The sequence below is a fragment of the Aphelocoma coerulescens genome (genome assembly GCF_041296385.1).
Source record: "Aphelocoma coerulescens isolate FSJ_1873_10779 chromosome Z unlocalized genomic scaffold, UR_Acoe_1.0 ChrZ, whole genome shotgun sequence".
NCBI lineage: Eukaryota > Metazoa > Chordata > Aves > Passeriformes > Corvidae > Aphelocoma > Aphelocoma coerulescens.
In genome coordinates, this window is record NW_027184085.1 from 51,054,217 (window position 1) to 51,198,395 (window position 144,179).

Below are 144,179 nucleotides of genomic sequence, written 5' to 3' on the forward strand. Positions count from 1 at the left end.
TGTGAAAACCAGCACTAGGTACAGCTTACATGCATGACAGTCAGCACACAGGCTGCTTGAGAAATAAGTAGCTACAGCCTCTAGGGTACTTGTTAAACAGAGATCATTACTTTATCAGACTATATACTTCCATTACAACTTCTCCCACTATACAGCACCAGCTTGAAAAATTGTCATTCTTACAAGGGTAATTTTGAAAAATGTACAAGATTGGAGATTCCTTTTAAAAAACAAACAAGAAACTTCCTTCCTCAAACTAAGCCACTGATGAAGCAGGACTGCGCTGCTCCAGCTCACAGCCTGACCAGAGACACCCATATGGGTGAGGTCATATGGGAGCTGCTTCCCCCCCGCCTCCCTGACCAATCAATCACCTGCATGGTCATAAAAAACAGAGGAATTACCCTGATTTGTGTTCAGCTGGCAAGTCTGAGACAATATCCATACAGGCATGGATCTTTTAAATATCTAAGTGCCAAAGTACTTGTGTTAGGCACCCTAATAATGCCTCTCACTAAAGGCTGCCCTGAATAAACCCCTCTGCATCTGCTCCACCACAGACAAATAAAGCAAACCCAGGTCACAGATCTGTTCCTCAACATGGCCACAGCTTTTTTTCCTTGTTCAAATCATGACTGCCTTCATGGGAGTAAAAGTTGCAGTGATGAATAATGCTGCTTTGTTTAATCTCTCTGTTAAACATAGGCCCTCACAGAGGCAGAGGCTATTATGTCAGTCTAACAAAAGCTGACCAATGTATTAATGAGGGAGACTTAACAGCAAAATTAGACCTGCTGTTCAGCAAGGGTTGGTGGCATCTCCCTATTGGTATTAGATGTGCACTGCTTGGCAATCAGGATGTCTGGAAGAAAACTGGCGAAGATAAATGTAACTCTTCACAACACAGCAGCTCTGATTTAAAAGTGCTGCAACAAGTGAAGGAACTCATCCTCTGGCTGGCAATCAGCAAATATTTTCAGCTGGTTGTGGGCCCCCTGCAATGCATATGTTTAAGAAGAAAGCTTTATGTATGAATTACAGACTCTCTGTCTGAACCTGAGTGCCCCTGCTACATCTGTTAGTGCATTTGGCTGGTGTCCTCTTGTCATTTTTCTAAAACACCCATAAGGAAAATACAGACCCTTTGGGCAAATGAAGTAGAGGTGCAAATTGCAGTCACACCTTTCTGTCTCGCTGAAGTATCACTTCTTGTCTCCAAAACCAACGCAGATTCGCTTGCCTACTTGTGGCAGGTAGTCACACTTCACACTTGAAATAGGGATCAGTCACAACACATTATCATTCGGTGTCAAGCTGTACTCCAAGAGACAGGATTCTATATAGCAGAAAAAAATGAAGGACCTCAACTTTCTTATGGATCTGAATGTGGTGCAGTTCTTTTGAAACTGTTACCCGCCCTCACCTCAGGGCTACTGTGCGGGTAGGGAGCAGAGACTGCAATGCTACACGTGGTGATCAAGCATCTTGACACCTAATTGTAGGTTTTACTCTAATCTCAGGACAGAAGATTACATGAGATGTAAATTCTGATAAATTAACCCTCCTGAGAGAAGAAAATAAGAAAAATCACAGAAAAACCCCAAGCACTTGGACATAAATTATTAAGTCAACGTGATTTATAATTACTCATTGAAGGGCTCACAAGGCACCCACAATCCCCCTCTATACAGCATTTTGCTTGAGCGACATAGGGGAACAGGCATCCTAGAAGTCCAGGGACAGTTCCTGTAAAACCCTAATGGAATACAAGATCAACACCTTTAAGTGATAGCTCACTTGCCAGGAGAAAACATGACTTCCAAAACAACTCTGTAGTTTGGGCCAGTGTCTTCTCCAAAGTATGCTCATTGAAAAAAAGATGAAGAAACTTCTTGGATTTTGGTGTTCAAAAGTAGATTTTCTTCAATCTTAAACAAGTCAGTTGTTTACTTGCTAGATACTAGTTAGAGTGCAGTCATAGAGGAAATGTCCTGAATAACTAACTGTACATGAAATAGGAAATGAAGGTGATACCGTGACTCATCAGGAGACGACTTTTGGGCATTTACTCTCCCGTGCTCATTAATTCCTGTACACACTCTGGTTAAGTGATTTGGAATGTAAGCTGCTGTGATCAGAAGAAGAATACAAGCTCCAGAACCAGGATCCTTTTCAATGTTATGATCATCAGTTTGCTGGATCAGTATGTATCTTGAAAGAAAAAGCAGAAAAAATTGAAATGCAATTACCTTTGAAGTAATTAGCTGTAGAGTCTCTTTCTTGTGTATTGTGAAATGTTTGTACAGACTTTGAACAAGTGACATTGCTTTCTTCTTCTTGGTGAGAAAAAGCAACTCCTTCCAAAAATTGGAACCTATACGAAATGCTCTATTTTCCAGCACAATAAAATTTGCTTTGTGTTTTACAGATAACACAACATACAAATGCTAATACCAGTTTCAAGGATAATCCATACTTTCATTTACATTCTACTCTCTGTAGATATATTTGTTAGGTATAGCAAGCAGATATGCATAAGCAATTATAGACTGAGTGAGCAGATAGCTTCTGCTTTTTATGCATCATATTCCAAATGCTTCTTTAATGAAGAAAAATCTTCTTGCTGAGATTGCAGCCCTTTTTAAAGTATAAATAAATATTTCCAGAGTTTATTGAAACTACACCTCCTAAATTTTTAAACATTTAGCTATTACAGCTGTCACAATTTCAAGGCAAAAAGAAAGGCTGAATTAAACCACATTATTGTGCATGTAACGGCTGAGCACAGACATGGTTTTTAAAGCAAGACACCTTTAAAAAGCCAAAAGAAAATCACACACTAGCCTCCCATTTTCATAAAAATTATTATTAATTTGGATCCAGGATATCAGAAATTATTAATTTTGTGAAGTCATCTGTATTTTCTCAGTATTTTTCAGTTTCAAACAACAAGAGATATTTTCTCTAAGATCATTCCAGATACATTTTCTGTCTTTTATTTTTGAAATTATTTGAAGTATTATGTCAACAGAAATGCAAAGGAGATCTTAACTGGGAAAAAACATCTCTTATAAAATTTAAAATATTATGCTTTAAAGAACTTACATACTGAGAAGATTTAACACAAATTCTCCATCACGACAAGTATTTTAGAATTTTAAGTACTTTGAGCAGATGTCAGGCTAGGAAAGCTACAGTATGTTACAGTACTTATTAAAGAAAAAAAATGCAACACAGAGATCAGTGCCTGCCCCTCCTCTTCCCCTCATGAGGAAATTGCAGACTGCAGTGAGGTCTCCTCTCAGTCTCCTCTTCTCCAGGCTGAGCAGACCAAGTGACCTCAGCCACTCCTCACACGGCTTCCCCTCAAGGCCCTTCACCATCCTCGTGCCCTCCTTTGGACACTCTCTAACAGCTCCATGGCTTTTCTGTGTTGTGGCACCCAGACCTGCCCCCAGCACTCGAGGTGAGGCTGCCCCAGTGCAGAGCAGAGCAGGACAGTCCCCTCCCTTGCCTGGCTGGTGATGCTGTGCCTGATGCACCCCAGGACACGGGTGGCTCTCCTGGCTGCCAGGGTACTGCTGGCTCATGTTCACCTTGTCATTGACCAGGACCCACAGGTCCCTCTCTGCAGTGAGGGAGTCTCTCCAGCCTCTCATTCTCCAGTCTGTCTGTACATCCTGGGCTATCCCATCCCAGGTACAGAATCTGACACCTGCCCTCGTTAAACTTCATAGGCTTGGTGGTTGCTCAGCCCTCTTATTAGTGGAGGTTTCCGCTGCAGGGCCTCAGGGCCTCCCTGTCTTGGAGGGAGTTGACAGCTCCTCCCAATCTAGTGTAAGCAGTAAACCTACTTAGTATCACCTCAAGTCCTGTGTTCAAGCCGTTTATGAAGGAAGAAGTTGAAGAGAGCTGTGCTTATAATGGAGCCCTGCAAAACCCCTCTAGTGCCAGCACGAAGGCCTGAGGTTCCTTTCCCAGACAGGTGTAAAACCAAAAGTAATAAAAAAATCACAGGTGGAATGCCACCAGTTCTTTTCAAATATGTGAAGAGCATGAAGACTTCTTGACTTTGGTGTTCTGTCACTTTTGCAGCTAAACTAAACTTGAATAGCTAAAGAAGTCATCATAGATTCACACGTGGTATTTCCTTGGAGAGAATTCAATATGAAGTAACCTACTGAACTTCAAGGTAGGACTTGGGTGTCACTTGAATGAATAACCTCCAAGGGAAACTCAGCTTCCTACATGGTATCTTGTTGCAGTTACCTGCAAAGCATAGCTCCATGAACAGTAAGAAAGTTTGTGTGTTTTCTGAATACAGACTAAAACCAGAGGTCAGGACACTAGAATTCAGCTATGGATTTTTATCAGCTCTCTTCTCCAACTCTGCAGAGAGGAAAAAACCTATCAACTGATGGTTATGTTTGTCTCATTTCAGGTGAGAAATAGCGACATCTATCACTCCAGAATACAGTTTCATACTCAAATACCTTTCTGTGCACACAAGGGAAAAAGGAGATGTTGTGAAAAAGCTGTTCCCCTGGCAGGGTGGGCATTTAGTTGTTTTTTGGTTTTTTTTGGTCAAAAATACGCATTCTCCAGATGCTGGGATGATAAAACCTAGGAAATTCACACAGGTCAATTTGGTTTTGGTTTTTTTTTTTCACACACACATAGTAGATTGCACAGTAAGACCCCATTTGCTCAACTAAAAATTAAAAGCGTAAGTTTATCTCATTTCTCTTAGTAGAAAAACCAATTTCCAAAAGTATGGAGGCCGGTGGGCCTGCTGGCCAAGGAATGAAAGGAGTCCTACAGTGGGATAAGTCCTAGGTCCCTTTCCAGCTTATGGTGACTGAAAAGCTTCCCCCAGAATTCTTTGTTCTGTTATGTTAATGTAACCCAGTTCTGCTCCCCTGGTTGGCTCTTTTGGCCGCCACAACCCTTGTTACCTGATACCCCCCCCAGTTTCTTGATTAGTTCCCTTACCCTGGACCCCCCACTGCTCTGCCCCGGGGACTTCTCTGAAACCTTGCACGAGTGTCGATGCATTAAAGCTCTCCTGTAAAACCCTATGCGAAAACTCTTCCTGCTCATTCATTGTCAGATTGTTTTAGCTGGCTATCCAGTGTGTGTGTGCCAGTGTGCTGGCTGCACTGAGAGGCTTTCTTGGAGGCGCTTTTGGGAAGGTCGCGACATGATACCAGACAACAGAAATGCGACACAAAAGTATTCTCTGAAGTAAACTACTCTGGAGACATAGTGGTTTCCAAACAGAACCTTAATGCATACAAAGCCTTGATGATCTCTGCTGGAACTCAGTGTGTCTAACAGCTGCAAGTGACTGTGCTCTAGCCAATTACTACCAGCAACAAAAAGGATAAACAATCACTACAGGAAGAAGGCTCTCTGCCAGCGAAACATTAATGCCTTTTTAGGCAGCTGCCGTATGCTCTGAATCTTGGTTCAAGTTTTCTCAAAGGTAAAATTTCTTCTCCAAGTTGCTGTTCCTCTACCTGTTTTTACAGATCAGTAAAAACTCTAGCATGTTCTAGAAATGATTTAAGGAAATCTTCTGCACTTACTTTTTTAGTCAAAGTTCATTATAGAAAAGAGCTTTTTATTTTTCCTGTTTCAGAGACTTTAGCTTATTAAGAATATTTACTCTTGTATATTCTTCATGGAAATATTTTCCAGCATACCATAAGGATGGTTGAAGTTTATGTTATCTTGTTCCCTATTGAAGTGCGATCATAACTTCTTAGGAATTGCTCTTCAGTGAGCTTTTGAGCATATTTTTCCGTAACATCGTGCTGTGCTTCATCCCAGATGAATACAGCTGCTCTAATGATTCTTCAGCACTCATCTGCTCTTTAGCAGTCATTGATTAGGCATTTCTAATCAGTGGCACCTCAAACAGATACAGCAATCTGAAGGCACTATCAAGGATGCTCCCTGTTTCAACTGCGCAAGCTGTGAAGAGTAGCATATAACTGTGATATCCATCAGGACTCTGAGACATTGACAACTATCCTCTGGATGCAACCACCCAACTACTTTCTTATCCATCCAGCAGTCCACTCATCAAATCTACTTCTCTCCAATTTAGAGAGAAGGTTGTTGTGTACTTACTGTATTATTTGAGCTCAAATTGAACCAAATAATCATCACTTATTCATAGAATCACTGAATGGTTTGGGTTGGAAGCAACTTTAAAGATCATCTAGTTCTGACACCCTGCCATGGGCAGGGACCCTTCCACTAGACCAGAGGCCCATCCAGCCTTACCTTGAACACCCCCAGGGATGGGAGCCCACAGCCTCTCTGGGCAACCTGTTCCAGTGCCTCACAGCACAGTGCTTTGAGATGATCGATGATAACATGTGATGGACCTAGCCACAGTCATGGTATGGCAAGCATACTATAAAAAATGGTTATAATAATATCCTCACATGATTAATGCACATGAAGGACAGGGGAAATGTGTTCTTCTGCTGGAGAGGAGTGATTACAAGGGTCAACATTTCAGGACCTCGTTCCTGTTCTGCACATATATGAGGGAGTCATAAACTGGAGCCTTTGCTTGTCTGTGTGACCACATCCATGGGATGGCACTGGGTTCAGTGATACGGCATTGCCTGAACTCTCGTGGCTGTTCAGTGCCACACTTTGAAGCCAAGAGTCTCCTTGGTCTTGGTCAGGAAAAGGAGACACATGGCTTTCTGAGAACAAAGTTTCCCAAAAAACATTTATTTTCGTGAATGATTTCTAGTAATGTGTAGGCCTCTAGTTGCTTTTACAAATTTGCCTGTTTCTTGCAATAGGCCCATTATTTAGAGAATCTCTAAAAGAAAAAAATCTTTATGGAATTGCATATACCTGAAAAATATTTCATTTTCTTAACCTCTGTCTCTTTTCTTCTCCTTCCTGTTGGTTTAACACAGAATATTTGCTTCAGCGTTCCCAGACTACAGAATTTAGCATCAGACTCTTAACTGATTGTGTCAGCTGATTACCCAGCTCATAACACCTCTTGGTATGCACAAAATACTGTTTTCACATCACAGAAGGGGAAGACTCATTTTGCCTTTGATCTTGCAATCCCAAGAAAACTGCATATAGATTCACCTTCTCATGCTACAGTGGAAATCAGTGTGAAGCCTGGCTTTCCTCTCCACAGTGCAATAAAGAAACTATAAGTAGTGGAATTTACATAATAAAGATTAAAGTAAATGGTGCTTCATTTTTAAACAGTTTATTTTCCTGAAGTAGACAGGGTCAAAAAATTTTTTTCCCTTGACTATGACAGGAAATAGGAAATCTTACCACCATCAAACAGAACAATTGATAACCATTCCTATGGAAGGGAAATGAATTATTAGCATTACCAAATACCTAATGCTAAACAAATGCATCTCCCCTTGATCCAGAGGCTTGGGAGAGAAAGTATTTTCATAGATACAGGCCTTTAAAGACTAGTTCAACGTTTATGATCTTTCTATACACATTATTTTCCCAAAAATCAGCTTCTTGGTTTCACAATGTTTTCTGTGTTCCATTAGCCTCTGAGAAAATTGTTAAACATCAAGAGATTAGACAACCACAGAGGTTAGTAGCTTCATTAATTGTAAATTTAAGCTTAATGTTTCAGATACAATTTCTAGCACCTTTTAAGCATTTAAGTGTCCTACTTTTAGGAAAAAAAATTAAACAGCAGCTTTCAAAACTTTCAATATATTTACAAACTGAGTTTGAAGCAGAGAATATATAAATAACTACAGAAAGAAAGGTTAAGAAACAGTAAAAAAATGACCATTATTAGAATTATTTCAGTTCCAGAAAAATAATACAAATTCTACCTAAGTGCCATTTTTCTCTTTTGAAATCATCAGTATCACACAATTTTACTATTTTTTACAGTGGATTTCTGAAATTTCACAGGACAAAGGCCCCTAAAAAACCAACCAAACAAAAAGACTATCCCAGTAAGTTGTATTAACATTTGCCATCTGTTTAAACATCTGTTTCCCAAAAAACCCTTTAACAGATGTCTGACAGACATAGTTGTCCATAAACACTTAAAGCTAGGCCTGCCTTACTGCCAAGGTATGCCCCAGCTATCACAAGTGCAGCAGCCCTGTAGCTAGAGATAAGCATACCAGGGCTTCCAATATCTTCCAACACTAGCTTGACCCTGGATATACAGTCAGTCCTTTTGCTGAAGAGACCAAGCAAACTCTACATTTTCAGCCAGAGATACCTATGGTCCCACGCTACCTCTGGACCTGGATTTTGCCTTGCCTTCACTTTGTCTCTGAGGAAAGATGGGGACAAGAGCTGAATGGTTCCTTAAGCCTGCCAGTCCTGACACAGGAGATACCCAGCAGAAATCCTAACTCTCACATGAGAAGATCAAGTTCCCTGTTTCACCCTTCCCATGTAGCTACTCCTGTATCTTTAGCATGGTACGACAGTTTATGATTCTCTGATGTGTGCTTTTAGGGATCTGCTGTAGCTGAATTTGAATGCTTGGAACCTATTCCTGTTAAAAATTCACTACGTTTTTTTACAAGAGCACACATGCCAGAAATACACTACGGGGGAAGAGTGGCATGAAAACACCATGCTTTCATGGGAATGTGAATGCTGTTCACACATAGAACATGATGGACTTCTCTGCCTCAGGAGGGATCTCTGCCTCTGTAAGATTAGCTTGCAAGAATATCAATATCAGAGATTGAAGAGGAAGTGGAGAGGCTGAGGACTATCAGGGATTGTGTGAAAGAGACTGGTGGATCCACACCCTTTAATCCCTGAGGGAAATGCAGCAGAAGGAGGCTAGGCAAGAGTCAAAGCAGCCCCAACCTTCTTGCTGTCCAGCAAAAGGAGGGGGCCTAAAAGATGGGGGGAATTGAAATAGATCCCTCCTTGGGGTGGCAGAAGACTGCCTTCCCTGCCTCCCTGGCCTTCCCAGGTGCCCTTATGGAATAGACATGGGGCTCCACAACTCCAGGGTCAGGCAAATGATAGTGGAGATGAAGGTGTGTCTGGTGGGTTGCCCAGAGCAAGTCAGTCACTGGGCAAATCCCAACTACAGGTATTAAGAGAGTAAGCATAACTGTAGTTCCCAAGGGAACTGAGGACACTGTATGCTGACTGGACCCATCCCACAGGGAAGGCTGTTGCCCTCCTAGGGTCTGGATAAAATATTATGAAAAGGAGGGGCAGTGGGATGACTCTGCACATAAGTGAGGGTTTCAACTGTGTAGAGCTCAGGACACCCCCCCCCCCCCCCCCCCGGTTGGGTACCTGAGGGCAAGGACATCTGCTGGAAACTCAACACAGTGGAGAGGAGGCAGTCTAGCAGGTTCCTGGAGTGTGTGGAGCATAACCTCCTGACACAGCTGGAGGTGAGCCTACAAGGAACAGTGACCCACTAGAGCTGCTGTATATGAAAAGAGAAGGGCTGGTGGGAGACGTGGCAGTCAGAGGATGTCTTGGGCACACTGACCATGAAATGGTAGAGTTTTTAATTCTTGGTGAAGTAAGGAAGGGGGGTCAACAATACCTCTACCCTGGACTTCCAGAGGTGGACTTTGACCTGTTCAGGACAATGGTTCAGACACTTCCTTGGGAAACAGTCCTTAAAAACAGAGGGGTCCAGGAAGGATGGACATGCTCTAAGAAGGAAATCTTGAAGGTGCAGATGTGGGCCATCCCTGTGTGCCAAAAGACAAGCTGGCACTGAACAAGAACAGTCTGGCTGAACAAGGAGCTTTCACTGGAACTCAAGGTGAAAAAGAGATTTATGAACTTTGGAAGAAGGGACAGGCAGCTCAGGAAGAGTACAAAGATATTGTTAAGTCATGTAGAGAGAAAATTAGAAAGGCAGAAGCTCAGGTAGAACTCAATCTGGCCACTGCTGTGAAAGATAATAAAAAGTGTTTTTATAAATGTGTTAACAACTAAAGAAGGACTAAAAATCTCCATCTATTATTGGACACATGGTGGAACATTGTCACAAAGGATAATATGAGAATAATGAGGTACTTAATGCCTTTTTTGCCTCAGACTTTAACAATAAGAACAGTTATCCTCAGGGCAACCAGAACTAGAGTTGGCAGACAGGGATGGAGAGCAGAATAGACCCCCTGCAATCCAGGAGGAAGTAGTTAGTGACCTCACTTAGACACACACTTCTGTGGGACTGGATGGCATTTACCATACTGAGGGTACTGAGGGATCTGGAGGAAGAGGTTTTGGCTCAGTTTTGGCTAACCATTTCCAGGACTGGAGGTTGACCAGTGTGATGCCCGAAGGGCTGAAAGGAGGATACAGGGAACTACAGGCCTGTCAGCCTGACCTCAGTGACTGGAAAGATTATGGAAAAAATTGTCTTGAGAATCATCATGTGGCACAAGCAGAACAACCAAGGGATCAGGCCTAGCCAGCATGGGTTTAGGAAAGGCAGGTCCTCTTTGACCAACCTGATCTCCTATGGTGAGACCAGGTGACTTGCTTGGTGGATGAGGGAAAGGCTGTGGATATTGTCTACCTGGACTTCAGTAAAACCTTTGATATGGTTTCCCATGGCATTCTCCATGGCTTGGACAGGTGCACTCTTCACTGGGTAAAGAACTGGCTGGATGGCTGGGCCCAGAGAGAGTGGAGGTGAATGGTGCTGCATCTAGTTGGTGGCCAGTCACTAGAGGTGTTCCCCAGGGATCAGTGTTGGGGCCAGTCCTGTTAAACATCTTTGTCAATGATCTGGACAGAGGAATTGAGTGTACCTGCAGCCAGTTTGAGGATTACAGTATCTTGGGCAGGAATGTTGATCTGTTGCATGGTAGGAAGGCACTGCAGAGAGCTCTGGGCCGACAATAATGGCCAACAGTTTGAGGTTCAATAAGGTGAAGTGCTGGGTCCTGCGCTTCATCCACAACAACCCTATGCAGCGCTACAGGCTGGGGAAGAGCATGCTGGAAATCTTCCCAGCAGAAAAGGACATGGGGGTGCTGGTGAACAGCAGCTGAACATGAGCCAGCATGTGCCCAGGAGGCCAAGAAGGCCAATAGTATCCTGGCCTGTATCAGCAACAGTGTAGCCAGCAGGACCAGGTGACTGACACCCTGTACTTAGCACAGGTGAGCCACAGCACAAGTCTTGCGTCCAGTTCTGGACCCCTCAGTACAGGAAGGACATTGAGGTGCTGGAGAGCATCCAGAGCAGGGCGAAGGAGCTGGGGGAAGGGTCTGGAGAACAAGTTTTATGTGAAGTGGCTGAAGGAACTGGATTTTTTCAGCGTGGAGAAAAGGAGGCTCAGGGCTGTAGCCAGGAGTGGGTCAGTCTCTTCTCCCAGGCAACCAGTGACAGGAGAAGAAGAAACAGCCTCAAGATGCATCAGGCAAGATTCAGGTTGGATATCAGCAAGAACTTCCACACTGAAAAGATTGTCAAGCACTGGAATGGTTTGCCCAGAGAGATGGTGAAGTCACCATCTCTGGAATTGTTCAAGAAACAGCTGGGCATGGCACTTAGTGCCACAGTCTAGTTTGACATGGCGTTGTTCAGTCAAAGGTTGGACTTGATGATCCTGGAGGTCTTTTCCAGTCTTAATGATCCTATGACTCTATGTTTCATACTTAAACCACTTGGGTTTTTGGTGCTAAACTCCTTCCAAATCCTCCTTTTAACACTGCAGTAGTGACATGATTTTGCTTAAATGCACAGAATGAAAGAGATTACACCAAAGTTGTGAAGAGTGCAATCTCTTCGTACCTGTAAAGGCCTCTCTGGCAGGAAATCCAGATGAGCTTTCAATTGCTTAAGCGTCTTTCCACCCTCCTCAGTCAATGAGGTGGTTGGATCTTCTTTCTTTGGGTCTTCTCCCTACTGGCACCTTGAACAGATGAATCTTGTCAACTGCATCCATAAACCTTTTAGCAAAGAAAAAGCTGTTCCACATCAAGGTAACTCTCATTCCTAAATCTTATGCCTATTAATTCTTCCCTATTTTTTGGGGAGTTCTATTTTTATTCTGCCTGTCTACAGAAGCTGCAGTAGTACTGGAGCACATGATTTCTTCATAACTTGAAATTATGGTCTTCTGATTGCATCAGTAATATATACAAGGGGGCACTACTGTAATTTTAGGACAGAAAGAAATTAACAAAACAGACATATTTGAGCTGGATGCTGCATTAAAATCCACACGTAAGCCCTGGTGAAATATGCTTATCTTGCAAGTTCCTGCTAGTAGCCAAAAGGAGAGAAAAAACACACCAGTGTTTAAAGTGAAATGACACTCTCATATCCTTCTGCTCCCCTCTTCTTCAGAGTCTGAAAACATTACACTGGCCAAACTGATATATGGATATTAATATACCTCAGCATGAGGCAATGCTCTTTGCATAAAGCATTATGCACAAAATATCAGACCAGAGGTGAGAGTGACAATACATAGGGAGTTGAGAGATGAAACAAAAAAAATCCTCCTCCAAATTCGCTTTGCTTGATTTCCTAGGAAACAATGATTCTTAAGAGTGTTGATAGAGCCCAGCTGGTGATCAGCTGTCTAGATTTAGAAAGAACAGTTTGGAATCAGTAAGGTTTGTGAATATCCAAGACCAGTACCAACATGAATAAAAATGTAGCTACATTCTCAAATCTCTGGTGTGTAAGGAGGTCCATTTAGGTCAAGAAGAGCATATCAGCTTGTCTGATGGAAGAAGATTCACACTAAATGCCTCCAATAGACTCTGTTTCTCCTCCTCCACAGCCAGGCTGAGCTGTCTAGGAAGCTGAAGCGCATCTCTTCTGGTTAAACAGGCTCCCATATTCAAGTACACAGCTGCTCACCTAATCTCATTTTTTACTGTCACTTTGGTGACTTCCACTGCATTGTATATGAATTCTTGGAGAAACACTAGAGAAGTTCAAAGCAACTTTCTGAACCCCAAGTATCAGCTCTTTCCCACCTGTTTTAGTGACCAAGTGAAGCTCTATCCCAGAGCCTGACACTTCTTTTTAGAATTCTGGATTCTGAAAAATAATTTTGATTTTGCAAGTTTACCCTTTAACTCTTCAAAGTCTCTTCTGCTGAAGGAATACTTGACAGAAGGTAGACTCATCAGATAGTAAGGTTGTTTTGTAAGCAGGTTTTTTGAAAAAAGCTAAAAATCAAAATTTGAGGACATCTGTCACAATGCTGCCATGCTACTGAAGGACCCTTCATGTTTAGGAACTGTCTACAGAGAAAATGATGTCAAGTAGCCACAAACACGGTCACATAATGCCATGACAAGACTCCCTGAAATCATACACCAGATATGCCCTGAATTAGACCTCATAAGGCTTGTTTACAGTTCAAAGTTTATAAAAGCACAAGATTAAGCACTAGACCATGCTATAAGATGATCACAGCTTTAGCACACTGAAGTAAAACACAAACATTCCCAGCTGGCATATTCATTAAATTGATCTTCATCAGTGGAAGAAAGTATCTGGTAGTTTTGAGACAAGAGGTGAAAGAAAGGCTTTGCAGCAGCACCTTCAGAAATTTTCAAAGGTTTTTTTCACTTTCCAAGAAAAGTGAGTTGCTCTTCAAGTCCCTGGTATGGACAACTTCCTTCATTGTACTATAGAAGTCCTCATCTAGAGCCACTGTTAAGGTAAAATATCTGTGTGGAACTGAGTATAAAGTAAGTTATTTTTATACTTTTAATAATTACTTCAAATCCGATCATGGGGGAGAAATTTGATCATGGATTTCTTTTAAGTATTCATTTCCTTTTCTAGGTAATGCTACAGAATTTTATTTAGAATAGAAGCTTAGAGGAGAGGCTCTCAAAGTATTCTCAAAGACTTACCAAGAAGTTCTCCAGAAACTTACAAACTTCACTGTATTCACTGTGGCAATTCAGCCAACCAGACTTCACTTCTAATTTATTTTATTAAAATTTGATTTTATTTGAATTTCATTTCTAAATTTTTAATTTTTTTTTCTGCTTTCCATGCTTTGTGCAAGTTTCAAAGATGCACATTATCAGCTAACAGATCTGCTGAAATTTGGTATCACAATTTGAAAGATCTTTTTCAAGCTTCTGCTGCCTCTGTGTTATGGTTTCATATCTTTTTTAGCTTTGTTTCTGCTTTTCTGGAAAAGCTATCTTGGTAGCAGGAAATTAAATACCTGTTTTCCTTTAGTAAGTCATAACAAACCCAAAGACCAAAGAGGGTAGTTTTCAAAAAGAGAAGTTTTCATAAGCTTCAGACAAAACCTGAATTTTCAACAACTTTGACATCTTTCTCTTTTGCTCCTGCCTTGACCCTTTTGGGATTCCCTCCTCTCTTTCCCACGTTGTTCTGAGGGATGGCTGCATAAGATCCCAAGGTATCAACTTCAGGTTTCTGGCAAATCTTATTAAGCTATTTAGACTGTAGAAGACCCTGTTTTCAATATGGAAAGTAACCAGTGTCATTCTGGAACAAGCACACTTGAAAGTAAGTTGCTAATCAGCTGTGGATCAGTTTATGTTAACTCCTGGACAGGCAATCTAATGGAACTAACTGAACACTAATTTTACCTTTCTGGTCTCCCCTGAAGTCTGTAAAACACAGAGATGCCTATGTCCCTTTCCCATTGTTACATGCACAAATCTATTTGCGTGGCTTAGATGTACAATGCACCAAGACTGGTTAACAACAGACTGGAGCAGTGGGATAGGGGACAGTCATGTGTGACTCTCTAGTGCAAGCACAACAAACAGGAATCTGAGGAATCCTAAAGTCACTTTACGAAATATTTTTCCCATGAGAAAAAAAAAAACAGCAAAACCACCCATCACAAACAGACATAGTTTACTACAAGTATTGTATTTACATTCAAAATTCAGATTTATAACAGCTGAGTTAGTGGTAATAAAACTGGATACTGTATCTATTCTCAATGAATATGCAACACAACACTTCAAGAAAAGAGGAATTCAACCAGAAAGTCTCTGGAGTCTTAACTCCTCAGAAAACATGAACTGTTGAACAGGGAAGGGCAAACAGCTTGAAGTGAATGTTACAACTGAACTGTTTTGGATCCCTCAGATATAATGCCAATACTAATCAAGGATAGAAAAAATAAATTTGTCGCTCTTCAGCTTGTATTTTGAATGATGGCACAAAACACTGACAGTAATAGGAAAGAAGTTTTTCACTTTGACCTATCTTCACCTTCCTCTTGATATTACAGGTTGCTATAGAGCACCTTGCATTTCTAAAAATTAACACCAAACTTTTGAGAAGGATAGATATCAAGAAGTGGTGGATCATCTTTCAAGGATATTTAATTTTTATTAGAGAATATTGTCTTTCATAAATGCTGGAAAATAGCTCTGTTTTATCAGGGCTTTTAATAGAAGAAGCTTTTAACAGCTGTAGAAGCTGTTAACGTTCAAGTAAACACTTGAAACCAAGAACATCCTTGCACTCAAAGCAACAGAAATACCAGTGCTGTACTAATGAAGTGCCCTACTGCATATAACTAGTTCAGTAAGAATTGCTTCAAAAGAAAGTTCAGCTCTTATGTTTTTGTAAAATATGCAGTGTTTGTAATCAATACTCCGCCAGCACTTGTAATAAGTTCACTTACAGTATTACAAGGTCACTAAAAATGTCATATTGATCTAAACTCAGTTATGTACAAGAATCAGATGATCTAGTACATAAAATAAGAAATCAAGTTGTACTAACTCTCTGCAGTTATATTTGGGTTTTAGAGTGACCTTATAAATATTGAAAAAGATAATGTTTTCCTTGTTCCCATTTATGTCTCAGAGAAGAAAGCTGATTGAAAAGGAGAGAATAATTACAAGACAAGACAGTAATCCATCAGACTTCATTGCATGAAGTTAGAAAACCTCTTAATCTACTTTAGTTGCCCATATTGTTCTGAAAATACCTGAAAGTTTACATTGCTTCCTCAATTTCTGCCATAGTTATTGAAAACATGGACAACAATTCCAGCTTTTCAGATTAGAACTGCTCTTCACCCCAACAGCAGCCTTTCCAAGATTATCAGTGTGCTACCTCATCCTACCAAAAGACCCAATCTCTCTCCCAGCTCTAAGTTGTTTGGCCCAGATGACCACTGATGTGCTAGCACATCTGCTGGCCTAAACCATCAGCCATCATGGCAGTAGTTTTGCAGAAGGTGCCTCTACACTTAAGTGTAATTACGAAATTGTCGGTGTGAAAAAGCTGCATTTGATTATGAGATGCTGAGGTCTGAATGCCACAACTGGGCAAAGAAAGCTCAATGCCAAAGCATGTGTGCAAGCACAGCTGGATCAACTATGTGGATGTGGTTGAAATAGCACAATCCCAGGCTAACATTTTATCCATGATGGAGCATCTCTCAAATTGCATTCATTTCTTAAACTGTCATAGATAAAAAACCAGAGATACTCTCTCTAGTCATAAAATACATCTATAATTCTTTTGATAGTAAGTCCTAACTAGTTGCTGCTTTTTAAGGTTTAACTGAAGTCACCACTCCTATACATTTAGTCACCTTCATGTAGTGTGCTTGCAGTTACAATACAAAGGGTTTTTTAACATCACTCAGGGCTTCTCAGCAGTACTGATAAGAGTATCCCAGATTTCTTAGCACTTGACAACCTCTGGATGTTAGAGAAACAAAGAATACTCACTACATACAACCGCAGTGGACTGCAGCCACTTTAAAAATGCATCTTTTTCTTTCATGCTGGGAAAACACTCTTGCCAAAGGAAGGCTTTCCCAGATGCAGGTGGGAAGGTCACCTGTCATGACTGATCTTGTTGCATGTATCTTTTGCAGAAGCGGCCACACAAACCTCAAGCATGTTTTGCAGTAACGAAGCCCTTGCACAAGTGCCCCAGCTAAAACTCCAGTTCTCTCACAGGTATTTAGAGATGTTCCTGGAACTCTTACTATTTACATACAAAGGGAACTAATCCTCCACCAAATTGCATGAGGCAGCTTCACAATTTCTCCTTTAGTTTTACCATAAAATGTTAGTGTAGTAAGGAAAGTACTTTCTTTGTATAAAATGCTCAGCTATGTATAATCAAATTCATATTTTTCAGCACTGACATTTCCTCTGTGCAACTGTATTTATAACTGCTAATTTTTAGTGTTGCTCCTTGACTGCTGCCTTCTCTGCAGCTAAAAAAGTTTTAACTTCAAACTGAAGACATTTATACAAACATATTTTGTCCTCATTTTCATATAGCAAAATAGTTAAACTATGACTAGATTCACTGTACTCAAATTGGTCTAAATTGAGAACTAAAAGCTATCCTTCTGTGAAAGCTGAACGCACATGTCCCTAATGGAATATGAACTCCACATATAGCTCCTCATTTGCTGCCAAGTACAGTGTCTTGCATCCTCTCATTACTCCAGCCACCAAAGCACATAACAATATAAAAACCCATCGGCACACAATATTTCTGTAAGTAGTCAGTTTATCAACACTGGCTATGACTGACATCTTGAGGTGCCATTATCTATGTGTGCTGTTCACAGACCCTACCATCCAGGTAATCTCAACTCCACCACACTGTAGAGTGATGCTCAATAACACATATGACATGGTTTTGTATCAAAGATCTGACAGGAGAGACGAAAAAGAGGTGAAAGAAAACACTTAAAAATAAAAGCTATACTGCACAAGCCACTTTTGGAATTGTATTCTCACTGGTGGCAGTTCACTCTCATTCAACTGAGTGAAGCAAATGAATTAAGATGTTGTCATGGTTTAGCATAGTTAAAGAAGGCTCCCTCAGCCACGGAAGTGATTCTCTTGCAAAGAGGTGCTTACAGCTTCTTCTATGACCTGACAGAACCAATCAACTGGCTAGTTTGAATATTGGCAACTTTTTAAGCCACTTAAGAAGCTTGACACACCTCTGTGATACACATTTAAGAACGAACAGAGCCCGGGAAAGCTCTCTCTTTCTTCTGGCTTTTGGACAGGTAACTGGGGGGCCCACACAGCCCAGCTGGGCCCTGCTCAGCCCAGGCCGGCCAGGAGACAGCCATCCTGGAGCCATGCAGCCCTGCTCCACCTGCAGCCCCTCAGTGCTGGCCAGCCCCTGCAGCCCTGCTCCGTGCAGGCAGCGCGGCCCGGCTCCCCCCGCCTCCAGTGCGGCCGAAATTCATCTGAGGCCACTGTCCCCGGCAGAGATCATGACACCAACAGCGAGAGGCAAATTCCAGCTGCGGGGCCCGGGTGAGATGAACCCTTTTAGTGCTGTAAATTTCCTCCAGAACAGATGAAGCCTGCAGACATCAATCCTCTCCCAAGTCAAAAGAAAAGGAAGGGTGAGGGCACGTGAAGAAAACACCATAAAGACACCAAAGTCAGTGAAGAAGGAAGAGCTGAAACCCTGAGGGAGGAGAAAGAGGAGATGCTTCAAACCTAGAAGCTGAAATTCTGTTGTAAAGCTATGGTGATGGACTATGATACATCAGAGTACCCACTGTAATTTCATGAAAGCATGGGGGGTGGAGCGTTCAAATTGCAACTGTGAGCAAAAGTACCTGTGCTGAAATAAGCAAATGTTGAAGTAGCTGTGATTTGATCCGAAGCATGAACAGAGAGAGATGAAAGTGAGAAGGACCCTTGATCCCAGGGAAGGAGAAGACCTCTGTTCCTAGAGATGAAGATGCTCCCAGAGACGGGTGAAGAGAACCTTTGTTTCTGAACAGCTCATCCTTAAAATGGTACCCCAGTAGCTCAAGATTGGACCCTCAAAAACAGTTGTGGGGGAAGCTCTAAGTTGGGGGAAGAGACTTTCACATGCCAGCAGAGAACCATCCCGGGCGGCTGTCTTGCTGTGACATTGAAGCCATAAGAGAACTGTTTCTTGTGGAGATGTCTCCATAGCATGAGCAAGAGAGACTCCTCTCCCTAAGTGAACTGAAAAAAAGAGTATTATAGAGGTGGTAAACTGACTGGAAATCTCAAGGGTTGGGTTTTTTTTATGTTGTCAGCAGGATGAGGGAGAAAGGTGGGGGAAGAGAAGTGTTCTGAAGGCTTAGTCTGACTTTTTTCCTTTCTTTTAGGTCTGTTAATAAACCTCTTTATATTAAGTTTTCTGCCTGCTTTGCTTTTCTCCTAATTCTTATCTCACAGAAGGAAAATAAGAAAGTAATGGATATTTTGAACCAAACCACTACACTTAATTGATGTTTCTGCCTGGTTTCAAACTGAACCCACTACAGATGTGTATGTACCTCAAAAGGGCAGAAGAGAGTTGAGTTGACTAGCTTTTAAAGACTTACTTCAAGTACTGGGAAGGGAAACAAATACCCCAGAAAACTATATCCAATTAATGGAGACTAGAAATTAATGCAATAATTAAACAGCAAATGGAAATCAGGATAAAGAGTAAATCCTTCTCTCTCCCTGTACTTCATAAAATCACAGAAAGGTTAGAGTTAGAACCTGAAGACGGTAACCATCACTTGCCAAGGGAAACAGCCCTGGGGCGGGCACCGCCTGAGGCGGAGCAGGGGATCGAGGTGGGCAGGGCAAATTTCTAGAGCTGGGGAAACTGCATTTGGCTGAGCTAACAATGATAGAACAGTGATGGCAGCTGATTTAAACACAACTCTGTATTCCTCCCAGGCTACCTTTCCTTGCTTTCACCCTCTGTAAGCTACCTGTGTTTTAAGTTTGTCCAGGAGAATCTTGTTCATATGTGCAGGCCCCCTGCATTCTTGCCTAATTTCCCTTGCAAGGAGACAAACCTTGAACATCATCCAGCTCTCTTGAGGCCCTCTTCCCCCAAGGGCTCTGTCCCCTGGTACTCTACCAAGAAGAGGCCGAAGTCTGCTCTCCTGAGTAGTGAGCCTGCTGTGCAACCCCCTTGCTGCAATACAGATCTCAAGCTCCCCTATTTCATGGACAACTGTATCCCAGGCTTTCCCTGAGCTTCACACGCCCCACCAGCCCCTCCTTGTTGGGAGAACAAGATCCACCACAGCACCTTTCCGCCTTGGCTCATCTAGCCAACTTGTAGAGGGAAGTTATCATCAAAGAACTCCAGGAAGCTCCTAATGCAAGAAGTTTAATACTCTCTGCATTGTCCTTTCAACACACACTTGTGTGGTTGTGAAGTACCCCATAAAAACCAGGGTTTGTGAAGGCAGTCACGCCTGTGTTTCTGTAAAGGGCCTCAGCTGCTTGGTATTCCTGGTCAGACAGTCTGTAGCAGACTACAGCACACCCCCCACTATAAAGTCCCCTGTCCTTGCCTGCCTCGAATCCTGACCCATCTCAGTCAGCTCCTCATCCATCCCCAGGTGAAGCTCCATGAACTCCAGCTGGTCATTGACACATGGAGCAATCCTGCCTCTTCACCTCTCCTTTGCCTGACTTTCCTAAAGAGCCCATACCCTTCCATTTGAGCCACAGGAGTCAACCCATGTTTCTATGATGCCAATGACTGTAGCCCTGCAGGCCTGCACATATCTCTAATTCCTCCCGTTTATTCCCCCTGCTGTGTGTGCGTTAGCAGAGAGGCATTGAGCTGGACCCCTGATGAAGCTTTCTGGCTGGAGTAACTGGAATTCCTTGATGTTGTAATTCAGGTGCTCTCCTGCTGACCTGCTTACTGCTCCAGGCTCTGGGCACCTCTTGCTGACTGGGAAAGCATGTCATTCACACCTTATCACCATTATATCTGATGATATCCCCCTTCCCCATCATATATAGTTTAGTGCCCTATCCATAACCCCCATTAGATCCTTGACCAAAGACGCCCTTTCCCCTTTCAGAGAGGCGAATCCCATCTGAATTCGCCACTCCCAGTACCATGTAGGTCAACCCATCATATGAAAGCTACCAAAATTTTGGCAGTGTGACACTAGCCCCAGAGTCAGGTATTAAGACCATGTCCATCTGCTTTTTTCAGTGTCACTACCTGCACCTACAAAAGAAGAGGGGAAAAATAACCTGTGCCCCTGAATACTTCACCAACCATCCCAGGACCTTGAAATCTCTTTACCAGGCTTTGGACTACGTGTTGTGGCTTCATCACCACACACGTGGAGGACCAGCAACAGGCAGCAGTAGTCTGAACCAGGCTAGGAAGTTCCCTGGTGACATCCATAACCCACGCCACAGGGAGGCAGACTTCTCCTCTGTTGGAGAAGGACTTTCGTCCTAATCATCCATTGATTCTCCTGCCACATCCAGAGCTTCATACCTATTGTATATAGGCACCTGGGAGAGTGAGGCAGACAAGGAGAGCTTTTGCCTGTTGTGCTGAGCAAGGACTTGCCTCCATTCACTCCTTCCTTCTGACCTACCGCCTTTAGCATGGCAGGGAGAAGTTACGTGATCGCTCTTGATCTGTGTTTCTTTCTCATCTCTGCCCCTGTCTCAGGAAGGCCAGAGCACAGTGCAACTGGTGTATCTCCTCCTTGGAGTCCCTGATACTTCTTAGTATTTCTACTTCATGTCTTGGAAAACACACTGGGGCGTTCGCTTAGTTACACTGGATAGCAGCCTGCTAGACACACAGCAAATTAATTTTTACTGAATGTGTTTAATGACTCTCATTTATTATACCAGGCTAAGTATTGAGTGATTAATGTAAAACTGAAGTGAAAAGATTCTACACTAATTCTAATATATCAGAACTGGTACACAGCTCCAGTGTCTTACTTACTTGTTGGTAACTGGGATCCTAACCTAAATTACAAGCAGCTCAAGAGCTTTGCAGAAACCTTTCACTCAGATTACTTACTCATTAAAGCAGTGGAAAATATGGTGAAAGACCAGCTTAGGACACTGTTTTCCCTTCAACTTTGTTTATTGATGTACTGAACATGAAAAAGTACAAAGAATCCAAACACAAAAGAAAACATGTACAACCTCTTAAATACCCAACAGAATATATTCTCTATTCCAACAAATGTGAATTAAGTCATACTATACAACTTCAAATAAATACCAGCCTTATATTTTACTAAGTGCTCTGATAAACACTGTAAAGTGAAGCCCAATTTACATGCCTTCTCATCAATGCCGTTAGTTGCTACAGTAGTATAGGAAAGAAGCATGTAGCTACTATTTCTCCCACATTGGAAAGTTTGTGATTTCTATACTATATACAACTTTTAATGCAGAGGATTAGCTTTAACAATCTAAATGCATCTAAGAATGAAGAAGTACTCAGGAAGCCAATTGATTTTTGAATAGCATTGAGTGGGTCAGCATGAAAACTTGCTTATTCACTTTAGCACGCGCTTCACAGTATATGTACTGTACTATACTGAAAATTTTATAACTACAATTTAAAAGAATAAGAACCAAAACCAACTGCAAATATAGTGTACAACTATGTTATGCATAGAACATTGCTTTTTCTAAGGGGAAGCGTATGAGCATCTCAGTTTATACAAAAACCAGGACGTAACTACATACTTGTCAGTGCATCCTGGTGAAGGCATCAAACCCTCAGCTTTTTTTTAAAAATTTAATTATAAGCTAGATGCTAATCAGAAAATATTCTGTATTTGTTTTCCTTAAATTTCTTCAATACATGGTAAAGACCTTTTCTACTTCCCCAAATAGTGACTTAAGCATCATACAAAGTTAAACTTCAATAGCATACAGGTATTTATGGTTTTCATATGAAAAATGTAAGGAAATTTGCTCAAAACATATGTTTATACTTGTTTTTTTTACCACAAACATATTTATAAACAAAAATGTTGCATCACCATAAACAGCTGAAGCTAGACTATCTACAGACAAAAATAGCAACAGATCTGATGCACTGTAAATTCAAGTCCTCAGGACAAAAATGAAAAGGAAAAGAAAAAAAAAAAGGAAGCAGACCTCAAGTAACAATGTTAATGCCATTTACAAAGAAAAAACTTATACAAAAACATTCAAAATTGAACATCACTTGGCATGGAACTTAAAAAACAAACTATAATCAAAATTAGCTGAAAGGTTCATAACTTAAGGTCTTATTTACATTACACAAAGCTCAGGTGTTAGCCTTGAACGTAACTTTCAAAATACCTCCTAACCTATCCAACTCAGGTCACTTCTGCTGATTTGCTACTGCACAAACCATGCTCGATGTCTTTTCTTAAGACAAAACAATTCTTCAAACAATAGCAAGTACATCACTAAACACCATGAGCTCTATCTGAAGGGAATTCTTTAGGAAGAACAGATTTTTTTTTTCCCCCATCTCTCAGTATTTTAAGTTTTCTGCTTGCTCTTATATTCTTTTTTTAAATTTTCATTTGTTTCAAAATCACAAATTAAAGTGAGCCACCTATCACTTAATAACCAGGATGATCAATGACTCCACTGATGATTACAAAAAATGAAACCAACAGTGCATCCCATTGACTTTACTTCTTAATACAAAGGTCTCAAAAGTAGTTCTACATCATAAATCTTTCTAAATTTTTCCCAACAATTGCAAATTTCCTGGTAAGTTTTAAAAGCTCACTAGGTGTCATACGAAGAGATTTCTCAAAGTATTCAAGTCAAAATATTTGTTCCAGGACCAGTAAAAAGTTTCTCCAAATTTTTTATTTTTTTTTATAAAAATAGATGCTTTTGTAAACCCACATCAAAGAGGCTCTTATCTCTTTGGCAAGGTACTGCTTTACGAAAAGTTCTCCAGTATTCTTACAATAAGCTTCTATAATGTGTTCCCATTCCCCAACCCAAATGAAGATGATGAAATAAATACTGCTTATAACTTTATAAATAAAATGTAAACTTCAGATACTTCTCTTGAACAACGAAACAAAACAATAATGCATTACAATGTAAATTAAAGACAAAGCAAATCAAGAAATGACAAAAGAAAAATTATAGTATTACACAAAGCCTCGGTATTTACTCATAGGTTAAAGGCAGCCATGTATAAAGAAAAAAACTTCTTCCCTTAGCTGAAACATTTTAAAAGGTCCACCTTCTTCAAAGAAGGCAATAGAATACGCATTGTGACAGGTAAAAACCCTGTACCTCTTGTCAATACTCAAACACAAAAGATAGTTAAGAAGTTCTAATTCAAATATTAGCAATAAAAAAATCTCACATATTCTTAGGATGCTAAGTAGTCATTTTATCCCCATTTCCACACTGGCATACAACAAAGGCATTTACTAATGCATAGAGCTTGTAAATTGCCTTTGTTGTATAGTTTTCATGTATTAATGCACTGAGAAGAACTTGTTAGGCTTTGTGCGTTTTGTTTGTTTTGAAGGAGACCTGCAATACTCTGTCACCAAGGCGGTATCCATTCAGGCTGGCTATTGCCATAGCTGCCTCATCGTAGTTTGTCATAGTCACAAATCCAAAACCTTTGCACTTGTTGGTGTTAAAGTCACGGATGACCTTCACATTGGTTACTGCTCCGAAGGGTCCAAACATTTGCCAGAGGATACTTTCATCAGCATCAGGGGCCAAGTTGTACACAAAAATGCACCACCCAGTTCCTGCATGTCCAGGGATATTAATTCCGGCCAAACTGGTCATTCCATCAATGGTCATTGGAGGAAACCTACTAAAGAATGAGGGAAAGCAAAAGAGAATCATAATATAGCTGTTCACATGGAACTCCAGCAAAGAAATGTCAAAATAAAAGAAGAGAACGATACAGAGCTTTTCACAGAATGAACATGTTGCTCAGGCTAGAAAGATAAGATCAAAAATACTTTTTGCCCCCTAACTGCGCAAATACTATGCAAAAAATTATACACGAGTAGGGAGAACAGTACTAGGTATGTATGAAATGATGTAACACAGAAAATCAAAAGGAAAGCATGCTATAAAACCAGTGAGGATTAGCAAGTCACTTGAAACAGGAATTCCATGGAACTGCTACAAAAGGTTTGTCTATTTCATGCAAAATGCATCAAAATGAACAATTTCAGCTGAAGTCTCAACATGCAAAAATTCAACGTAAGTCTTACTGAAAAGTAAGAGTTTGCAAAATATTTCAAACTAATTTGGTTGTTATGAACCAACTAATCCTTTATTACCTCTTTACTCCATAAGCTATGTTGAGCAGATTGTCCAACCTGCAAAACATTGAGCAACATGTTCAGTCTTCAGACTTTTCCACCCTTTAAGAATAAGGAAACTTAGCATATTACTGTCACATCTATTACACTGTATGGAACCTCATGCAACGTTGAAGTATCACCACTGAAAGAGCAGTGGCACCTTCTTGCACCTGACAGTGAATACTAAATAGATACGCTGTGTAGTAACCACAACCATAATTAGTTCATTTCATAAAGTGCACCACTGCCACAAGTTTAACCTAAATCACACATTGTTACCATAAAGTTACAGTCACTGACCACAACGGTGCAGTTTTCCACATTACTAACTTGGTTGAGACAGAGACTTTTATTGAGGCTTCTTACATGTTTGCTGGCATGACTGTCAAGACAGATGCAGTATTTTCAACCAATAGCAACTGTGGTAACATGAACTCCAAAAAAAGATTTTTCACATTCCTACTCCTTCTGGCAATTACAAAATGTTGTGAGGCAGAAGGCTGGTTTGGCTGAGTAGGACTAAGACAAAATAAGTAAGCGTAAGGACAATGGAGGCAAAGTCAGGAGGACATGGAAAGAACACAGAGATGCTGCTAGCCACTAGAGGGACAAAATTAGTGTGGCCAAAGCTCAACAAGAGTTGAAGGTTGCCAAAAACATGGGGGACAACAAAAAGATGTTTTTAAATATGTCAATCTCAAAGAGCAGTCCAAAAATAACATAGGCCAGGTATAGAATGAGGACGGTCACCCCACAAACAGGGACACAAAAAAGACAGAGAAGTTTAATGCTTTCTTTGCCTCCATCTTTAATACTAATGATGGGCTAAGAGGGTCCCAGGGTCCTGAGCTGGAGGACCATGGCTGTGAAAATAGTGAACAACCCTAAACTTGTGTGGGATCTCCTGCTCCAACTGAATCCCTACAAATCTATCAGACTTGATGGGATTCATCCAAGAACACTCAGAAAACTGGCCAATGTTTTTGTGAAGACTCTCTCAATGACTTTTTAATGGTCTTGGGAATACGGAGTTGACTGGAAGCTGGCTAACACTATCCCAACTTTCAAGAAGGGCAAGAAGGATGACCCTAGAAAGTACAGGCCTGTCAGTCTCACTTCACTGCCTGGTAAAATTATGGAGATTAATCTGGGAAGTGTTGAAAAACACAATCACAGCCAGCATGGCTTCATGAAGGAAAAGTCCTGCTTGTCAAACTTAATTTCTTTTTATGACAGGATAACCTACCCAGCTGACCAAGGGAAGTCAGATTTTCAGATTTCAGTATAGCCTTTCATACTGCCTCCCCCAGGATCATTCTGGACAAAATGTGCAGCACACGGCTGGATAAACGCATCATGTGATGGGTGAGCAACTGGCTCATGGGTTGGGCACAAAGGATTACAGTGAATGGGGTGACACCTGGCTAGTAACTGGTCACTACTGGGATTCCACACAGCTTCATTTTAGGCTCAGTGCTCTTTAGCATCTTCATAAATGACTTGGACACAGGACTTGAAGAATGCATACTCAGTAAGTCTGCTGATGACATTAAACTGGGAGGAGCTGTTGACTCCCCTTAAGGCAGAGAGACCTTGACAAATTAGAGGGTTGGGTAATCGCCAACCACATGACATTTAAAAAGGGCAAGTGCCAGATTCTGCACCTGGGATGGGGCAAGCCAGGATGTACAGACACACTGGAGAATGAGACACTGAAAAGCATGGGAAGGGACCTGGGGGTTGTGGTCAACAGAAAGTTGAACATGAGCCAGCAGTGCCCTGGCAGCCAGGAGAGCCACCCGTGTCCTGGGGGGCATCAGGCACAGCATCACCAGCTGGGCAAGGGAGGGGATTGTCCCGCTCTGCTCTGCACTGGGGCAGCCTCACCTCGAGTGCTGGGGGCAGGTCTGGGTGCCACAACACAGAAAAGCCATGGAGCTGTTAGAGAGTGTCCAAAAGCGGGCCAGGAAAATGGTGAAGGGTCTGGAGGGGAAGCTGTACAAGGAGAAGTTGAGGTCACCTGGCTTGTTCAGCCTGGGGAGTCTGAGGGGTGGCTGGCCTCATCACACTCCACAGTCTCCTCATGTGGGAAAGAGGAGGGGCAGGCACTGATCTCTTCTCTGTGGTGAGCAGTGACAGAACCCGAGGGAATGCCCTGAAGTTATGTCAGGGGAGGTTTAGGTTGGATATTAGGGAAAGGTTCTTCACCCAGAGGGTGGCTGGACACTGGAACAGTGTTCTTAGGGAAGCAGTCATGTCACCAAGCCTGCCAGGGTTCAGGAATTGACTGAACAATGTTCTCAGGCACATGGTGTGACTCTTGGGGATGGGCCTGTGCAGGGCCAAGAGCTGGACTCGATGATCCTTGTGGGTGCCTTCCAACCCAGGATACTCTATGATGCTATGATTTTCCAGGATTAAGTGTTTCTAGAATACACACACACACACACATACATATTATTTTTAAGATTTCTCCATATGCTTCTTCCCTCACCTCCCCCAACTACAGAATGGCACCACAACACTAAACCCTTTCAAATTACCGAGCCAATACCCAAAATACGCAATGCATACCGCTCCTTTACTCTTACTCCTGGAGTCCCTTAAACTGCTTCTTTCATAAAATGTTTACCCTGAAGAAGCTCTTGTTTCTTCCTGGCAAACCCCAGATACAGCAAGAGGAAGTCTTATTACAGATCCTCTTCAAGACTCATCAAAATATGAGCTTAGGTAAAAAACATACACTTTATTTAGTTTCCTACAGAGCATTGATTCTGCTGCGAGCTGGGTTTGTGGAATACACTGTCAAGAAACTACTGAACCCCTAAAAGATCAGAAAAAAGGAAATTAAAAAATGCTTGACTACTGTTGGTAGACTTAGTGTGGATGACTGAGGCCTGCTGTCATTGACATCTGGGGTGGAGAGCAAGGTGAAGAGTGAAACACCACCACTTAGAGGTCCTTGTTAAAGATATAATCAGATGAGGACTTAATATAGTAATTGGTATCACTTGTATGATTTTTCATCAGTTATCCCAAAGGTTTAAAAATACTCTGGAAAAATTCTCAGGGACTTTCACTGGAAAATTTTTAAAGATGCTTTAAGTTATGCATCTTATAGAAACTGAGAAACAATTATACAGAGCTGCGTTTTAAAGTCCAGTTTTTTTTTAAAGTCAACTTTTCTCTTAATAAGAAAGAAAGGAAGCATTATATTGATCCCGTTGCTTTTACTAGTAAAGTTTAAGCTGTTTTCAGGTCTCTGACAACTATTAACAGAGGCAGGGCAACTGAATCAGGTAATCCTGTCTGAAATGTCAACACCCAAGATTTCTTGCATGTGTAACACATGAAAGATCTAAAGCATTGGTGCCATCTCAACTATGTAGTCAGCACCACACCTGGAATGATGAAACAGTGCAAAGCAAAAAAACCTAAAAGACGAGTTCCCTTACAGTGTAAAGATTTAAAATTTGGTAAGACTGTCTTTTATTGATGAAACACTAGCCTGAAGTCCTTGACCAAAAAAAAACCAAAAAAAAAATGCAATTGTCTGCAACCTCAGTTTACCTTTTGACTAGTCAGTTAAACTTTTTTCTTCCTTCCACATCAATAAAATTTAGAGAGATTTTACTCTCTCTCCTATTTACAGAGTTGGTATAACTCAATGCTTTTTGTTATCATTACCCTTGTATGTGGGGCAAATCATAGAATCATTTAAGGTGCTTTTAAGCATTACTTTACACTTAGTATCTCAGAAAAAACCCAACAACTTCCCAGTGAAATGAAAATGGACCTTCATAAAAATACAATTCCATTTGAAGAAAAATAAATTTCCACCAGTCAAAATTTAAGGTACAAAGCCTAAAGTTGCAGGACAGGGTTAGTCTACTGAAATTACCTAAAAAAAAAGAACCTCTCAAAAAAACCCAACCCCCCCTCCCCCCCAAAAAAAAAAAAACTCAGAGAGCTGCGAGAATTTTTATGAATAATGACAAATCTACCTGGAGTATCAGCGAAATACCAATGCTATCCCCAGCCAGCACCTGAGTGAAACTGAACACAGAGGAGTATCTCAGAACATGGGCAGTCAGAACAGTCTGGAGGCCAAGACTCGCCAGAATATGTATGTTGTAACAAACAGGCTGTTCAACAGCTCACCCATGATCTTATTTCATACAATGCACTTGAGTCTATCCTGCAATTTCTGCCTCTATGGAATAATGGCAAGCCTATTTTTACACAGAACACTGTTGTAAGGTAGCCTTTTTATTACCTAAAAAAGGGTAAGAAGCTCCACAAAAAAAAAATCAATAAAATTGGTTATCCCCTCTCTTATGGCAGAACACCTACTCCTCATACCTGTAAGACACCTGCAGCACGTAAGGCCAAAAAGCTGAAGAAAAGAAAAATTCAGAAATTCTGAAGTGAAGTCCCTGAACTCTTGAATATTTGGCTTATAAGCAAGCCTAGCCAATGGAGAGCCTTTAAAATTTGGTATATTCTCTTTGAAGCAAGCTATCAACTGGTTTTGTTTCTTGAAAAATACAACAGTAATACTCTTTGAGTGTATTACTGTTTAACACATTCCAGTCACATTGTTCAGGGGCAGAGGGAGGGAAGAAATTACCAAAATCACTGAAAAAAATCCAAGGTACTCATGGTTGTAGATAATACAGTGTTTGTTTCACTTTGTTCTCACCATCTGTTCTTTTCAATACATTGAATAGCACAAGGAACTGTATGCCTATAGTTTCAGAATGATGGGAACATAAATCCCCAAAAAGCACAGGCAGAAAATACGTGAACAATCTTCATTATTAAAGGTCGTAACAAGAAAAGACAAAGTATGGCATGGAGGACATAAACAACTAACTAGGGAAAAACTGAAAGCCAGAATGGGGAGGAAAAATGTAGGGGTAGGCAAGAGGAAGCTGGCTGTGGCATGCTTATGGCTAAGAAAAAAACACTAGATCTCCTAGGTCAATATTAACTTCATTGAACTTGCACATTAATCAAGAATAACCTAGGAAATGAAAAGTAATCTTTGAAAAAAAAAAACTTAGTGACTGAGTAGAAGAAAGATGCCACCTGGGTTTAGCTAAGTATGCTTATTAGACACTGAAATGCTATCAATAGGATGGCATGCATTTTGATTTTAGTTGTACTGTGGGAGCATAGCTGAAGTTCAACATTCATGTGTTTCCTTCCCACAGAGAAGTCAGACAAGCAGGAAAACACAGGAGTGGAGGCAAACAAACAGGGGCTGTGGGAACATGCGAGTTTCAGCACAGTTGTGCTCATTATTTGACTTACCTAAAACGTTGAGCCTGCTGAGCTAGAGGTGTGGGATACCTTCTGTTTGGAGAATGGTACAGCTGGGAAAGAATGGCCTGATTGGTTTTTTGGCTTGGATTGTTAGCAAACTTTACAGTGATGGGCTCTGTGGCACCTGGAGGTTTCTGGCCATTCAAGCCCTTGATAGCTTCTTCTGCTTCAATTCGCTTGTCAAACCGGATAAACCCCACGCCCCTTGACACCCCTGCACACGGTGAAAAAAGCACACAGTAATGAATTCACAGATTCCACAATATTAGATGCCAACTTTTTATTTGTGTGACCAGTCGCTGTTGATGGCCAATTGTTGCGAACACATGGTAATTTTGAGCTTAACAGAACTGAGCTTTTGTGTAGAGTAAGAATTTTCTACTGTAATTTTGACTTTAATTTTTAATTTAATGGATGTAAGACACATTTGTGTAAAAAGTGTGGAGGGTTGAGGGAAAACAATGGAAAAAACTTAAATATAGTGAGTCAAAGAAGAATTCGGAAACAAAGCAATTTTGTTGGATGGAGATGAACCCAACCCAGCTGCACTGTAACCTCTGGTCAGCTCACGCTACTCTGCAGTACCTAAATTCACAAAAATTCTGTAAATAGCTTAGCTCTCTGCTCTCTAGCAGCAAAAAAACCCACCTTTTGCTCTCCTGCAGTATCCCCTGAAACTCTCTTTGGAGGAAATATGCTGAGAGGATGATGATGTGCACATACTATATTGCGATAATGAGAATAATGCCCATGTTTAAGCAGTCAGTGGCTACCTCTAAGTAAAAGATGTGGTTTCAGTATATCACCATACATCACTAGGCATTACTTTTGAAGGAAACTTTTCTTGGCATAGAAAAGTCAAAGGCAACATGCAAGGGAATCTGAAAGTGTTTATGCAAGGTCTTAGGAACATCACACATCAAAAATCCGAAGTGTCTTAGAATAAACACATTGAGCTGTGGATACTTGAACCAATTAACATTAAAGTTACTAACAGCCAACATTACTTGGATCAATGTTTTCTTGGTAGTATTTCTAGTGCCATTTAGAGCCCCTTTACATTTTGGTTCATTAATAACCAGATGAGTTAGACACCTGTCCTCAACTGAGAAAGACATTAATGACAAGAAATGTATTCTGTTCATAAACAATGATGATTTAAACCATTGAAGTGACAATGAAGAGGCCTAAGAAAGCTTTAAAGAGGCAAATGTCACCAGCTTCAACTTTGCATTTTTTATCTGTCAGTTTGTGTCACAACCTTATTATTTATACCATTGTGAGCCTATGTCTTCCAAATTACTAAGAAGAAGGAGGCAAGAAAGCTTAAGCCTTAATAACAGTCTATATGCCAGAAAAATACGCTGCAAATAGCAGGATTTATGAACATGAATAGAATTACCATGCATGTTAGACATTCAATCATATTTACGTACTGGTCCATTTGTTAAATACCATCTATTTCTATGTATGGATATATAGGAACCTACTGTGAACAGCTATTTATTGCACAAAGACCAGGAATCTGTCCCACAAATCTGCTACATCTACAGATACCTAAGTCGGTATTTGGTCTTTAGCTTTCCTTTCCAGGCCTCTCTACGCTCTCAAAAATTCACACTATTAAAACACTCTGTAAGTATTAAGTGTCAATATTGAGATTTCTTTTACGTTAGTGGAACTCAAAGGAGTACATACAAGTTCCTCTAAAGGTCAGCCAAGACTCCAACGCGGGCTGGTAGAAACTTTTCAAAGTAAGACAATTTAAAAACTTTATGACCTTCTGCAGTTGAAAGCTGTTTGTTACCCAAGAGGATATGTGACTTTGAAAAGGTACAAGTACAAAATAATAAATAAATCAAACCTAGCTTATTCAGGGAATAATTATGTGAGTAAATTACTTCCTCCGTCCCACCCCTTAGTGTGCCGAAGGGGGAGAACTTGGAGGGCCCTGCTTCTTTGTATGCTGCTTTGTACACTCAATACTCCTGTCATGTACTTGTCTTTTTATTCAATTGCTTATTTCTGGCAGAGACCTCACAGCAGGTGATGCAGAAAATTATAAAGCTCCTCAAGATCAGCCATTTGAGACAGCAAAAAAACACAGGCATTACTGTCTGAGTCTGAAGAGTAACCACAAAGTGTCACTGACAACCACATGATTGAGACACATATTGTAATAATGCAAATAACCTGCTACATCTTAGTACTTTAAGGCACAGGTAATCACCAAACTTATCTACTCCCGAGGAACTCAAAGTTCATGTGTGCACCCAAATTTAATGAGTTAGCCTTGAAAACAGTCTTAACAGCAATTGCCAGTCTGGGGCTTCTGTAATCCTAGCCTCAGAGAGTCAGCTGTGCATAAAATTTTCTTTTTAGAAAAAAAAGTTTAATAGCATTTTGTAAGGCGCTGAGGGACTATTTTCATGCAGCAGCTTGGAAAGGAAGATTATGGCAGCTGTAAATTTATTACAAGTCATCAAACAAGCTTCAAACCTGCACCTTCAGGGTGGAAATGACTCAAGCTGGCTCAGTACACTACACAATCTATTTTTGTCCATACATATTTATGAACAGTTCCAGGAGAAAAATGCATTTTCTGGCCTACATACACCTTTTATACATTATAGAGATAAGACTATTGTACTGAAAGATGAAGTATTTCTTAAAACTGTGAGTCCAAAAATGAGAGGCCATGCAAAACTGCCTACTTACCAGTGACTTGGTCAACCAGAATACGAGAAGTAATAATGCGTCCATATTGGGAAAAGAGCTGTTCCAGTTCTTTCTGGGTCAGTGTTTTTGGAAGTCCACTAACATACAAGTTTGCATCTCTGATAGAAGCTGAACTTGGTCGTGCATAAGAAACCTTAGGAAAAAAAAAAAAGAAAATCCTAGAAAATAAACACTTTAAAACCAGCTGAAATACAACAGTGTTATTTGTTCTGAGACATTAAAATATCTCCAAGAGCAGACAGAACAGTTACTTTGCAAAACCAGTTCAGTGGTTTTGGTTTGTTTTTTTTCGTTTTTGGGTATTTTTTGGGGGGAGCTGGCTTCTGAAAACACAGAAGGAATGCAACTTAGACCACATAGCAGAAGCTGACTACATGAACTCATATATAAAGCTACTTCCAAATAAATGAGAAAAAGCCAGGTACACATTCCAGCAAGCCTTGGTGGAGAAAGTGTTCTCAGTTAGCCGATTGTAAGATTAAAGCGACAAATTTAAGAAGTTCCATGAATGTCCCATGTTCCATGAGTTCTCATTAAAAAGCACTAAAACATACAAGAAATTAAGATTTTAGTGTGATATGTAGGCCAAAGGCACAGAAAGACAGTCTGAGGCACTTAGAGGTTTGCAAGTTTTTTTCAGGTGCTGTGTCTTTTGTACCTGTTGAGCTTGGTACCAGATGACACATAATCACAATCATTGATGAGGTCAAGATAAACTCTGCTACATCACTTTCACATGCCTAAGAACGAATGGCAGAAGTTGGAATCCAACCTGTATTTTGCCTGTTCAGCTGCTTGTTAATTTCTGCAACAGAGGTGTTAAAATCAAATGCCATTTAACAGTGAGCTTCTCAGATCCTTTTGGACAGAAGTTTTTTTACCTGCTGCCTTGAAGTGTCAGTCAAAAATATTTTAAGATTATCAAGTAGATTCTTTGACCTTTAGACACATGCTACAAAACAGCACATTCACTACCTCCTACTGAAGTTTGTACAAGTGGTTTTACCACAAGAATGCTTAGGACAGAATATCTGTGCTTCTCAAATAGGACAAAATACGTTATCTAGGCTTTTCACCCATGCAAAAGTAAAAAGGATCGTCAAGAAGTAGTCCGATTTATCTCCTTTCCCTCCCTCCCCTTCCATGCACTGTTAGCCAATCCTGGGCAACTGGAACTTGATTCTGTCATTCTGTCTTTTGCCTAATTCTTTGATATTTCTTTTCAAACCCTTCCTGTCTCATTTCCATGCAGATCAGCAGACTCTTAAGACTGCTGCAGAAGCAAAACAGAAGAGAGCATGCTGGAGATTAAACAAGCAGTACCCTGAACACTGCTGTGATCCTTCAAGTTCCGCCCAGAGGCTTTGTGCAAGGTACCTTTGTGCTGGCTGAAGAGGACTGACCTCAAAAACTTGTAGCTATCCAACATGGAACCTGGTAAGACACACTGCCTTGTTCTTTTCCACAGGAGAGCCACACAAGAGCTAAAGCCCTGTGTTCAAAGTTACAGGAAAACAGAGAGTAAAGTTTGCCCGCATTCAGCCAAAGAAGCAATGAAGACAATGACAGCTACCCTTTTCTAACCAGGCAGAAAAAACCAATGGCTAAGGAATGAACAATCTTGCTCAACTTGCCCATTTGGCCCTGAGCTTCCTTAAGAAATAAACTTCCATGCCTCACTTGCCAGGATGACTTTAAGGAGACCCAAGGCCAAGGAATGGAGACATATTTCCTATGCCTGGGGAATAGGACTAGTCCCAGTAAAATGATGAATTACCAAACCCAAGCAGTTCTGAATAGCTACTTTAATGTTTGTTTTCCAAAGAAACCCTTCCACTTCTTCCACACCCTCTCAGCCCCCGAATCTACAGGGTAGGTGGGCATAGCAACTAAGTCGACTCATAACTGAACACAATAAACTGTTTCACAGTTTTTAATTCCATCTGGAACTGAGATACATTGAGTAGTGTCCTATCCAATCTTTTTAAGCTGTCAGACAGAAGCTTTTCTTTCCATACGCGTTTGTTCTGGTCCTCTGGAGAAAATGTCCAATTCCTGGAGTGGATGGAAGGATGAAAACCAGTGGCTTATCTTTAAATTTAACAAGAAAGCTATGCAACTGCTGGCCAAACAACGTTTCATGACTGAAAAACCAAACCCCCTGCTGTTAGCTGAAGATTAAGGAGGTACTCTGGACTTTACATTACCTGTGTTTAACTCAAATACCTGTTGTGAGGCTGCTTTCTAAGCACGCACGCTTGCAAGGACTCAGAACAGAGGCTGCAGAGTGTAAGCCTCACAAGATCTTTTCAAACAAAACAAAAATGTCTGTAAAAATAGAAAACGCCGAAGGCCTGCCAAGACCCATAAGCTATACCTTGTGGTGCTACTGTTTTCCCAGTCTTCTAACTATCTAGACTTGGCTCTAGAAGTAGTTCTATAGATGGTGACAGATCAAATAGCTCCACTTTCTAAGCAATCCAACGCAGTAACTGGACTTTACAATGAGTAGCCTGCTCCTAACTGTCGAAATCGTTCTAATTCAACACATTAGATGGAATAAAATAGAGGAAGTACAACATAAGCAGAAATAACAGAGTTGTGATCTGTATGAAAAGACACATAAAACACAAAGAAAAACTTTAAAATAAGTGACCTGTGAGGTAATGCTTAATATCCAAAGCTTTTTGACCCCGCCTCCTGCTGGTCGCTGGCACTGAAGTAGGCTAGAAGCAAGTTAACTCACTCACAAGGTCTGCTGATCTGCGGCTCAAGTTCAACAGTGATGAGAATGAAATGAAAATTCTCCCTTCTTACCCACACATTGCCCTGACCTCTCTGATGATTACAGCAGCCCAGCAGCACAGGCATGGATACCACAGTTCCTACAAACCAAGCTGCTAGAACAGCTTCTAGGTCTGGAAACCATGTTGACGTCCCTGCTTGCCACCTCCAGTGACTGAAGGATCACCTCCGACCCAAATCTAGCAAGCGAAGGTGTCTGGGGACCTGCCTGGATGAACAAGGAACTGAACTCCAACATAAACCCAACATGTAAAGGATGTGAAAACAAGAATAGAAATAGTTTCCAGTCACACATAGATGAGGTTAGAGAAAGTAAAACCCAGCTGGATTTTAAACTGGTGAGAGACCTGAAAGGCAACAAAATGATCTGTCAGCAGAAGGAAGACGAAGGAAAAACAAATTCACTGCTGGACAGGACAGGAAAACTGCTGACTGGGAACACAGAAAAAAAGACAGGACATTTAGTACCAGTCTTTATCAGCAGAACTGACCTCCAGGGATCCCAGGCCCAAGAGCAGTAGAAAAGCCTGAAACAAGGAGCACATACCCTCAGTGGTGGAGGACCACAGTGAGGAATACTTAAAACTGCACGGAGAGAAGTCCATGGGGCCTGAAAGGCTGTGCCCACAAGTGCTGAGGAAGCTGACAGATGCTGCTGAAAGGCAACTCTTGGTTGTCTTTGTGTAGTGGATTGACCTTGACTGGGCACTAGGTGCCCACCAAGCTGTTCAATCAGTCCCTTTCCCAGCAGGACAGGGAAAAGAAATATAAGATTCTAAGTTGAGATAAGGCAGTTTACTAAAGCAATAAAAAAAAAGCAAAAGTTTGCATGCACATAAGAAAATGGAAAAAAATAAATTAATCTCTGCTTCCTATTGGTGAGCAATGCTCAGCCACTTCCCGGGAAGCTGGGCTTCAGCGTGTGGAGCGGCTGCTCTGGAAGGCAAACACTAAAATGACCAATGCCCCTGTTCCTCCTCCTCCCCTCCCTCAGCTTTTCCATCTGAGCTGACATCATATGCCATGGAATATTCCTTTGGTCAGTCTGGGTCAGCTGGCCTGGTTGTGACCCCTCCTTGGACCTTGCCCACCCCCAGCCCCTTGACGGAGGGAGGAATGTTGGAGAGACAGTGCTGATGCTGTGCTGGTGCTGCTGAGCAATAGCCAAAACACTGGTGTGCTATCAACTCCTTTCCAACTATCACTGCAAAGTGCAGCAGCACCATGCGGGCTGTTACAGGGAAATGAGCTCCAGCTCAGCCAGACCCAATACACTTTGAAAGGTCGTGGGGAACAGGGGTTGTTTCTGAGTAGTGGAAGGAAGCAAGTACCATCCACCTTAGTGGCAAGAAACTCTCTTGCCCTCTGGATAGATACAGGTCAGTCAGAAAACTCAGTCCCTGGAAAGGTGATTGAGGAACTAACCATGGAAGTCTCCTTCAGTCACATGAATGACACAGAGGTGACTGAATACAGTCAGCATGGATTTATAAAGACAAAACCATGTCTGACCATCTTAACTAGATCCTTCTAGAATGAAAGGATTGCATTGGTGAACAAGAGAAGAACAGTGGATGTTATTTAAATCATCTGTTCAGACCTGACGCTCTCCTGTATTATCCTCACCAGATGCACATCAAGTATACACTTCTGTGTAGCAGTGCAAGTGGCTGCAGCCACCCTGACCCCTGAAGATCCAACAGACACCAAGCTGTGGTGGTCAGGCACCGAAGCATTATGCCTCACTCCCTGGTTAGGGTGAGAGCCCATAATCCCCCGGCTCTGCATTTTCCATATTTTTATGTGATAGGTTCATGTTTTCCCCTCCTTGTTTTATGTGTAAGTTTGTTAATATTCATTTCCCCTAAGTTAATATATATTAATTCTAGAAAGTTCTGTTGTACTCAACACCCCATTGGTTCCTTCCCTAATTCGTCCTTTGTGTTATTTCCACTGGTTCCCTTGCACTCAACCCTACCTCCTGTCAAGTATCCCATCTGCTGTACCCCTTATCCCCCCTCGCCTTTCCTATCCCCACTATAAAATCCCTGGACACCCTCAGATCTTTGGCTCGTCTTCCCCCCCCATCATTTCACCTGAAATAAACCTTCTGCTTGGAAATTGTATGGAGAGTTCCCTCTCTCTGCTTCTTCGTCTCTGCCTGCGTGCTCTCACACTCTGCTCAAGGGACGGCTCCCTGGGGTGAGGAGAGCCTCCCCTCTGATCCTTTTGTGTGTGCTGCAGTAAATCAGAGGCTGCATGGCTACACCTCTGGGCTTCTCCTCGAGCCAGCATGCGCGAATAGTATTTTTATACTTGTGTATGCTTAAACACATACTAGTTAAGGGGGACAGTGATAAGACTGAAAACTGGCTGAACTACTAGGCTCAATGGGTCACAGTCAGTGGCATGATGTTCAGTTGGAAGCTAGTCCCTGGCCTCCATCGACACTGGATCCAACATCTGCACTAGATGATGGGGTAATGCAACATCTCAAGTGATGATGTAAAGCTTTGAGGAGTGGCTGACAGGCTGGAGGGTTGTGCTGCCATCCTGAGGAACTTCAGCAGACTGGAGAATTGGGCAAGCAGGAAACTCAAAGACGTTCAACAACAAGAAAATCAGAATCCTCCCACTGGAGAGAAAAATCCCATGTACCAGAACATGCTGGGAGCTGACTGGCTGGAAAGCAGCTTGTCAGAGAACTTTGGAGTCCTGATAGACACAAAGTTGATGATAAGCCAAGAAAATGTAGTGACACAGATGGCCGACAGGCACCTAGGCTGAATTAGTAGCTTCACCAACAGGTGAAGGGCAGTGATTCTTCCTATCTAGGCAGCACTGTTAGTCCTCTGCAAGTGTCTTATTTCCAGCACTGGGCTCTCCACTGCAGTAAGGTATTTCCAACCTGACCGAATCCAGTAAGTGGTCGCAGAAGTGATTACGGGACTGGAGCACCTCTGATGCAAGGGAAGGCTGAGAGTTGGCACTGCTCAGTCTGGAGATAAAATCTTAGCCATAAAAATCTGATGAAGGAAACAAAGAAAATGGATCCACACAGTTCTTTGCAATATCAAGTGACAAAACAAGAGTAAATGGGCACAAACTGAAACACAAAAAATTTCATTTGGAAATTTTGTACAGATTTCATTCTACAAGGAAACACATTTTCATGGTAAATAAAGGGTGATCAAGCATTGGAAGAAGTAACTCAGATTGTGGAGCCTAACTCTGAAGGCATTCAAAATCCATGTGGACACAGGCCTAAGCAACCTGCTTATAGTGTACAAGCTCTCAGAGATGCCTTCAACCTCAGACATTCTGTGATTCTCCAGCAACACATAACATATCTTAAGGAAATTTTTAGACATGGACTTCACACAAAGACAGGATGTAAGAGAGGACAGGACAGGGGATTTCCAGTCAGCTTTTTGTATGAAATCAGCAACACAGTCATTTTCTTCCTAGTCATTCCAAGAGGAATTCAAAATAGAGACACTGTCTTTCAAAGGGGAATTCACACTGCTGGACACATGCTACCACATATTAAGAATATAAATTCACACAGAGTCTATCAAAAGAGAAGAAACCTACAAAAACAATTTGCTAACTTACTGCAAGTTTACCTTGTGATACAGAACTGGCATCTGTCAAGATATAAAGCAGTTTCTGCAAAACTCTCTCACTTTCCTCTGGTAAGTGAGTATGAGTTCTTTCATGGTGACAGCTGATCCAGTATTGCCCATGCCCTGGCTGGTAAAAGACATTTCAAATAGTTTGACATAAGAGTCAAGGCCTACACGGAATGCAAATTCAAGAGTGCAGATAAATGAAAGCAATATTCTAAGCAGTATACACTACTCTTACATATCCAGTTTCAGTGTCATTACCTTCAAGTTCTTGAAGCATGTTTACAAGCTATTTTTCATGTCTAAGAACATTATGCTGATCACCGATTACCCTATATGGAAAGCATCCCAGTGACTACTCCCGACACATTGAATTTGGGCACATTAGTAACAGGAATAATATGTATTAAACCAAAACCAGTGGTTCATCACCAACATATGAACACTGTATTTAACCATCTTGCTAAACACCAGAACTACTGGCCAGGCAAGAAATCTGAAAGAAACATGTAACTTCAGAAACCCAATGTAATTTAAGTTGGGTTTTCCTTGGAAAAACATTACTAGTAATCTGTGGCTCCTGCAAGTCAGTACCACTAGAGAAAAACAAGGACACCACAAAATACTACTGGTATAACTAATACCCATGCAAAAGAACCTTGCCTAGATTATGTGCTATACATGGGACATATCCCTCCTCATTTTTGATGTCAAAGTCCAGTTATTTCACTAGTGATACTCATTTAAAGCAGAGACTCTCCAGACTCATCTCCCTAACTATATCCTGTCAGTCTGCTCACTCAGAAATTACTTGCTGATAGTTCTAGATTTAGTCTATTTAAACAGTTTTTACATGGACTGAATTAACAGCCGTACCAAGATTTTATTTTACTTCCACAGCTAATTCAACAGGTGAACATTACAGTTATGCAATGTCAAAACCACTGAACACAAGGCAAGCCAATAAACCGCCTGAAAGCCTGCAGTTTTAAATACTGAATGATGATACACACTGTACAACACTGAACAGCACTACCCTGGAGATACCAATTTAAAAACAGTTTTACTGAAATTTTCCACTGCAGTTACTAGGAAAGACACTTGTTTCTAGAAATGCAAACATTACACCACCAAATGAAACTATTTTCACTGCTTTAATATTTAATTTCCTAACATCAAGATGAACAGATTTACAATTTTCAAGTGAAAACTGTGCAAGTTAGCAGGTTAAACAAAGAAGTTACCAAAAATAATAAAGAGATACAGTCCCCTACAAGTGAGTGTTGCAGTTTCTTACTATCTGCTACTACCTACAAATACCTCAGGTACTGTGCTTTGAGCTCTTTTATCTTATTATTAATAGAGGACAAAGTAATAGCATTCCCTCAAAAAACTTGAGAATTTAATATAATCTATTCCTAAACACCTCTACTTAATGTCTTCACCCAGGTCTTTAAATCTGAAATCTTTAAATGCTAAAATCAGTATTTCAGTAAATATTTAAATTCACGAGCTTCAAATGCAATCTTTCTGCTTAAAACACTACTTGCCCTTCAGAGTAGTGTCCAGTTCTTCTAAAATGCATGTTTCTGTGGAAAAAAAAGCCTCCAACAAAAAACTACCATCCAGTACGTGCAGATGAAAACGGGTTAAACCTACTTACAAAGAAGACAGATTTATACTGAGAAAAGGAATACTTTAGGAACATGTATGCCTCCTTGGCAAGCACAACAGAAACAAGGAGATACTGCTTTTTCTCACAGCAATGTTCTCAGAGGCCATTGTGCCAGGCAAGTGATATTCATTTGCACTTAAATTTGTATGAGATACCATGACTCAAGAATTCTTCTTAATTTGATTTCTAGCAAGAAGATGCTGCATCACACCTCAGAGATGATGTCTCAGCTTGTCACTGGCCAGTGACAGCTTTTTTCCTGAAACAGGAGAGTACATTGCTGTACATTCATCAAGTTTACTTCCTGTCTCCCCTCAAATAAACATTGTTCCACTCCAAAAAAAGCTTCAAGGCCACTTTTCCCAGTACACAAGACTACCTTGTTGAACATTTATATGCTGTGCTGAGTATGGTGGAGGCCTGCAGTAGCACGTTTCTGTGGACAGAGCAAACTGGAATTCCAGACTTCCCTCACTAAAGGCAACCCTGTGGAACTAAAAAAGCTCAACAGAGCTTCACTTACAAGCTTAGATTAAGCTGGTAAATACAACCATATCCCATAAAGGTCCTGCTTTTACAGCCTGCTGTGCAATAGGGAATGCACTGAAAAAAACAGACGCTGAAGCAACAGCCTTTCAGCATTATTATCAAAGAGGTTTCTCTATTTTAGCCCACATCTCAAAGTGTTCCAGCTCTGACAGCTACAACCCATGCCAGAGTCCCAGGCCTCAGTCCCAGGGTCATGGGATCTACATCTGTTGCCACTCAGCTGAGGGAATGAGTGGACCAACATGACAAATTTAGACTTAAGACCAGTCTTCTATATCTGAGAGGACGAAGACCAGAAGTCTTCCTCCGGATATAACCAATTAAAGGACAGCACACTGCTCAGATAGGAAGACCTCATAAAATGCTTCTGCTCATAGCACAGAGGAACACCAGCAAAAGGCTTTTGGAAGACTTATTCTAAAACAACTGACACCCAAAATGCCACTTGGTGAACAGAAACAAATGCATGTAACGTGCTAAGAACAGAAACCAGCTGGAAAGCCTGCTACTGACAGGAACTGAAGCAGAGGTTTTTTCCAGAAGAGCTCAAGATACTGTAACCATTTTAAATCAGGGTCATAAGCTTCTGATAAAAGAAAAACAATAATCAAGTTCACTGACATAAGACACAAGATGCTAATTATGCACTACGATCACAGAACAAGGACCAATACAGAAGAACACTTTAAAACGTGCAGTCAATAACTATCACTGTCTTGCTAAAAATACGAAATACTTAACTTAGAATTTAAGTACAAATAAAATATATGAAAAGAAAGGAGAACAAGTCTCCAAACATTTTCTATTTCATACTTTTCACATTCTTACAGTCTCAAAAGACCTTCCCTCATACTTTACATTCATGATTCTGATCCCCACTCATGTCTAAACAATGAGGGCACAGGAATTTCAGATGCATTAGGAATAAAAAAAAAGCAGTTACCTTTCAAGGAGGACAAGAGTACACAGTATAATATGAAGCCCTCCACATGAATAATACAAACAGGAATAAAATCTTAAAACGCAACAAGTCAATTATCCTCCTGAAGGAAATGAGTAAACCTCAGGTTTGTACCTAAGGAGCTGCTACTACTGAGAGAGTCTCTGGCAAGCACAACACTTGGGTATCTCTTGCAGTATTACACAGGCGTATCTAGAAATGCAGGAAACACATCCATTGCAACTTACAGTTCACTGGAATATCTCACAACCTTTCTAAAAAAACTATTAATTAATGGATTAAAGACAAAAGAGTCAACATATGACAAAAAACTTGAAAGCTGCTATCTTAACAGAGGTCTATTTGCCTGAAGACTGCCATAATTTCAAAAGTAAGCACAACCATATTTTACAATAATAAAGACCCTCTTATAAAGAAAACAGATATTGGTTTTAAAACAAAATAAAATAATTAAAGAAACCCAAACAAACAAACAAAACCCCTCAAAACAATGGACAGATCTCCATGCCTAGCATTTATAGCATTTTGAATCCATGCAGAAAGCCACAACGTTTTTAGAGGACTTTGCATAGCATAGGGAGGGCAGGGTACAAAAATGCAGCATCAATATCAGTAGTAACAAGCAGTTTTTTCTCTGTTTTGTTGACTTTGCTTGTTTGTTTTTAATCGCGTAAGACTTGGCTTTCGAGCAATGGCTGCAGACCTCCACCAGCTCTACACAGTATGTCTGGCCCCTTCTAACATCTCCATTTCTGTGTCAGGAAACCCCTATGCAGCTCAGCAAGGACCTTATTGAACCACTGAAGTTTTCTGGCTGCAAACCTGCTCAGCAACCTCATCAGGGTGAGCTGCACTGGTCCAAGGATTCTCTCCCTCAGAGAAACAGGGATGGACTCTTGAAAGACACTCTAATGAGCAGCAATATGGCACTTTGGGCTCAAACAGAAAGCAACCTATGATTGCTGAAGGTGAGAATAGCACATTTCATGGTTTGGCCTGACACTGTGTGTGAATGAACAAACAACCACGTGGCCATAATGTGGTTTACAGGAAGTGACAGCAATATGCATTAAGAACTGAATCCTCCTCCTTATTCAGCTACATGTAAGGCAAGCAGCCAGCTTAAGCTGGTTAAGTAACATTCAAAGTCTGAGGAGATCTGAATTTCAGTGAAGAGAACAAATTTTACCTGGGGGTGAAAAGACGTGTGAGTGCGTAGTATAAGAATGAAAATGCTGTCAAAACTTCAACTGTTAATATAGCTAAAAGACTGCACAATTATAATTTACATAAGTCCTGTAGAAATTTAAGGAAAAAAACCACCTTTACCTTTCTTCCAAGAAAAATTGTTCTTCCGTCTGCTAGAGCAGTTCAATTTGACCTTAAGAATACAGTCCTGAGGTAATTAATTACCCTGTCAAGACCACTAAATGCTCTGGCTCTGCTGAGAGATCCTCTCTCATCCTTTGCTGATTGACAACATCAGTAAAACTCACTAGCTTTAAATTAAACCTCCACACAGGATTCGCTTATACTCCTTACTAGATCAATGTTCTTTAATATTAGTGGAGGGGTGGGCAGGAATCAATTAAAAAAAAAAAATCAAGAAGGTAAGGAGGGTTTCTCTCACCTTCACAGCTCGCCTCTGGTATTTTAATAGACTTTTTACACAACTCATTGCTACCCAGGGATATTACCTAATCAAAAAATTACTACAAAGAAGTGACACTACCAAAATTTTTCTCTACAAACATCAGTGGTGAAGATAGGAACAATATAAATCTTTTCTACCTGCTGCACTAAACTCAGAAATCAAACCAGCATGTGCCTTTTTTTTAGTATTTTGCTATTTTCCATTAAGTGTCCAAAGCATTTTCAAGATTATTATAATTGGTAAAATTTCTTAAGGGTGCAGCTTCTGAGCAGTTAAGTTACAGGATAACTCCTTTACATTGAATGTTGTAAATCTAAGTAGTGATTCAAGGCACCAAGTGAAATTGCATTGCATAGTGCTAAGTTTTAACAACAATGACTCAAAGAACACTAGTGAGCTTGAAGCACACCCCTCACTTCAAGTCTTCCCTTGCTGTACTTCACTTTTTTGGGCATTTGCAAAGCTGACTGCTTAGTATTCACTCTTCTACTGAAGTCTTATCTAGCTCGTCTCATGACAACTTTTTACAGTAGGGCAGTCAACTAGGTGATGATGGCAAACTAGGACAGCTTGTACTTGTAGCCAAAGAATTTTTCAAACTTCATTCCAGCAGGAAGTTGGTAGAATGTTACACATTAAGCCTGTTTTTATTTTTATAACATGCAAAGTTATACAGGAGTGGGAAGAAAACCTACAGATTTAATTCTTCAGATAAAATATTTCTTAAATTTCTATTCCCCTGACAGGTAATAATTACCCATGTAAACATTCCAATAACCCAAAGAACTTCAGAGAAGGAAAATTTTATTAAATCTGACTTTTAAGCAGCTTTTTTTTAGTCCACACTGAGAGATTATCTGAATAAGAGTATCTCACAATAAATTACTTGGATTTTTTTTTCTTTTCTTTTTTGGCAGTTTTCTCATAAAAACCCCCTAATCAAGAGGAGAGGAAGCCATGGAGCATTTCTCCTCTCCCAAGTAAAAGCCAAGACAACAAAAACATGCACTCAATTTTATCATCCCTATGTATAAATCAGTGACCCTCATAACCTGGTCGTTCCTCTGTGTTTTTCACATTTGGGAAGAATTGATCTTTCCAGGACAAACCAAATAAAAAGAAAAGTCATGGAAAAATAAGCAGGTAAGCAGAAAAATCACTCCAGGAACAAAAATCAACAATTTTACTGTCTCTTAAATAGAACAGAGATAAGGAGCTTGTCAGCAGCATTACCTTCCAGAAGAGAAGTCACACAAAATATTTTAGCTTTTATAAGATGCAACTTGTTTTCACACTAAAGTTATATATTTCAACTAAAGTTGCATAATTCAATGAAGCCCAAACTTCACAGGCTACCTGCAGTACACATAAGCCTGCATGCATTGCAAATAAACAATAAATTACGCCACAGAGGGCACTATGTAAGAATGGAGGCATACCATCCAGCTGAGCAGGGTTCACATATCTAACACACCCATAAGAGGCTTCAACATCAGTGTGTACACCCACCCTAATGTTTCACTCTTCAGTTAAATCAGAAGACAATACAACTGACACCGGGTTAGACAAGACTGCTATGACTTGATTTGGAGATATACACCTGAAAGTTGGTTAAGATACTTTGCAGAGAATTCAGTAAAGTATTCCATAAAGCATTCCACAGGATCTTTTTTTAAAAAGAGGTAATAGGATTTTATACTGCTATCAGTATTAAAAAAAAAAACAAACAAACCCTTAAGCCAGCATTTTGCAAATCCACATTTTTCAATGTACTTCACTTCAAGAAAACAGTAAATGGCATGCCCTTAGGGATCAGAAAAATATATCCAATGAAGAGCAGGCTAGCATAGAAGCCGTGGATCAGAGGTATCTGTCACATCCCCTATCCAGAGCATCACACATCAGGGTCAGGACAGTCAGTTCCCTCTGAGTAGGATCACACTCAATTAAGTCATAATGTGAGGATACATCATGCTGTGATGGAATCAACAAAGTTCCCTCTAGTTTTATACACTAATGGGACACAAACTTGAACCATCAATCTGGTAAAGTACTAAGCATTCCTACAGAAGTACCAAAAATGTACAGAGAGAACAAATACCTGATTTTTTTTTTTCGAAGCCTAAATATACACTAACACTCCTGTTCAGTAATTTTTCATTTGAAGGTATATATAAAAATTTCAGTTACACTCATTTTTTAGCAGAAAGCTAAGAATTAGATTCTGAGTTTGTCAAACAAGTTGGGTTTTTGTTGTTGGGTTTTTTTCTTTGGTTGTTTGGTTGGTTTTTTGTTTGTTTTTCTTTTGTTGTTCGCTCAGGGTCTTTTTGGTTTTTTTGTAGTTGACTTAACTATGGACAAACAGGAACACTGTGGTCTATAAACAGAAGTATCCTCTGCTAAGGTCCTGGGACTGAGATCTCATAAGTGACTTCCTCCACCCAAGATGTTGCCTCCAGAGGCAGAAAATACCTCAGACATCAACTTGACCTCTGCTCACCATTGCCTCCTGGCTGATCTGAAGAATATGTAAACTACAAAGTGCTTCACAGTAGGTTGGCCATTTCTACTGCTTCACAGATAAATGTGGTTGGTTGGGACTAGATGGTCCATTAAGGTCCATTCCAACCCCTAAGATCCTGTGATTCTGTGATCTTGGAAAATCCAGTCACAAAAACTTGGCCTGAAACCCAGTGTCCAAGAAGGAAGAAGAGTAAATAAAGGAGAAGAGAGTAAAGCAGTTTATCCACTCAAGTCATGCACACTAACATGGAAAGGTGCTGCTGAAGTTCAACAACCCTGAATGTGGGCAGCTAGAGTCAAAATTTTACTTGTAACATTAACAATCAGCATTTAAAGATAATCTCTGTTTAATTAGAGGAAAGTATCTTTACTTTTGCAAAGAGGCTATCGTTTTGGCTTGTGACAACTCCAGAGTTTCAGCTTTGCTTTAGCTAAAGATATTCTAATGTACAAATACCTGAAAACAAAGACATAAGGTTTAGTCTCACTGCAAGGGTCATTGGTATATAACCTACGATTCCACATTTTGGTCCTGGGAAGGCAGGAAAGAAAAAGCATCATGTTATCGCTCATATCTATCTATTCAATTTTCACCTTTTTTTATTAACCACTTAGCAAGGTGAAAGAGGATTAAAAATTCAAACATGGGGACCATGAAGTAAGTTACCACATCCCCCAGAAGGGAACATTTTGATTTGGAAGACCTGGCTTGATTTTCTATAACCACCTCGTTTTTTTTGACTACGTAGTTAACAGAGCTTCCAGATTACCACCCTGGACCATATGAGTCATGTCGGCTCAATCCAAGGCATTACATGCAAAACAATACTACTGGAACACAAACAGATTCCCTTTCTCACCACCACCCAAAAGACAGCTTTGAAAGTCCTGGAGCACAAAATTACTTTACTCAATTTTCCCCCGAAGTAGAAAATGAGAGAGACTGAACAAGAAGTCTGCCAGAAACACAGAGGGAGCTTCCAGCAGCAAAGCTATCTGTCCGTGTCTTTCATCCATTGTACTTGTGTGCCATGAGTCACCATTTGTTACAAAGCAGTATTTAAGTTTCAAATAGTGTAATCCACTTTATTACATTTTATGAATCCAGAACAGGTAAGGCACTTTGGCCAAAATTACTGACACCTTATTTTTGTCTCAGTTGTCTTTCAGTGGTTCTGCACTGCTGTTTAAGTACAAACCTTTTTAGAGGTGAACTTTATTTCATGGCTCAAACATGCTCCTAGTTGGAAGGCAGCTGCCATCCAAGTGATCAGCTAGCAAACCCTGCTGTTAATGAGGAAGAATGGGCTGGTTGGAACCTATACTGCCTTTAGGCACCAATGCCTACAAGACAACTAGCAACATAAAACCTGAAGTACTAATAAGGAAGTTACATCATCTTTGAGAAAATGAGGAAGCACATGGTATTCAAACATGCAATACTGCATTTCTTCAACTAAAGCATTAAACAATTCTCAGTTAAAACAAGTACATCTAAAGTGTTAAGTGGGTTAAGAAAATGAAGTTTTCTACACTCTATGTACTTAATCTAACTCTAAATCTAAACAGACTACAAAGGACCATTTGATACATGAAATCCTAGTTTACTCTACTGATACTAGCAGAATGTTTGTTACACCTGTAAAGGTAAAACAAATCAGGAAGTCAAAACAGTTCAGTTCCAGTACATACCTTTATAGTCTTAGTTTGAAGTCTCAATCCATTCAGGGTACTGATAGCTTTTTCGGCATCCTTGGGATCAACGTAGTTCACAAAGCCGTAACCCAAGCTCTGTCCTGATTAAAAAGACAAATAAAGTCAGCATTAGTACTGCAGTGCCACACAATGGATAGCTAACTATTTAAAACCTACAGACACACACTGAGCAAACATTGCTTATACTGAAGAACAGTACCTGCTCCAAACAACAAAAATTGCAAAAGGTCACAACATCCAATTTTTCCACTAGCAGTAGTAGATTTCAAGTAGCTTCATCTGTTCTTGTGTTCAACACAGAAATTGCTACATTCAGTTTAATGCAAGACTTCAAAACTGATCAGCAAAATAGGTTCAGAAGTATATTACGATCTTTTAGACACTAGAGGATGTGCAGAAGCATCAAGTTTTAAGTGACATCAGGAATCCACTCAAACTTTTTTATTGAACATAAATAGTATATTGAAAAAATTCTGGACTAGTGCTGGAAAACGAAGTGCATTTGAAACTCACTCAATTTCAGAATTTGAGCCTAATTAGAAACCAAAATAATTTACAAATGTTATTCCTGCACTACATACAGCCTTCTTAGTAACAAGGAGTTTAAAGGCTCATTTTGTTCCAATATTTAAAACAACAGGTACAAGTATCTGATCAAGAGCTAAATATCAGCTGAAGATGCAGTATTATTTTCAGGTTTATTTAGTGTTGGAAATTCAGATGACAGATTAACATAAAGCATTTTTAATCAGTTCTTATCTCTGAACAAAAGCCCCCTTCTAACTATTAATTCTGCCTTAGCACTTATTAAACACTTGATTTTAGCAGTAGTCATCTTTTGACAACTTCAAAACCTACAGTATACTATCCCTAACCAGCATACTACTTTAGAAGTACTTTTAGTGTATAAGAAAGCAAATAGGTGTAAAATTTTAATGTAGTGAAAGGATACACTTAGCAAGAATACTACCCTTTATTAGTAGAAATCTTTCCAGAAACATTCCCATATTCTGGTGTTTTGTTCATTTATTTTGTTTTGTGTTTTTTGTTTGTTTGGGGTTTTTTAGGTTTTTAAGACATCAAAACAAGGAAAAAAAATTGTCAACAGGCCATAGGGAAGCATCTGACATATCTAATTCACAAAATGCTAGTTAGACTGATTAGCTTGGATACACAACAATATAAAAGGATAAACAACATTACATAAAGCACAAATGGCAAATTCATTTATTGTTCAAAAAAGATGCAACAGAACTCAAGCTGTATCAAGTTCTTGTATGGTATGTGCACAGTATGCATTTAACGGCATGTAATACAAAAAAACAACAGGAATTTTAGCACTTAGTTAAATATGATGAGAGGGTTTACTTACAAGCCCATCACCCCTGGCATTTGTAATTTTGCACCAATTATGCCTCCTATGGCCCCAAAGGTGAGAGGACACCACTACCACCCCACCCCCCAAAGCTACTTCCATTCTCTCCCATCTCCTCCTCAAAAACACCACAGACAAACACAAATTGCCTAGATGGAGCCATGAGCAGGTTAATTATATATAATTAATACATGCATTAACAGAGAATCCAAACCCCAGTGGGATAGAAGACTGAGCACCTGCCCTAGAGAACCCTGCCCTGAGCAGAGGTTAGACTCCATGTTCTTCATGCCTTCAACCTCAGCAGTTTGTCATATTTCTGTAACAAACCATATGGAAACATTCAAAAGCATTTCTATACTCATTTACAGCTCTACTTAGATATTGCTAAGTTTCTAATCCTAGAAGCCTTTTTCCTTATTAGTTTGATTACAGTAGAGCAATTTCTGTACCTGTCACCTCCATCACTCCCACTGTCTGGAGAAACTCTTCCCAACAGCATCTCCAAAAAAGAGGAGGCTCTCTTTGTGCATGACTGATTTCAGTGTTATCTCCCAATACAGAAACGCTGATTTCAGGTGTTTGCTATTAATCTCCTGAGGAACCCTTTTAAATGACAACCTTTAAAGATGTTAAAAATCTCAAAAAGAAAGCTATTTCACACAGGATGTTCCCAATACAATACTCGCTCTTTCCAGATTGAACAGAAAAAGAAATTATGTAAAGAAATTACTCCTCCTATGCTTCTTTGTTGATGTGATCTACTTTTCATACTAAAAACACCCAGACTGCTGCAGTCAAAGAGCTTACCCAGCTGTTATAGCGGATTCAATTCATGACCATTCTTCTGGAGACACTCTATTAGTTAAACTTGATAAATATTAGGACACTAGCCTAGGAAGGTGCACCAAAAGCCCCAGTAATTTACTCAGGACAAGTCTGAAATAATTTGTGCAATTTTATTCTGATTTTACAATTAAAAAAAAGCTTTCACCATGAGAGTGGTAGAACACTGAAACAGGCAACCAGAGGGGTTGTGATGTTTCCATTCCTAGAGATACTCAAGAGTCTGACTGGTCCTGAGCAACCTGCTGAAGAAGAATCTGCTTGAGAAACAGGAATGACTAGATTATCTCCAGAAGTCCTTTTCACCCTTAGTGAATGTATGAATGAGATTCTATTTACTTCTGTTTTATTTAGGTTATTATCTAAAATTCAGAAGTGTTCTCTAAAGTCCTTATTTATTTAGAAAGATTAAGAAAACGCAGAACTTCTTAGACATTAAAATTATGCTTGAAGATTAGTGGTTTAATTACACATTATCAATAACTGAGAGCCAAAAATCACCTTCTTCACAGCACGCAAGAAAGATAAATGTTGACTTTGAACAAACAATGCAAATAATTGTAAATTGAACCTGATTTCTGGAATCGGATGTTCGAGGAACCACTCTTAAATCTACCTGCTTATATTAACCGCTTGTTAAGAGGTTTGTTCAGTTCATACACAGACGGCCAAGTTCCAGAAAATTCAGACAAGCATGTAATAAAATGCAGTACAAGCAGCTACTTCAAACGCCATCAGTACGTCAACTATTCCAAGCTATGTCTGACAGGTGGTGGGAAAGTACCAAGCAGGTTACAAGGAAGAACTGAGTTTCTAAGTTCCACATAAAAACTTCAGTCTAAAATTCAAGTATCACTATGGCTGTACAAGCCAGAGAGAAGTCTCACCCTACTGTGGATTTCAGACACAGAGACCACCACACCCACTGTGCACAAATTTTACTCAAATAGAATTAGAGGCAACTGGCTAGGATAACTCAAACCAGTTCTCCTTCTGTGAAGCTTTTCCCCATTCTTCGATGTCTAAGCATTTGCTTTCAAGACAAAACAAGGAGAAGCTAGACTTAAACCAAATCAGCCACCACTTAGGCTATCCAAGAGGAACTTCATTATTTAATGAATGTAATGACTAGTTTGTATTGCCTGAGGGACTGACCTAAACAATGACAGAACTGGACTCTTCCATCTGTGCCTCTTCTACACCAAACGCCACTTGCCAAGAGAGCAATGTCCTGCAGAACACACATTTGTCTCTTAGTACCATATTTAAAAATAGATTACGTGTCTGAGTACACAAAAAGCTGATGGAAGAAAGAAAGTAAATCTATAGCTATCCACAAGTTAAACAATCCCCAGATTTAAATGTGTATCAAAAAGCTGCTTAGTCTCCTACTACTTTTAAGACAGGGTCAGCTCCAGTCCGCTCTTGCCTCAGCTTTGTGTTTCCAATTTGTGCTTAATGACATTGTCTGAAAAAACTCTTACACCTCTCCAGGTTAGCTGTCCTGGTGCTCTGTCTGATATTATGTGTTTACCCAGCTGAATATCCAGTTTTGCTTTTTGAGGTTCTTCAAAATTGAGGCCTACTCTGCCTCAACACAGACAAGACACTGTGTCTTCACCTCTCTATCTCAAAACTCAGATCTACAAGTAGTATTAAATTTAGCTTGTCCTAAATAAAGGAGTGTCAAGAATTTCTTATTTAACTATATTTATTTAACTTATTTAACTGTAAGTTGAGCCTCATCTCCTGGATAGCTCTTGTGGCTACTTCTCAAACCTGTTTAAAGATGTTTCTGCAAATCTCCTTCTAGATTTTATGTTTTAGACACTATGACTATTATAGAACATGGTGCAGAAAAACCCCAACAGTTAGTTAAATGACTGGTAAAAGAAAAAGTCACCTGAAGTAGGAAAAGTGAAATTGATGAAATGATCTGGAAGGAATGAGGAAATAGATGGGGGAAAAGCAGTCTGACTTGAATTTTTCTTCAAAAAAATCTGAAAAACCAAAAGCCACATAGTAGAAGTAGTGCATCTCACAAGCCTGTAAGACAGCAATGGAGTTAGAATAAAAGCTATGATTTGCAAGTTTGCATTGGAAGTTCACAATTATTAATTACATTTTGTGTTTCACGCAACTGACACTAGTAACAAAGTCAAATTCAAGCACAAGTAGCAAAAAGTCTTTTCAGTTAGGCATCTCTTTGAACCTAGACATGCTATATCCACTATTAGTGACTGACAGATGTTCAGCCTCTATGGCCTACAGTTGCAGAAAGCACTATGCTACTTAGTTTAATAGGGGAAACTGTTCAATTTTTATTTCACATTTTTGAGCTTCATAAATATGACTTGATTGCTCACGTATGATGATCCAAATTAAACAGTAATTTATTAGATAGTGCCAAGTTGCTTTTGGCACTACAGTCAATATATGGAATGGATTTTGAGAGGGGAAGGGCAAAAAGTAATTTCAAACAATTTAATTCTAATCAGTCTTTGAAAAGACTGCACAAGAGACTGATTGGAGATCCAAGTGTACACTAGAAAAGCATAAATGAAGTAATTTACCATTAAAAAACAAGTAATGAACACACTGATTCAGTATTTAGGAAAGGAAAGCAGACAGACTTCATAGGCACTCATCACCAGAAGATCAAAGAAGTTTCAAGTTGAAAAAGAAATAAGTAGGAAGTCATAGCTATGGTCACAGTGCTCCTGCATTTACTATTGTGCCTTGAAAGATGCCATTTTTTTTTAGCTTTAAAAATACAGGCTAATTCACAGTACTTATCAGAGAAGAACCACAGATAAACTAGTTGCATGCTACGCAAGCTGTTTCGTGTTTCCTATAAACTATAAATAAATAATTCATACAGCTATAAAAGCCTGAAGAAAATCCTGTGCTATCCAATATTCAGAACAAATAGATGCTATCCACAGAGAAAGGAGGTCATGTAAAGTAGATGCGATAGAGGTGGGACTTATCCATTTTTAATGTTTTGCTTTTAAAAGTAGCAGCAACATTCCTTAAAGCAGGATGGAGGCCTCTCAGAAAGCTACAGAATTAAATCTGGCCAGGGATATCAAGGCGAACAAGAAAAGCGTCTACATAGGTACCTTGGTGAAAGAAAAGGTTAGGGAAAATGTGGGCCCTCCCTGCCACAGAAAGATGACCTGGTTTCCTGGGGTATAGAAAAGTCTGAGGGGTACTGAACAACTTTTTTTTCCCCACAGTCTTCACCAGCAAGTGCTCCAGCCACACTGCCCAAGTCGTAGAAGGCGACGACAGGGACTGGGACAATGAAGAACCACCTACTGTACAAAAGCATCAGGTTTGAAACCATCTCAGGAACCTGAAGGTGTGCACAAGTCCATAGGACCTGGTGAGATACATCCATGGGTTCCTAAGGGAACCAGCAGAGGAAATGGCCAAACCACTATCCATCATACTTGAGAAGCTGTGGCAGTCTGACGGAAGTTCCCACTGACTGGAAAAGTGGGAACATAACCTCCATTTTCAAAAAGCGAAATAAAGATAAAAAACGTAGGGGAACTATAGGCTTGTCAGTCTCACCTCTGTGTGTGAGATCATGAAGCAGATCCTCCTGGAAATTATGGAAAGGCACATGGAAAGCAGAGAGGTGACGGCAGCCACCATGGTTTCACTAAGGACAAATTGTACCAGACAAATTTGGTGGCCTTCTGCAATAGGGTTGAAGTGATAGTGGATGAGGGAAGAGTGACTGATGCCATCTACCTGGAGTTGAGCAAAGCATTTGATACTCTCCCACACTGTTCTTTTCTGTAAGCTGGAGAAACATGGATTCGATGGTGGCTAAGGAATTTGGCTGGATGTTCACACTCAAAGAGTTGCATTCAGTGGCTCAATGTCCAAGTGGACACCAGGTACAAGTGGCAAGTAGTGTTCCTATGGGGTCAGTACTGGGACTGGCACTGTTACACTGTCACCAACATGGACAATGGGATCAAGGACACCCTCAGCAAGTTTGCTGAAAACACTGAGCTGCGTGGTATCATCAATACACTTGAGAGAAGGGATGCTATCCAGAGGGATCTGGACAGCTTGAAAGGTGCGTGCATCTGTGAGGATTCATGGAGTTCAACAAGACCAAGTGCAAGGTCCTGCAGCTGGGTCGGGGCAATCCCAAGGACAAACACAGGGTGGGCCAAGAATAGAGTACATACAGGCCTGTGAGAAGGACTTGGGTGTGCTGGTGGATGAGAGGCTGGACATGACCCAGCCATGAGCACCCACAGCACCAAACATGTCCTGGGCTGCATCCAAAGCAGTCTGGCCAGCAGGGTGAGGGGTGAGATTCTGCAGCACCTCTCCTCTGAGGACAGCCTAAAAAAACTGGGTTTGTTCTGCCTGGAGAAGAGAAGGCTCCCAGGAGACCACATAGCACCTTCCAGTACGTAAAAGAGAGATGGAAAGTGACATTTTACAAGGGCACATAGTGATAGGAAAAGGGGGAATGGCTTTAAACTGGAAAAGGGCAGGTTTAGATCAGGTATAAGGAAGAAATTCTTTACTCTGAGTGTGGTTAGATACTGGAACAGGCTGCCCAGAGAATCTGTGGATGCCCCATCCCTAGAGAAGTTCAAGGCCAGTCTTGATGGGGCTTTGAATAACCTGTTCTAGGGAAAAGTGTCCCTGTCTGAGGAAGGAGGGTTAGAACTAGATGATCTTTTTAAGTTCCCTTACAATACAAACTATTTTATGTTTCTAAGAGTTCAGCTATCTGAACTATCATTTTGCATGGAAGTGTTCAATAACTATGTGGTATACATTAAAAGTAAGACCTGAAAGGTAGATTAATATGACTTTTAACCTGACTGTAGTTAAATAAGCTGTTTCAAGAGAGGTCAAGTCCCTCACAAATGCACAGTGAACTTAAATGCTGCCTTTTCAGTAGTCCTGCAACATTTTATAGCTCCTGAGAAGAATGGGTATTGCTTTCTGCCTAACACCATGATTAGACAGCAGCTGATTAAGATTGTGGTTTTATTTCATGACTGACTAAAGCATCTTGGTATTCTACTAGGTCTTCTCCGAATGTTTTCTGGGCAGAAATTTGCACAGGTTTGACCCTAGAAATTTCTGGCCTATATAAAGCCTGGTCTGGTGTCTCCTGCTGTCCAGCTATCTACTAAACCCGTATTTTCATTATTTCCCTCTCTACATAGCTGCTGCTAAAGACAATTTTCCTACATACATGACTGAGAAGCTTGCCTTCCCTGACAGAATCTAGAGCCAGTACTGTAAAACTACTTCTTCACTTGAGCACACAGCTGGTATCTTCCCCCCTCCCCCCAACACTGCTCCACCAGTATACAATGGTATTATTACCAGATGACTAGCAGCTGCTGAAAGGAGAGCAACTTCAGTACTAGACGAGTTTCCACTGCTGCATTTCTTCTCGCAGTCAACCACTTTCAACACACACTTTCTACTAAAATGAAGAGAGCAGCCTTTTGACAATGCAGCACAATGCTTTTGAAAGCCTGGGACACCCACCACACGAGGGAGTCCTTGGCTGCTGTTTCCCATCAGAGCTACGTAATACCCAGTGCAAGGGCCGAGCAAGCTAACTTTTGGAAGCAATTGTTAATTACATTAGTAGAGTACCCAGATAATCCTGCATCTTGTCTGTAATTCTTAAACGTTCCTGCAATGTCTGAAGGTCAAAAAAAATAGATAATTAACAGTATCAAAGAGCAAGTGGAAAGGAGATAACACAACAAACAGAGTCAAGACGAAGTCTACAATCAGTCGAGCTCTCAAAACCTTTTCAGAATGTACTAATCAAGGAAGACTGAATGAGTTCTATGAGATGTACTGGTTCATTTTAAGGAGCAAGAAGAGCTGTTGTGTCAAAGTTCTCATTAACAGGTAAAAGTAATGTAAGAAAAGCAGCCCCACTAACTGAATCCTATCAATGCTAACTAAATCTTGGAAAAAAAACCCCAAAACTGTCATAAATGACCCTCCTTACAGACATGTCAAACAAAAAGAAAAAAACAAAACAAAAAACCCCATAACATTTACACCTGATTAATAATAGATCTTAAAATTAATAAACACCACTAAGGTATAAAACTAGTTTCATGGTCTAATACAAAAGCTAAGCAGAGACTAATCATACTCTGGAAAATTAGAAGTCCAAATAGCAAATAACACATTCAAGCATTTACAGAGGACAACCAAAAATGATTGATAAGCATACATTTAAAAAATGGGATTTTTCTAAAGTAGACACTGAATTCACCATATCATAATTTCAGACATATTGGCTATTTCATCTTCTGCAAAAAAGATCTTATTGCAAAAGACTAAGTTATAGGAATATAACCAGTATCACAGAAGAAATGGTAAAAAAAAAATCTACCTTGGAAAAAAACACTCAAATGGGACATACTATTTGCATCAATATTACAGTGAAGAACACAATTCTGAGGTTAATAAAGTCTAGGAACTTTAAGTCATTGTCTACAAGTCTACAGAAACAGAACTCCTAAGAATTCTAGAAGATTGAGGACCTTATTTCTTTTTATAATTTAACTTCATGTACTGCCTTCAGTGCTAGTTCCTTCAAAATGTCTCATCCAGACCTTGACTGAAAGAGAATAGTCCATTTTTTAGTGAATAGTAATGTATTTTCTACTTCCAGTCATGTAAGTGTTCATTTTACAAACACTGTTTTCAATAAACTAAACTTTGTTTAAAGCCGTAAACTTCTGTCTCTGTGAATCAAGTTAATTGGCAAAGATCCATTAAGCCACTGCAAGAACCAGTCAGCTTCATATTTTTATAACCAGGACCAAGTCAAGTTCACAGCAAACTGACATTAGGTTTTACTCTCCTTTCATCACTCCAGAAGATATACACACTGGTGGAAGAACGCTCTTATAAGAAACATCCATTACAACAAAGAAGACCATACATAAAGCTCTCAGTAGAATTCATCTCATGGACTCATACAATTTTTTGCAAGTCTCCAAAAATCTCAGAGTGAAGATGTGTTCCATGACCAGTACACAAAAGCAGAAGTGGCACTACAGAAAACCCAGAGGATTACGTTAAGATCAACTTACAAGCTGCAAGCAGTAGTCTGTGTTGTCCTAAAAGCAGTCCAGTATGGCCACAGAAAAGATAATAGTACTTCTAGACTCTAGCCCAACTTCAGAAACATAAAAACTTTAACGGAGTTTCAGATATAGAAGTAAGAAACACTCAACGTTTTGTCTGTGTGAATTTGCAATTTAAGACATTGGAATGCTCTACAATATGCTAGTGATCCTGCAGAGTGACAAACCCACAAAGGACTTGTGAGCCAAGGTAAGATATCATTCAGCTGGTACCAGCTCTTTTACAAAAAAGTTGATGCATCTTTGAAAGTCTCTACTGTCATCTGTGATTAATGCTATGGAGACTACCACAGTATTATCTTGACAGCAAATAAGGCTAGGAGCACACTCTCAGACATACAACTCAAACATTTAAGTGTAGAACTGTATCTGGCTGTGGTGTATAAGAAGGACTAAATGAGTAAGTGGAGAATACCATCAGTGTTACCTCCTTTCCATTTACCCTTAACATAAATTACTCTCCAAGATTCAAACTACTTTTTAGTTTGTGTTAAGGCCTGAATTGCATTTTAAAAGCAGCTTAGCAAAATGAGGGAACCTGCCTAAGTCATTGAGCCATGCCCAATTTAACTGCAGTTTGCTTATAGTTCCAGCAGATGGATTCTATTAACTGAACACACAACTCATACATCACTGAGCAGGCAAGGCTGGGCAGCTTGCAAGAAAATACCTGTAAACTATGATCACTTCTAGATTTCAATGTTTGATACTTCAATGCCTTTCTCACAAACCATTTCTTAGTTATCGCTCTAAATCTGGAATAATGAAAGTTGAAGAATGAATGAAAAGGATCAAACACTGACCAAAGTATTTGACAGTATATCCTGCCCTACATTAAGTAGATTATGTCTAATCTCAGCCAGGTTCAACTCTTTATTAATTTGGTGACATCCTCCTGCCTTACAGCTTATAGTTGTTCACATGTTAAGAAGAGCATCATCTGCTGTTCATGAGCTGCTTCATCAATAGAAGCTTGTTGTTGCTGGGTACAAAAACGATGGTGCAGCTCTGGTTCTTCCCTGCAGCAAGTGGAGAAAGCCAGTGGTAGGGGGTACCATGAATGCTAAGCATTATATGAACCTGATAAAAGATGTTAAGCAAGCCAGAAGAGACATCAACTGAAGGTTATTAACAGAGATACACCATGTCCAAATAGGAAATCTAAACCGCAGAAAGCATGGCTGAAAGCAGGGACTGCATGGAAAGATGCATGCTGTTGCACAAGCAAAAGAAACAGCAAACGCTTATGGACACTACAGGAGGAGGAACACTGAGAATCTTGCCCTTTACTGCCTTGTGTTCAAACATAACAAGCAACAGACACAAACTACTTGAAATAATGAAGACTGCACTAGACACCCAGGCTTTCTTACAAACTAGCTTGTCATATTACAAGGAGAAGCTCCTTAACACTCCAAAGTGAAAGAACACCGTAGAATTTGCCAAACCAATTTACTTTTTTGAAAGCTAGCTTTACCCATCAATTTTTACCGCTATTAGTAGTAACATGTTCTAGGCACCTCCGTTTTTTCTTTTGCAGTCAGTTTGTTCCTCGTCAGGGATACAGCGAGCAGTTTTAAATATTCTGCCTTATTGTACCCACCTAGTCACCTTGAACAAGCAAATGGATGTAGAGCACTTTTTTCTACTGCTGAGGTGTTTCAAAACCTGCGGTAATGTGCTCACCCAAGCAAAAAACTGGCATGACACTTTGTTGTAGTTTAAACCCAGCTGGCAGCTAAGAACACATGGCCACAACTAAAAACGCTCCCCCTCACATCCTGGTTTAAAAGAGAAGGAGAATTAAAATCTTGCCAGTGAAGACCAGCTTAGCAATTAAAACAAAGTAAAATGTAATACTAATAATAAAAGGAAATAAAAAAGGAGAGAAGCCCCAAGAAAAACAAGTGATAGACAATAATAACTGCTCACCATCTGCTGGTTCATAGCAAATCCTACCCTCTATCCCAGGTCCAAGTCCTCTGACCTGGCTATGCTGCCACACCTGCTCACTGGCAGAGCATGAAACACTGGACAGTCCTTGACTCAGGGTAAGCACTGCTTAGCACCAGCCAAACCATCAGTGTGTTATCAACATTATTTTCATACTGATTCCAAAACATAGCACGGTACCTGCTGCTGAGAATAAAGGAACTCCATTCCCAGCCAAAGCCAGGATACACCTGAACATAAATTCATACCCCAAACTTCCCAGAAACACATACTATTTTGGAATGGGTGTTTTGATTTGGTTTTTGTCCAGGTTTTATCTGCTACTTATTCTTAGAGTTTTGAAAGACATCTGGAAATGTACCATGATCCTAAGTTTGAAAAATATTTCCCTGCTCCAGAGAACTTTTTTCATATGTTAACTTCCAATGTTGCTTTAAATCAGATGGTTTGTTTGGGTTTTTTTCCTGGTCTTTACTGATGAATAAAAAAACGTAAAAAAATGATAAACTGTCCTCAAAACATAGTTTCTTTCCCTAGCATAAGTCTTAGCTGTCAACTCAAAAAATATGTGCTTGAAAGTATGTCCAAGGGGAACATCCTTTTTTCAGTTTTAACAGCTGTAATTAACAAACAAGAACAACTACTAATCTTCAATACTGAGTAGCTGGGAGAAAGCCATTTCTCTTTGCAGTTGGTAAATGCACATAGGAAAAAAATATGCTGAGAAAAGCCGAAGTTTTCATTATTTGAAACTGAAGTATGTCTCCACAAACAATTAATTCTTACATGAACACAGCAAAATTCTTCCGTAAGTAAGCCTGGCTTTTTTAGTTTAGAAGGTGGTGGGGAGGAGTGGGGAAGTTAAATAATCAATGCATCCTACTCTAGATGCAAGACTTCATAACCATTGTGCAGCATTATTAGACTCCAAGTGCATTTCAAAAAGAGCTTTGGCTTAACGTGCACAAAGCCACAGCTACCAGAAAGACTACAAAAAAACCAGCAACTCTTATCTTCAATAGATCCAGAAACTCAGAAGACAGGAAAGAATTCAGATTAAAAATCCCCTTCTGTTTTAGTAAATGGTACTAAATGCTTCAAATAAGCAAAGGAAAAACCAAAGTAATTTCAACAGCTGGTCAATAGGGTAGAAATCCTGAAGATAATGTGGCTGTGTCCTTGATAACTGTGGGAATTAGTAGATTTAGAAAAAAAAAATTAAAGGAATCCTAAAATGAAATGCAGGATCTGAGCCCTCTCAGTTATTTTCTCTTTACTGTGGATTAAAGTATAAGGTCACTAAAACCACAGGCTTGCATACTTTTATTCTCTAGCACTCTACAGCTTTCTATCTACTTCCACTCTGACTTGATGTACTCCAAGAAGATAGAATTCCATAAAGAGTAGTATAATAAGCCCTTTTCTGGAGTTGTACACAGAAAACCACAATGACAGTCTGGCAAATTTTCACAGTAAGAACTGCCAGATGAAGTACCATGATAGAAGAAAATAAAATGTATATATATATATATATATATATATTACAGAAAATAAATACATGCAGCTAGAAAGTTCCTTGCACATCTTTTTAAGGTCTTGCTTCTATAACACAATATACTTTGCTACTTCAATACATAATGGACCAGCCATTAACCTGTTAGAGGCATCTGCAGCTTGATGTCTTGTTACTCAGCTTGTGGAGGCTGAGAGAAAGTATCTACTTTCTGTAGGGACATCCAGGTCCTTATAATCCACACGACATCCTTGGAGTAAAATCTTCAGGGTGTGCAGGTCAATTACATCACTAACCAAACTGAGGCAGATACTACAGAAACGTACCTTTGTTATTATAAATATTTTGCTCTAATCTCACAGCACAGTTACCCTGAGGGGGAGCAGTTACACTGTAAGAACTTCAAGTTACAAAAGGTCTCTTTCGCACACTAGCTCCCACTAAAATCCACACTTATTCAAGCAGCTGGCCTAGGATCACTAAGTTGTAACAACAACATATACCTACATACATGTATGAAAGAGCAAACAGTGGTGAGATACACCAAATTGGCAGCCTGGGACTCCCAATGTGCAAGCAAACACCACTACCTTAGCTAAAAGCACAGAAAACAGTCCGTATCACTACAGGACCAATGCCAGTTTGCAAACCCCAATGCTTTCACAGGCTTCTTTTAAGTTATGGCAGTCACTGACAGAAGTGAATAGTAATCTGCAGAAAAGTGCAAGATAATGTATATTGCATTACTCTCCAAGAAAAAGCAGAGTGTTTGCTGAAAAGCAGAGTGATTCAGTGATGTTCTGATTCACTACATTCAGAAAGGTCCCTAATCTTATTTAGTCATATAAAAAGAGTTAAATGTTTAAAACATCAAGGCCTTGCTTATGCTATATATTGAGATCAACTCATTAATTCAGGCTAATATATGGATGAATAATAATTTTAAAAATAGCTTGTTTCCACAAAGCTGGCACTAAGAGTGAATCCCTGGCAGGTTTAGTCAAACAAGTCTTTTCTACCTTTTTTACTTGTAAAAACAAAGCCTATGAACTTCTGAAAAGTCAAAACAGTGTTGTGCCTGCGTAACAATGAAAATCATATGGAAGTACAAAGACAATTAAGTGCTATCTAGAGTAATACAAGGGGAAACAATTTCCTTCATCCTCACCTGTTTACATCACTCATTTCCAGGAGACATGCAAAGTTCAATAAATTACACAGTTTACTCTGAAAAGGCACATTAAATGCTGCTAAATCCTTTATAGTAATATTAAATAGCAATCAGAAGTATAAAACACCACAGAATGGTCTGGGTTGGAAGGGTCTTTAAGACATATTTAATTCCAACCCCTTAATGGATTTAAGATGTTTAGTTGTGCTCTGTATCCACACTTAAGGCTTCTTTGAAACTTAACTCTTTCAGGATTATCCTTGCAGTCCAAACAGGATGGTTCTTCAAACACCCAAGCTAGCCAAGTAAGCCAGTACTCTGCTGCTGCACTTTTCTCCAACAAGCACACAGAGTTCAAGATCACTTTATTAACTTTGTGCTACAACTCACCAAGTCCCCAGGCCACACCAAGAGACTGCATTTTAAAACATGAACTTGAAAATTAAAAAGATGATTTTAAGATCAACCCTCCCTGTCCCCAAAAGATCTGTGCTTCAAGGTCTTGAGCAAGATGCTCCAGAGAGCAGTCAGTCACCACACATAAATATATACAAATTCATATAAATAGAAATTTGCCGCCAATCCCATTTGGTTTCTATTCTTGGTTTCACACTTTAGTCAAGTTTTGCACAACACATTCTGCTGGCAAGGCACAGTTTTCCAGGCAGCACCTTTTGTCCACATCTCTGCCCTAATCAGAAATTGTAAGGCTGACAAACTCACTCATCTCAGCACACCATTCAGCAGCAGCTAGCAAGTACCTCTGCATATCACAAACTCAGCGCACCACAAAAGCACAGGCAGCTTCCTTTAGCTGCCAAATTACTCCACCCTCCCAGCCAAGTGCACAGAACCTTACAAAAACATCCGATACATTAGAGTGATATAGGACTGCAAACATCAAACACATTGGGAGTGAAGACTAAGCAGGAAAAAGAGCTGGGGAGTTTCACAAAAGTAGGAAACTGCTCCTGAAACATGACAAAGTTGTTGTACTCTGTTCATTCATGTGGTCCTCTCTATATCAGGCACTTGTACTATATGAGCAAATACCTGGAATTCCAGCTACTCATTGCCCTACTACGGTCAGACTTTTCTTTTTTTTTTTTTTTTTGTCATGGGAATACTTAAAACTTTCTACACTGTAAATAAAGTAACTTTGAACACTAACCCACTCCACCAATATGCCACACTGTCTTCCTCTGGGACATAAAAAGGAAAATGACCCACCTACCTGGCACCCTACCTTATTCTTCAAGGAAGCAAGAAGCCCCAGATTAAGAGCCTCAGATTAAGGCATGACCGTATTTTTTTCCCCATCTTCCTGTAGTTTATATGCCCTAAAATTAAAAATTCCATTAAGGGAAGTGAAAGATTTATTGGAGTTGAAGAGAAAGCTAACACTGCTCAGAGCAACAGTGACAAGAGACTTGAAAGAAACTGGCAGTCCAGCCTCAACTGAGATCACTTTCAAAGTCAGGAGTTTTAGATATGCAGTAGCACTGACAAGGCATAAGGTTTCCAACGGCTCTGCCCTTGCCAGACACTAACATTCACAATGTTATGATAGAAAGAGAGAACACTACAGAGGTTAACAAGTGTCACATGTTCTAGATTTAAGCAGCCAGTCAGACAACACACTTTGTATTGCTTCCACTGAGGACATAAATAGGTTTCCCTTGATTATCAGAAGATTGCTGAACAAGTCACAGCAAGCATAAAAGCCATCTCTAAGAAATCAGTGTTTCTTTCAGCTGTGCTCTGTTGAAACAGGGCACTTACCCCTCAGAAGAGAAAATCCTTCTCCAAGTCACAGCCTCAGCTGCTTTGGCAGACTATAAATCAGCATTGTGACAAGTGTTTCCTCTGACTCTGCACCAGAGACTGAGTTCTCCATAACCAAGGATCTGATAGAGCAGAGTCCCTCCTAACACTGCACTGACTGTAAGCATATACACGGCCCACACTGAATTGTGACCAGTGTTACCACTGTGAACAACACACACACCATCTGATGACACCACGTACAACTCTAGATATTTTTTTCTACTTCTCTGACCAACTCAGAATCCTTTGCATTTATTACCATGGTACTTCAATGAAAACAGAGAACATGCATGAGAACTAAAATTCTCTGTACAAACTTTAGTTGCAAACATACTGACACAGGTGCTTCAACAATTTTATGGAAGTGTTCAACTTTCAGGCAGTTTTTCTACAACGACAGCTCTAGACATCTGAATTGTGTGCTGCATTTTACAACTTCACTTTGTGCAACACAGGAATGAGAGAGTACTTCAAAGTATCTGAGAAACTATTATCTTCAAGAGGACAAGATGAAATTTAAAAATTCAACAAGATATCCTGTTAGCTTTAGTCTTACAGAAATAGGTGTAAGAGATAGAAATGTGACCCTTCCTCTACATGAGTGTCCATCACAATGTACTGTAGACTAGACTACATCACTCTGGATTGTACTCTAGACTGGAAAAGTCTATGAAATTTTTAAGGGGTCACATAAAACTTTAATTTTACCCCGTGAGCCTATAATGTTCACCATAAAGAAATGCCACCACAATGTGACGGACAGTTACCAGCCACAAGCCAAAGAGGAACACAGATTTTTTTGAAAAAGGTGTGTAAGAGGATCAGGCTTTCAACCAACGTGTAAGCTCCACAGTAAGGCAGCTGGATCAAGTTTGAAAAACATGCCATGCATCAGTGATCAGCAGGAATGTCCTAAAGTAGACTTTATCTTCAAGCAGAGATGGTAGAAGGCAGCAGGAAATAATGAAGTTTTCAGGTGCAGAGCAGCTGTCTCCTTGTACTAAAGGTAACAGTATTACCATAGCTTCACAGCTCATACACAAGTCTATGAATGTGAAATACAGTCCCAGGCTAGGTCCCTAAGCACATCCTGCCTCACTTTCTAGACAGAAAACGGAGACATCCTAAATGGCAAATGAAATCCACATATAAGCATTATTAGTAGTTCAAACACAGTTAAGGAGACAAGAAAACCAGACCTACTCACAAGCAGGTTCTCTTTTAAAGCAAGTAAGTTGTGAATTTTATAAGCATATACCAGAGCTTTGAAGCCAAGTTTAAGACATCCCAGTTAGCTGCTTTCTGAAATTAAGGATTCTATATTCCACAAGTTTCAGTTTAGCTAACAATACTACAAGCACTTCTGAAAAGAGGGAGATTATTCCATGATGTGAAAATTAGGCATTAATCTTCCACACATACAGCTGAATTTGTACTAAAAACAGTGGGAGGTAAAAGAATGTACTTTGTTGGGTTTTTTTTAAGGAGACTACAGTCACATTTTTACCTATATTCAAGTTTCAGAAAAGTAGGTTCAGAAAATGTTTACCATACTATGGTATCTCTCACATTTTAAGTGGTAGCTACTACTGTCTTCTATTTTTTCAAAAGCTGCTAAATCCATCTATCTTGTGCAAGGAGAAAGCATGTGCTTTCAAGTGCCTGACCAGGGGCAGTTCCAATAATTAAATTTAATCCCATTCTACCCCCTTCCCTAACATTTAAGAGTATTTTTACGTTATTTTTTATAATTATACATGCCTAACATTAGATTACAGAAAACGTTATCATTATATGATGTTATCTCTGCTGCCTTTAAACATGTAGCAGCACTTAAGGTAAATTAAACAGCTATCTAGAGTGGCTGCCTGGAATTCAGTTACGTTGCTTTGCTGAGACCAGGGTCTCCTACCCATTGTACAACCACAATTAACTTAAGCAGCAGTTTTGTAATTTGTAGTGACATACATCTGCATTAGTGAAAAGCATGTAAGAGTTAACAGAGACTCTAAAATATCTAGGCACAATGACTCATTCCTGACAGATTCTCTGGTTAGTAAGTGAAGATAAAAGTGACGTTCATGACCCACTTATCAGATGCTGTTGTCAGTGGGATTCTCACATGAAGAGAGACTCTTCTTCAGCACCCTTTAAAATCTTCAATACCATCCACATTTAATTTAATTACCTTCAGTAAAACAACAAAACAGCAATCAGCTATCTTAATTCTTACTGATAACACTTGCAATGGTTTTCCACTAATAGAGAAAGCAGAATTCACTTCAGCTACTAATGTTGCCCCAACAGAAAGTTGTGCTCATTAAGTACATGCTTGGAGATGACCATCAGGAACCTTCACAGATCAGCTTTCTCTCTTACCTTATTCACAAGTAAACCCCTAGCTAAAAATCAATAAAATAATCAGGATTTGGACTTCAAACTGTTCACAAAAAATCAGTAAGTGAGCTCCAGGGTGCCTCCTTCCCCTTCAACAGGTTCTCCAGAGCAGGAAGGCCTTCAAGCTCAACTCCTCTCAATCCTAGAGTATGCAGACAGCTTCAAGGAAATGGGGCAGTTCACCTGTAAGTGGGAGGTGTCCCTGCCCATGGCAAGGAGGCTGGAATCAGATGCATGTTAAGGTTCCATCCAACTCAAACCATTCTGTGATTCTATGATAATGCATGTGCACTTCATTGTTGCAGATGTGATCACAGAGTGAGTACTAAATAATAGGGTGGGAGATAACTTGGCTCAAATCCACTGGATGCTCATGAATATTTGGGTCAAGGTAACAGTGGCTGGCCTCAAGATAACACATGGCACTGGCAATCCAGTAATCGCGGCTCTAACTCTGACTCTCAGGACAGGACTGTGGTTTCTACTGGGCGCAGCTGCCATTGGATGCCCTTTGGGGTACACAAGTTGATCTCTGTCCCAGTGATCTGTGGGCTATGGTTACTTCCTCGCTATTGGTGGCCTTACCCACCAGTGATAGTGGCCATGAAGCGAAACACAGTCATTGAAATCGAGCTTGCAGGATGGTACCTCTCTAAGCCAAGGACAAGACTGGATTGGCTCTCATGTGCTGCGATCAAACTCCACTCTGTTTGCAAACTAGCAGGCACAGAGCAGTGGAGACACAAGCCATTACAGACCTCGGTGATAGCATAAGTACAGGAGTGTATTTCAACCTCTGTGCTACCCTAAATTTATCATTTAAATGTACTCAACAAGTAACTAGCACTCATGACAATTCATTTAAGAAGGACAAAAGAAAATTACATTTTAACAGAGGAATTAAACCTATAAAACTCTGAAATTCATGCCAAATCTCTTCCTTCATAGAGCCTGATAACAATCCCTGTTCTGGACTTAGAAGAAAAATTTTCTTTTCAAGAACTCTCTGAAGAAAACCTGAAAATGAGTAAGAACAGGACTGGAACTAAAGAGCTTTCTCCTCAGCGTCTACAAACTTGTTATCTTGCTCCAGGCTACTTAAATCAGAAATATTGCTCCTAATGCAGTTACAAGGTCAGACACCATATTTCTCAATCTCCCTTAAAATACTAAAACCTTTTGGAATAAGACTGATGCAGCATTTTTGCTAACAGCTGAAAGTATGCCTCAAAGCTGAGGAGCTGCTCTCTGGTAAGTAGAAAAACTATCTCCATTAGTTTCAACTCTGGAGTTCTCAGCTACTGAGAATGTAATTTAAGTTCAGGATCCTTCTAAGACATCAATTCATGCTATATAGAAAACAGCACACCTTGAGACAATTAAGACTAGCTCAATTTCCAGGTAAGGAGTCTTTTGAAACGATGTAGCGGCAATGGTGCGCTTCTGGCATACAGAACATCAGACCCATTGTGTAAGGATGTGGACACTTTGGACATTGATCATTAAGACCTTGAGGGTCACTTCTGTGGGCCTGCAGTAGCTTCTGAAGTAATTCCTAAGCAATTTTGACAAGGAATGCTAAATATGTGGGATATGCCAGACAGAGACAAACTGCGTTTGAATAGCCATCCCATTAACTGATGAAGTATCAGTTACATCTTTCCAGTCCCAGAACAAGAGGTCAGGAAACTCCTAAGGAAGGGACATTTTGTTTCAAAGCATTGAATTCATCACCTACAGAGAAAGGCTTGTTTTCTCCATCAACCAGATTTCACCTGAAGACAGCAAGTTGTGGCATCAGCCCAGTCTGGTTTCTTTGGCATCCCCAAGAACATTCAGTATTCTTCACACTGAAGAGCAAAGATTACTTTGAGGTTTGGTCAGGCCAGAACAACTAAAACCAGTGATTTCAGTATCCCAGACTAACATGCTAAAGCAGGGTACTTCACAGATTTCCCCATCCCACTACCTAACATCCTATGAGTAAGTCATCTGCTGGTTATTCAGAGGCATAGGGGAAGCCACAATATTATGCCAACAGAGTCAGCCAGAGACTGTTCAATAACAAGGAAGCTAAAGAGCACAAATTGATTCAAGTGGGCATCCTAAAGAAACTGTTCAAGTGCTGCAATGCAAAAGCAGCTTACCTATGAAGTAAGGTAATCTGCCCTTTTTCCAAGGTACAAGCTTCATTACCTGCATCCCTGAAAAGAAGCAGCTTTGCATCAACAAGAGCTGAAGTCTAACTTCAATGAGGTTGAATTAAAGTTCAAGGAAACCTTGTATCTGCTTTTCCACACGTGAAATCTTCTTTCCTAGTACTGCGAAACACAGGTTTAAATGTCCTGTTAGCATTTATAGCACTCAAATTAACCTAAATGAAACGCCAATACAGATGCTTAATTTTGGGGTATATAATCCAAAAAATTATTAATCTAAGTTCCTTCTGAGTAGCAGCATCAGCACTGGTTCCCTCTGCATTTATTCCATTACTTAAGAGAATTGCAGAACACCATCTGAGAGTTCACTGCTTGGAAAAATGAAAAGATACAGAAAACTCCAAAACAAACATACTTGTTATTTTGTCCCTGACCAGCTTGCAGGATTCTATCTCCCCAATGCTGCCAAACAGACTCTTCAGTTCCTCTTGTGTCATGTTTTGTGGAAGATAGTTGACTATTAAATTGGTCTTGCTGTCTTCTGTGTTCCCAGAATCAACTGGTGATGAGCAATTGTTTATGGTGGCTGAACCATGGGCTGTGTTATTACAAGTTGGTCCATTAGACAGTTGTGTTTCCATGGCAGCAATTACCTGATGAAAAATACAGAAAACAAGAACCATCAAAATTCATATTTCAGCATCTCGTAGGAGGATCCAATCAAGAACCTAAAAGACCTGTCACTAGGCAGAAATGGTACTGCCAAGGCCATATACTGCCTTTACATGCATGAAAAAACCCCAAACAAACACCAGTACAGAAGGATGTTAAACTGTTAGTCAAGACAATACTTTAAAAGCTTGCAGTCAAATAAAATGTATCTTTTACAAGCTCACAAAATAAAATTAGCACTCAAAGCTTAGTTTCCATCCTCTGCCATTCCCTTCATTTAGGGGAATCACAGCCTTTCTCTTATAGAAGTTACCAAACAAAACTGGACTGTCACAAGAGTAATCATTTCTATAAACTTACAACTGGTTACTGAAATAACATGAAATGCAGCTTTTAAGGTAATAGTATTTGATTATTTTCAAAAAGAGGTGGGCATTAACTGTATCCAAAGAGTATAATCTCATGAGAGGTAGCAGAAGTCAAGATTAGTACTTTAAAGAGATACTTGAGAATATGAATGCTCTGTGATGGAAAATACACTCTTCCTTGACAACATCCATGCCAAACTTCTGTCACCACAGGAATCAGGTTTCTAAACGCTTTTAATTGACGAAACTGACAATTCCTTTTTCATATTTTCCCTTCCCTGAACTCTGAGAACAATTAAATGTGAATCTTGAACTTGATTTACTTTTAGATCACTCCAGAACTACTCTGTGTCTGGAAGATCACAGAAGATCCTAGAACCTGTGCTAAGGCAGACGGAGAACAGGGAAGCTATTTGAGACAGCCAGCATGGCTGCAACCAAAGGCAAGTTCTGCTTGACCAACCAAATGGCCTTTCTGTGATGAAGTGACTCCATCAGTGGACAGGGGAAGGGCTACAGATGTCATTTATCTGGCCTTCTGTAAAGCCTTTGACACATTCCTCTACATCTTAATCTCTAAAATGGGTAATATTTATGGGTAGATTAATAGATGGATAAGAAAGTGATTGGACAGTCGCATCTAGAGTTGGTGGTCAATAGCTCAGAGCCTTAATGGACATCAGTGACAAGTGGAGTCCCTCAGGGGTCCATACTGGAACCAGTGCTATTCAGTGTCTTCACTGGTAACACAGACAAATGGATTGAGTGAACCCTCCTCAAGTCTGCAGATGACCCCAAGCTGCGGGGTGCTGTTGACACTCCTGAAGCTCAGGATGCCATCCAGAGGGACCTGGACAAGCTGAAAAAGTGGACCCATGGTAATCTCATGAGGTTTAACAAGACCAAGAACAAGGTGCTGCACCTGGGTCAGGACACTCCCAGTATCAGCACAGGCTGGGACTGAACAGATGGAGAGCAGCCCTGTGAGAAGGCCTTGGGGGTGCTGGTGGGTGAGAGGCTGGACATGACCCAGCCATGAGCACTCCCAGCCCAGAGAGCCAAACGTGTCCTGGGCTGCATCCAAAGCAGCGTGGGCAGCAGGGGAGGGAGGGGATTCTGCCCCTCTGCTCTGCTCTGCTCTGGTGAGACCCCACCTGGAACACTGCATCCAGCTCTGGGGTCCCAGAACAGGAAGGACATGGACCTGCTGGAGTGAGTCCAGAGGAGGGCTTGGATTAGAGGCATGGAGCTTGTCTCCTGCAGCGAAATGCTGAGAGAATCAGGTTTATTCAGCCTGGAAAAGAGAAGACTTTGGGGTGGTCTAATTGTGGCCTTTTAGTACCTGAAGGGAGCTAACAAGAAAGATGGAAAGATACATTTTTGAAGAGCATGTAGTGACAGGACAAAGGGGAATGTCTTCAAACTGAAAGAGAGTAGGTTTAGATTACATATTAGGAAGAAATTCTTTACCGTGAGGGTGGGAAGGCACTTACCCAGAGAGGCTGTGGATGCCCCATCCCTTGAAATATTCAAGGTCAGGTTGGATGGAGCTTTGAGCAACCTGATCTAGTGGAAGGTGTCCCTGTTCATGGCAAGGGCATTAGAGTTAGAGAGTCTCTAATGTACTTTCAGATCAAACCATTCTGATTCTACTGCGTCTCACCCCAAAGTAACTGACTGTATGATTTCAAGATGCAACAGAAATAATTTGGAGGACTTGTAAACAAGTACTTGTTCACAAGCTGCCACATATACAAAAGGCTCTCTGCCATCTCAGTCAGTGACTGAATGGCAACAGCTGGTAAATACAATGGAGTTTTAATGGCATGCTAATATCTAAGATTTGGGCAGCCTACACTGTTTGAGACCAACTATCCAGGACAACATGCAAGAGAAAATTATGTAAGTTAATTCTCCAGAAATACATATTTCAACACAAGAAGTTCACTGTAGAAATCCATCAATCACTGAAATTCAACCTCAAAATTAAACTGCTAAGAGGAGTTCTCAAGAAAAAGCCTCTTGTAAAATCACAGAGCAGCATCAGGACCTCTGAAGGGTCTGTCCTAACAGTCCTGTTTAAAGCACCATATGGAATCAGTGCATATCCAAACAGCTGATAAGGTCAACTGTGTTCAGGGACTGCATAACTGAACTTCCTAGTAACACAAGAGGGGGTAAGTTGAGTTTCTTATTAGAAGTACAACTTAGACATTCCTGGGAACCCATTTCTGTGCTCTGCATACAGAAGTATTTTTCAAGAGGTTACTTCAGCACAACACAAAAAAGGGATACATCTATTAAGAACACTCATTAGAAAAGCGTGATCTAGTTTTTCTGAAGAGCTACAACTGGAACAACATTTTCTTCCCTTGTGACAAACTCCAAGGGGTAACCTGCTCCTGGCACTGATGAAACAAGTCCACTGCAAAGATGATAAAGTAGATTATCCCAATTAAGATAAATTACTTTTCAAAATGTTAGCATATCTGTTAAAGGTAGTAGTCACCAATGCTGTGCTCTGAGGCTCTGCAGGATTGCCTTTTTCCCCTTTTCATCTTTTATTCTCAAATTTTAAAGAGTTCGTTGATCAAAATTAGCAGGATTTAGCAAGGACAACAAACAATTCTCAATTCTCTCTTAATTGCACATTTATTTTCATGTTCAGGTGGCAAGAATAAGATCCTAAGCAAACATTCAAGTGAACAGCTGCAGTAGCCTGTGTGTGCTGAAAATTTCAGCATCTTTCAGCTATAGAACCATCTGCTCTGAATAAAGTGATACTAATATGTTTTACAAATAATGCATACCCCACTAATAGGCTAAAGAGAACTGTTCATAAAAGACAAAGCACTAAATCTTTTTCACTCAGAAAAGTAGTTCGAGATAAATTTACAGTTTTTAAAAAATTCTTAGAATAGACTGGCAAATATACTTTTAAAATAGTAATAATAAAAACACAAGTATACAGGTTTTAAAAGTTACTGCAAGTTAGAATTCAGACCATACCAAAACCATTTTAATACAGTACTACTCTTCAATTATCCACCATGTATTTTCAATTAGTACTAAAATCTAATTGACATTAGAAGAAAGGCAAGCCACTGCAGTGTAATTTCTACAGGAGATCACCGTATTACAGAAAAAGTTGTCTTGGTATGCCAGTGTGCTCTAGGCTCTCACAGAATAGGAACACCACCTACAGCCTATAATGAAACATATAAGCGAGTTAGCATTCCAAATGGAAGGTAAAAAGACTTTGGTATGGCCTCAGCACTATTAACATGTAAAAAAAGTAGCCTACAGAATTTAAGAAAAGTCCCACAGACCCCAGTCCAAGGCTCTGCTGCCCACGAACCACTTCTAAGCAGAGAAGCCACATCACACAGTCTGACTGCCATGTTAGTTTGGAGTTGCCGTCTGCAATATGGACACAAAAAGTACCGTATGTTAGATTAGCAAGATAATGCAACAAATCAGTTTGTACAAATTTACAGTAATTGCATTTATATTCCCAGCACGTCCATGCAGTGTGGCTTAATTGGATTTGAGGCAATTCCAATCTAATCTTTACAAATTCAGATGTAAAATTATTTTTCTTATGTGAAATAAGATGCTTATTTTTAAGAAGATTCAAAAGATAATGCAGTCTAGCTACCCCTGCATCTACCCTGGAAACTACTTCCAGAACCACATCATGCCTAAAAGAAACTATATCACAAAACAAATTTTTAAATCTTCAAGACTGAAGAGGAAAGAAAGGAAATACAGTGAGTTGATTTTCCATCAGCATATAAGATGATCATGCACAACTGAGAGATAGCTCCCCTTACATGTCTTTCCCAGCCCACAGGAAAAAAAAATACACAAATATGACAAATGACTTTGTTAGAATCCAGTCCATTCTTAAAAATCCTATGTTTTAAAAATTAAGTAAATTAAAATCTTGTGCAGATGGTATTCACTAAGTTTCCTTGCAGTACATGTTTAAAAGTACCACTGCACATATCACCAGTGGCAGTGGAGTCAAGGATTTATCAAGTGGAATAACTGGAACAAAACATGTAAGTATTTTTCGTAAGAGTATTTTGGTAACCAAGAAGATTGCTCTTGAACTAAAACATCACTGAAAATCCAGTTGGATTTACATTGAACAGTGCTAGGAGGATACCACAAAAGCTAATAGGCCATTTGCAGATGACTACAGGTAGTCCAGATGTAAAATATAACCACAATAGGAACAAATAGAAAGACTCCTGACCACTGTCAGAGCTTAAGACTGCTGTTAGTAAAGAGATCCTTCTTGCCCATGGTTAGCAGATGAGGTAAGTCTAAACCTGATAAAAAAAGACTTAAGTTTCAGAAGGCTGCTGCATCCAGGATTTATAAAGACATACTTCAAAGCTTATTCTGGTTTAAAATGGTGCAAATTACTTTTCAAGTCAGTTTGCTACCAAAGTCCATATGGTTAGCAGACTTCATGTCTGGTCTTTATTTTTAACTTAGGTTAATAAAAACCTTCAATCACCTTTTCATGCAAAATACTGAGGCTTTGGTATCAACTTCAAGTTTGCATGCCATTCTCTGTGGTCTCAACCCAAAACCAACAGTAACAACTTCTCTTCTCAAGCTCTCCATTGGTTCATAGGCAAGTATGTTGATAAACTGCTTACTAGATGAATAAAATCTGGAAGTCTCAACTGACTTCTTTTAAGTTGAGACAAGCCTTATTAAGAAGATTGCTTTAAAACAGTCTGCAAAACGCTGTCCTACAAAGACTGTAGTGACGTATGCAAGATAATGTATTTGGATCTCTATGGTTCTCAGCAAAGCAGCATGACCCCACAGATTATTTGTTTCCTGTGAACCACAGGCTGCAGATAGAAAACTTCAATAGGACAGCTTACTTGTTTGTACAGGACTTCAGTTTACTCACTAGAGACTCCACTGTTCTCTCAAACACTGCAGCACTTCTGAAAAAAAGCCAAGAGCACCTGTCATTTGAGGTACTTTCAGCTTGCGTAACACATTTATCTGCACTGAAGCATTCTGTACAGCACTTGCAATCAGCATGCAAGTCAGTTCTCTGAGTAAAAAAACCATTATGTCTCAAAAATGTATTTTGCTCTACCAAGTCTTCTACCATTTTTATTACTTTCGAAGACATACAGACTGCTCTCTTATGTCTAGTTTGGAAAACTGGAGTTCTTACCATTTTATTTACACTTCTACCTAAAGACCTAAAACCAATATTAACTATAGCTAATTACATTCTAGAAAAAAAAAAAGCTTTCTGAAATGAATTTTCAGCCTTAACACTGTACTAAAACAGCACATTAACATAGAATTTGAGCTGTGACTTTTCTTCCCCCTTCCCCCAAAAAGGCTTTAAAATATTGAACTACTGAAGAATCTCCAGTACCATTAAAAAAAGCTAATTCAGTTTTTGACTATTAGCCTCAGAGACAATATTACACTTCAGGTTATTAAGATAGCTTAGCAGTTACTGCATTCAAAACCTATACAACCATTATGTTCAAGAAACAGGATTCTATACCTACTAAGGAAAAGTTTGTCTTAAAATACATTCAGATTAAGAGGAGAACAATAAAGTCAAGTTGACCGAGTAAATCTGCTTTCTCTATAATGCTGAAAGGAAGCAGAACTAAAGACACAGTTGTTCAGTTCAGCAGACTGAGTGGTTCTCTTTAACACACAGTACATAGCAGCAATCTGTCTTTCAATAAACTTACTTTTAGTTCACCAAGCACAGGTAAGATTTTAAACCCAAACACTCTTAAACACTGTTTATGGCATTAATGGAATGCCAGTTTCTAATTAGCTGCAGTTCAAGCAAGTCATGAGTAAGGTTTCCTAGCAGAGAAGCAAATAGGCTTTTTTTGTTTTTCAAGAGAAAAGACATCGGAAGTTCAAAAGCCATATGGTTTATGTAATTAGTTCTGGTTGCCATAGAACAGTTCCAATTATAACAGCAGATTTTTATATGAGAGCTTTAGAAAATATAGTGGAGCAAGGAAGATGAAGACTGGCTAAACAATAGTCACAATGGCCTACTAACTTTCTCTGTAACACAGGTACTTTGGGCGTAACATACTCCACACTATTCATGCTCAGCTGAAAATGCAGGCTGAGGCTGGATCCTGGCAGTGTTGAGACAGAACCAAGGCGGTGACAAAACAGATAAGCCTTCTACCACCTTTACCTCCTCACATGCATGCACATGCTAGGGAGAAACGTTTAGTGCATCAGACTTCTGGCCAAAGTCTTTCCACCACCTGTTTCAATTCATACTTGCTCATCCTGGTCATTGCTGGGCAAGAAATCATTTTGCATAGGTTTTATAGTCAGAATTTAATTCTATTTATAGACAACACACCAAAAAATCACTGTAGAAGTGCCTGCCCCGATTACACTACATACTTCTAAGTGGTATTATTACAAAAAGGTGATTACAATCTGAATTTAGGCCAGCAGATACTAAACACATCTGCCTCTTTCAATACGTTACCACTGTTCAGAGGCAACCCAAGCTAGACCACCAGATGCCTCCAGCCTCAAGGGTCACAGCTGATACAGTGCTCTTGATGAAGTCCTAAGAGATGCTAAACATGCTCCTGAAGATTCTCCTAAAGGCTTACATACCAGGAAACCTTCCAAGCATGCTTTAGAATTTAGTGTTTGCCCTTCCATCCTGTTTCCCAGTGCAATGGAAGCATGCAACAATTACAACACATCACCATTTGCACAAGCAAATACTATAGATTTTGTTTTCATAATACCAAACTGCAGAACAAGAAACACCTCTGGCTGCATACAGTATTCTTTATTTCTTCCAGACAGAAAGGTCTAAACCAGAACTTTGGTCTCTGATTGTAATGAAGTTGTTCTCTTTCCAAAGGATTTATTCCATCTACTTTGACTTACAACAGTAGTTAATGCATTTTAACAAGGCTAAGTTGTTTCTTGTCTGTGAGAACTGTTGCTAAACGTGTTAAGTAAAAAAAAAAACACAAGCCATCATCATTATTTGAAGGGTCAGTGAAAGGTAAGATCTGACACAATACAGATGCTGAATTTTACTTTAAAAAATAGAACTCACCAAAAAAAAAAAAAAAATTTGGGTATTAAAATTTTAAGTGCAGATTTATTGATACTTTGAATAGCTGCAATTCTTCATGCTTCCTCTTTTGTGATTTTTATCTTTACTAGAGTGTTAATTTGAAGAACTCCTTTTTTACAAATGGTCAGGTATCTTACAAGCATGCATAAAAGAACAGTACTAATTCATGCACGCTCAAAAAAGCTGTACAATAAGAGATAACAGAGACTGTTCAATCCAGCATATGCAAAAGCTATTACATAGGTTGCTAGAACATCCCAAAGCCCTGTATGGGTAAAGGCACACACAGGCCAGAGGGCATGTCTTCATTTAACAACCTTGATTGTCAGAACAAAACACTACTCACTCTTTCAGTTTCCCTACAAGAATAGTTGTCAAGAAAAGCGTGATGGTTACTCTGAGGTCCACACATTAACAGCATATCTTGTGCTTGGTGAGTCTGCACAAACAGGATAAACAATGCTTATTTCTTTGTCTCTGTTTTCACTTTTTCTTCATTAGCATAAATCACCATTTCTCCATTAGCAGCCCTCCACACCTGCATATACATTCATTTGCTGTTCCCTCCACTGCACTATTTAAAAATCTGCAGCACAAACTACATAAGGATATTGCCTGATGAGAACTCATGCAGCTCAGGAGAATGAACCAGAATAGTATCTCTTGATCTATGCTAAGGTATATGGAAGAACTTTGGTAAGACAGATGAAAGACAAAAACTGCACAGAAAACTTAGAATTTTTCTGATAATGAGGTGGTATCAAATTTTCAAGTAACTTAAATAGCTACTAATGTAAACAAAAGCAATTAAGACAGCTTGAGTCCTTTGCAACAATAAAAAGCAACTTCTAGCCTCTCAGAAGTGGCAGCTTAGAAGGGGAACCTTTTCACACTGCCTTTTCAATGAATCACTAAAGAAGTAATACCACTTAACATTTCTGTATCTTGGACTCAAAGTCATGATGAGTTGAAGTAAGCGAAGAAAATGAAGATGATTATGAAAAAAAAATCATATGAAATTTAGGCAAAAGGATTGTAATTCACCCTTGTGATTGCTGTTGCAGAAGTTAATCTGCAGTAGATTTCAGCAGGAATGAAGAGGCAGCCAAAGCAGAATATCCTATTCCAGGTAAGCAATGAGAAGAAAATTGAACAACTGCAGACACTTGAACAATAAACAGCTATTAACAGAGGCGTAAAAGAGCTTAACTGTGCTAGTGACACTAAAAGCAGGAAGAAAATGCAAATTATTTACTCAATGTAAATATCTGCAGGAACACTAAAAATGCATACATATATTAAAAGAAAAGTCTTCACTCAGTATGAAGTGCTTTTGGAAACTCTTGACATGCCTACAAAATACTTAAGAGTATTAGGATACTCTAAACAATGCCTACTAAAGCTACTATGTGTTAGGAATGAAGCCAACAAATACTTGTAAGCAGTTCTGAAAAAATAATGCATGTACAGCAAGGCAAAGACATTGCTTGACAATGGACTAATCTAGAGAAAATACAGGACTACTTCTGACTGAAATTACTGATTATCCTATCAGCTGGGGTCAAAGGAGGAAAACACACAGGGTAACTTAAGTTTTCCTAGAAACCATATTAGAAAGATCAGCTCTAACAGTCTTCTGTAAAGAAAACAAATACCTCCATTCCATTAAGGTATCAGTTTTAGTGAGACTCCAAAAGTGTAACCATTTTTATGTTCCTAATTATTCAGGTCAATTTAGACACACAACCACTTCTACCAACATAACTAATTCCCTGAGCAAGATAGCATCAACATGCATTACTAATTAGCTCATATACTAGAAAAAAACCTCCAAAACTCAGCACAAAATTACACTTTCTTTTCATTGCCCTCCTTCATATAAAAAAAGTTCAAAGCCAGCTAAGGGGAAATGATTACTTTGGTTATATTTGTAATTTTAACTAAATGTCAAGTTGAGACTGTTTGAACACAGCCAATACTGATGTTCAGAAGGAGTTTCACCAAAACTGTGACTGGATCACACAAACAACTATTCAGATCTCAAATAAATAAGCTGTGAACAACTCCAGACTTAACCAATACTTTAAATAAGACTGATTTTTAACAGGAAAGATTTTTCACCTGAACTCTACCAGTCACAAAATCTTGCCAACTGTTTATTGCTCTTATTTGCTGTCCTAGTCGCCTGTGTTAGCTCTCACAACCTTCTAGCAAAGTGCTCTCCAAGGCAATACGGCTCTGTCAAAATGAATACGTATTCTTCAAGAGGTAAATGCATCTTATTGCAGACATTTCACTTCAGCCTTATACATCCGCAGTCCTCTGGAGCCTACTAACACAACAAAACAGAAGATTCAATGAGGTGAAAGGAGACAACTTGATGACTCTTCAAATATAGAAACTTGATAGGTTGAAGGGTTTCAAAGTCAACATCCACTTGAACTGGCTAGGATGCCTACTTCAATTTTTCAGCAGTATTCAGAATACCTCAGTGTTCCAGTTGGGCCATGTAAAACTTTTTCCCCTTTCATACTGCAGTTACATCCTTCTTTGCCACTGACAATTTCAAAAGCTGATGTTTTACCAACAGATAGGAAGCAAACCAAGTTAGTCTGACTGAAGAGATATACAAACCAAAAAACACAAGTTAGAAAAAAAGGCTCTTCCTAATCAGGAAAGCGTGTCAACTCCAAGGCCACACACTACTCTGTTTTGTCCCTCATGCACTCAACTTTCTTCCCTACAACAGAGGGCCCAACAATGGATGACAGGATTCATCTTCCAGGATAAGGAAGACAAGGTTAGAGGAACAGTTCTCTTGTGCTGGCTTTTCATGGCAGCACTCCTTGCTCAAAGATCAAGGAAACCAGAGAGATGGTTAGGCCCAAAACACACTAGCATCACTGACACTCCATCAGAGGTGCACCTCAGCAGATCCACAGGGCATGATTTTGGTATCCCCATCACAGCCCTACCCTTCAAACTGCAGGATGAATCTCCTCAATGTCCTCCCTTCAGGGGAGTTTTTGTTCTCTCACAGAGAACTTTTAGCTCAGATGTAGATTAGACAAGGGAAAAGTTGCATGACTTAATATCTGTACCCCTTAAACCCCCATGTATATTGCTAGTTAGCTCAAAAAATGACATCCTCAACACCAGACAAAGAGGGGAAAAAATGCAAGCAGCTGAAAGTCAGAAACCAGTCATCTCCATGCCTCTCCCTTCCTCTACAGCCTTCTTTACAAGTACTTTCAAAGTGGCATCAGGTTGGACAGCAACACAGTGCCTACACACTCAGACATCTCCACTAGCCAGAGCATCAGTGGCCTGAGAGACTGACATGTCACAGCATCCTTCTTTCAGGCCCAAAACTCATGACAAGCAAAGCTTATGTGCAACACAAAAAGGTATTCAAACCAAACTGAAACAGGCACCATTAACCACACATTGAATCAAGTCATTTTTGCACAGGAAACATTAATCTTTCCATTGAGGAAACCCTCTGGGGAAGAAGAGATCTTCACTAGGACAACAGCTCAACTAAGAACATAGGATAAGAGGTACTGGGGTTTGCCAAGTACTCTGCACTCCAGCAGATATGACAACAAACAAGCTACCTGAACAGCCTTGGACATGATACCCAAAATTGCTAAAATGGCCTAGGATCACATCTTAGATGTTAAGTAGTATTCAAATATGGAATACTTGCTTTCACTCTTTGGTGAAGGGCCTCAATGTAGCATGTAAGGCAAAAATCAGGGACCTGTGGCAACAACTGACTTGAGCTGCCATTTTTTTTTCCACAGCTGGGTATGAGGGTTTGGAAGAACAGAAGGAAACACTGCTCAAACTGAAACACTTCCATTCAGCATATTCTGCGCTCTTCAGTCAAGAGCAGATGACATTTCACCTACAGTTACAAGGCTTCTATTTTACCACTTCTCAGAAAAAGATTTCAGATCAACAAGACAAAGTGAAGACATCAACAAGCCATTCTTATTAAAAATTTAGAGTGAACCAATATGAAAAAAAACATGGCCAAGGCCAGTTTGCTCTGAAAATCTGCTACGGATATTCAGTCTCCAAGACGTGTTCTTAGTGGTCTCAATAATCACATCTTTGAGTAAAAAAAAAAAAAACAAGCTTAACAGGAGCTAAGATTTTTCCCTTCCTGCCCCACCTGGAGTAGGAAGTCACCATGGTTCCATGAAAGCAGTACAAAGGCTTCCTATAGCAGATGAAGAGAACATTTATTTCTTAATCCTGATATACCATGAGTAATGAATAATGCAACACAGCTATAACATGACAGATCCATATGCTGTGCTGACTTGCGTGCAGAAATCTTTATTTCTATAATCCAACTAAAAATGCAGAGCAATGAATATTTAAAGATTTTCTAGTTTAAAATAATTTTGCTCTTGCTTTCAGTCACCACAGAAATCTTGCCCAGCTCTTAAGGTTTCTGACCTCTGGGGATGGAAATTCTCGCACAAACATGAATTCAAGAACAGAGCAATACAGAAGCCAAGATGCCAGAACTCCTCATTAAAACTCTCAACAATTCAATACATCATCATTAATACTGCTAATCATATTTTCCTATTATGCTGTCCATAAATATGAAGTTTATGGGGCCACTTGGCTTCTACATGCTCTAGCTCTTTCTTCTAACCTTTTCTTCATAGAAAATTGCAGCTAGATTGTCTCCCACTCCTAGTTTTCTCCAGTAAACCAAGTACCATTAAACTATGTATCACAAAATTGCCTTAATAGACCTTTGCTCCTTTCATGGGCTAATCCATATATTTTAATTTGACTCTCATGCTTTATTCCTTCATGTATTATTCTATGTTAGGTATTATACACAAACCTATTAAAACTACAACTTGATATATTTACGCAGTTGACATTTCTATTATCTGTGTCTTAACATTGTCTATACATATTACCGAAAAGTAAATTTTGTAACAACAAATTCTAGATTAGGCAATTTTCTTTCAAATTAGTTTTGAAAAGCTAATTTCACTTAGATATTTATTACTGCATCAAAAAACTGAGCTAATACCCCACTTCACCATAAAACTAATCTTATGCCTAATTCAATTGCAAGAGAAACACAGCCACAGAAGTACACCACTGTAACAGACTCCCAAACACCTGAAATCGTATCTTTGCCAATTCATTTATTCCCCTGTGTACATCCTCAAGTTTCAATATCAAAGGAAAATCAAGAGAATTGTTTACAAAAGAGATACAAGAAGTCTTATAAGATAGCATGACAGCATAAACAAAGTCAGACCAACAGCATGCAGCTCTGAATAAACTTAAACTTTTCTGCCCTTTATCAGTGCATTTCAGGTTCTAGGAGGTCACCTATGCCCCAAAAATCTCCCTGTAATACACACTACAGTACAAAGAAAGAGCTTGGAAAGGGACATACACAACAGTAAACCAAAACATTACTTTGAGAACATCAACAGGTGAAAAATACAATGCTGATGCTATTTACAATATGCTTGCTTTCTATATGGGCTAATCTGGATATTTTTACTACCATTTCACTACTGAACTGCACCAACTCTGAGGCACCACAGAAGGGCTTCTGCTTTCACCCAGCACACAAGTTTGAGATGAGAAAGTTAAGTCTTATTTATCTGTAGCATCCTTTGAAGGAGACCTGTCAAATCACATTATTTGTCATGGCACCCAAAGGCTGACTTATCAAGTCTTAAAGAATACCTCTAAATAAACTAGATGGATTTTATACTGCAACATATAGTCTAACATGGAGAGAAGAACCCAGGTTTGGACATTTTAGCCTTTGTTTCATAATGAAGCAGACTTGTAAAACAGAAGAAGGTTCACTTTCATGGGCTGAACATTATGCTTGGGCAGAGAACTGGATGTTTTGTGAAACAAAGGAATCAGTAAGTTAATGAAGACTGTTTTAGAAACCGTACGCATCTTCCCTCCTGGCACTTTATCTTGCAAAAAAGATGACAGTGGTTTATATTGCACCACCTAAACTACAGGGTACTTTATCTATACTTTCCTTGTAAAGTCAAGAATGTGTTTTACTACAGTGAGAAAAAAAACCCCAAACATCAAATGTAAGCCCTGGAGACATGCTGACAAGAAGTCAAAAGGCATCAGTGCTTTGGAGGAATCTGAACAGAGTGTTAAAGTCAGTATCAAAAACCTTGCTGATATTAGATACAGACACTCACTGTCCTACCTCATATATTCCCACTGAATATACACAGGAATACAAAGCAGTTAAAAAGACAGAAGTTACACTATTTATGTAGTTTGGTTTTGTTTGTAGGAGTTGAACCTCCTTAGATGCCATTGTCAAAACAGTGCCATCCAGATTACCCTGGAACACATTATTCAAATTATAATAGATGCAGATGAGTTTGAAAAGTCCGTGTCATTGGATGTCAGCACATTCTAGCTCTAAAACAAAGCACATCAGGAAGCAAAGTATTTAGTTCACACTATTCAGTTGGACAGACTTAAATTAAGTTTTTCTGCCCACAATTTAGATGTAGGTAGTTAAAAGAACAGCATAACTAAGAACATAAAAACATAGGCATAAGAATCACCCACTTCCAGAAATGAAGTTGTAGGCAGGATAAGCAAACTTTGAAAGGAGTTAGTTCCTGTGAAGAGCTATATTGTCTCACAGCCATAAAGCCAGGACTTTTCCTTCTTCACACTGCAGATAACTACTTTCCACCAATTTCCTAAACGAAGATCTGCACCTGTAAGTCCAGCAGCTCCGGTATTAACAACACACATATCTCTGCCTCAAAGATCAAAACTGTATTTCATTGCCCCATTATATAGATGCAATATTAAAGAAGACATTATTGTTAGGTTATTTTTAAACCAACAAGTCAAAGAGGATTTTTATCTCCTTAATTCACTCTGCAGACATTTTATACCATTCTCTATTGAATGTACCTTTCAGTCAAGGTTCAACTTTTAACCTTCAAAAGTTTATTCTTTGCTTTGATTTTGGGCAAAATACTAGAAGAGTAAGTTCCTAGAAGCATCAATTAAAAAAAAAAAAATTAAGCTTTTCTCACTGCAAAAATACTGTACAAAATGCACAGTCACATGTTACTTGCAAGTCAGTTCCGCAAAACTCTTTCTCAGACAAAAGATGTCCAAGTGCTCAGACTTTGGTGAACTACAGCTCTTTTACTCTATGAAGACAGAGCACATCAGGACTAGTTGCCTAAGGCTAACTGCAACTGCAGTAAATTATTTCAATTTCTCCTGAAGAAGCTGCAGCTTGGACATATATATATAGCTTGGACAGGTGCACTAGGTTAAGAACTGCCTGGATGGCTGGGCCCAGAGAGTGGTGGTGAATGGTGCCACATCCAGCTGACAACAATCACCACTGGGGTTCCCCACAGCTCAGTGTTGGGCCCAGACCTGTTTAATATCTTTATTCATGATCTGGATGAGTGGACCAAGTGCACCCTCAGTCAAGTTCTCAAATGACACCATGTGGGTGGGAGTGTTGATCTGCTGGATGGCAGTGATGCTTTGCAGAGGGAGATGGACAGGCTGGATCCATGGGCCAAGGCCAGTGGTATGCAGTGCAGCAAAGCCAGGTGCCAGGTCGTGCCTTGGTCACAACAACCCCACACAGTGCTACAGGCTGAGGAAGGTTGCCTGGAAAGTGGCACAGCAGAAAAGGACCTGGGGCTGCTGGCTGGCATTCAGCTGAACATGACCCAACATGTGCCCAGGTAGCCAAGAAGGCCAATGGCATGTTGGTCTGTATCAGACATGGTACGAATGCTTGAATACTGTGTCCACTTCTGGGCCCCTCACTTCATGAAAAACACGGAGATGCTGGAGCAAGTCCAGAGAAGGGCAAAGGAACTGGTGAAGGGTCTGGAGACTAAGTTCTATGAGGAGCGGCTGAAGGAGCTCTGGTTTAGTCTGGAGGAAAGGAGGCTCAGGGGAGAACCTACCACTCTCTACATCTACCTGGAAAGAGACCATAGCCAGGTGGGGGTCAGTCTCCTCTACCAAGCAACCAGCAAGAAGAGAAAATGGCCTCAAGCTGGGCCAGAAGAAGGTTCAGGTTGGACATTAGGAGCAATTTCTTCACTGAAAAGGTTGTTATACATTGGAATGGGCTGCCCAGGGAGGTGGCAGAGTTCATGATTGCTGCAAGTGCTCAAGAAGTGACTGGACATGGCACTGAGTACTATAATTTAGGTGACATGGTCATGTCCTGGTCAAAGACTGGACTCAATAACCTTGGAGGTCTTTTCCAACCTTAATGATTCTAAGAATTTGTAGGAAAAAATATTAAAAGAACAGCAGTTTAAATCTTGTGACTGCCAAAGTTCATTTAACCATACCAAAACTCTGGCGTTGAAAAGACTTCTAAGAAGTCAGTGCATGGAAAGGTTGAAAAAGTTAAAGTCATGAGGACAGAAGCCTGTACAAGTTTAGCTTTTGCTTTCTTTACTCCACATCTTGAAAGGAAACACAACTGCTCTGTGAGAATTATTCTATTTGTATACAACAGCTTACTGAAAAATGGACTCAACATAAGCAAGTATCAAATATTCTGTTACTTCTCTCAGCTATGTCTAAACTCCCTACAGGAGAATGAAGAACTACTGAAGTAGAGTTTGGCACGCACATTTCCCTATAACCTCCACTGAACCTGCAAAATCTCAGTAGATTGTTAAAAGGTTGAACAGTTGTAACAGAAAGGCTTGAAACAAATACAGCCTGGTGTTAGTCTTAATTTGCTGCATTTTTCACTGGTGTAACATCAATTTACTTATTCAGCTCATTTTTAACAGAGATCTAAAATACAGCCAGCAGAGAGAAGAGCACAGAATGCTGCTGTAACCATCCCCATTAAATTCAGAGAAAACAACTCCCTTTTCTTCAACATCTTTGGACAATGACAGCAGCTCTCATTTAAAGCCATATGACAACTTCACTTAGATAAGAAATAGCTAAAAATGTTTAGGCACAGAAAGTGCTTAAACACAGAAAGGTTCTCAACTAGCAGAGGCTGTCCTCACAATAAAGACATCCCATATGGCAACTCTTTTTAGACTGTTAAGTATCAGAGGTTAGAGAAATCACATGTCTGTCTACAGACTACCAGTTTCTCAGCTGATTTTTATCTCTTGCATAAAGAAAAAAGCAATTTGGGATAATTTTTAGAACTAACATAGGTCAAACTCAAAAACTGTGTCCCCTTCAAAGTTTGTTTAGCTTCCATAACTACCCATTCTTTCCAGTAAGGGCCTGAAAAGAAAGCAAGCCTGTAACTTTTGACAAACATACCTAGAGCATTCAAAGCAGATCAGCTGAGTTTACTTAACCTGGTTCTAATTCACTGCAGCTGCATCTAACGAACCACAAAGGAAAGCTTATTACTGCAGTAAGTGACAGAGCTCAGTGGCTGAACAACCTCCATCCTTCAGTTGGCTGTGCTCAGCGCCAGCTACCGAATGATCTCTGTACTGTGGCTAGGCATGCAAAACCAACAGACAACACCACCTCCCCCCACCTTTGTAAACTCTTAGATGTATTATCAAGAGGATATCAGGCAGGGTATGCTACCAGACATGTTCAAACAGTTGGCTGCTGGCAGAGAATATCTGCATTCACTGATCCATGACGTACTCACCTGATTTAAACACTAAACAAGAGTTACAGAGTTCTTGTAATGATAACTCATACACAAGCTTTGACATCGGAGTCTGCAACCTGCGACATGGAAGACAGGAGAACACCCTGAGCTGCCAGCAAGATTTTCAAGCTCATCTTTACAACTAGTGACTATGGGTGATCTAAAAACCTCAGGTCTTGATGAAACTTGGCTAAGTATCAGTTAAGAACAGACCTGTGAATTACCTCTACATACACAAAAATAATTTAGCGATTCCCACATAGAACTATGTCAAAGTTTTATTTAAAACGAGCAAATGTGTACAGTGCACAGGAAGTCTGAGTGACAGATTACTAAACTCAAGTTTAGTTCTCTAAAATATTGTCTGATATATTAGTATGTTTAAGTTCATATTTTAACACCAGGATTCCATCAGGAACTTCATCCATATCCTTCTCCAAAGTTTTATGTGTTACTTTTCCATGTGCAAGTTTTCCACTCTCAAACAGAACGGTATGTAAAATGAATAAATCAAAAGGCCTAGTGAGTAAACTGAAGTATTAACGATTAAATTAAATGCATCTGCTTCACCTTCTTCCTCTTATGTGAAAAAGGAAAGAGGGAAGTGAGAGATGTGGTGCAGGAAAAGGGTCAGAAGCTACTCAATGTTTTCAGCTTTGACAAAGATGGATTCATACCAGGTACTTCAGAAAGCCCTGTCTAAGAAAAAAAAAAAAATCAGTAAGATTAAAGGTCTCTCTTCCAATTCTGGTAACAGAAAAGTGACACACTGAAAACAATAAACTTCACCAATTTACTCAACAGCTGCACTCCTGTTTCACAGAAGTATATAGAACACATGTAAAGATGCACAAATCCACTGGGGAAACAATGACTGAGAGAAAAAGCATTTTGTTTCAGGAAGTTAAACAATAAATTACTTTTTTTTTTTTGTTTGTGCAACAGTACAGAGAGTGTTGAGCTTTCTACTTCACTTATCAAAGAAAACGTACAATTAAGTCAACATTCTTAAGTAAACCCTTCAGAAGGAAGGTGAGTAAACCTTAAGGAAAAGCATAAATTAACCACACACCAAGTTCTATAACACAGCAGCAGCATCTTTAAACAGTCTTCCAGATGAAGAGATGGTAACAGGGATTTTGGAAACATCTTAGTATGCTCAAGCTCTAGAGACCAAAATTAGAAAGAATGTTTCCGCCAGAATTTCTCTTATATTTCTCTCCCCCTTTAATTTTTCACACAGTACCAAAACCACTTAATTCATCGAGAATTTCAAAAGAGAGACAACTGCTCAGTGAAGCCCTTCCTCATAGCTGATTTACAGCACAGGTACCAAGGATTTCTCCCCACACCACCTCCCAGAGGTTCCCAAAACCCACAGAAGTGTCAGGTGAGAAACAGTCTTTGAATAATAAGACAAAAACTAATAAGAAATGGAAGAGGAGGAAAAAAAAAAATCTACAAAAACTGTTCTTATTTCCAGTATTTCAAAAAACAGTAAGTGGTTGTCATAGGTTAGCAAGCATAGTCCCAGAAGGGATGTCCTTGCTAAGGGGTGCTTACAGCTTCCTCTGGAACCTGATAGAAGCTATCAGCTGGCCAGTTTGAATATGGACAATTCTTTAAGCCACCCAAAGTTGTGACCGCCTCTGTGATCCACACTTAAGAATAGACAAACTCCCCCCCAAGCTCTCTCTCGTTTCCAGTGCTGGGACAGGTGGCTGCAGGACCCGTGTGGGGGCCAGCGGGCCCAGCCAGGCCCTGCTTGGGCCAGGCCGGGCCGGGCCACGGCCAGCCTGGAGCCATGGGCCTGTTCCAGCCATGGAACCCCCCCCACTGCCTTGCCGTGGGCAGCTGGAGCGGCTCGGAACCCCCCCCCTCTCCACTGCGGCCGAGATTCAGCAAAGCGGCACCGCTGTCCGGCAGAGGTCAGGTGACCAACTGCGATAAGCCACATTCCAGCTGCAAGGCCGAGGTGAGATTAACCCTTTTATTGTTGTGAAGAGCTGAAAACCTGAGGGAAGAGAGAGAGGAGATGCTTAAAGCTGAAAGTCTGTTGTGAAGCTATGATATATCAGAGTGTCCCGTTGTAATTTCATGAAGATATGGGGGGTGGAGTGTTCAACTCATAAGCAATGGGCAGATGCTGCCGCAGCTGTAATTTCATGAGAAGTTTGGACAGGGAGAGATGGACCAGATGAGGACTTTTGCTCCACAAGGGAAAGGAGAAAACCTCAGTTCCTAGAGATGCTCCCAGAGATAGTCCTAACAATGAAGATAATGAAGACCCTTTGCTCCCAGGGAAGGAGAAGGGCCTCTGATTTTTTGTTTCTGAACGGCTCAATCTTAAAATTGTACCCCAAAAAACTTCAAGAGTGGACCCTCAAAAGCAGTTGCGGGAAAAGCTGCAAGTCGGGGGAAGGGACTCACATTGCGAGCAGAGAGACTCCTCTTCCTAAATGGACTGAACAATATTTGGAAGTGGGTGGCTGTCTCGTTGTGATAATGCTTTCATAGCATGAGCAAGAAGAGACTTCTCTTTCTAAATGGACTGAACAAGGTTATTATGGAAGTGGTAAACAGACTGAACATCTCAAGGGTTGTCTTTTTACATTGTCAGTGGGAGAAGGGAGGAAGGTGGGGGGAGGAGGAGAGTTCTAAAGGTGGTATAATTTTTTTTCCCTTCTTTTAGGTCTGTTAATAAAGTTCTTTATATTCTTTCAAGTTTGGTGCCTGCTTTGCATTTCTCCTAATTCTTATCTCACAGAAGATAAACAGTAATGAGTATTTTAGACCAAACCACTACACTAAATTGGTGTTTCCGCCCGGTTACAAACCCAACCCGCGACAGTGGTACAGTCTCACCAGTGTCACACCAGTCTCTTACACTCTATTTTGCATATGCAAAATACAGATCGTTGTATTTCTCTACAGAATCCACTACAGTAAATGGATTAGCTATACAGAGTAACGTTATTAGCAAGGCTCTTCTCTGAGGCACTAAGAAGAGGTATGAGTCCCAAGGTGAATTTCTGCATGTATTGAGACAGCACACAGAAAAGAAGCATCAGGAATCTTTCAAGAGAACTAAGAAAGCAGTAAGTGGTAGGAGTAATTCAGCTGGCAGAGAGAGTGCACTTGAAAATCAAGTGGAAAAAAGTGGCATCAATTGTTTTGCAAGCCTATCACAACTAGATTACCTGATCCAGAATAAACTGTAGCAGTGTAAGCTGACCTAGCAGATACTGTTCACCTCACGGAGCAATCTGCTTCTGGGACCGCTTGTTCCTTCTGGTTTTCAGCCAAGCGTCTGTGATTCAATGACTGAACAGCACATAATCATGGGATCTTGGGGGTCCATTACAGAGGAGAACACTTTTACTACCACCTCCATGAAACAAACTCCTTCACCCTGTGAAGCTCTGTCCCCCAAACACTGATGCTGCACAAGACTACAAACCAGGAAGAATATTACTCAAGTTTTTCTAGCAAAAACCAGATGCTCCTGAAAGCTTAAAAGTAAAGGAACTGAAGCCTCAGCAACTAAGCATTTTATTATAAATATTTAGGGAAATCATCAAGCAGAGGAGGATATCCCAAGCTAAAATTGACATAAAATGTGAAACCACATCAACACAACCTAAGAGGTAACAAGAAGAAATCAACAAAATCTTCATCAGGTGAGCTCAAGGATGCTGGGAGCCCTCTATTACACACAATCTTGACTTCCAAAAGCGTATTTGAAAGCTTTATTTACATTTTTTAAAAAAGCTATCAGTTATCAACCCTTACAGACTGCTCTAACTGGATGTGTCTCAACAGCTTTGAGGAAATGGCTTCTAGACATACAGCAGACATCCCAACATTGTCAGTGCTACCGAGTGGTCAGTCAAATCACCTAGATTTGACCACTTACCTTCTCTGAAAATCCTGACTACACACCATACTTTTTCTCTAGCCCTAACTAGTTGGTTTTGGAGGACTTTCTAAACTTAGCACATCAACTTTGTATTCTCACTAAATGAGAAAAAGACTAATGTCCTTGTAAGGAACATTAGTACTCAATCCTATGGTTTATTAAGCTCACCTGCAAAAAAAGCAGAATTCAGAAAGTTTGTGGGGTGGGGTTTTTATTGGGTTTTGTTGTTGTTGCTAGAGGAATTTGAATTATTAGAGATGATTTAAGAATCTACATAAAGAACACAGACAACAAACTTTTCACTTGCAAGCCTGATTTTCCAGACCCTGCCATGTTTCAAATTCCATACCTGCCCCAGCAATTACACGTGCTGTTTCCCGAAGTTTTCGAAGTTGAAATTCAGCTCAATAAAGCATCGCATACACTATTCTTACAATACCTGACCATGTAAACCACAGACTCACACAGTAATCATTCAGGGTTGCAAGTCACCTCTGGAGACCACTGGGTCCAACTGCCCTGCTCAAACAGGGCTAACTAGAGCCAGCTGCGCAGGACCATGTCCAGGCAGCTTCTGAGCATCTCCGACACGGGATGCTCCACCACCTCTTTGTTTCATTCCTAAAAACTCAACACAGAATCTACCTCAAGAATTTGAGCAAGAATATCTGAAAGTATGTCAATGGATATGAAATCCTGTCCATGTAAGGTGAGAGGTGATCCGTCCCATCTGCTCAGCCCTAGCAGAAGCCACATCTGGAGTGCTGGGTCCCATTCTGGTTTCCTCAGTAGAACACAGACAAGGAGCTACTGGACAGGGCCCAGCAGAGGCCACAAAGATGACTTGGGGTCTGGAGCATCTCTCTCATGAGGAGAGACTGCAGGAGCTGGGCCTGTTCAGTCTGGAGAGGAGACGACTGAAAGGGGACCTCATTAATGCACAGAAATATCTCAAAGGCAGGCATCAAGAGGATGGTGCCAAACTCTTTTCAGTGGTACCCACAGACAGAATGAGGAACAATGGCCATAAATTAAAACACAAGAAGTTCCACCTCAACATGAGGAAGAACTTCTTTACACTGAGGGCGGCAGAGCACTGGAACAGGCTACTCAGGAAAGTCGTGGAGTCTCCCTGTCTGGAGACATTCCAAACCCATCTGCATGTGTTCCTGTGTAACCTGCTCTACGTGACCCTGCCTTGGCAGGGGGTTGGGACTGGATGATCTTCAGAGGTCTCTTCCAAAACTAACTGTCTGAGATTCAGTAAGATACCGCTGGCTGCTACCTTAGCACTTTATTAAAATTTACATCATTTTAAGAATGCAATGCTACATACTGAACCCTCCACTATCACTCCCGAACTACTCCACCATCAGAGTATTTTGCTCAACTTGAAGAGTTAATAACTCACAAGGAAACTGTTGCTAGGTTCAAGTGAGAAGTAATTTTCTAACTTTCCATTATGGGTGAAAAACATCTGAACCACCCCCCCTGGCAGGACAGATAGACTATCACCCATTTCAGAGGTTTGACAAATTCCAGAATAACTGAACAGCAGTCCTCATGACCTACTTGCAAGGGACCATTCCCTGAAAGATGGGCAGAATATAGACACACCTGATTTCAGCTGTTAGCAATGCAATATCCAAGACACCCAAGATCTTATGTTTGACTTTACTAACACATTCATCCAACAACCTCATTTCTCCTCAGCCTGAGTGCTGTAAAAGCCCTTCTCTCATTCTGCCACACAAGATCTCCACTGTGCCTAGGGCACCGCGCTAAGTGCCAGAGCTTGGTAATGACACCCCTGAATTGTTATGAGCAGTACACATGCTCCAAAAGATACAAAACAAGAAAACAACTCCCCCCTCCCCCCATAACTATGGGTTGACTACCCAGGGCACTCTCAGGTGAAACACTCAGCAGCCTTGCAGTTCTCTTTGTCTTTTCATAGCAGTAATCCCTGACATCCCACCTGCAACTGTAAACAAAACAAAAAGGCAACTCTTTTTACACCTGAAGTTTCAGAAGTCCAACTGTACAGTGTTTTCACAAATATGAGAAATCTCAAATTTGACAGTAAGTAACAAGTAGCCATCTACAGGCAGCAAAAGTTAATGACAATTACCAGCATCATCAGTTTTATGTCTCAAATCTATGGCAAACCATTTGCTTCCTGACAATGCTCCAATAAACCTCTGGCACAAGAAATGCTGCAACAGACAAGCTGTTTCTTCAAGTAGGTTTCCTTTAATCTTTCATATACAAGTACCAACAATCTCATCCAATTCTAAGCAAACAAATTATCATGTAAGAGACTTCTAAAAGCTCCTCTTTTTATTTTCTGTGAAGAAAAAAAAAATCACCTTTAAGAACATCTGCTTTCATACAGAAAGAACTGGAGTTTAAAAATAAGCAAGTCCAGATCTATATTCATTCCAGCTTTGAAAATAATTTGTTCTAATATGATCTGCTTCTTCACAGTAATTGTATGCATTCAACACCAGGTTTTGACACACCAGATACCCAGCACACTGTGCAACCTACTACCTGCTGTCTGAAAAGAAACTTAACCTCAAAAAAAAAAAAAGGAAACCATGTCAGGCTATGTCAACATGCAACATCAACATCACTTTTCCCAAAATACCACCCTATCCAGTCCCTTTATTAGATCAGTTTTTAGAGTCTGTTTCACGCATCAAGTATTCCACTGGCATTCAAGTTTGTTTATATTGAATTTCTTTCAATCCATTGCCTCACTGAGTTAAACCCTTACCTTCCTCCTCAGCACAATCTGTCACACAGGGGTAACACTGTCTCACAACCAGGAAATCTCACATAATGAATGATTCAAACTTATCGGAAGTGTTAATGGGCACGAGGCGCAAAATAGTAACTTTTCTTTAGCTCATAACACTTCATTTTTGTACAGATTGCCAAAGTGCTTTTGATTCTGTTTTCTATTCTTTGCATCTGCTCAGCTCAACTGGTACACAGGACTCAAAATTTTGGCACACAATGAAGTTATTTAAACACTGACAGTTATAAACAGCCTAAAACAGATGGCCAGTTCTCCTCTGAGCTTAAGACTTCAGAGAAAGTCATGAAAGCTTGGATGTGCTCACTGGACCTGTTTTTCCTGAAGCTGTAAGTCTAGTAGCCATACTCTGAAAAACTATCCTAACACAGGTTCAACCTGTCTCCTACCTTTTCATCACCACCTTCTACTACAGAAATAGATACCAGACATTCACTGGTTTTTGTACTTAAAAAAAAACCTGCTTCAATCAAAACCTGTTAAAGCACAGGAGTTCCCATCTGCGTCACAAAACCTAAGCCAGCCATCTCCAGGAGGGCAGAGCACCATCCCATATAATGGTTAATTGAGAAGACAAAAGCTGTAACTGCAAACATTCTTCACCCAGCTGTATGTACTGAGCAGAATGTCATATGGTCTGGAATATCCCTTTGGTCAGTTTGGGTCAACTGTCCTGGTGGTGTCTCCCCCCAGGCTCCCAGGCACCTCCAACCTCCTCACCAGAGTGGCAGTATGAACAGAAAAGGCCTTGGCTCTGGGTAAGCCCTGCTCAGCAATAACCAAAACATCTCATCCTGGTATTATCAACCCTACATTCAGCACAAATCCAAAACACAGCCCCATACCAGCCACTCTGAAGAAAATTAACTCTACCCCAGACAAACTCAGCACATTATCACACAGTAACAGCCCAGAATCGATGGTATTTTCTTTTCTTCCCAGAGATACAAAGATACTTCTTAACCACCGTGTCTTTGGTATGCTGTACCATTTTCTTTCACTCACTTCTCAACAGCTAGACTTGTCAAAACAGAGTGGGATGCCATCCAGGGGGACCTGGACAAGCTCAGAAGAACGGAATCTCATAAGGCTTAACAAGACCAAGGTATAAGGTACAAGAACAAGTACAAGGTGCTGCACCTGGGTCACAGCAAGCCCAGGTATCAACACATGCTGGGGATGAACAGATGGAGAGCAGCCCTGTGAGAAGGCCTTGGGAGTGCTGGTGGGTGAGAGGCTGGGCATGACCCAGCCATGAGCACCCACCCACAGCCCAGAGAGCCAAACGTGTCCTGGGCTGCATCCAAAGCAGCGTGGGCAGCAAGGGAGGAAGGGAATTCTGCCCCTCTGCTCTGCCATGGTGAGACCCCCACCTGGAACACTGCAGCCAACTCTGGGGTCCCAGAAGGAAGGAAGGACATGGACCTGCCGGCGTGAGTCCAGAGGAGGGCCACATAGTTTGTCAGAGAGATGAAGGACCTCTCCTACAAAGACAGACCAAGAGAACTGGGACTGCTCAGTCCGGAAGAGAAGGCTTCCGGGTGACCTAAGTGCAGCTTTCCAGTACCTAGAGGGAGCCTATCAGAAAGATGGAGAGGGACTTTTGACAAGGGCAAATAGTGACAAGACAAGGTGAAATGGCTTAAAACTGAAAGGAGTATGTTTAGAATAGGTATTAGGAAGAAAATAGTTACTGTGTGAGGGTGGTGAGGCACTGGAACAGGTTGCCCAGAGTTGTGAATGCCCCATCCCTGGAAGTGTTCAAGGCCAGGCTAGATGAAGCTCTTAGCAGCCTGGTATAGTGGAAAGTGTCTCTGCCCATAGCAGGGGGCTTAGACCAACATGATCTTTAAGGTACCTCCCAACTAAAACCATTCTATGATTTTAGCAGGGGTGACTTTGACAAGTACTATAAAACCTTCTGGCTGAGCTCAAAGCCTTGTGGAAGTTTATTTCTAGTCTCATCAGTAGTATTTTTATCCTTTATTTAGAATTCATTTAATTTAAGATGATAAAATGCTTGAGTTTGTCAAAAATAGAGGAGTGATACTAGAGCACTGGCTCAGAAAAGATACCTAGCTATTTCTGTAGCAAGAAAATTACTTGTGCCTTTAGTATTATCTGTAATTTTTACTGGTACATCCGTTCACAGACAGAAAGCCAAAACGTAGCATCCTCAATGTCAAACACAAGTAAAAAGAGCAAACGCTACAAGCAGAAAAGATAAACGCTAGCATGCAGACAAAATTTTCAAGGAATATTAAAAATCAAGGTTTCTTCCATCAAGCTCTTAACTAAAACAAAAACTTATGAAAGGAAACAGCCATCTTTCTAAATAAGAATCATCTAGTATAATTTCAGGCTCCAATACAATTCAAACAGTCTTGCATGTAGGTTAGAACTCTGAGGATTATGTTAGCAGTAAAGCCTGAACACAGTGGAAATGAACTCCTCTAACAAGCTTATGCAGATAGAAGACCTCTTACCCCCAAAACATTTTCAGTCAAAGGCTGCAAAAATGATGAGGAGACAGCTGTGGCTAAAGTGTACCCTGAGATTAGCAATAACTTCTATTTTATCAAAGACAAGCCTAGTACAAATTCACTCAGCCATCAATTGTCTTCAGTCTTCACCATTTTATTAGAGGATGCTGCCGATGACAAATAACACACTTTACTCCTCCTCTGAAACACACCACTTATTTTTTTCCTCTATCTAAAAAACTGTTTAGGTAGTGCAAGGTTTTCCTACTAAAGATTTGAGATTAAAATCAAACTCTAGACATAATTGATGGTTATTTGCTTTATGACAAGGTGAAAAAGAACTTCATGTAGACCTCCTACAGGACACTTTTTTAGGCAAGTCCTTGAAACAAGAACTTAGATAGTACTGCACATTCAAAGCTTTTCCAAAATCAGATCTCTAGTAAGTATTGCATCCTTGTCACACAACTCAGAATATGGAAAGTAAAACACTAATTTAAAAAAGAATACCTAACCATGCACTCTATACCACATTAAGTCTCCAACTATAGCCTAACATCCCTCAGAAGAAACAAAAAAGGGTAAACACTCATGGTGTAACACAATTTTAAACTACTGCCCAAGCTGCATCTTTAAACACAAGTATATTAACTGCTCTTAGATAAGATGAAAAGCATGTTAACTTTTCAGTATATCACAGAAATTTATTTCATAGCTCTTTACTCATAGCTCTTTCTGTTAAGAGTGTGAAAAACAGACCTAAAACCAGCCAGTCACATAAACTCTTTAAAAATCAAGCACCTGTATCTTAACACAGAGTGAGGAAAAATCATTCTGTACTTTTTTTTTAAACTGCTAGCAAGCTGGCCGATTACACAATCTGTACTTTAAACCTCCTGAAGTTAATAAAACTTATCAGCATTGCTAGAGACTTATGTCAGCTCAAGAAAGCTGTCTGGAAAAAGAAAGGCAGAAGAAAGACTACAAAAAATGTGGGCCTTCTGCTGAATGGGGCAGAGAATCTGGTGACAATAGACATGGGAGAAGCTGAGTTTATCTATCTTTAGCCTTGATCTTTACTGGTAAGACCAGTATAAACACCAGATGGAGGGGAGTAAAGAAGGTTGAGACACTCTTTTGAGAGGTATCCAGTGTCAGGATAACATATGTTTAAACATACGTGAACTTATTCCCACAGCGAACACTGACAAGCACAGAACAACACCCACAGAGAAAACAGACTCTCTGGGCAGAGCAGGAGACATCCAAAACCCAACTGGACATTGACTGGGGCAGCCTGCTCCAGGTTGACCCTGCTTTAAACTAAGGATTGAACTAGAGTATCTCCTGAGGTGCCTACCAATCTAAGTAATTTCAGTCATTAATATAACTTATGTATGTTCGACAGTTTTTAATATATTAAAAAAGCTAAAGTATGCAGTAGAGGGCTATTAACCACTAGCATCAACTCCAATCAATGAAAACAGCAATGAACACAAGAAGAATACATTGCATCTGTGTCCTTCTGTTTTCCTGCAACTAGAGATCTACTGAGAGGTTTCCATGTCATCCTATTATTCCACCAGTAATGACAAATAGTGTTCACTTATATTTCATTAACATTCAAGAGCATTTGCAGGTACTAGAATACATTATGGTACACCTACACATCAACTTTTACCTTCCACAATTTTGTCAACAGCAACACTGCTTAACAGGCAAGATAAGGCAATGAGCAAAAGCAGAAGAGAGCCTCAAGAAACACCCAAGACCTTATTTCTCAGACCAAGGTGCTTTTAGTATGTTTTTGGTTTAGTGATTTTTATTTTCAGTCAATCTTCCAACTAGCACCGAGATATAATCCACACGAATGTTGAGATAAGATGACATATCACCCATACATCCTGTGGATGGACTGAAACCTTTAAAATGACCCTCAGAGAAAGCACCAACAGTAAAACAAATGATATACTTGTGTTATACCATTAACCAGCATAAACGGAGAAAGAATTAATAAACACAGGACTCCAGAAAAATTACCTGGCAAAGCAGCATTCAACTTCTAAAAATCAGCTCAATACTGCTCTTTAGGAACTCATTATATTACAACTCTTTGCACAGTTTTCCACTTAACATGCAATTCCATTCTCCAGTTTATCAGAGAAAATACATTCTAGAACATGGACAAAAACAAGTGTTCTGTTAAATAAGCATCACACTTATGCTCAGGAGAATAGCCCATTTTTTCCTAAAAAGTCCCACTTTTCCCCCAAGCTTACAGATTTGCCACTGTTACCAGCATAAAGAGGTTAGAAAATGCAAGATCTGTGTCAAGACAACATTTCTTTCAAAAGAGTCCTGACAACACCACATTCATCTTCTTAGGAAGTCAACGCAAACAACGAATTACCAGACTTAGCAAAGAAGTTTGGAAAATAAAGCTTTAAGCTTCAGAATTTTGATAAAGATGAATCTCCTTGAATATCAAATTGGTATACCTCCCAAGTTCTGTTCTGACATTTCTACTGCAGTCTACATCCTCAAGGCTGTTTGTGACAGCTTCTTTATCAACCAGAGACAGACAAGATGTGACATGCCTTTACAGTGGCTTCAGAACTGAATTCTTCAACGCTGAGGAACAGCTGTATGCAAGCTATAAAAAGAAGGGCAAAAGCACACATGGGAATGAATTGAAGCAGAAGGAAATTGCCTCAAACAGCAACTGTTGCATGATCCATTGTGCAAGTTCATCATCACTGTTCTAGCTTTCTAGGATTTTTCCCCTGCACACATCAGATCTTGCCTATGTAATTCCTCATCAGAGTTTCTACCAACATCTCCTGAAAGCACTGTTTTACAGCTGTATTATACTGAAGTAATCCAACATCACCATGCCCATCTGCTTAATCCTTTCTTGCTTGGAGCACCTGTTAGACTAAGTAGACCCGTGTTCTTCTGTTACAAACACCTCTCCAGTGCTGCAGCTACCAAGCCCCTCTGACTTTATTTGCCCGTTTACTGTGGTTTTGCTTCAATCCACCACCCTCCATACTGATGGACGTCACAATGAGAAATTTTAAAACACTGCTGCAAAATGCTGAAGGACACAAATACTGGAAAACAGCCCAGTAATACCACTAGAGTCAGACATCTTCTAATTACTTCTAGCTTAATACCTACAACCTGACTTTCAGCAAATACCTACCCCAAAACACAGATATGTCTATTTAACAGACACATACCAAGAAGCAAATAATTCAAATTGAACAAATCAAACACTATGCTTAATTCTGCTGGTAATTCAGTGCACTCTTGTTTTTCACATAGAATATGGTTTTGCAATGTCACACACATTATTGCACAAGGAGGCATTAACAACAGAGTAGAAACAGTCCTGCAACAAACATAACCAGTGGCTCTGGCTTTCACAGCCCTACCAGCATCTTGGTGGCTTGGCAAATGTTGGAGGAGGAGAAAGAACACATAGCAGAACCAGCCACAGCTATTCACAAGAGGCCACCTCTGCTTCTGGGAGCTCCACACAGCAGAGCAGGTCCATGAGAGAACACCACCACAGCTGCATATTCACTTCTTGATTTATCTTGCATTAATTCAGCAGAAGATAGATATGAAAAATGAAGACAACTGGTATCTTAACATGAACAACAGTAGCTTATTGCTACTGAACTGAGGAGTATACAACTACAGGATCAATAGCTTTTTCATTGGTAGGAGGCCCCACAGCAAACTACCTGAAGTCCTCACGGGTCCCACTCCCATCTCCAAATTGGACAGTATGACATTTAAGTTCAACAACTTCAAAGAACACCTGCTACCTACTTCTCACAAATAAGAGTGGGCAATATGCAAAATCCCAGGGTCACCTACAACCCATGTTAACACAATTCATTTTGAACCCCAGTACGTGTGATGTGGAGAAAGAAGTGAAGGAAACACAGATCTGTGTGGTTTTGCGTCATTTCCAATGATGTTTTACTGTTACACAGCAGTAGTACTTCAAGTTTCAAGGGTAAATACTCTTAGCTTAACCAAGTTTCATAGTAAAATTTTTAAAAAAGGCAGGAAAAGATTGACTAGACAGCAGAAGGCTGGGCTCTGGCTACACCTATACAGTACAGTAAATCATAAGCTTTTCCTAATCAAAAAACAGCAAAGCAGTTCCAGGAAAGTATACTGCAGATAACTGTCATGAAGTGTGCTTTTAGAGAAAGAGCCACAGAGATTGCCAGCTGCTTGCCATCAAGAGCATTTAAAGTGCCACTCTCTTTAATACATTGATGGCGTTATCCCGGTTTGCTACAGAAGCGGACCTTGAGGAGAGGCTATTTTTAACTAAGCTGTAAAGCTATTACAACTCACTGGACTAAAAAGATGTTTAAAAATTCATATGGGCTTCTCTAGAAGAGGGTGATTGAGCATTCCTTTTATATAATTCCTTCTTGATGGTACTTGGAAAGGATGAGATTGAAGATCTCTCCTAAATATTAGAGAGAAGCCTCTATGGCAGAATAATCCCAACACTTAGTCACATAATACGCATTAACTAAGGACATGCAAGAGTTTCATGTGAGTACTGCACAACTAGAGATTTTATCCATCACTACAGTATCAGTCTCTATTCAGGCTTCTCAAGTTTCTTCTGTACTTGTTCATGACTGGATTCAGCAGCTTGGATAGACAGAGTAAGCTTCTTCATATCATCACTCCCACACTTTATCCTGCATAGCTGGATGTTTGCTAGCCCCACCACCATCTCTTTGGTCCACCTCACTCCAGCGCTTCAAAATTACTCTCAGGATTAAATCCTGAGCAATAAGCTTCTCCTGAGAAAAGTGGGAATCAGAAAGGCAGAGAAAACAAGACTATCCCACTAATTCTTTTAGGCCAAAACATTAACTGAAGTTAAACACAGAGTGGGTGAGATTGGAAAGGACCACAGTGAATCACCTCATCTAACTTCCCTGCTCTAGCTTCATCCTAGAGCACTGTTGAACAGGATTGCATCCTGACAGTTGCTCAGCGTATCTGTGAATGAGACTCCACAACTTCCCTGGGCAGCCTGTTCCAGTGGGCAGTCACCTGCACAGTAAAGAAGTTCTTATTCAGGTGGAACTTGCTGTGCATCAATGTCTGCCCATTGCCTCTTGTCCTTTTGCTTGGCACCACCACCTGGCTCCAATCTCTTGGCACCCTCCCTTCAGGTACTCATAGACATTGATGAGGTCCCCTCCCAGTTCTCTTCTTGAGGCTGAACAGGCCCAGCTCCCTCAGCCTTTCCTCATAAAAGAGATGCTCCAGTCCCTCAATCATCTTTTTCACCCTCCGTTGGACCAGCTCCAGGAGCTCCACATCTGTCTTGTGCTGAGGTGCCCAGAACTGGACACAGCACTCCAAATGCAGCATTACCAGGGCTGAGTAGAGGGGCAGGATCACCTTCCTCGACCTGCTGGCAAAGCTCTTCCTAAGGCACCCCAGGATGTCACTGGCCTTGGTCACCAAGGCACTGCTGGCTCATGGAGAGCTTGTTGTCCACCAGCACCCCCAGCTCCTCCACAGAGCTGCTTTCCAGCAGGTCACCCCCAGCCTGTGCTGGTGCCTGGGCTTGCTCCTCCCCAGGTGCAGGACCCTGCATCTGCCTTTGCTGAATTTCAGAAGGTTCCTCCCTGCCCGTCTCTCCAGCCTGTCAAGGTCCTTCTGAAGGGCTGCACGGCCCTCTGGGGCATCGGCCACTCCTCCCAGCTTTGTGTTGTCAGTGACATTGCTGAGGAAGCCTCTGTCCCTTCGTTCAAGTCATTGATGGATAAGTTAAACAAGACCAGGCACAGTACTAAACCTTGGGAGACACCACTAGGAACAGGCCTCCAACTGGACCCTGTCCCACTGATTACAATCCTCTGTGATAACACTACAATGGCTAGTTACCAGCAGTCCCACATGAGCGGTTTTAGATCCACTTAATTCCTCCGACTGAAGGAGAAAAATTTCTTGTTCGTCTTAACATACATTTTAAGATGTAGTGTGACTACAGAAGAGAACAACCATTATGGGTTTAATCTGCACAGACAGTCCCAACTACTACTTGGAAAAAATGGTCGTGAGGTAGAACACATGAGAATCCTGCCATTCAGGATTGACAACACCAAGCTGTATGGTGTAACTGACATTTAGGGATGGATAGAACACTGTTAACAGGCTGCCCGGAGAGGTGATAGATACCCCATTCCTGGAAACATTCGAAGTCAGATTAGATGGGACTCAGAGCAAACTGAAGATGCTCCTGCTCTTCGTAGGGGAGTTCGACTATGTAGCCTTTAAAGGTCCCTTCCAACCCAAATCATTTTATGACTCTTATTGTTCAGTGCCTTTAGAGGCCACTCACATGCCTTCACTCCAAGGACAGCAGGCAGGGAAGAACACATCAGTATCAAGGTGAAGCTGAAAAACAACCTCATGTGCAGTCACGTTTTCCAATCTTCCATAATGCTCCAGATAGTTACCTGGTTTTCATGACCACTACTATTTATCCCACAGAAGACACTGGCATAAGCTGCTTAAACACATATTCTATTCCTTCCTACCTAAGAGAATTGTCCACATCATATTTCAAGTTAAATAATTTTGAAGAAAAGTGAAGTAAACACAGAACAAGGGCAGCTAGCTGTTATTAAAATCCGTGAGCCAGAAGCAATATCTTAACTATCTGCAATCCCTCCTCCCCCTCTCTGCCATCACTTCTTTTCCTGGTCCGGAATTCCTCACGATATCTGTACCCTAATCCTCCTGAGATCACCCAGTATAATATAACACAGAAAAATGGACAGCAAGCAAAGTACTGTTGATACAAACAAGTTGTGATCAGTTGGTTGCACATTGTTAATTGACAAAGATGGAAGTCTTTCACACATTACCAGCCCATAACTGGACAAAGAAGTACGTGACAAAAGCATTATTGTCAAAAGTAGTCGTAGACAAAGGTATTACAGTTTTTAGTTGCTATACAGAAGTCCCCCTTGCATAAAAGTACATATATGTACCTAGTCCTTCTCCTCCCCTCTTTAAGTTATCATTTAAATATATAAATGCCACAGCTGCTTCCAGAAACCAGGAAGCTAGAAATGCAGCAGAAGTTACATGTGGATAAACAGGGATATTAAAGTCTAACACATCACAAAATAGATCAGATTGATACTGCTGCATGAGCAGGCTTACTTAGATCTTTACAGCCATTTTCCATCTCCTGACTCATTAGCCACATCTTCCCATTTTTCATCTCCTTTTAAGCCGCATTTCCTCTCCTACTCTACCAAAAGCTGTTCTAACAAGCAAAGACCCACACCAAGGCACCCTGATCCACAGGACATCATATAACCTGTGTCTGAAAAGCCTAAACGAGGTGAAAGCTCGGACATGTTCTCCCAGAAGCGTGCCCAAAACAGCCTTTGCCATCTGAACCAGTATTCTCAAAAAAAAAAAAAAAAGGCAGCAAACTTCACCTTTACTGATATACAAGCAGATACACCAAACTGATATACAAGCAGCAGCTCCAAACACCTACTTTACACAGACTGAGCCATTGTTGGCCAGTAGCTTGCTTGTTACAGCTCACCTCTTATACAGAGAGGCAATCACTAACACCATCACACTACTCATTCCAGTTGTTAAAGGATCGCCGTTTGGCCCAGAACTGCCCTTAAGGATTTTCAGAGAAGCCTTCTGACAGCCACTCCTCTCAAGTGGTTCATGCAAAGGTACATACTTTTAGCTCCCAGAGGGCTCTTAAGACTACTTAAAATCTAAATGCGTGTGCCTCTAGGCTGATCCCAACCAGGAAAACAAGTTCAGACAGATCACTGTTTATTCTTTTAATAAGCCAACTTACACGGAGGAAAAGACAACTAAATTACTTTCTCTCAAAAGAACAGTGTCATACAGCCCCTAAAAATTAAGTAAACATTTGGGTCTACTATCATTCATGAAAAAGTTTGTGGAAAAAGTGCTAACTGATGATATGCACTAAGAGTAAAGTAGACTCACAAGGGCAGCAGCCCATATACTACGTAACAATATTATTTGTCCAATTACTATCCCAAATACCTACAGACTGAAGGACTGGGAGAGTGTCAAAGCAGTATTACAACTGTTAAAACCATGCAAATGACTAAATTTCACCTTGAAACGCACTCTTAAGAACAGCCAGTAGTTTCATACTGTACTAGTGTTTCTGGTTCAACCACAGATGAGCTTGTTTCTTTTTTTTTTGTTAAGACTCAAACTCTGCCATGCCTCAGTTCTCTGTCCAGTAAATGCATTTTATTTTGCTGGCAAAAGTGGTAGACAAATGCGTCATTTGGGTCAGTAGGAATTTCAGGTCATTTCCAGTCTCACCCCCCACCCACAGCAAGATCAGCCATGTGGTGAGACTGCTCAGGGCTTTATACTGTATGGGCTGAAAAGCCTCCAAGGAGGGAGACAGAACCATCCCTGTCTGTGGACACCAGGCCTACTGCCCAGCAGTTCTTGTGGAAGGAAAAGCTTTCCCTCATCTCCCGTCTCTATGGCCCAGCTCAGCTCACTGCCCACCAGGGCTCAGGGCCTTCTGCCCCTAGTCCTGCTGGCATCACGGCCAAGTCCTGCTGAGTTTTAAAACAGCATTAAAAGTTACATGGAGTCAAGCATACCTTAAACAGACATCTCAGGAGGCTGATTAGCTTTACAAATTCATAAATTTGGGTAACAAGCACCACTCAAACTATTCATATTTCATTCAGATACTAAAGATATCTTCATTGCTGTGGTACATCCACAAAACTTTTTGTTTTTCACAAAACTGAGCCTCTTACTTCCATTTATTAATCCTGTTGTACAATTTCCATATTTTTCTAAGGAGGACTAACTAACTCTTCAGTCCATACACATCATACATACATTTACCACCCACATTCAAGTGTTCAAAGCTGCTCAGGCAGTATCATGCTGTTCCTGAGTGTTCCATTTCATATCCTTTTGGGCAGGTCAATGTGAAATCCTGCATACATGTACTGCATTTGACAGCAGTTTACTCACAGTTATCCTAATTTGGACTAAGCATATGAATAACCACATATCTACAGCTCTTCTTAATAGCCTGACAGTCCAATTTTTTGAGATGTATAGAGATAAAAAAAACACAGCCATCTCAGTCAAGCAAGTCATGAAAAGATACATAAATCAAATTTCAAAAGGGCAAGTCAGCCCAATTTATAAAACAGGAGGACAGGTACAATCAGATAGTGATTAATTTCAGTATTATCAAATTCAGTATTCGAATAATTCAGCAAGTAGTACCAGCAGCCACAAAAATTAGGTCCCTGATCTTGGACACTCTCTCAGTACACATAAAGATTACTCAAGATTGATATGCAGAACTGTAAGCTAAATCTGATACTACACAGTTAATTTAAGTAAAAAAAAAAAAAAAAGAAAAAAAGAAACTGCTCCAACAAAAACTACCAATTCATTTTCTGTTCTCATGCATTGCTTCAAGCAGGAAACCAAAGATAGGCAATTTGACTTAGTATTTCTTCAGGAACACTGACATTTCTCATTTCAGAACACCTAAAAACGTTTCAAAACAAGTAATCCTTACTCCACTTGGTTACACAACACACAGTATTTGTAAAGATCAAAAACTCTGTACCCACAAAAGAAAAACAGGTTGTATTTTTGCTACAGCAAACGTCTGCAGTATGTACTCCTTTTGTAACAGCTCTTCTACACTTCTAATGCTACCAAACTTGCACAAAAAATCCTTCTGGATTCACAGATTGGTCTGGCTTGGAATCAATCTTCAAATCGCCTAGTTCCAACACCTGTGCCATCAGCAGGGATATCTTCCACTAGATTAGACTGCTCAAAGCTTTGAATGGGTCATCTGTGTTATACCACTCAATGTGGAAAGGAACAGTCACCATCTCAGTTGCACATGAAACCTTCCACCCAAAAAAAGAAAACCTACAGCCCAGTTGTAATATCAGCAGAGAAGAGATTCTTGATCACCAGAGGTATGTCCACAAAAAAATCACTGGTGTCCACCACAACAGCTAGTTTTATATCGTTCAGCTGCACTGGTTCAGAGGAATTTCACTACAAGAACCACACTTCTTATAAAAATAGCCTTTAGCAAAAGACAAGCATGACTCCATTTAATTTTCTTTCAGTTTGCTCAACTGTTACAGAAAAAATTCAGCTACTCAGTTGGTTAATGAGGCTGTAATTCTCATCTTGCCTACCAACATCTCAACCATGGATGTAATCCAAGGCAAGTGCTATTGCTATGCCAAGTTTCACAGTTTAGCTATCTGAATGCAAAAGCAGCTTCTACAGTCTTCTTCACTTTATGCAGTTCACTTTGTCAGCAGTTTTCCAGTTCCCTTCAGAATGGGTTCTCTGGCCAGATTAGCCATAGCAATTTTAGGTCAGGATCTCAATTTGGGGTTGTAGCTCAAGGTACAAGCACAAAAATTAAAAAGTCAAACTCATTAATACACTAATTTCTTCTCTACTGTATGCATGCAGTACATGCATAGTCTGTTACAAGCAGCATATGGTGTTTTAGAGTTATGACTTTAGTTGTCCCTCTTTTGGAAGCAGAAAGCAGCTTCTAATGCTTATTTGGGTAGAAATGAACCACGCCAGGATGTCTGATGGGATTCCTACACATGTTACTAGAGGTAAAAATAATACACTTAATTACAATTACAGCAGGTACTAGAATTTTAAGATTTAAATTTAAAATATTTAAAAGCCCTTCTTAAATCAACTGTGCTGTGCAACCAGTAAATGTTCACCTCTAGTTATGCTTGCTGGATTAAGACTGGAGATGAACAGCAGATACAGAAAATTTAAATAAACCCCAAGACCTTGCTCTGCCTTTAAACTGGGTTGATGCACATGAAATTTAATGCTAATGGATAAATAAACACAGAGGTCACAGAATTAATTTTCCAGTATTCCAAGAGAACAAACAAAATGGATGGCACTGAAACAAAGACTCCACTACAAAAACAAAATGGGAACAAACAAGGTGTGTAGGCAACCATTCCTGCAATATAATGCCCATTTCAGTGCAATGACTATGTATGCATATGCTCAAAGCAACTTCAGAAATCCAAATACCCCATTAACAATCTTTTCCTCTGACAAGACAGATGGCCACAATACCTACTCTCTCCTGCATCCATCTTCCTTGTCAGAAACACTCCCTACCAGACCAGAGATCTAAGGGACCACCTTCTCCTCCTCCTCACCGCCTTGCACGCACTTCTCACAGGGTCACCTGAAGCAATGCTGCAGGGAGCCTTACCAACTTCTGTAGGCAAACAAGTACATTTGCGCCCCACTGGTTCCATGAGGTATCAGAAACTATCTCGCCATTCAGAGCACCTTTCTGCAAAGATGGTGCTCAAGTCTAGAAACAGCTGTTCCTGCAGCATGTAAGGGATAAGACCATAACTTCAAGAATGCATCCAGAAAGTAAGTTAATCACAAGTAAGATTTGAAGAAATTCTCCACTTTGGTACTGAAACCAAGAATCACATGCCACAAACAGTTACAAAACTAGAAGTGGCGAGCTTACAAGGCCAAGTCTGAATAGCAGGCAGACAAACCCTTGCCCTTTTTCTGGTGTTTAGATATTTAATCAATAATTATTGATACCCACCACACCAAGTCTAAAGCAGCGAACAATTTCTTGAAGGCACTTTATAGCTACATTATTAATAATAGACACTACCATGACATTCTTAGCCAATTTTATTTACATTAAGGTATTTTAACAGTAAGCTTTCCACAACACTACACAGAAACAACCTCTTGCATGCCAAGGCTGACTTTCCAAATCCCAATATATGGAGAAACAGATCTAAGCTCGGGACTCAAAAGCACATTTTTCCCTAAGAGACTCAGGCGCCATGAATGTTTCTGCTAGGAATGTACCTACTACCCATTTAGAAAGCAAGACACAAAGCCAGCCCAAGCAGCCCATTTCAAATGTTTACGCCCCATGACATGTAGGTACTAGTCTGAATATCTGCAAAACCCACTGAAATCTCTACATCATCATACCAATTCAGCCTGGTGGAAATGGCACAGAGTATCCAAACTATCTTCTGACCTACCTCCTCCTCTACCTCCCTCCAGGTAATATTGCATAAATTTTCATCAGTACCAATAATAAACAACAGACAACTGAAAAAAGGAAAACACTGGAAAGATTACTCCAGCCACCCCTTCTAGCACTTAGTTCTACTTCTGAAAAAGTATGTAATAACAGCATGTAGTAACATGGAAAATACAATCAGCAGGCACACTACTGGTAGAGAAGCTTAACTTATATTATTACCCTTCGCTTTTCATGGCTGAACCTCCTCTCTCTACCCTTGCAAAACAAAGTGACTAAGGCATTTGCCTATAAATACTTATTTGAATTTCCAAGAAAAATTCTGTTCATCCATTCTGCAAAACAAATCCTACTAACTTCCTTTCTGACATCGAGACTTAAAGCACAGAAGAACATCAGTATTCCAGCAATCAGGCAATGGCAGTTTCATGCCATAAGAATACATAAAGCTTATTCAGCTAAATCTGAGTAAGGACTTAGCTAAACAAACTCATCCTGAGGAGTCTGACAGCAAACGCAGCTAGCACAGACCTACAAAAAGGCTGCTCAACACATCACAGTGAATATTCCAGGACACTCTGAGTATTCTTTCCTACCTCTGTGTAGACTGTCTTACAATGTATTTGAATGCTAAAGTGTTCCTTCTTTTGCCAGTACTTAGGTAGTAAGTATTCACAAGACTGCATACGCACATTTTACAGTATGTTACAGCAATTCAGTTACTTTCCAGTGTATAATGCTTTCCTTCTACCTCTACTCCATGCTCAGCTGAAGAAGTAACTAAAGTGTCTTAAGTCCATAACACGATCATAAGTGTTCTACCACCTCAGTATTTTTCTAGCTTCTGCATCATTTGGGCAGCTACAGTGGGTTTACTGGATATACCCGGTTTTTTGCTAAATGGAGCAAATCAAACTAGTCATTCTTGCAACATTTTACAGCCTCATCTAGTCTAAGAATCTCTGCAATTTCTGATCAGCAGCTGGACTATTTGAGCCAACAGCAATATCGCAACTGCGTGAGGGAATGAAGAATTGGTATCACCAGTGTTTTTCGTGAAGTCCAAGACTGCCTAAGATTATTCTCATTCTGATCCTCGTAGGGAACACTCGCTGCCAGCACATTTAAACACCAAACTCTCATCCCAACTTTGATCAAGAAACCACAGCTTTTTTCAAACCCTTGTTAAGTCTGGGCTTAGGGCTTACTATGACTACCAAAACAAATTAAAACCCCTATTGCTTAAGTACAGGAGTACCATGAGGAACAGTGGCTCAGACAGAATAGAAAACAGTGTGACACTAGTTTAATCTCCGTATGGAAAACTTCACCTTGTTGCCAATTCACAATTTTCACATGTATGAAAGTAAGATCTTCCCATTACAGTTTTCCACATTATGTAATCACTGCTCTTAAAACTTCACATATTTTGCCAGCCAAGTCAGGTTTAGACTGCGAGCTACTTCAAAAACTTAACATGGCATTTTAAAATAAGTTTCTGAGAAAGCATACTGAAGATTTCTGCCATGAGCTGTTTCTCTTTTGCTTGTTTTAAAGCAGAAAACCTGCACTCCACATAAAAACACTGACTACTAAAGCCAAGTGTTTCAATGAGCTCATCTTTCCAGGATGTACTTACTGCAGAGCTGTACACCAGAAAGTCTATGTGAAACACATGCTCTTCCAAATACAGTAAAGACCAACAACTAGCACTTAGGTCTCTTATCACAGATTCTGTCAAATTTAGCACTGCACTTAGTTGTTCTGTAAGTATTAGATGCAAGGAGACCCTACCAATAAACAGCAATTCTTACTGAGCAAAAGCAGCTTGCTCAGTATTGGCAGTTTCTCTGAGTTTCAGTGGGAATCAATCAAGAAGCCTACTTGCATTATTCAGCCACCAGAGACTCAGGGTAACTTTCAGAATTTCAACACGGATTAGGCAACAAAACATCTTGATCTCACCCACCAGCTGTGGTAACTAAAACTTACAAATTGTCTTATGCCAGCTTCTCCAGAACTAATCCTTCTGAGTACATCAAATTAGGTAGATTTTACACAGGCAAAAATCAAAAAAACACACAGCAGCCGCCTTCAGAAATGGAACTACAGATGCCAAAACCCAAAACACCATCAGCTATCCTGCTGCATAATGCTGTGATTTTTCAATTGATTTGGGGACTGTCAGAAAAAGAAATGTCTGTGCACTAAGGCAACATTCTCTCACACTTTTCGAATGTTAGCAACAGCTGGGAACACTCACTGCCCTCTGCAGATACTAGCATCTACTTCAGCAGAAGTGAAGATGGCATTAAAGAAATATTGAAACGTATATTCATCACAAATTGAGTTTACCCATTAGCTCACTATTGGCTTTACTGCAATGAAGAACATCACTGGCCACAAATAAAATCAAAAGCCATCATGTCTTACAACTAAGTTTTATCTATAAAAGCAGCATTTCTGCATCACTGTTACTAGAAAGGAGCTTGTGCTTGCATCCTTGCACTATTTTTAACTGCAAAGTCTACGTCTGCAGAGGCATTGACTTATTTTAAGAAGCACACAGGAAAGCTGAACTATTCCTTGGGCTTTTAGAACACTAGATCATATGTCATCTATTTCCTACCTAGTCTCCAAATAAAGGAAGCTTAGCTTTATCTCTCAAAAATTCTAGCTTAGTATTACAAGACTTTAATAGAATTCAGCCTGGGCCTTCACTGTAGTTTAAATATTGTCATCTAGAAACCTGGGACATACTCTGCAAGCTTTTTTGTATTGTCTTTTTTTTTTTTTTTTTACCTAGATCACCTAGCTCAATCATGCCAGTTCACAATTTTTGAAAAGGCAGTAAGTACATTTTTCCCTCCCATTTAAAAACCAGCATTTAAAAGGAATCCAGGAAAAATAATAAAAATCAATGTTCACATTAATATGGTAAAGTCATAATAAATTTACTTGCAAAATATTATATTAGCATGATTAACCTAGAAACAGGAAGAGATTTATGCAAATACACTTAAGACATATCCATCACAAAGACTAAAGCAATTAAAAATCTCCACTGCATATGGAAAAGATCAACCACTCAACCAAAACAAAACCACATAAAATGAAGACATCTATTGTTGAAGCAGAAATATCCATGCGGGTACATTCAGAAGACATCTAAAAGGGGCATTAAAGATGTGCTTGGTCAGATTTTAATATATCTGATAAAATTCCTTAGCAGTTTCAAGGTCATTAGTATGTATCCATAGTTATAAATCCTCAATAATGTATCAAGGCAAAAACTTCAAATATCAAAGTTTCTCCCCAATTAAGTACTATTCTGTTTTACATAGAGTATGTAGAATTGCCAGTTTTGTATTTGCAAACAAAATTATTTATGCATAATCGCTATAAACGAAGCTATAAAGCTATCACCTTATACAACATTTCTGAAGGGTCAGAGAAAAGACATGAAAAAAAACTGAATGTAATTTCAGGATTCGGAATTCATGAAACTGAAAAAGGAAAACTGACACTCTAACTAATGCCGTGGTGTTTCCTCAACCAAATGTCCCCACTCACTGGAACACCTTCTGGCCTCCCTCCATTTAATTTAAAATTGGCCATCAAAGCAAAGACGAAGTCAAATGGCATGGAGTTTTTCAGCACAAAAAATCAGGAACGTATTAATTTTCCAGAAAATACACACATCCTGAAATACTCAATTCATCAGGTGTTACCACTTTATCCGGTATCACTTGTAAGAACACAAGACATTGAAGTCCTATGTAGCTACTAAACCTTATCAACCAAGGCTGTCTTCAAAACTTCAAAAATATGGCAACACCTTTTAGTCTTAGAGACTTCAGTTAAATAAACTACAATCAAAGACTGTTTAATAAATACAAATTTTCTTGTGTGTTTTGGGTGGTTTCTGGATTTTTTTTTTTAAATAACCATCAGTTTTCCAATTCTAACAAGTTACACCTGTATTTAAACGGACATGAATGGGGGTTACCGAGCTGCCTGGCTGCTTCAAGAGTTGCCACCATCAGCACTACTCAGCTGAAGCAAAATCAACTCACTCTCTAAGCACTCAAGGCAAGAAGGGTATTTTTTTTCCTGTGCAGGGCAATCTGAAAAGGCAGGCAATACACCGAACCTCGGTAATGCTCCGTGAAAAAAGCAGTGATGACGGGGCGATGATCCCTCAGCCTGACCCAGGTCGGACACTTGGCTCCTCAGCGCGACGTAACCCCCGAAATAAAATAAAAGCATTTGAGCCACGCACCCTTCCACCCCCATACCCCACCCCTCCGCTCCCCTCCCCGGCCGGCAGAGCCCACTCGCACCGCCTGCCCCGAGGCGTGGGGGAGCGGAAGGCCGGGACCAGACAGGACCGGGGGTTCCAGCGGGGCCGCCGCGTCTTCTCCATCGCAGGGAGCGCTGTCGCCGGCCACGCAGCCCCGCCGGCCCCACCCGCGGGCGCGGCTCGCCTCCCTCCGCGCCCCGCAGCCACACAGGTGCGGTGGGCAGCCCTGCGGCCTCCCCGCTGCCAGCCACAGCCCCCGCGCGTTCCCGCCGCGCCCGCCTGCTGCCCCCACGGCTCCGCCGGGCCGGAGGGTGCGCTCAGAAGGCGACATAAGCGCTCCGGTTAGAGCAAAGTGAGAGGCGAACATGAGGGAAAGGAAGGTGCAGCTTGCGGGGAGAATGGGAGCGACGCTCGAGTGGTAGGGCCACGCTAGAGAAATAGGTGGGGTGAAAGTCATTCAGAGGGATGCTGCTGACTCGACAAAGGGTTTATTGAACAGTGTTGTGTTCGGAGGACAGGTGTTTAACCGTCCAATTAGTACCACACTAAAAACGGGGGAGCGGGGCAAAGGAAACAGTCAGAAAAGCTGAAAGGTTAAAGCAAAAACCATGTAGTATCAGAGGGAAGGGGATGAAGCAACCGTTCGCAGAAAAAAAAAAACACTATCAGCGACTGTCAAGAAGCCCCTCTTGATCTAACACCACCATTATCTTGGAGTTTGGAACCCAGACCGCAACAAGCCGGTACAAGCAGAACGCCACCGGTCACCTACAGCAGCAGGGCATGGGGAAGGCCTCCGCACACTCCCTGATCTACCCCTTTCTCGGGGGGTTCCGTGGCCATACGCCAGCGGCCCTTAGCCCAGCCTGCCCCTCGCCCAAGCCGCCCTCCCTCCCCGCCCTGCTCCCCGCGCGGGCTACACTCCCGCTTCGGGTCTCCTCCACTCCTGCTCCGGGGCGAATCCGGCGTCCCGGCGCGCCTCTGCCAAGACCACATGGCTCCCAATAAGCTCCGGCTCCATTCTCAGCCCCTCGACCCGCCCTTCTTTCAGCAGCCTAGGACCGGAGGTCCATCTGCTCGCTGTCCTACAGGAGCGGCGAGCTTCGCGAGCATGGTTATCGCTGATGGCGCCCGACGCTGGGAGCGGGTGCCGGAAAGGTGTCCGCTGCCCGAGGGAGCGGCGCAGCGCCCGGCAGCCACCTCACCTTATGGCTTTGGTGCTCCCGCCACCCCACCGTCCCGCAGTCGCCCTGCCGCTAACAGAAGGCAGTGGGTCGGTGACGGGCAGATAAAGGCCCCCACAGCCCGCCCCCGTAGCCACCGCCTGAGTGACGCTGCCGGCGGCCACTCAAGAAGCCCCGCGCCCGCGGGGCCGCGCCCCCGGGGCAATGCGGGCACTTGGCGGAGCCAAGGCCGGGCGCGCCCCACTCCGCGACTACCGCCGAGCACCTTCGGCCAGCAGGGAGAGCGACACAGCGGGGTCTGCTGAGCAGGATGGGGCGGGAGTTTGCCTTCCCCGTCCCCGGTGGGGTCACAGGAAGGACACCAACAGTGTCGAGTGGGTCGAGTCGACCCACAGAGACGAGTGCTTGCTCGTCTCCCTAAGGTTCCCCGACTGGGCGTCCTGCCGTGTAAAATATCAAGCCCCGGAGGCTCCACGCTGCCTCGTCTCCGGAAACAGCCCGGCGGGGCGGAGGAGCCCCAAAGCCGCCCGCCCGAAGGGGCGCAGCGGAAGCGAGCGCTCCGCGATCTGCGACGCGCATTAGCCGCTCCGACAGCGCCGTCCCGTTTCCCAGCGGCATCCGACAGCGAGGGGACCCCTCTTCACCCCCCGCAAGTTTCGGCTGCTGCACTCCGATACTGCGCTCCTTCGGGCGCCTCGTTGCGCGCGGGTAGCGCCCCAGAGAGTGCCCAAAGCGGTGTCACTGGGGGGAGGGGGTCCCGTCCCCTCGGGAGCGCATGGTTTGGTGTGTCCCCCACCCTCTCAGCGCTCCAATGACTAGTCAAAATACACCCTCTCACCGCCGGTCCTTGGAAACGACTTGAGGTTCAACTACTCATTTGCTTCGCTCATACAGATCTCACATTAGTTATTTTCGTACATGAAATAGTGGGTACGGTGTAACGTGCTAGCAGCAGCATAAATTAAACAACAATGGCAGTGCTCGCGGCCGGTCTTTGCCGGTAGCACACGCTGCAGCGCCAGCGCTTACCATCGCCGCCTCCTCCTACTGCCCAGACCCTCCCACCGCCGCGGGGACGGAGGGCGAGAGGACGGGAGACGCGCCCCAGGACGGGACGCCCCATCCGTCCCTTTGCCCGGAGCCCCGCCGGGATCCCTGCCGCAGCTGCCGGACGCAAACTTTGCCCGCGCACACCGGTGACTGCTGTCCGCGTCCCCCGCCGCCCTGGTAGGACCACGGACAGAGATCGGGGCCGCCCCGCCCACGCTGCCCATGCACCGCCGCGCAGTGCCCCGACGCCCCGAACAAAGGGATGCGTCCCCTCCCGCGGCGGGTTATTCATCCCCACGAAAAGACACGGGTCCGCCCCCCCTCCCCCCCCGCCCCGCTCTACGGTAATAGACTTCTCTCCGGGAAAGCTCAGCGGCTCTCCTCACCGCGCTGCCCGCCCTCCGCACCCGCTGACAATACGGCCGACCGCGTCTTTGTGCGCCGTGGCACGCAGCCGCCTCCCAGCCCCGCAGGAAGCCACAAAACGCCGTGCGGCTAATGCAGTTAGGCGCGGAGAGCCTAATCCCGGCTAATCTGGAAATGCGGTTTTATCTCTTCAAAGTGATACCGTCTCCCTTCACCCGTGCGGTGCGTGTCCGCCCCCTCGGATACTACCCGCAAGGAGACGTATCCGGAGCTGGACGGGCGCGGTCACGCTGGGAACTTTGCAGCCGGGCCAGCCCAGGTAAGAATGCGCCCGCCGTCCTGCGTGGGCGCGGTGCGGTCCCCCAGTTTCAGCGGCTGCCCTCCCCACGCTGCAAACACTTCCAGCAACTCAGCTCCGCCGGCACGCTGCCATACCCACGAACTGCCTCACTTAGTGCCGTCGGCACGAACCGTGTCAATACGGAGCAAACACAGGTGATCAGCGTAATTCTACAAGGCATGCACCTCTGGAATGGGTCGCGTGGACCCTATCGCACGCGTACAATAATGGAAAGAATCAAGCCATAACTTACCTTCCTCTCCTCGGCTTACAAAAAAAAAAAAAAAAAAAAAAAAAGTAACGGTGCAGTTCTCCCGATAAGGAGTAAGAGGCAGACGGATAGTTCGATCAAGACAACAGACAAGAGCTAAATTGCTGACAGTTCTAAAAGGAAACAAATAAAAAACAAACCAAAACAAACCCAAAAAATTCCTTTCCCTCCCCCACCCCCACCAGTCCGACACTATAGGGGAAAAATGAAAAATAAAAAAAAAATGGAAAATTAAAAAATGAAAACGGGAGAACTCAAAAGGGAAAGAGTGACAGGACGATCCTCCTTTCACAACCCAGTGGAACAAAAAGAGGGGAGGGAGAAATGAAGGAACAAAGAAAAGAGGGATGGAAGGGCGATTTTAAAGACGCTCTCTCTCTCCCTCTCCCTTCCTCCCTGCTGGTCACTTCCTAGCGGCTCGCCACCCGAGCCAACTGCAGCATCGCGGTGTGTGCGGGGGGGGGAGGGGTGGGGAGGGGGAAGGACGCCGTGCGGTGCGGTGCCGCGCGGTGCCTCGCAGGGAGGCGGACCGCTCCGCAGATTTATAGCAGCCCCGCCGCCCGGCTCCTGCCCGCCGCCGCGCCGGGGTGCGTGCGCCTGCGGGGGCGCGGCGGGGGGGCGTGTGTCCGTCCAGGGGCGGCCGCGTCCCGTCCCGCGTCCGTCCGTCCGCGCCCGCCCCCCCCCTGCGCAGCAGCCGCCCCACGCCTACCCCGGCGCCACGCGCGGTAACGTCCCCGCACCCCGGCGCAACGCACGCTGCTGGCGGCGCCGCGCGCCCACATTGGCCCGGCCGCCGCCCACTCGCCCCGCCCCCGGCGAGGCGGCGGCCGCCCATTGGCCGCGCGGGCCGCCACTCCGGCAGGGCCCATGGCGGCGCGCTTCAGCGTGCGTTGCGCCGTGTGGGGCCGCCTCCGCGCGCGCGGGCGGGCCCGGGGGCGGGCGGCCCCGGCGCGGCCCCGGCGCGGCCCCGGCGCGGCCCCGGCGCGGCAATGCGGCCGCTGAGCGCCGCTCCCAGCGCGTCCCGCGAGGTGCCGGGCGGGCGGGCGGTGCTCCGGTGGCGCGGGCAGCTGCGCGGGGGCGCGGCCGCTGCTGCCTGCTCGGTCAGCCACGTGGGAGCGGGGCGGTGCATCACGGCACGCCCGGGGCGGCCGGCTCACGGTGCCACCATTCCGTCGCCAGAAGTGCTGCCGAGAAAGCAGCCTTTTTTTTTTTTTTCTTTTTGTATTACCGTCTGTTCCGTTTTGTTTGGGTTTTTTGGTTTTCCTCTTCTACTTCTTTTTTTTTTTTTTTTCCCCTTTTTATTTTACACCCCCGCTCCTCCCAGTTCTGGCCGCACCTGCGCCAAGTTTGTTATTACCGGGCACGGACTGCTCTTGCTATTTGCCCTTCTCGGAGTGGATATATTAATGAGTGGTACTTCTAACAAACATTCTGAGATGGAGGGATAGGAAGGGAAGGAAGGAAAGAAGGAGTGAGTTTTTATTCATGATGCAGTCAATTCCTGTCTTTCAGAGGAAAGAAATGTTTGGAAAAAAGAAGTGGTGTACGGAAGAAACAATTCTGCATGGTATTCCGAAGCACGCCTTTTACTATGTATACTGTTTGACCTTCACTGCACTTGATCGCTTCTTTTCAGAACCAGAAGTGCTTCCTAGATGTGACTTTTCTTCTGTCTTTTCTCACACAAGTGTGTGTCATGTATTTCCAAAAGCAAAGCACTTACACCCTGCAGAAAGCAAATGCTTATTTAGAATATTCTGGCATTTGCGAGTAGCAAGGCACAAAAATAGAGGCATGTGATTTCGAATAGAGACATAGTGTTTCAATGAGAGTGTCCCTGCGTGTTTATAAATGATTAATACAATGAATCGTGTATCATCTGTTACGTATGATCTCCCTATCCTACCACTGCGACAACAACTGAGAGTTATACAAGAACTGATTTTACATCTTACATAATTAGTTCTATGCTTAATGGATCTGATGTTTTTCTAGAACACACAATCTGATCATTAACAATGTATCAATGTTTTAAATCAGCAGCACTCCGAAAAGGTGAATAACTCCCTGGTGGAACAAGTACCAAACTACTGGCTTTAAGGACTGAGTAAAGAACGAGGGTGGGGGTGGCTACTTTCTCAAAGCTGTTTATACAGAAGTCCTACATGAAGTCATGTCTATTCACACAGTTTGTGGATGCATGTGTAAATTGTGCTCTAAGCAGTGTAAGTATTCAAAAAGGTCTACACTGTATTTCAGCTTATGTCTGAGGCTCACACTTGTTTAATTATGGCAAAATTTACCCTTTGATACAGAAAAAACTGCTTCTGAAAGTCTCCTAATGATACCAAAATCAATCTGCTCAAGTTCTTTATGCTATGGGAACATTTATCACCAAGTCTTATATATATCTATATATATATCTCTGAAAAAAAGTAATAAAAATATTATTTGTTCTACCAAGTAGAAAGCATCTATAAAAACTGTGCACTATGTTGCTGTCTTCAGAATTACTAGATTTAGTTGCTCATTACTTTCTTGCTTCATGTGTTTAAGCAAAAAAGTGTTCCTTAGAAGAACATCATCAATGTATGAAAAGAGAAAAAGGAATAAAACAAAAAAAAGTTATTTAGATGATTTGTTAAGGAGTTTGATGCATTCACTCAACATCCTCAAATATGTCAGGCCCTTACCCTCCCCCCCCCCCCCCAATTTTAAAACAGTGTAAATACATAGCTGTTTTTATAAGTAAAGGAATTCTGTTTAAAGTGGATGCCAAAATGTATGCTGTTAGAAACCAGAAGCGTGTCTTTCTGAACTTTCAGGAAATTAAAGGACTCTGCTCTCAGCAGCTTCCCAGGTCTGATATTCAGGACTCCTGATTCCATCTCCCCCCCCCCACCTCCCCACCTAAAAGGAACAATCTTCCAGCTATAATTAGTGACCAGCTTTTAGAGACAAAATCTAAACTTTATGCATTGCTTTCGAGGCTTAATATCTCTACCAATAATGTACTCACATCTGTCATGTTTGTCAATACACAGTGCTAAAGTGAAATTAGGCAGAAAATAGCTGTTTTAGCAAATTGCCTTGTCATCGGCCCTTCTCATCTCTGATGTGTATTCAGAGGCCCTTGATTCCAGCAACGGCAGAAGAAGGAAAGCTAAATTTTCCGTTCTCCCAGGAAAAGATGCTTTCCTGTGAAGTTCCCCTTTGCTTAGGTAATAAGTCTGAAAATAAGTCTTTATGATTAGCAGTAGCTGGCTGTCTGGACATAGCCTTTAGCTAAAACGTGTATGGGTTATTAAATAGGCGTTGGATATGGAAAATTGTAGCAGGAGGGAAGGGCACCGGTTGTTCGGGCGTGCTGAACCCTCTTGAATCCTCTGGCCGGGGCTGAGTGATCACCTGCGAATGCCTGTAAAAGCAGCAACTGCAGCAAAAGCAGCAATTGCAACGCGCTGGAAGGAAAATTAGCACAGAGGGGATTTTTTTCTTTCTTTTTTTCTTTCATTTTTTTTTTTTTTTTTTTTTTTTTTTTTTTTTGGTATTGAAAGGGAAAAAATTAAGAAATCAAGCAAGCGAAGAAGCGCCTACAGCCCACGGGAGGGGCTGGCCCGGGAGCGAGCCGCGCGGTCACCGCCTCAGCACCACGGACAGCGGCGCGGCCCCGCCGCGGCTGCGGAAGGGCCGCTCCCGGGGAAGGGGAATGTCCCCTCCCTATCCTCAGAAGAACACCTCGATAGTGTACGTGATATCGGTGTGGGCTTGGCGCTCCCTCTCGAGCACTTCGGACAAATGGTTCTTGACTCGTGGCGTTCGGATGCCGTCATATGGATGCGTGTGTGTGTTGTGCGTGCGTGTTACTGCACCCCCGGGACTCTACGTGTTCTTTTCCCAGTGCTAACTTACATTTGTTCCCATTACTTTCACAAACAAACGGTAACAGGTATGAAGGCCAGGTCTTGAGACACACACTTCCCGGGACAAAACATACCTGCATGGCCTTCAGTATGGGTGTGGGATTGTTTTACTTACTTCTTCTCTGAGCCTCTCTCCTGTCATAAGACACAGACATTGAACAAAACTAGAGTAGTATGAACACTTCACCTGAGACTACTGTATCATTTTCTATTCTATTACACAGCAATGTCTGAATATTAATAAAAACTATTCTCAAAAAGAGGTTAGCATTTGGGTGGGGAAAGGAAAGGGGGGTGTTTCACTTTTTTTTTCAATTGAGACTAAAAACATATCTCCACACAGGGAAACCACAGCCACAACTGCCCAGATTTTCTACAGACAACTGTGGAACCTTCGTCTGGAAAAATTTAATACCTGAAAGAAGTCATCTATTTATATAAACTATTATATCTTTGCTTTTTTTCCTACTGCGACCAGGAAAAGACAGATTGCTGCTGCACCACAGCTGAAGTAACTACTTTTATTGAGGATTTGTATTTCCAGTGGTGTGAAATGCACATATAATTGTAAAATAAGACTGTGTCACCTGCCAGTCAGTTGCTGCCATCAACCTCTTTTGTGCTTGGATCAAATTATTGCACAACAGAGAAAGTGACAGCATCAGGGCACAGTGACAAAGCTGTAGTTTGCATGGAAAGAAGACCGAGGCCCAGAGAGACACTGCAGCTACAGAAACAGCTGTCTTATCAGCACACTGCAGAGATAGAGATGGCTCAAGAGGTCCTCAACAGATAATGACTTGAATAGCTTTGCAATGCGCCAAACTTCACGCTTGATAAGACCAGCCCAGTATAGAGAGTAGCAGAGATCGAGCTCTATTCTAGTTTATCTGTGCTGTAAATTAAGAAATTGAAATTCAGGTGGCATAGCAGCCAGCATGTTGCTGATAATCCAGTGAAGTAAACTGTCATTAGGATATTTTCAGCAAAGAGAAATAGGTTTCTCTTACTAGATGCTGCTTTAATAAAAACACCTTAACATCCCCATTCCAAATCGCTGTCCCAGCAGTACCTGAACTGGGGTACAGGTTCCTTGTCTGTTTTGCTGTTGTGACAGATCTTTGAATCCCAGAACAAACCATCCATTTGGCTGTCAAGTTCTTTACAAAGGACAAAACACTTTCACTTTGAAAGTGCAGTGGCTTATTTTCAATTCTCCATTTCCTCTGCAGGAAAAGGAACTGCACTGTGATTTTTAATAAACAACAGTCAAGCTCACATTAAAGCCCACAAGCTCAATTCTGTAGCAGATAATACAAGCATGTGTTTGTGAGCACAGCTAAACAAAAATTAATTGCTGCTGTGAAAAGGATCTGTAATGACCTTTGGAATTATTTACCTGAAAAAATATGAGCCACAGTACACGCATTAATATATTTCATAGGAGAAAAAAAATCCTGTTTCAAACTGTGTTTTTAGTTTGATTAATGGCATCAGATTAGAATACTACAGCTCCACCTTTTTCCAGCAGAAATACTTACTTTAGACTGAGTTCAGCTTACCTTTGATCTGTGTTTTTTTGAAGAAAGCTTTGTAGAAAATGCAATTAAAAGGAATATAGTTGGAGCATATAACCTAAGGTCACAGAGCATTATTTTCTAAAGAAGGGTTTGCCACATGCACTTAATTCCTTGTGATTGCTTCTTGAAGAGCCAGAGTAACTGTATAGGCTTGTAAGCCATTAAGTTATCTAATTTTGGCCACTAAGGCTATCTTTCCGTCTTCTTCAAATAATAAATTAAGACAAGATTAACTATTTCTTAACAGAAGACAAGGTACTTAAGCCAAAAGGAACTTGAACCTGAACAGAAACCTACAGACTTACTGCTCAGACTTGTTAAATGGAGGGCAGAGAGGCGAGACTAGTTCTATCCGGTGAGAATCTAACCCACATATATTTGGCCTTAGCCTGTCACTTAAACATACCTGATACCAGGAGCTAGCAAGAAAGAAGTAACAAGGACCCAGAAGATGAGTCATTTATTTCATATTTTAAGACAGCAAGGTTTGTCAGAGCCAAGAGAAAAGGCAGAATCAGGGGAGAAGGGAAGCACCTTTGGCAAATGCACTTTGCCAGATACACCTTTTTGCTTGTCCCTGAGATCTGGGGGCTTTTCTAATGATGTGGCAGAGAGCAAAACCAGAGTGTGATGTGAGAGAGCATAAGGCAGATGTGGATAAGGTCAAACTTGTTCAGCAACTTAGGTCTACTGTGCAGTTTTAGCACACATGAATTACTGCCAAGTGGCTGTCCCTGAATCAGAAAAACACTTAGTTTTTCAGCTGCATTTCAGACTTCACAAGTAGGCAGGTCATTCTGATAAAATTCAGAAGCCAGAGAACTCAACTATAACAATTTGCCCTTGCCCCTTCTAACTTGTGGGGAATACATAAACACACTCTGAAGTGATTGATACCCTTGCCAGCAAAACACTGTGTAGATGTGAGGAGAAATAACCTTGTGTAAAAGAGACAATGAAACGCATGAATGCAATCAATATTTTTAATGCTGCTTTTTATCTAAAAATAACAAGTCCTTTTTAAGTTCTCCAGTGAATCACCCCAAATACTGTCAATTCAGTTAGACTGGACTTCCACCATAACCATAAGTTTCTCCAAGAAAAAGATGTGTGGTTATAAAGTAACTGTAATGAGCATATCCTCTCATGGTATTAAAGCTGCAGGAATATTGACTTACATGATGGATTTTATTTTTTTTCTTCAGCCTGTGTCTTTTTTCATTTGTTGAGGTGGAAAGCACGTATTACTCAAAGATAGCTTTTTTAGTATGCCAACATATTTCCTGCTGACAGCACAGCGAAGCAATATAGTACCTGTTGCTACCATTATTTTACTGAAAAAGTCCTTGTAAATTCCAAAGTGTTTGTATAATATGTAATTAGATCATTTTCAGATAATCAGACCACACAGGTAAGAGACGGAATTTTTTTGACCTTGTAGAGCAAGCACTTAAATACATTCCACATAATTTGAAGTATCAACTTCAATTTTTTGTTTTATTCAATTAAGATAATATGACTCCAGCTGGAAATTATGATTCAGTAGAGGTACACATTGAGTTCTGCACTAACATATAAGGGCAGGATTTCAGAAGGTGTATGAAACTAGTTTATCTTCCTCCTTCTCCAAATAAAGTTCATCTTTTTTTAAACACACATGTGCTATGACTGCTCAAATATGGGGAGTGGACAACTGTCTACATAGTCTCGAGATGGGATAGTGAAAATGCTTTTTTCATAGCATTATGTTAAAGGCAGTTACCTCTTTTTTCATGTGTACTCCATGCTTGCCACATAACCTTACATAGATCTTCACACTTTTCTTTTACCTTTACATGTTACAATTTGTTTATAAAAAAGTGGCTTAATATTCAAAACATGTAGAATTAGAATTTGCCAATTATTTCTTGCAATTACTAGATATGAAAAATCTCACTTCCAAAAAGCACTTCCCGTATCTTACTTGCATCATCATCATCATCATCAAGATCTTTCTTTGAACTATCAAGCTTAAAAGTGTCTAAATAACTACTTTTTATTCTTTTTTATGCCAAAATTACTCACTTGTGGATGACATAATGGTCTTTCACTGGTGCTGACCTAGTTTTCTTGTCTTTAAATGCTGGAGCTTTTGTTTCTTCTGCTTATACAACTCAGTTTTTGCATCAGAAGTACTATGCATAGCTCTGTACTACTTTGATTCTGCTGGAGATGAGTCATCAGCAAATCCAAATCATAAATGATCATGTAGCTGCAAATATCTAAAAGGTTATTCAAACTAATAGTAACATACTGCACTGTCATATGACTTAGTGGAACAAAGCTTGTCATAAAATTACAGGAAATGATTCTTATGATGTTGTGGACATTCACTCTCCTGAAAGTTCTTCTGTGTATTTGGTCATTGTATTTGGCAAGAAAGAGAGATTTCACTCTGGGGTGTACAAACAAGAGTGTGATTTAAAAAGACATACATGAATACATTTCTTATTTGACACTGATGATCTGAAAATAGAACACTGCATCCAGTCTTTCCTTATTTTAAGAAAAACTGGAGAAAGCCCATAAAACGGTGTTTAAAAGCAAAGATTTTAGAAAACTTGAATATAATTTAAGAGAAAAACTGTTTAGAAATAGAAACTTTGACAACAAATACAGGCACATGCTTTTAGATGCCAATCACTATTGGCAGATTATTATCAAGTATTCATGTGTAAGTCAAAAAAAAAAAACAACCATGGCTTAATTCACAACACATGAAATCTAGTTCAGCAATTGGAAAAAAACCCATTATTTAAGAGTAGTTAAGTACTGGATCACATTACTTAAGCAAGTTGCTGAGTTTCAAAGTTAGATATGAAGTTTATTGTCCCTCAGAGATTAAGATTTTTGTATCAATCATATATGATTTCCCACCACCAAAATGACTACAGTTCTACATGTTTTTCCCTTTCTGTCTTTTAAAATCAGTTAAATGTCTGAGAAAAAAAAAATCACATAAAACACCAAGACAAAGCCAACCAACCAACCAACCAAAAAAACCCCAACAACCAAAAAACCACACCAAGACAGAAATAAACCTGATAGGCTAAAAAACCTGTGAAGTACTAGACAAATTCTCTGCTTTTGTCAGTAAGCACTGAAACCAAGCAAATACAAGTCTGATGAGCAAAGCTATTTGCATTCTAGCATTTTTTCCAGATGAATTCAAAGACTGATTGTTGGTTTGGTTATGTTTTTGGTCTTCCAGACCTCTAACTTCAAAGTGCCTTTCAGCATTTGGCTGTTGATTTTCAGCTTGCTTCTATTTGGTCTTCATGAGACATGGGAATCCAGAATTAAGCTAGCTACAGACAATCTGAATTCTGAAAAATCATGCATCCTTTCATAATTCCCATTTGGGAACTTAAAACGGTGAAATATTAACTTACTAATGATAACTGTGGACAACAAAAACCTGCATCAGACACGTTAATGCACACACACACACCAAATTCCTCCTCCACAAGATGCAAAAATTTCTACACTTTAGACATCATTATCAGACATGATCAACAATGCTAAAGATTCACCTGTAATCTGTAGAATGTGAAACTACAATGCAGAATCTGCTTTTTTACCTTCAAATAGCAAAATACTGAAACATGTGGGATTAAGGACCAGGATTAAATTTTCATAGTCTACAAATTGTTCCTAATGATAGGAACTGGTTTTAAACAGTATTTTCATGATACTGTGATTTCCACAATATTTCCCCAATCATGTCCATGTTATTTTCTTCATCCTTTACAGGGAATGGAAGATACATTGTGAGACTTAAAACTGATTTAAATCATGTGATATTTAACATAAAACGGAAAATAGTCATTTCATGGGTGAAGAAGTTGTAAAGTATCTCTTTTGCTACTCAAATTTGCTTTGCAAACGTAAGACTTGCCTGCCTCCTTCAACTCACCTTTAACCACATGGAACTTTTTTTTCCTGGTTTTCCTTTTTGTGTTCTTGCTTTTTTTTCCATTCCTTTGGTTTTTTTTGTTTTGTTTTCTTTTGTTAATGTGGTAACAGGGAGAAAAAGGAAAATTAGCAATACAGGATGACGGGAGATTGCTTTTTGGTTCTGGAAACATATTGGTCTTCCCAAAGATATGAGATCAACATTTCTAATGTGCATGAAAGAGGATGTAAGCAACAAATGCAATAATGCAATTAAGCCACAATTATTAAAAGTCCTGTAAAAAGGCTTACTTAGCCTTTCCATCCACCGCCTTTTTCCTCTTTTCCCCTGCATGGCAAATCTTGAAACTGACAAGATTTATACCAGATGTATTTATGCTACCTACCACATAATCAGTGCTCCTAGCTGCTACATTATGACAAAAGATAAATATCAAGTTACACTCCAATTATTTAATATTTTTTGCTACAGTTCCTCCTTAATCCTTATAAAGCATCCCTGTAACTGTCAATGAACATTCAGAGCCAGAATAAAATAACTTAATTGTGAAACTTAGAGCCATCTTTTCACTTTATAAGTCAGATATGTGGTATTCATTTGCCTGCAAATAGATCTTACTAGTTCTCCCAGTCTTTGTTTTATGTATTGAGATCCTGCCTGTTTCTTTAGCATGCTCAAATAGAGTAATATTTTTTTGTATTTCTTCTAGTTTGACTGGGTGTTTCAGGTCCAAAAAGCCCACTTAACTACATAAGTTCTTTTCAGTAACTATGCAAATTAGCATTGTGGGCCATGCAAATATACTGTGTAATGCGATGTTCAGACAGTCATTCTGCAGTCTTTTCTGCCTGGAATAATTGCATTTTCCATGGAATACTGAGACACAGGGATCAACTATTTACAGCTTGTACCTGTGTAGAATCTCCATAGTTTCTATATAGTAATTGTTAAAATACATAGTGTGTACATATCTTAAGAAAATCAATATTTAATTGCATACTTTGATGAAGATGGTTTACTAAAGTACTGCCCACTTCCGCAACATGGGACAAAAAGGCTGCTAAAGACTTCAGAAAAAAAAAAGTTTCTCATTAGAGCCTATTCTACAGCATCACTGCCTAGTTTGCCATAAATTGGTGCTAAGTTGTGGCAATGCTGCATCACCCAGTGCCTGGAAGGTGTGGGTAGAAAACAAGCAACAGTAGTGTGAGGTCATGCAATTTCATCTCTACTGAGAGAAAACTGAGGTATTAAAAAATAAGAAAAGACGAGAGGTAAAGAAAGTATTTTAGGCTGCAGTTATTTGAATTGGGAAAAACTGCCTTTTTAATACACAAAAAAGGAAGAAACAGAGACTCTGGACATGTAAGGACACACAAAGAAAATTTAAAAAGAGAACCGTTACCCCAGTTAAGCTTGGAATAGGAGGTGGGGAAGTACCAAATGAATTCAGAACAGATCCTTTTCACTCTCCAAAACCAGTATTTTCCCTTAGAACTTAATTCCCTTAGAACTTATTTTCCCTTAGAACTCCATCAGGAGGGATGCTCTTCTTGCATCTCCACAGCACATTAAGAATAATTGATCAGGATCTGCTGTTTGGAGACATCACCTCTAACATCTCTCTTCAGTCCACAAGGCTATGTCTTTCCTCATTTTTGATAAGATTGACACAAGGAGAAACAAGGTTATTAAAATGACAGAGCTGGGTTTAGTCTTCATATAATTGTTGCTTCTCCCAGCTCTGATTGTAAAGTGCTGATTCAGCCATAGGCCAGTATTGTCCTGATTAGTCAAAGTGCTTTTGGACAGAAAGAAAAGTTAACTACAGAATTTTTGTGCTTTTTTATTTTTCTTTAGAAACAAAGTTACAACTCCAGAAAATGTTTGTACAGACCAGATGAGTGGACAAAATGTGTTCTTTCTCACCTTTAAGTTTTGCTGCTGTTGTGGAAAATGGCTTTTTTCATTTCCATTTGGGTACAACTTAGGAGTAGTGATGTAGAGCTGTAACGCTGTGGAAACTTCAGCACATAGTTTGCTCTCCTTGCTACGGTAATCTTACTGAGATGAATGGAAATATTTACAGCATGTGAAGTCAAACATGTAGAACAATTCTCATCTACTTAACAGCAAAGAACTTTTATTGCTTAACAATAGAAGGATATCTTATCTTATACATGTATCGCTTTGCCTGATTTAATTTTTGTACTGTATGTTAAGAGCTGTTCTCAAATGGAGTGGCAATGTACATCAAATGTACCACCTTCTTAATTTAGCAGTTTCATATGAGAAATAAATATTATTGTTTCTTTAGGAAGTGCTTTAGTAATCATAAGCCAATTGCCTTAATGTAAAATATAATAAAGATGTTTTTAAATTGTTTGAGTAGCAACAGATATTTTCATTAATTATTCTGACATTATATACTGTGGAACATCTCTTTTATTCTTACTATGCTGCCTTTAGGTTACAGAGGAAAGAAGAATTCTTTCTAGTCTTACATTGTTTAACTCCTAGTATGCCAGAATTTTTAGTTAAGCCTTTCTTCTTTCTTTCTTTGCTTTCATTGTTATTATTTATAGCAGACTTTCATTTTCTGTTGGTTTGGGTTTTTTTTCAATTCATAGAACTCTGTGAAAAAGACTTGAGAATAAAGATACCATATTTTTAAAATAAACCTTCCTTCTCAACATACTCAGTGAATTTATATTCATAGCCATTAAGTACTGAGGCATCATCTTCAACAATTTCTTTATAAAACCACAGCTAATTTATTAGCATTTACTGGTTCTGTAAGAATGTTTTGTAATTCTGTAAATTTTGGTTCTAAATTGAACAAGGAAATCACACCAGTGTGGGGATAAGATCAAGTATCTACCATTAAGAAAGCAAAAACCTGAAAACCAATCAAAAGAAAGCCAAATACAAATTATGGATGTTTTCCGTTCTATCAAAGTACTCCTAACATGCAAAATTGTATTTTTGAATTAATTATGAAATATTCTACTTTCAAACTTTCAAAGATTTCTTTCAATGCTTATTTTGCACAGACTTTCAATACCTTCCATGTTAATTTGGCTCAAGATGCTTACTCTGAATGATAATGTAACAAGAAGGAAATATAAGCAAGTATTAAGAGAAGATGCCTGAACACTTCTTCAGCTGCAGAGTCCAAGAGCACTTTGCTACTTAGAAGAAAGTAGTGTGGCCAGTTTGCAAAGAGGACTCTGAAGTACCATTTGCCATTGGGAAAATGCAAAGGTCTGCAAAGGGTTTGGTGTTTGATCCGAGAGTGATATGGCAGAACGCAGACTGTTACACTGCAAATTCACTAGTGCAGAAACACATCTTGGATAGTTTAGGAAGTAGATATGCAATTAAGCTACCTTAGCAAAGGTAGTAAATTTAGAATCTACATGAAGTGTTTTGTTTAATAAACCATTAGAAAAAGAATTAATACAACATTCTCTACAATCTACAACCTCCTGCTCCTTTCCTCACTAAGTGAATGACATTTTGCAAATACAAATTTGAATTACCAGCAATGGGAAAACTAAGTCCTAAATATACTTTTAGCTTGATTTAATATAAATTAATATTAAGCAAGAGAGGATGGAGAGCAAAGCAAAAAAATGTTGAAACATAGAGACAGGATTCACAGCTCAGGATTTCCTGACCCGTGTTGTTCTGGGCTGAGCTCTGATTTTTAGGCAGTTGTGACATGATGAAACATTTCTTGATAATGAATGAGAAATAGGTGATAGCTCGGATAAACTCTTACATTAGCTGCTTTTAAGATCAGTCACCCATTCTTTATTTGCCTTACGGATATCACTGATCTCAGTGTAATTGTTCCTCTTTTGGCAACCCATTTCATTTTCCTGATCAGCTGTTCAAGGAAGTGCACTGCTGCAGCCTCTGGAATCTTCCTGTCACAGAGGGTGAGGAAGGGAGGAAAACAGAGGTCACTTTGGACAAAACTTGTCCCTAAACGATGGAAATGCAGACAAATGTAGATGCAGTATCAAACCTTTGGAGGAAGCAAATAATGTCTTCATTTGCAAGCAGTTTTCAAAAGGAAATGCAGCTCTGCTATTGCTCAGCCATAGTCTGAATATGAAGGTTTATAAAACCCAATCCAGATCGGCACGTGACAGGGGCATGGTGATCCTTCCAGAGCAGACCTTGCTGTTGCGGCTCCTAGATTACATGGGAACCTTGATCTGATTCTAAGATACTCTAGCTGGAGACAAAAGTGTCCCAAAACTACTGGCCATACTGAATATAGCTGTTAGGGAATCGAAATGGAAAGCCATGTTCCTGGCAGTCTGCTGCTTGTGCTCTGGGATTGCACCCTCCACCTTTTGGTCTCAAGGAGATGTGGATTATGCTGCTGATGCTTGACAAGGCATTGTGAGTTTAAAAGAGTGACTGTGTGACTCCCCATGCTGTACCAACAAAACTGCAATCAGTGGATGTTTCAGCTCTGCTCTATTTGAAAGGCCTTTTTTTCCCCCCCTCAAGTCTGTAGGCCATGCAATTTTTCTCTCAGCTTACACTGCTACAGCCACAACTCAGTAATATTCTGGATAAACTACACAGCCATGGCAGAAGTTTTGCTTCCATAATTGATGGAAAGGACTTTCTGATGGTTGGCTAAGTTTAACCTCTGCTCTTACATAGGTATTTTAAAAAATAAAAATCCAAATTCATCCCTTTGTGAATTCCTACCTTTTTCCTGGTCATCTCCTTTGCATAAATGTTATCTGTGGGAGACCAGATTCTTGCTTTCTTTGGTGAAAGATCCATGTTTTAAGACAGCTGCTGCACTCTGTCTTTGAAGAAGAAACTGATCATGGAACTGTTTTTGTATTGGCCCCCTTGAGTGATAAACTGTGATTTATATACACAGGCACTGCTCCTGACAGCCTGCATAAAGAAATCAGCAGAGGACAAATGGCAACACATATGGTCAGACTTCTTCCTGTAAACTGCAGGAATCAAACTTCAGAGAGCAGGTAGAAAAAAGTCCCACAAGACTACTTACATTTGTAAGACAAGGAAAACATCAAAAGATACCTGCAAAAATATGTATGTGTGAGGTTTTTAACCAATTATGTGAACTGAAGAACTGTCTACGTATTTCTAGATCTTGAGAAACCTCTGAGTCTTTTTATCCCTCTTTATGCCAGTGCTCATGAACTGACAGATTTTGCAGCATCTTGTTGCAATTCATGGGGACTCATTTCTCTGCAGCATTAATCTTCATCGCAAAACTTCTCCATGAATGTTCTTAAACTGGAATTAAACTAAAATTTATTGTTGAAACAAATTCTAGAGAAACCTTCTGGTCTAGCCCAGCTCATTCCAAGTCCCACTAGGGCTGACCAACATGAAGAAGGAACCTATGATCAAAGCTTGTGTCATTTACCTATTTATTATCTTCTTTACTGTCTGTGTCAGTGCCTGTTCCAATGTCCTTTCTTCCTCTCCCATGTTTCTGCTTACTCTTACTTATCATTTCTTTCAGAGCAGACAGACCAGAAAATACCTTGCAAAATCACTTGTAAACCTATGTTTTGTCCTCCAGAAATTGTCCCAGCCACAGCAGAGATCACAGCAACTTCTGCTGTCTGTGGCCTCTAGCACTATATTGCAAGCTGACATGAAGGGTCTGGTCCTCCAGTTGGCATCCCTATTAGAGTACGGGCTACATCTTAGTGTTTGAAAAGCCTCTCTGCTTTAACACCTCGTGTTATCTCAGTAAAGTGATGTTTAAATAACTGAACTGGCTTAAATGAACTGTAGTTGCCATTTTTCTGCTTCTTAGTGAGAAAAAATGGAGATAATTATGAAGTGGATGAGCAGGTTTAATGAAAGCTGGTTTCTTTTGGTATATTCCTGAAGCAGCAATCATCATCTGTTTGGCTTTTGAAGAGCAACAATTATAATCACTCAAAATCCCAAGGGGAACAAAAATAGAACTTAAATTAGCATATAAAATATACAGCTGGATTGGGCAAGCCTATAAAAATCTGGGAAAATCATTCTAATTTGAAAGCTATTCAAAATCACAAGCAAAATGAATACAAGAGTATTTCACATGTTTCTTCCTTTCTTTCCCTTTTTGAAGTAGTAACATAACAACATTTATAGGATTTTCCTAAAACATGAAAATGAAAACCCATTGCCAAGAAAGATACTAAGTAAAAATAGGCTAAAGGTGGATTTTCAAAGTAACAGATAAACTGAAGCATTATAACATCATTTCAGTGGTAATAATCTCCCAAAGCTCTGATATAACTGTATTGCAAAGTCATGTGCAATAACTTTCCAGAGCTGAAAAATAAAAATATAGCTGAGACAGCTATTTAAACATTTCAGCTTTATCAGATAACTGAACAATGATAATACTTAAAAGAAAGTAACAACCAATGAGAAAAATAAGTTGCAAAATATTACACTATCTTTGAAGCTTTCAATGATCATTTCAGACGGTCATTTTTATAGTTAACAGAAATTCAGCAATCAGTAACAAAAATTATTTTCCTTATGCTACAATGTCCACATTTTGAACTGTTACCTAGTAATATTAGCTTCTGGAAATAAATCTTCATTTCAGTAAACTGTAAACTCAAAGATGGAATTGCTTTTCTAATACTACTGAATATTTATTACTTTTAGTAATTTTGACTTGAAACTTGAAATGCTAGATCTAGTTCTTCTCAGTCAAGAGATAATAAGACAGTATGCAGCTGCAGGAATGAGATTAAAAAAAAAAACAAAACCAAACCAAAATCCAAAAAAAAACCCCAAATCCCAACTACTGCTAAAAATTTTTTGTGGACAAGAATATAAGGAATTTTGATTGCTTACCATTTATAATATTACCAGTACATGAAATAGCTCCTAAAAAGACACTGTCTTGTGGACTCGGATTTATACAGAAGGGTCTGATTTTCATGCCTCTAGTACAAAATACATTGTTTGCCCTTGGTTAGAAAATTCAACATGCTTAGAGATTTTGAAATCATAACCAAGCAGGTCTTGGAGGCACAAGTGTTATTTTCGCAAGGAGACCTCTGAAAGTGTAATTAAAAAAAAAAATTAAATTTGAGGTTGCAGGACTTAGCTTCCACTATATTGTACACAAAAACATTTAAAGGTGTCTTGTGAAAGTCCTGATTAAATTTATTTTTCTGCGTTGCTCAGTCCTGCAATAAGCACCTTGACAAAAATGTCTGCCCTTCTCCCCTTTCCCACTGCAATTTTCCATTCTTCCTTTCATCCCCACAATTTCAAATAATTTTATTTTCTATTGCCCTCAAATAGGTATCTGTTTTTATATGTGTTACTGTGGTTGAGTAAGCATGCCTTCAGAAGCTCAGCTTCCTGAATGCTGTGTTAAAGCCAAAAATTACAGCACACTTACTCATCCTCTCTTTTGCTTTAAGGTAATACCAGAAATGGCTCAGCAGGTTTTTTTGACAGTCTTCCCAAGCCATCTGTTTCATATGCTGCATCTTTTGAAAAACATAGTGTGCCATGGGATGTAAAAACTCATCACAGCATATGCAGTTTAATGTGAAGTCCAGTGGTCACTCACTTTTAAAGAAATCATAACTGATGGTGGGACACTAGTCAGGAAACTTATTTTGTTCTTGTCTCCCCCTCTCCCCTCCCAAACTGGCCTTGTAATTTTTTTCAATTTGAATTTGTAATATATTTATTAAAATATTTTAATGTTATATTTCAACACTTATATTAAAACAATTTACATCATCTGGATATAGTATCCCAGCCTGCTTTAATGCGCACTTCATAACTAGAAAGACAAGGTGAACTTAACAAGCATTAATATCTTCATACAGCTCAAAACCAAAATCTTGATTCACTGGTAAATATTGTCTAAAAATAACATCCTGTGCTCCCCGGGTCTCAATGCCCACTTCTGCCACTCTGTTTATAAATTATCACTTCTGCAGATTGTCTGAATGGTCAGTAGGGCTACAGGAACAAGAAAGTGTGAAATCATGCCTAGAGGGAATAACCAGCTTTCCTTTAGACCATGTTGACCTCAGCAGCTCCAACACATTGTAGAAAAAGTAGCCACTGAAGCAGCAAACACTTTCTACACATTAAATTGTGCTCTTGGGGGAAAAAAAGTGTTTGAAATTGTAGTATTTGTAGAGCTGTCCTTATGCTGAGGCCATATGTGACCATACCTCTTGATACTGCTAATGACATTAAGTATTTAGATCTCATACCTTAAAAAAAACCCAATATCAGAAATATGGCAATTTTGCACTTCTCTGGCCATAGATACAGCTCAATGTGAGGATTTCATTTCTAGAAGAGAAGTCAGTCTTAATTCTCAGACTAAACATAAGCATCAGGTGAACAGGGGAAGGGATTCTTCTCTACATAGCCCCAAGACAAGCACAGCACCACAACACTCCCAACAGACTGGCCAATACCTTCTGCATTTCACAGAAACAACTTGTCTAGCCATAAAAACTACTACTACTCAGGAGAGTAACACCCTGGCCACATTAACCCTAATTGTCATACCTGCCATTTCTAATCCATGCAGCTCTACTTCTGCTGAGCTAGACGAGGCTGACATTTTTCTCACCACGGCACCAAACAACACCCAGGGCAAGTAACACAAATTGTGAAGCGAACTTCCAAAAAAAACCAGAGCTCTCATGAACCCCACTTTCACCACCTAAATGGTTTCATTTCATTACAGATTTTCCTTCACAGTACATTTTCTTCTCTTGCCAGAGGTTTCTGAATGCTTGAAATTTGAAGTACTGATCATAATGTCACCAATACATAAAAAAGCAAAAGTTTTAAGCATTGAGGCTTTAAAAGACTTGGTGACTTAAAGCAGATTTTCTTAAGTATATATTACAATGTTTTTTGCACTTCCATGATGCTTAAAGGTTTTAATTTCAAGGACTAGGAAAAACTAAAAATGTTTAGGTCTCGGTAGTAAATATGAGGCATGTATCTCTGCAAGCGTATCCATCAATACCCTGTAATAAATATAAACAGAAGCACATTCATGATACCTACAGTGCTTTTAGAGAGAATCAAAGATATATGCATTTCTCTAAGAGCATGTCTAAAGTTGGGGTGGCTTTGGTTTTTTTTTCTTTACAGGCATGCAGAATTATTTTCAGGATTTGGGTCAACAGCTTTCCTTATATGAATCACCAAATATTTAGGTTAGGAAAATCAACTGGCTCCAATAATATTTGTCCAAAAAGACCCAGATACCTCCTAAACAAAGGAATGTGATTTCTTTATTTTTTATATTTTCCTGCATGTGAAACCTTAGAAGGTGGTAGACTTAAGCACGCAATTAACTAAGCTTAAAATATGTAAGGTGCTGCAGTGACTTCATGACTGAAGCTAAGATAAACCTTAAAACGATTTTCACACCTCTGACTAATAGATGCCTGCACTATTTGAAGATGGAAACCCTGCAATAACTGAAATCTTATTTTTCCATTACTTCCAATCTCTTATGTAAAAATAGGCAAAGCAATACCATATAGAATTTTGATTCCCAAAATTTCAAACTCTCTTCTGAGGAGGAGAGTCATTACTGAAAATTAGTGATTGAACTAGCAAGTAGTTCTATATGAACTCATGATTTGATTATATCTAATCTGCAAAACAGAAACTTTCAAAGTAGTACAGATCAAGACTTCATGAAGTCATACAAATACTCTGGCAGAAAGACGAGAATTTGAACTGATCTTATTTTTATTTTCTAATTATATTAAGGTAGTAAACCAGAAGGTTCTTGCTAGCTTGTTTTGTTAAGTGTTTCAAATGTGAAACTGTTACTGTAATTATTTCTTCTAACAGAATAAATACCAATATCTTCTGTGCAGTTTTGGTACTTGGCATCTAGCAACTGACAGGGACTTGCACAGATTTTAGGTGGTTTGGGAAGGAAATAATCCCAAAGAACTATTTAGAAAGTTGTGACGAAGCAGACGAGTGTGACCAGGAAGCTCCAGAAAATCATCTTTACCATAAATTTTCAAGAAAATCTTTCCTATTTGATGTAGTTCTGGTATTTTTGCTGTTGCCCTTCAATTTTAACTCTCATTTTTCACACTAAGGCTGGACTTTGAAGTTAGGAAGTGTGATATCAGAAGAATTTAAACTCATTTCCTACTTGTTTGCTCTGAAGTGTGTACATGGGCTTCCCAACCCACCTCTTGTCATTTCACAGAGAAAGTCTCAGTGTACATTTTGCTCACAGTCACTGCTCTAATTTTCAGTAATACTTTCATCAGAACACCCATCCACATATTCTTCAGAAATAGCATACACAATGTGTTTGCACAAGCAAACTTTTGCGGACTTTTTTCCTTAGGTGTTTCTAATCAAGGAACATAAAGCTTTTCCTCTACAATCATCTACTCAGACAAACAAATTCTTAGCTACTGTCAAGCAAGACAAATCTGTCAAATATTGCATCCACAAGTCTTCCATTTTTCTTGGTTGCCAGTCTTTTATCAGCAGTTTTGGTTAAAATTGATCTACAGCTTTCTTAGATTTCTTGGATTTTTTGTTATGATTTTTTATTATGATTTTTTGTTTGTTTGGTGGTGGTGGTTTGGGACCTTTTTTTTTAATTTTTTTTTTAACATCCAGGGTCACTAATGGATAACCTGTAGTATCTCCATAACCACATGCAGGTGAGAGTAAATGAAGGTTCTGCTTATGCCTCTACAGAGCCGCAGAATGGGTGGGCTCTGGGCAGAGGGCACCAAGGGGTGCCTGCTGCTGCCGTGTCTGAGCACATCTGTGTGAGGTGATACAAAAACAGACTAACCATGGGCACAGGTAAATCTATCTACTACCTACCCGTGAACTTAACGACATTTGTGGAGAATATGTGCAAGAATAGTGAGTTCCCTTCTGGTTAGTTGAGTTTCCTGGCAAATTCAACATCTTTTCCTGTCCATGCTCACCACTTTTCTACTGCTTAGTGCTTAAAATATGATGAAAATAAAAGGTGAGCCATTAGTGAAGACATAAAAATTATAAATACTTACAGCACTTAAATTCTGTGTCATTGCTATAAAAGGAAAATATTAATATATGTCGGGGAGATCAAATTTCCTTGGAGAAACAGCCTTTGTGATAGGAAGAAAAGAAATACAGGTTTCTGGCTACAGAAATACGTGTACAGTTTACCACCTGCAGTCTCTTAGAAGCGTTCAGCTAACTGCAGCCAGTGCAGGATAAAACTGTTCAGAAGTTACTGTTCCTAATGAATATTAAATTGAATATACTCGTATATTTCACAGATTACTGACTTTTTCAGAGGAATAAAAGTATTTTTGAATAGAAGACACTGCAAATTAATCCTGCAAAACATGAATGTTCACCTAGCTGTATTGGTGGAAAATATGAATCTAAACATTACTGCCATTGCATAGAAAACATAAAAAAAATAAAAGGAAAACCTTGTTTAACAAATATAAAATGATCATAGGATAAGACAACCCAGACTCTAGCTAGAGCTAGGAATTTTATAGCTTGAAGTCATCTCAGCCAGGGCAGACTTCATTTTTTCCCCCTTTCTTTTCATCTTTAGAGTACCTGACTTTAGGCTACAGGTAAATTCTGGTCCTTTCAACAACAGTCAATAGCCTAGAAGTGTCATCAGAATAGTGATTAGATTTACAACTGCTGAAAATTATCTGTATTGCTTTAAGTAATGGTGAAGTAAAGTAATACTTACTGCTACTTCCCATTTTCTATTACTCTGATATCCACAGAATGAGGTTGGTGCAAGTTAACTATTACTGTTTACCAGGTAACATAAATTCTCACCTACTGCTAAATGTTGCAATGAGCAAAGTTACCTACGGTAGTCATGAAGCGAGGAAACTTACTATTTCTTTAGATGGCTCGAGCAGCTCTAAGCATCCATCCCTTAAGAAAATTAGATCAATTTGATAGATTAAATAAATAAATAAATGAATGAATGAATAAATTAAAAATCAGCCCTCACACTGCACTGCCCGGCTTCTTTTGTGAGTGCTGCCCAGGAGGGAGGTGGGGTTCTCTGCCGTGCAAACCCCGGTCTCGGCGTGCACGGGTGCAGTTTTCGGGCACCCGTCCGGCAGCATCGCTCCGCGAAGGGCAGCGGGCCGGAGCCAAGGTCGCCTGCAGGCGGCTCCCGACGGCCCCGCCCCGCCCCGCCCCAGCCGCGGGGGGACCCGCGCCCGCCGCCGCCACCCGCGCCGCCCGCCCGCGGCTCGCAGCCGTGTCCCGCCGGCACCCGCCCGCACCTCGGCTAGACACGGGGCTCCTGTTACGTGCGAGGATTTCCTCCTCCGCCCGCCCCCGCCGGCAGTGCTTGCTGCTGCCTCCTTTTTTTTTTTTTTTTTTTTTTTTTTTTTTTTTTACCCCCGATTCCAGAAGAAATTGCAATAATTAAAAAACAAAACAAAACAAAACAAAACAAAACGAAACCAAAACACTTACCATTCTGACCTCATAGTGCTTTGTCATGGGCTTAAGAAAAACCCCACAGACACAAACAGACACACAAACTCACGCGCGTATTTATGCGTTTTCAAAACACTTGTGCCAGGGTCACAAAGGGGATGGGGGGAACTGCCTGCGCTGCGCAGTACACTTAGAAATCAGCGCACAAAAGGAGGGCGAGCCAGGCAGCCCGGACCAAATGCTCCCCCCCCCGCCCCTCCAGACCACGCAGAACAGCAAGGGAGGTGGGAGGAGAGGCGTGGGTAGAGGGGAGGGACCCACGCTCCCATCCGACTGTGGGAAATACCCGCCTTAAAAATAAATAAATAAATAAATAAATAAATAAATAAATAAATAAATAAGACGTCTGGCATGCGGAATAAGGGGCGGAGGGGGAGTGTGGGGGCGGCGGTCGAGCCCCGGAGATGATGCTGCCGGGAGCCCGCACCTGGCAGACCCGCACCGCTGTCGGCACGCAGCGTCCCACCCGCCCAGCGTGCAGCCAGCCGCCGTCCTGCACCGCGTCCCCTGCCCTTGGCAACCTGAGCCATCCTCCTGGCACCCTCCTGGCCTTTGCCCGAAACTGCTCCCCTGCGCCAGTCCCTGTGGCTGCAGGTGGGGAGGTGTAACGGCAACAGCTCAGTGAGTGGAGTCCAAGATGTGTCTCCAGGATGATGCTGCTTGAGCATGTTTGGCAAGAGAGGTTTCTCACTTTCTTTTGCCACTGTGGAGTATTGACAGTCAACATGCACATCCACATATAAACTGTCGTGTCTGCTAAACACCCTTCTCTGACTCCCCCACTTCCCACACACTGTCCTTTCCTTCCCAGAAACTGGCATGACTACTCTGTTCCAGTATGTTAGCTTGGATGACATGGAGCCATGGAGCCCCTGGCTGCAGGCACCTTTGGCTGGAAAATATTGCCCCCTCATCTGTCTTCCCTGCACATCATGAACTCATGCTACTGCCTCCTCCTCCTTTGCTCAACAGCTTCCCCTCAGGCTCCTTGACTGTCCAGCTGAAGACCTGAGCTTCTCTGTAGTCATCAATCCCTGTCCTGGCACAAGGATGCATTTCATTCCTTTGCTTCATGGTGTGAGTTTAGATAAATCAAATCAAAAGGAGTTGAAATTCTTGAAAATCCCTTATTTACCCTAGCTCATCTTCTCTCTGTTGCTTCCCCACCTATGATAGGCACCACAGATACATTGTTATTAACCTTGCTGATATCCCTGAATCTATGGAAGAATAAGAAGTTACAGTCTGCCTTCATTATTTGCATTTCTCTATGTCTGAGCTGGAGAGCAGAATACAAAAAACCTCGAACGTTCTGTTTCTAAACATTATATCTACACAATGGGTACTTAAAAATAGAATTATTCTCATGCATAAAGACAATGCACAAGCTGTATGACAACCAGAACTCAGGTTTTGGACCCCAGTTTTTCCAGAGAACCTGAGAGATGAGACTCAAGTTTAGTGTTTTCCAAGTAAGTCATTGCACTGGTCTCTACAGTAGTCCATACCTGTGGACAGAGAAGTAGAGGTTTGTGTTTGGGGGAAGGCTTATTCCCTCTATAGCCCACATGGAAATGATGGTCTGCTCTTGCACAAAGGCTAACTCTCGAAGCAAAATGCCAGGGGATGACATCTTGCCATTAAATGTTAGGAGGAACAAAGGCCTCCACAGAGTCCCCAAGCATTTGGTGGTCAAGAGTTGTTGTGTTCAGTATTAAGTGTTTGTACAGGGATGTGGGAAAGAAGAGGAGAGTTCATGATGGGAGAAATTATAAGAGCATAAAAAAAAAAAGGAAGTTATTTTAAACAATACCATCCTCCTTATTTTTTCTTAGAAAGTGTATACTGGATATGTTTGCTCCAAACGACCATCTAAGCAAGAGTCCTGTAGTACTAGCAAGGCCAAGTACTTTTTGAAAATTTTTGAAATCCATGTCCTCCTCTGCCTATTTCATAATGTCCCTAATCTCTCTGCAGCTTTTACAAGCACTCTGCTTCATGGATGTTATGCCCTGTTAGATAGTGAAGTCCAAGGAAAGTTCTCTGTACCCTGTAATGGGTGTTGAATCGAATGTAACTTTTCTTTAGTTTGTTCTTAGATTCTTCTGTGCCTTTCTATCCTGCTTCCATGTTTGTCCAGTTTTAAGTTATTAGAAACAGTTGGAAAACTAGTGAATTTCCTCAGTATTGTCTGGAATTTTTGGAGATCATTATGATTGCATCTTTGAAAAAGGAAACCTTTACACTAACAAGATTTCTGTCCCTCAAAAATGTAGGGAATGAAAAAAACCCCTGTAATTAATGCAGAATATTATAGTAGATGGTAAAGATTTCTCTTTTGTTTGTCTACTGATGTATTGATAAATTTTTTTTGAGAATAAATATAATAATAATATAGCAGCATGTTTATTATTATGGATTACCTAAATTTCTGACTGAGAGATTTTTGTTCTTCTTGTTGGAGGTTGTTCTTGCTCACCTCTTCTGGGTTTTGTACTAGTTTACATGTAGCTGAACCTGAGCAAAGCATGGATATAAGGTTTCACCTCTTGAGTCATTACAATGCCTGATTATCAAAGCCAAAATTCTTCTAAAAAAATGCTTCTCCCATTTGCATATCTGTCTTCACTGTTCCAACAGATTTTGTGCTCTCACAATCTGTGTTTTAGGTCGATGTTATTTATGTAACATACGATAAACAAAGAACAATTAGTTTCTCATTAGCTGCTAGGCAAATGCCCTCAGATTTTAATCAACCAATGCAAATATCATCAGAATATAATCCATTTGCTATGTTTTTCTTATTATATCCTCTAAGAAAATGGCTAACATTTTTTATTTCAGTTCATGTGTATGGACTTGTTTTTAGATCTAACTTGCTGAGAATCTATTGGTTCCATAGGTACTCAAGTGTTTTGTTTTATTAATAACATTATAATAAATAAATAAATAAATAAATAAACCTTGTTGTTCAGTCTGGATCTGGATAGAAGTATGTCTTCATTCTGGACTCTGGAAAGGGAATATTAGTAAATTATAAATGTTTGGTCTTGGCTTTCTGCCAAGATGAGATGACTTAAGCGATTTGCTTTATATATTTCTTGGTAATTCACGTGACTTTGATTTATCATCTCCAGTGCAGGTGAACTGCTCACTTAAATTACAGGCACACCTGTGGCAGAAAAGGATGTGAGTCTCCCAACTGAAATGACAGGAGCTGTCTTATTTCTTTCTGTCTTTCATTTTGTGATCCTGTGTAAGCAGTTTCAAATTTTTTCTTCTGCCTTGGGACCTGGACATACTTAGGGGTACCATCTGGAAAGCAGAGTCAGAATAAAATTTGTAATTTTTTTTTTATTAATAGAGTAAATTCCTACTGTAAACACAGAGATACTCAGTAGGAAGCAGTAGGAAGCACATTGTGTCATCAAACAGTACAACACAGAGCTACAAAACCATTGCATTGTGGCATCTTTGTGACAATAGCTAATGATGCAATAGCATTTTCTGATGTTTCTGTAATATACTCACTCGGCTTAATGATACAGATGCAACATCATTTAGTTTCCGCTCCTTTCACACCAAGTCCAGTTGTTAAAATGCAGTGAGAGCTTCACCCTGCTTCATGTCCTTATGGGGGTCAGGGATATGCCACCTTTCCTCTCACTCCTCCTAGCAAAGGTATTTGATTTCTCTGTGTTCTGTGATGTCACAACTGCTTATGTTGTGAACATCCACTCCTGCAAACTTAGTATTCAAGGAAATGTAGGGGGGTAAAAATGCCAGTGATTCCCTTACAGAAGGGTGTACCTATGTTCACTTGGGAATGCCTGAGTAGGAAGCATGCTAGCTTCCAGTTTGGTCCTTCCAGCTGCTGCTCTGTGCCAGTCCTCTAGAGCCACCCATCTTGAACTGAGTTAAGAAAAGAACACCACTAAATCTGAAAACACAAAATGTAGTTTAAAAATCAGCAGACTATAAAATCAAAAAGAAATTATCACTCAGAAAGTAAATAGATAAGAATTGTGATGAGAAAACCTGTAGCTGGTGGCTGATAAAATCAGCCATCCAAACTGTCAACAATTTGAAGGGTTGCATTATTTATCCATTGTAACAATTACCAAGAAGCACATGAATCACATCACTACATTTGAGGAATAACTTTGCCTTTATTTTTCCTCTCCTTCCATACCCCATCCATTAGATAAGCAAAGACCTTATGGGAATGCTTTTCATTGTAATGAGAAATATCTGTATGTGGTTCACTCCTTTTATCTGGTTGCATGGCAAAGAGCTTTTTCAGGAATTGCTTAAGCCACTCTGGAGGCTGATTGCTGATCAGAAGAAGAAGCAGGCTCATTAGGAGGATTACAGTTAGAAATGTGCATTAGTTTGTGTACAGTCACCACCATGAAACTCTGTGGTGCTGGAGGAAATTTACCCTGTTTTTCACACTGGTAATGTGGACTTCCATTATTTCCTTTACAAGAAGAGAAACTTACTAACATTTTAATGAAAGATGAATTTTCAGAAGACAAGTTCTTGCCTTTAGACAAGGCAAGATTTAAAGACAGATAAATAGACTGGCATATTTGTTTTATTTTGGTTACGCAGTTCAAGTGATTTGTTTCTAATGCAAAACTATCTTTTACTTTCAAAGTGCCTTGCACTCAAACATCTTAGAATTAATGTAAGTTGGTATCTTCTTGGCCTTGTGAGATAAGTGCATTTTTATCATGCATTTTGTAAATGGATAAACCAAGGGAAAATCAATGTGAAAATCTATTTCTATCACTAGTATTCCTATAATGAAACATGAAAATCTGAAAAAGAGTTCCAGGTAACTTTACTATGTACTTGAAAATTGTGAAAGAAACCAAATCAAACCACCCCAAAAAACAAAACAAAACAAAAAACAAAACAAAACAAAACAAAACAAACCAACCAAAAACCAGGTCTTTGAAGCTGTTCTTTATTTTAAAAATAAATTCTCTCTTGCCTCCATGACAGCTCCCATTATTAATTTAAATAGGTGTTGGAGATACTTAAAGGCTTCAGGAATATGCACAGAAAATATAGAAAAAGAAAAAAAATACCAACATAATACACAAAGCCTACTATTGATGCATTTGTTAATTTAGCTAATGAATTGAGTGACAGAAGTTCCTACCAAAGGTGAGTACCAGGCCATATCTGCAAAACCGTATGTATGCAAACCTTTCTATCTCACACAATTTCTTCTATGTGTATTAGAAGTAAACTTCTACTCTGTGTAGGAGTCTTCGATGTAGCATCACGAAAGAATTAAAGAATTAAAGGCATCTGATGTTTAAAGGCATCTGATGTTCTTCAGAATAAAATACTACTTTTAAATTAAATATTTTTAAATATTTTATGACTTATTAGTGATGTGACTTAATTTGGTGATTTTTCCTGACAGAGGGCACTTTGGTGAAGTCAGACTTTTGACCATACTCCATACTGATTGACCAGGCTTTTGAGGAGGGGGAAACTAAGAAGCATGTAAACAGATTGTATGAGCACACACAGTTAATTTCTTCGCAGGATGTCTCGATGTTAGAGTAGTTGTCGAGAAGGAGTTGAAGGAGTCCATGAAATACGCATCTGGTCATACGCCACATGAAAATCTGGCTCAATATCCCTTCAGCTTTAGTTTCACTGCATCTTGATATAAGAGAGTTGGTGGCAGGAAAAGCCAGTGAACCCATAGCCTAACAATCTGTTGGCAAAATCCTGTCTGACTGTCACAAGGCCAAGATTTCCCTTTGCATTTCAGACCATAATAAAATTGGTTTGTGAGTGAAAGTGAATTGCTGCTGAAAAGCAGCATGCTGCAGGCGGTGCTGGGTTTTACGTGAGAGTCTGGCTGCAGCAGGACTTCATAGCCAAGCAATGATGTTGTGAGTAATCTAGTGAGTGGCAACAAAGTGTGAAGGATCAATAAGAAGAACTATTAATTTCCATCCTCACTTCAGACCCCATGTCTGTGATTAGATTTAATTCAGAAATCATATTCACAAGTAAAGCAGAAAGGAGGAAAAATCAATTTTTTCTCTGTGGACTACAAGGTTCATTTTCTAAACTGGAATTCCTAAGCTGAACAAAACTCAGAAAGCATTCTTCACAGTATGTTGGAAAAATAGATTAATTTGGAGGACAGTGAGCTTGCCGTCATATGTGGAAAGTCCCATTTCTGACTTGTGGTTTTGTGTTAACATAAACACTCTACTGTTCTCTTTCGCCTCAGATCAACAGCACTCTGGCTGCATAGTTTGG

At 40.5% G+C, this 144,179-nt stretch overlaps 1 protein-coding gene across 6 annotated transcripts; it reads right to left on the reverse strand.

The window, feature by feature from the left end:
* Window positions 1–21,854: 21,854 nt before the first annotated feature.
* Window positions 21,855–116,644, reverse strand: LOC138103106 (ELAV-like protein 2). Of its 6 annotated transcripts, none has more exons than XM_069001125.1 (8): window positions 113,867–113,905; window positions 73,455–73,545; window positions 69,501–69,738; window positions 48,646–48,749; window positions 33,137–33,290; window positions 30,407–30,632; window positions 25,067–25,105; window positions 21,855–24,585 (listed from the first exon to the last, which is right to left on the reverse strand). In XM_069001125.1, exons 2-8 carry the CDS (start codon window positions 73,524–73,526, stop codon window positions 24,258–24,260), a joined length of 1,161 nt encoding a protein of 386 aa, XP_068857226.1. In that variant the 5' UTR covers window positions 73,527–73,545; window positions 113,867–113,905; the 3' UTR covers window positions 21,855–24,257. The 6 variants fall into 6 exon arrangements, with proteins under 6 accessions (XP_068857226.1, XP_068857225.1, XP_068857230.1 ...); XM_069001124.1 differs by having other exon boundaries at window positions 21,855–24,588; XM_069001129.1 differs by lacking the exons at window positions 73,455–73,545; window positions 113,867–113,905 and adding an exon at window positions 116,582–116,644 and having other exon boundaries at window positions 21,855–24,588.
* Window positions 116,645–144,179: the final 27,535 nt, after the last annotated feature.

Coding starts and splice junctions, on each gene's coding strand:
- LOC138103106 (XM_069001124.1), bottom strand. CDS start 73,526: ATGGCAGTCAGACTGTGTGATGTGGCTTCTCTGCTTAGAAGTGGTTCG. Junction 30,633..33,136: donor TCTGGTTGACCAAGTCACTG/GTAAGTAGGCAG, acceptor CACCGTGTGCAG/GGGTGTCAAGGGGCGTGGGG. Junction 25,106..30,406: donor CAGCAGGCTCAACGTTTTAG/GTAAGTCAAATA, acceptor AATGTTTTGCAG/GTTGGACAATCTGCTCAACA.